Source organism: Polypterus senegalus, chromosome 16 (genome assembly GCF_016835505.1).
Source record: "Polypterus senegalus isolate Bchr_013 chromosome 16, ASM1683550v1, whole genome shotgun sequence".
NCBI classification, from domain to species: Eukaryota; Metazoa; Chordata; class Cladistia; order Polypteriformes; family Polypteridae; genus Polypterus; species Polypterus senegalus.
In genome coordinates, this window is record NC_053169.1 from 90,171,428 (window position 1) to 90,293,888 (window position 122,461).

Sequence of the window (122,461 nt, forward strand, 5' to 3'; positions counted from 1 at the left end):
CGAATCGGATATGACCACAAATGAAAGTGACTCAGATCCGATTTGAGTGTCCACACGGCCCTGGAAACATCAGATTTGTGTCACATTAAGGCAAAACATGGCATCTGAATCACTTCAGCCTGGTAATGGGAATGTATTCTTTTTACAACCCTGACCTGAGCTACTGATGATTCGCGGTAGGAACACTGTCCGCTATGTCACCTGATCACACCTTTTCAAAATATCAGACAAGTGGACTAAAGCTAAACTGACACTTTTTAAAATAGGTTTCTGGTACTGGATTGTACTCAGCGCACCTTTTTCTACTTGGTTGCGCAGTTGATCTCTGCAAAGGAGTGGCAGATCAGTAAAGTGTGCTGCTCGCCTTACACCCAGCGCTCCTGGAATAAAAAATAATGCAGGTACATCCATTTAAATATGTATTAGGTTATTTATTGTGTTAAAAGGTGATCGGACTTCATAACACACGTTAGTTGTTAGTTTGAACATATAAATATGAGCATATTTCACCAATCCTTCGGTCACTTCATTGGCTCCCTATTCACCTCCATATTGAGTACAAACTCATCAGTGTATTCATGGAAATGCTCCACAATACCTTAAGGAACTTCTTATATTACAATCCACTACAAGAAACCTTCGTCTTGTAAACACCTATGGCCTTCACCCCCCATAGACATAGAGTTAATAGACACCGCATGACCAGCAGCATCATATTGCCATATTGCGAGTGGGGTGGAGTGAAGTAGTGGATAAAGATGCCTGACGCACGTGCTGCTTGGGATTGTACAAAGCGCTGTACGCTAAAAACCAGATCCCAGGGGGTTAAATTTCATAGGTAAGGCTGAACAACTGTTTTGGTTATATTTGGCCATTAGAAAATCCCGTTTTATAATCTTAGCACTCAGGGTCACCTTACAATAAAATTAAACAGCATTAGTAAAATGAAAACAAGAGAATGATAAATCAAAAAGCAATAATTAGCAAACAAACAAAGATAACTGGCAGTAACCATGCAAAATTCACAATTGGTATGCCAGTTTGAAAAGATAAGTTTTGAGGGCAGTTTTAAAATGACTTATTGAATCGAGCTGACGGATATGAGCCAGAAGAGTTCCCGAGTCGAGGAGCACAATGAGAGACGCTCGAGCTCCCATAGCACTGAGTCTGATGTGTGGTACAGAAAGTCGAGCTGAAGATGAGGATCTGAGTGAGTGAGAGGAGTGTCAGTCTGGAGGAGATCAGTGAGGTTGTGGAGAGCTTTAAATGTTCAGAGCGGTATTTAGTATTGTATTCTGTAGTTAACAGGGAGCCAGTGAAGTGAAGAGAGAATCGGTGTGATATGTTCAGTGGATTTAGAACAGCAGGTTATTATCCTGGCAGCAAAATTTTGAATAAGTTGTAAGCGATGGATGCATTTTTGTGGGATGCCAGATAGAATAGCATTACAGTAATCTATACGTGAGGTGACTCGGGCATTAACCAATACTTTAGTGTTGCGCAAGAACAGAACGAAGTCTAGAAATGTTTTGGAGATGGAAGAAGGCAGTCTGAGAAATGTTACTTATATGGGAGGAATTATTTAATAATAATAATAATAATTATTATTATTATTATTTAATAATTGCCATTATTAGTGTATAAATGGATATAATTAATTGCATTTAAACGATTCGCCAAAATCAGTTGTATGTAAACGATACTGTTTTAAACGTTATTGTTTTTTCATCAGAAAACCGGGTTTCCACGTCTGCCTGTATTAGTTTAAATGGCACTTTTGCCACTCGCAGTAAGGCTGACGCGCTGACGTATCGTGGCGACTGGGGAACACAGTGAATGTGGCGTCTATCTCTATATGTCTATGCCCCCATGACCAAACCATACAATGTGTGACCGAACCTTTGCAGTTGCTGCTCCACGTCTCTGGAATGCCACACCAGAGAACCTGAGAACACAGCAGATTGTGGGCTGTTTTAAAAAACAGTTAAAGACTTTTCTATTTAGGAAAACATTTTAACAAAATTGCCTCTAATTATTGTTTTATCTTTGTTTTTATCTTGTTGTGTCTTTGTTTAATTTTTTTATGTAGCACTTTGAGGTTAACAACAAATCTAAAGTGCCTTGTAAATAAAATGAATTATTACTATTATTATTAGTTACTTTTAACGTGTTACCCCTGAAATTGCTCCGGAGATTATGTTGCTCAGTTTAGCACTGTATGTTCAGCTCACCAATATAAATTGAGTGATTTTTGAAAAATTGAGACTGATTATTTTAGCCAGGAGAAGGAATAATGCAATCACATGACGTGATTTATCTCAGGAGATTATCTTTGTGGATGCTTTCTACCCAGTGCCAGTGATGGGTTATTTTGCACCCTATTGTTAGGGTTAGGATTAGGGATTATGATCTGCACCCAAAGAGGATGCCTAATTCTACTTATGGCTGCTGAAAGTTTGTGCAAAGCCAACACATGCGCAGACAAACAGAGTACAATGCCCCCGCACAGACCAGACAACCAAATCTTTAGGTGTAACCTGGTTAAGCGTTTACAGGTCCAAATAACCGGGTTTCTTGTGAAGAAATCTACGTGAGTTAATCAGGGTTATCAGAGAGCAATGCCAATTTCTCTAACAGGAAAAAGAGAGGTTTTATGGCATTTTAGAAACCACATTTCTGTAAATAACCGGTTTATTAAAGCGCACGTCAATGCACTAACTAACTAACTAACTTTAAGTACCGGTTCACCCTCCCTTTTTCATTTAGAAGGCCAATTCTCCTTCTAGGTTCTGTTGCCTCCCCTCTTGCTTATTCCTGAATTTGTTTATGTTGCGTCCTGCTCAGACCTTGGTGGCCACCATGTCCAAGAACATTCTCCTTACTCCTTAATGCAGGTAATTCTTATCATTTTACCCTAAGTCTCTTCAAAGAAAAGCTGGACATTTCCCAGTCGAAATCCCCGTTCCGATGTGCTGTCTCTACCTAAACCTTTTGAATTTGTCTAGGAACTGCTTTGACTTACTGTGTCAGAACCGCTAAATGGCTGCTTTACACTAATGCTAACAATCACTCACTTTTAGGGCTCGATTAGTATCCTATATGGATGAGAAAAAGAAACACAATTCCCATTTCTGGACTGACTGACAATTCACACTTCAATTTGGAAATAACAATAAACAAACAAGAAAAATTGGAAACAGAACAGTACAGTGACAAAACCAACAGCAAAACGCCAACAACTGTGAACATTAATGGCACTCGGCTTACAGTTCTTCAGTCATCTTTTGTGCTCGGGGCATTCCTAGGGCACTGTCTGTGGGTTAATGTGAAGGGAGAAGGCAGGCCAAAGTTGAATCTGGTGGGCATTTCTCGAGACGCTTGTGTGGCTTGCTGTATGATCAGTCATGTAGGAAGTGTGAGGAGCGGGCCTCTGACTCTAAAGCTGGCAGCATGGAGCCCGTCCCTCACTGTTCCATCACTGATGATTGCATCGTGTCTGCCCAAGGGTTCAGCAGATCTGAAATCACAGGATGGTCCTGCTCTGGTGTGGCCATTTGCAGGCAACCAGATCTTTGGCGGTTATCTGCCCTAATGGTCTGCTGAACCTTCTAAAATCGGGAATTTTTATTGAAACCCCAAATAATATCAGCCTTCTATTGTCATGTCTGTCTTCACTGTAGCCACTTATAATGGACAATAGGTATAAGGATTTTTATGTTTTTCTTTCATTATTATTATTATATTGTTATACTAGTGGACAACCCACCATAGCATACGGCGGTGTAAGAATAGGAATGCAAAACGGTAAGAAAGGAATTCAGAAATCAAGAAGAAAGAAATACTTCTTGAAAGACGTAGTTGTGAATAGGTGTTTTGCTGCACACGACAGATAATGAGTCGAAAGATCTAATCTCGGAAAGAGCTTGAATTTCATTGATAGTACTCCTGACTTGTTGTGATAACTTGACTTGTGTTGGAAAGAATAACAGGAAGAACGTCTCCAAATCTGTCCTAATGTGATGTAACGAAATCTACTGTCCTATGTCGTAGTGAGAGTGCATTGCCTTCGTCAACCGTTTGTGTCAAGAAATAACCCACTGATAGGAACAGGCAGTTGCCGGATCCTGGAATACAGATGACGTTGTACAAAAACCCGTCGGCAGAGAAGATACTATCGTTCATTTTATAACAAAGGCTTAGGAAACGAGCGTCGCAGTATATCGAAAATAGCAAGGAGTGAAACCAACGGCAATGGTCGAGAGAGTATCTTCCTGTAGCAGGCTATGGAAAAGACTCCCAGGCACAGACATGGCCAAAGTTAAAGGTCACGCGGTCAGGCTAGATATCGGGCGGTGACGTGACACCAATGGGGTCATGAGAGAGGAGCGGGGAAAGCGGTAGTCCGAAGGTGGAATAGAACTCGAGAAAAGCGGTGTGGGGGTGTATGGGAGGCCACAGGCAGTGTGGGGAAGGGTTTGGAAGAGGACGAATAGGAATCGAGAAATGCCACGTGGGCTGCTGTGGGCAGGCCCGGGTTTGAATAGGAAGCAGGTTGAACCAGAAGAGAAATATATATATATATATATATATATATATAAAAAATGGGTTGGAGATGGTGGCACTGACCAGAAAGCAGTAGACAGAGCTGGAGGTGGCAGAGTTAAAGATGCTAAGATTTGGGTGTGATGAGGATGGACAGGATTAGAAATGAGGACATTAGAGGGTCAGCTCAGGTAGGAAGGTTTAGAGACTGAAGTCTGAGAAGCAAGATTGCGTTGGTTTGGACATGTGCAGACGGGAAATGCTGAGTACAACGAGAGAAGGGTGCTAAGGATAGAGCTGTGAGTCAAGAGGAACAGAGTAAGGTCTAAGAGAAGGTTTATGGATGTGCAGAGAGGGGGCATGCAGGTGATGGGGGTGACAGAACAAGATATAGAGGATAGGAAGATATAGAAGAAGATGATCTGCTGTGGTGACCCCTAACAGAAGCAGCCGAAAGAAGAAGAAGATTATATTGTATGCACAGTTTTGGCTCTTGCACGTGTGAAATACTTTCTTTATGTTCTACTTTGCAACCATAAAAAGAGAATTTGTATTCTACTATTTCTTACATCCCCGTGACCCTGTGTTAGGATATAGCGGGTAATGACTGACTGACTGACTGACTATTTATTACATCGCACCTTTCAAATCATAACTAGCTAGCTACCTACCCGACTATGTTGAATGAAAATGTTCCAAGTCTTTGGATCGTCTGAACACGAATCTTTACTTCTTTTAAACTAAGGGTTAATAATTCCACTAATCAGTTTACCAGAGGGGTTCACACAAAATATACAATATTTATATAAGAAAAAATTTTCTGGGAGTCTGGATCCCTGCTCCATGTTGAGCCTTGACGAAGCCGCCGTGGTTCATAGCAATGCTGATTTAATCTGAGATGAAGAGACAGAAACAAAAGCAGCAGTGAATCGGGACTAAAGTAGCAGAGTGAGGGCTACTGCATTATTAATCACATGGCGCTGAGAGTTTGAGAGTGCGTGAGGAGAGCTGTCTATCTTTAAGCACCTTTCCATTTTTCTCCCAAGTGCCCTGTCGCCAGGACCCCAGCTCAGCTGCTTGTCACTTGTTCATTACCTACCTGGGACGTTTTCAAGCGGATTGTCTGTATCTCTGTCCACTGAAATGAGGAAATTTGCATCCTGTGTCTAAAGCCTGGCATTCCCAGAATTGTCCTTGCATTCACCAATTCCTTCTTCTCACATGCTGCTTGACGTTTTCCAGGGAAACCAAAGAGATTTTGATCTGAGAATTTAATTCATGAATGAACAAGAGCAAGTAATTTGCCAGGAAATGGATAATTTGTCTCACACAGCAAAAAGGGACACAAACCCAAGGGGGCTTAACTGGGTTTCCTTAATGGTGATAATATAGTTAAAGCAATCATGGCAGCCACAAGTGATTCCATAACTGGAGGTCAGTTAAGCGAATAGACCACTCCAGGATTCAGAGCTTTTTAAAACCGATTGCTTTTGGCCGACAGTTGTTACAAAACCCAACAGCTGCCACCTCTCCGAAACGCTAACATTCAACAGTGCAGAATGGAACCAAGCAGAACAGAATGGCGTGACTTCAAGTCGTGTCAAATGAAATCAAAGCTGAATCCAATTGGGGCCAAGACATCTGGAAAGAAATGAGCCAAATAAAGAAAAATAGGCAGGGCAGGGTAGGGTAGGGTAGGGGGGCTCAACCCAAAACTGAGGGAACGTGGAGTCAAATTAGTGGCACGCAGCAGAACCGAGCCAGAAAAAAAAAAAAAAAGGGCCGAAATGAAGTAAAGCAGATGGACACGCAAATGAATAGATGTTCCAAGTTACTGCACAGCTGGTAGGAGTCATCCAAACAGGGATTTTTATCTCACAGCTGGCTTGTGAATAATCCCCAGAAAAAAAAAGAAAAAGAAAAAGACAAAAACGGAGTCCAATCCTACAAAAAGAATGAAGAATACCAAACTCATTTCACTTGCAGCCCACCTCAGCCATCACGGATACAAGTGGTCATAAAAATAAACTGATTATGACGGCAAACATTTCGATTCTAAAAACTGATCCACCTGATTGTACCGATTTATAATGTAGCATAGGCTGTGTAGGTGAGGGGTGGACGAGGGGGCGGTGGGAGGGGGCATCTGCTTAAAATAATAGTCCTGAGGATGACCCTTCCCCGAGAGGAAAATGAATTGTGAGGCACTATTAATGTGAAATCAGAATTTTAAAAATGTCTCTATATACTTCATGTTCTCATAGGCTGTCAGAAGTATAAGGGACACAAAATTAGATCAAAAACACACACAGAACGGCACGAGGGCACAGCTGGGGCCATGTTCAGGATAGGTCTACAAGTCCCGTTGCAAGCCAGCAGATGAAGTTCTGCTCTACAAGGAAATTATCCATGGGCACCACATTATGAAAATCACCGGTGGAAGATGATTAACAGGGTGAAATGATGGCACAGCATTAGTACTGCTGCCTCACAGTAAAGGGACCCCGGGTTCACATCCCAGGTCCTCCCTGTATGGAGTCTGCAAGTTCATCCCGTGTCTGCGTGGATCTCCTCCCACCGATCAAAGATGTGCAAGTTAGGTGAACTGGCGATGCTAAACTGGCCCTGGTGTGTGTTTGGTGTGTGTGTGTACGACCTGTGATGGACTGGCACCCTGTCCAGGGTGTGTTCCTCTGTTGTGCCCTATGCTAGTTGGGATAGGCTCCAGCACCCCCCACATCCCGAAGCCTGGCCTGGATTGGGCAGTTAAGAAAAGGATTCGACTAGGGGACTATTGTTACAGTCACTAGGTGGCACCCTGAGGCTGGTAAGAATACGCAAGTCCTGCCATTTTAATTTCACTCCATGTTGAAGGATGAAGAGGAGTTTGTGACTGCCATAAGGCGCGATGGTGACATTGCCCCAGAAAACTGCAGAGCAATTTCATATCCAAAATGTTATTCTGTGATGACTTGAACGTAATCTCCAGCTGTATTTTAAATGGTCACCCACTGCTAGTGACTTAAAGTCTAGAATTGGGACGAGGACTCCAATACCTGGTAGGCAGGATGAACAGAATTACTTATGAGAGGGACTTGGTGGTGAGGAGGGCTTCCCATTAGGTGATTAACTTTTAAGGTAAGCAAGTGATAAGATAACCTGTCCCAGAAGAAAAACATTGACATATCTGTTTGTTTGTTTGTTTGATACGTAATGGTTAATTCATAAATGTACCCTTTAAATGAATTCATTCATTCATTCATAACGAAATTAATCCATTTTAAAATCTATTTTGTAATTGTTTTCACATAGGGTGACAGATCGTGGTGCTCCTTGGTGCTCCCTCTCGATCTATACTGTACATACCACATATATACACATTAACATGATGATGAACTTAAAATTTTATACTGTGTACTTAATTCTACAAATGAAGTTGTAGTTGTTTTCTTAATGAATGATCCTTTACAACAGAATATGGCGCACCTGGGATACTACACCCTTTATAGAGTGTATACGTACATATATATACACAATATACATACATAATATATATATATATATATACACAAATATATAATATATACACATATATATATATATACACAAATATATATATATATACACATATACAAACACTATATATATGTGTGTGTATACATACTATATATATATATACAGTATATGCACACACATGTGTGTGTGTATATATATATGTATGTGTATATATACACAACATATATATATATATACACATATACACATATATACAAATATATACGCACACACACACATATATACAAATATATACTTATACACACACATATATACAAATATATACGCACACACACATATATATAAATATACGCACACACACACATATATATAAATATACGCACACACACATATATATAGTATATATATACACACACTCTATACAGGGTGATATTTAGTATCCCAGGCGAGCCATATTATATTTATTTATCGCATACTGTATATATCGTTTACCTTATCACTGCATGCTCCTAACCTAACCTCCTCCTCCTCTTTTTCCTTATTGGTAATTATTTCAAAGTACGCTGGGCTCCTAAGCGAAAAATTCGCTTAAAAATAATTATTTAAAACTGAAATTAAAATTCTTTTTGATGAATATAAAACGTGTATGCAAATTGTTCAAGTTTGGGGTCCCAGCAGTGTCCAAGCCTACACTTCGTTCAGATCGGGCAGCGCGTTTTCTAATATTCTGTTTGGCGTTACAACTGATGTGGGGGCAACCAAAGAACTCCCGAGAGCCTTCAGCTGGGATCCCCTCGGCTTGGAGACGCACCGACCTCAACAAACGCAGGATCCCGCAGACAGGAGCGGTCAGGCATTCTAGACGCGCACGCCTGTTGCTCGTACGGTTCGTTGGCTTTAGCGTTGTTGTAAAGCCCGTTCTTTTGGACACATTGTGACTCTTGAGTGCAACGTACAATAAAGAACGCGCGCGCACACACACACACACACACGCTTAGACCCGCTTAGACGACACGCAGGACGGACACCGTGATCACAAGTTGACACTGTAAAAATAAAGTAAGAAAGAAATAAATACCCGGATGGATCCCCAAATTTGTCGCTATACCTGTGCTCCTCTACGCTGTTGTTCTCGGCCGTTTTCCAGTCCGGCAGAGTGCTGGCGCACAAAACTACCATGGACACGATGACAAAGATGACGGACACTGAGGCGAGGATCTGCGCGGCCACTGAGGACGTGGGCTCCTCGAAAGTCCTCCGCATTCTCTCCAGCCACTTGCCGCTGCCCCGAGTGTCCAGCTCGTTTGGCCGCAACTCAGCGTCCTCCTCGGAGAAGTAGGTGTAGGTTTCGGACATCCTGTCGTCCAGACGCCGCTGGCAGCAGTACTCGAGCTGCGAGCTCTCCAGTCCCCAGTAGATCATCTCGTTATAGAATGACAGCTCGCACATTTGCGGGACGAAGCGTAGCTTGCCGTACTTCACGTAGAGCATGATGCAGCCGAAAGCCCCCGAGTGTCTGTCGAAGAAGTATTCGTTCCGCTCACGATCGTAGTCGTCGCACACTTCCAGCACCTCCTGCTCGGACGCGCAGCTATGGAGCCGACTCACCCTCCGCAGCGGGAAGTTCTTGATCACGTCTTCTGGGAAGGCATACTTGGTGCCACCTACATTTAGGATGCAAGTGCCGCTTCCAAACTTCATCTTTAGGACACGGCATTCACCAGCTGGACTGGTGGACGTCGGGCGTGGCTCTGTGCCCCCTTCCCTTTGTCCCCGAGTGCGAGGCACAAACCCGGGGGGTTCATCGTCCAGGTGCTCCCGCGGGTACCGTGATGGGAAGCGAAGGCTCCTTTCTGGCTGCAGCAGCTCAGTCTCTTCTCCGCTCCCCAGCAGCGCTCTATCTGGAAGGAGAGCTGAATGATGTCATGATCAGACACACCTCCCGGTTCACATCTGCAGGCGGCAGAACCGAAACATTCGGCGACCGAAGCTCCCCTGGCATCCACAGTGCGAACCCCGCTACTCCAGGTTTCTTCCGATGTATAGTCCCGCGCACCACGGTCCTCCTACTTCGAGGTTTTGTAGATATGGCTCTTGCCAGTCTGCGCACTCTGCTGCCCGGGTTGGAAAAAAAAATTGATGCTTTATTTTCTAGGTTTTGGAATTTGAGCTCAGTGGACCTTAATGTATCCGCTTCAGGTGGCAGGCAGTGAAAACGGAGAAATCTGTCCTCGGCGGTCTCTTCTCCTCAGTTGGGCGAGCCTGTTACTTTACAATAGTCGGTCTTGTGCCCTGCGTACTTCACTCCTTAGCATGAGACCATCTATAGGATCTGGCCAGTCTATGCCCTGTGCCTTTTGACTTTGCCAGCATGGGGCTTTCTGTTCCCCGTATGTCATGTGCATCTCGCACACCTTGATCCTTCCACCTTAGATTTATCAAGCCACCTCCTCCTAATCGTCCACCTCTGCGCTCTGTGCCAGCTCCACCCAGATTTTACTGCCATACCTCGATGTACGAGTAACTTAACTGATTTTCCAGTTCTCAACCTTTGCATTCCCAGATCTCAGCGTTCAGAGTCCTGCAAAGCTTGTTTCTCAGTCTAGCGCCCTAAATCCAAGATTTTCCATCTGTACATTTTGTGCGTCTAAATGTGCAGTCTCATTATTGATCTCCGCCTCTTTTAGGGCATGGGAAGTCATATACAGTATATGTACCGTAAGTGTTTTTAATGTACGTCTCACACCCCGAATGTGGCCTCCTCCGCACTTTACGCCCTAATTCAGTAGGTAGTCTCTATAGTTACACCAGTCGATGTGTGATAAATGCACGGTAGTTTTAATCAAGGTGTCATCTTTTATTTGATCGCTGCGTGGTGATTTATATCACTGGTGTCAAAAGCCTCATTTGAATTCTTATAACTCGCTTTCTGGTTGCAATTAAAAACGTGTTTAAGACCCGCTCCGTGCTGCTCTTTTCCCCGGGAGACAGAGGGAGGGAGTCTCCGTGCATGTTTAATCAATCATGTGAAAATAATGAAGATAATTTGAGAAATGAAGCGGAAATCCGTGATAACCCTCATCACCCCCACCGGAAAAAAAACACCGCCAACCTACTCCGAAATCTGCGACTCGGAGCCATTCGTGAGCATCAAGTACACAAGAAAGCGCCGCCACAAGGGGGCGCACATTGTCAGATAAAACTGATAACGTATTTAAATCAAATGTCTGATGTTACGCGTTCACACATTTCCATGGAATTTTTTTTTAGCAAGGCATTACACGAGGCTTTCCAGAACTGCGTGTTTCATTAATGCGGAGTCTGGTGCCCGTAGCCTGCATTACTGAAGGGAGATCCCCTTTCAGAAATTATCTCTTTTAGGAATAAATCTGACTCCAACTGAAGATGCTAAAACAGTGCACACGACAGCCCATCTATTTGAATATTCATTAGAAAAAAACAAAATCTAGACTTGCGCAAATCAAGTCCAGTTAAGCGCAAGGGTCCAATTTACTTCTAGCGATCGGACTAGCAGGAATGGAAATCTCCCACCTGCTGCAGCCCATTAGGACCATATATGAACCCTCGCATATTTTGCCAATATGGAGAATAACATAAAACAAGCACACTTTGCACATCAACAGTAAACACATCCTCTGGGTCGTTACATGGGCAGAGTTTGACATTTAGGCTGAGGTGGTGAAAAGTGGACGAAGCGTAAAACATAACTGTTCACAACCGTACTGTTACATATTTCTGTTTCCATCATACCACAAATCATAAATTGTTGGTAAGACATTACAATAAAACTCACATTTCAAAATAACATGCTTAAAGCTGTAACATTATAAAAAACGAACGTACACGAATTCCGTTTACGCCATTGAAATGACAGTGGACGTGTTTTTGGTGTGTCTGCTTACTGCGCCTGTGGCAAAAATAAACAGTTTCCGATTTTTAAACAAGTTAGTAAACGTACTGTAAGCATAACGTGATTTTAACGTGTTATAGGATTGAAAGACATGCGTGTTAGGTGGGTTCGAGACCCCTGTTGTGTGTCTGTGTGGCCACCCTCTGGACTGGCGTCCTGTCCTGGGATTGTTACCCGATACTAGTTAGGCTGCAGCTCCCCTGCGTTGCTGCTCTGGATAAGTGGGTTTATTAAATGGATGGATTAATGGCAAATTGGAGCACTTTTTTTAGTTTATTAAAGAGACGTTTTTGTTTATTCGTTATTTTGTCACAGACAGTTGTGTGTGTTGCGTGGTTGAGGTTTGCGCAGCCCGCCGTACAGGCGGCACATCGAGCTTAAGAGGCGGCCACACGGACACGAGCGCGCGGCTTCGCTTTCATGTAAGTATCTGCTGTCAGACACAAAACAGAGGGAAAAATCTACAAGTTGAAGCGACTTCTCTCAGGCTAAATCTGAAATATTAAACTAATCCATAATGTATGTAGTATTGGATGTTTCTCTGTTTTAAGTGTAGGTGATGTGCATGAAAGAGTTGCCTATGCACTCCTAAAAATGAAGGTGATAAAGTGGTTCTTCGGAGCGATGCCATAGGGGAAACGTTCTTGGTCCTTAAAAGAACAATCTGCAAAAAGATTCCAGGAAGAGCCTTTTATTTATTTAGGATGGGCGGCACGGTGGCGCAGTGGTAGCGCCGCTGCTTCGCGGGTCCTCCCTGCGTGGAGTTTACATGTTCTCCCCGTGTCTGCATTTCCGTTTCCTCCCAAAAAACATAGAGGTTAGGTGCATTGGAGATCCTAAATTGTGCTTGGTGTGTGTGTGTGTGTGTGCCCTGCGGTGGACTGGCGCCCTGCCCGGGGTTTGTTCCTGCCTTGTGCTCCATGTTAGATATAACGGGATGGATAATGGCTGACTGTAACAGGATTCGACACATGCCAAGGCAATATATAGAATTCCTGGCGTTTTTGGGCAAAGTATGAAATATCCATTCATCCATTATCCAACCCGCTATATAATAACTATAGGGTCACGGGGCCTGCTGGAGCCAATCCCAGCCAACACCGGGCGCAAGGCAGGAAACAAACCCCGGGGAGGGCGCCGGCCCATCGCAGGTATGAAATATCCGAATTATTTTAATATTATATATACTTTACCTAGGCATTGTATGTAATACCTAGGCATTATATAGAATGACAAATGATATTTAGGCAAATTATTAAAAGTTTCATGAAAAGGCTTTTATTGAAAAGACATATATGAAAAAGAAAGAAATACAAAATATAGTAGAGTATAGGACTTTCTTATATTAAGGAAAACAAGAGAAAATAAAACATGAACCTACTTGTTGCAATAAGGAAGAAATATTTTTTATTTTAAATTGCACTTCATTATCAGGACGAGTAACGTTCTTTCAACATTATGTCACGTCCTCCGTGGCCAATGGCCAAATGAGCGTCATGACATAACTCAGACTCCGTGATGTAGAACTAGACAGCACTAACGCCATCTTCAACAGGATAAATCAGTTTACTTTTGTTTTCCACTAACATCACATCATAGCGATTCAGCAGCCAATAGTTCCGTGGTTCCTTCGTAGTCATCTTGGCCTTTTTCGCATCGCTCAGTAACTTCTGGTAATTAGTTTCGGTTAGGAAAACTGTTTTTTGCAGCATTGGCTCGCACTTTAGACAGATCATCGTAGAATCGTCGTTGCATGTCAACATGCCGTGATTCCTTCTCGGACATTACACCTTGCTCTTCCATTTTCATACAGCGCCGTATGGGCTATCTAGAGACTTTGCTGAAGAAATTCAAAGTAGCGTATTTCGTCACTTCCGAACAAAGACTGAAATGCAAATGGGGAATTCTCCGTCTGAGGCGAGCGTCGAAAGTCACAACACATCAGAATCGTCATTAGCGGGAGTATTTTATACTTTGCCGGTTTGTCTTTTGGCATTGAGAGAATGCCTAGGAAATGTGTGAAATATTAATCGTTTCATACTTTGACGTCCAATTTTCGGCTTTCTATATATAGTATATCTATCTATCTATATACAGTATCCCGATACTCGCTAGGGATGCCAGCTGGATGGAAGGACCGGGGGAGAGAGAGCATCCGCGAGGCACTACCTCCCCTAAGACGTTCGAGGGTGGCCCTCCAGGGCGGCTGTGGGACCACGGATTCCCACAGGGCACGCTGGGAGCCACCTGGAGCACTCCAAAGAACTGAATGAAAGGAGCCGCCTCACTCCATTCGGGGGCCAGAGTCGGGAGGAAGAAGGACAAAGCCCGTGAGGAGGAGTGGAAGCGAAAAAGACAGAGCTTTGGCGTTGTGAACATCATTATGCTCTTGTGGGGATGCGAAGGAAGCGCTAAGGCACAGTGTGATCAAATCACTTTCTGCTGAGCAGGTTGGGTTGCGTTTTAACTTAAAGGAATATAATCACGTGTTAAGGACATTGAAACCAGGTGATCTGCTTTGGTATATCGAACAGAGGCTTATTCCTCTTTATTTTTAGTGTACAGAGTTAAAGGCGTTTCTTCTCCAGATGCAGAGCATCCAGTTTTACAATAAAATATAAACTTTCAACTCCTTCAAAAGCCGCGCAAAATCAGCGGTATGCAGGATAGCTGACGATACCACGCTTTCTGTCTGGTGTGTGTGTGTGTTTTAATCGTTTGCTGCGTTACGACAATGGAGCGTCCTGAAAGCGTGCGGTGGGGGTTATTTGGTAGTGATTAGCACGTGTGCATCCTCACCTTGAAAAGCAACCCAAAAATGAAACTCGACCACACCCACTTTCTCCACGTGGTAAAGACTCGAGAATTGTCCTATCAGCACTTCCCTGAGTCTGTTTGGCGAGAGTGTACGGCTGGTTGCAGGAGCATCGACAGACAGTTCGGTTTTAATTGGAGTTAAACCTCTCGTCATTCGGTCAGCAAGCTTAGTCCTGAACTGGGTCACAGGGGTCTGCTGGGGGTCTCCCAGCTAACACAGTGTGTAAGGCAGGAACAAACCCTGCACAGGGCGCCAGTCCGTCGGGTCTTTATGTTTATTCCAGTTCTATCTATCTATATCTATCTATCTTATCTCATATAGCGCTTTCCCTATCTATCTATCTATCTATCTATCTATCTATCTATCTATCTATCTATCTATCTATCTATCTCATATAGCGCTTTCCGTATCTATCTATGCAAATAGGTTGCGATCATTTCGTTTATACACACATTGTGGAAGTGGAAGCTCAGAACAGTTCGGTGCTCTAAACGTGTTTAGTGGTAAGTGAATGGCTCTATATACGAATAAAGTTTATGTATTTATTTATGGCATTTCTTGTTTCATTCAGCTGATCCCTGTACTGTTGTTCATCATCTTCCGCAGAATGGGAAACATTACCTGTTCAGTGTTTTATTTTATGTGGCACCTTTCAAAGCGTATACCGTGAGGAGTGTTAACAAGCACACAAGAATACAACCTAAAGCATCCAGATACAGGTCAATCCAGGATCACTCAATTTCAGAATAACGCCTACAGAAATGCTCAGTACACAAGGTGAGGGCTGGCAATGGAAACTGATGAAAGAGCCCAGCAGAGTCGGCATCAATACCCTAAACTACTGAAGGACCAGAAAATAAAAATAAATAAAGAAATAAAACACACAAAAAAAATAAGGTGAAGTCGACCTAAAGCGCAGAAGAGAAAAGATTGCTTTTCAGGCGTGATGTGAACGCTAACACTGCAGAGGGAGCCGCGCACAGACGCGATCCACACAGAGAGCTCCGCAGAACGAGAGCCACCGAGGTAAATGAGCGCTCGGCAGCCCGCTGACGAGGTTATCGCTGAGCAAAGGGCACAAGAACGCAAGACTCCTCTGCCTGCCTTTAGGATCAGCCTGACCCCCCGCGGCGCTTTCTGTAAATATCAGCTACATTCTGGGGTGAGTTTCAACCTAAGATTATTGTAACCTACTTTCGACTGCGCGAAATAATAACTAGTTGAATGCTGTGAAGAATCTGCTAGCGAGACGACCACCAAAATTAATTTAAAATTTCCAGCCTTTAAAGTAAGGGGCTTTTGGAGCTCGGGGACGTTATATGACAATATTACACTGACTCTACTTTGAGCAATTGTATTTCATACTTCGCAAATTCCCAAGAAGGCATTAATGTTTGCAAAGCTTTCCCCGTTTGAAGATAAAGTCATCAACGTGCTGGTGATCCTTCCACCCACTTCACCTCCTTAGCCTTATTCAGATTTTCATTTCCGAGTGGCTCTTAGAGGAATGCCATTAACATTTCCTCGCACTTTCGCAATTTAATAGATCTGCGAATACTGAAGTCATTAAAAACGAGGCAGAGCGCATGTGCGCTTCTTGTTCATAAAACACCGGCGTATCTATAAAAAGCTCTTCACGGGGATTCATTTTTTTTTTTCGTCTGTTGCTCAATTCGTGTTTCATTTGCGCTTGTCGGTTGGGCATTTGTATGAAATCGTTATTTCCTTGGGGCAATTCCGAATGTGGTCTGCGACAGGGTGGGTGAGTGGGGGCGGCATCGGCAAAGTGTCGACTTGGTCTTTGATTTGATGTTTAATTCAACATTAAGGATATTGAAACTACACCCGCGAATTATAAGCGTCCGTTCATTTTCTTAACCTGCCGAGTCCAAAACTGTTTACCTGGCAGAAGAACCAACACCCAGGCGGGGTATCCGTTCATTGCAACGTCAGTTCAGACACATCAACCAGTTGTTCATTAAACTTTTACCTTCATGTTTTTCATGCAAACAGACATGAGGAGAGAATTTGCAAACTCCTCAAAGAAAGCAGCCAGGCTAGAAACTGAGTCTGGAATTACGAGGTAGCAGCTCTACGCACTTACACACCGTGATACTTAATAACATTTTATCCCATATTTATTTATTATAGCTGAAATTTGAATCAAAATAAACTTTCAAATAACACATGCACCCAACAATAAAACCGAATCCCAGTCAATTTAAAGGAATCAGTCATGGTGACACTTTGAGTCTGTCATGGTCACTGGACCTACAGCCTTGGGACTGACTTCTCAGTCATTTCATACACACTAACATGCGTGCAAGCACTCGCTGAGCAAACTGTTAGGAAGACTAAACTGATACAAGATAGCACCTCCTTTTACTGTCAAATCAGCCTCATTTCTTCAGGTCACGGATTCCACAAGGCTTTGGGGGAAAAAAAAAAAAAAACCTTTTGAGATTTTGGTCCGTGCCGACATACTTGCATCATGTCATTTCTGCAGATTTGTCAGCTGCACGTATCACGGTTTTACCACATCCCAAAGGTCTTCTGTTGGATTCAGATCCTTTGACTGGGAAGCTACTGAAGAGCACAGAACACACTGTCATGTTCATGAAACCAGTTGGAGGTGACTTTTGACTTGGTGGCATGGTGCATTGCCATTCTGGAAGTAGCCATTAGAAGATGGGTACATTGTGGCCATGAAGGGAGGCATGTGATCATCATTAGTGATGACTGATTGGTATTAATTGGCCCAAAGTGTGCCTAGAATACATCCCCCCCCACACTGTTACACCAGCACCATCAGACTGGCCTGTTGACACCAGGTAATTTAGGTGAATGGATTCATGTTGTTGTGCCAAATTCTGATCCTACCATCAGCAGAAAGCGAGATTTATCAGACCAGGCTACGTTTTCCCAATCTTCAACTGTCCTGTGTCGATGAGGCTGTGCCCACTGTGGCCTCGGCTTTCTGTTCTTGGCCTTCTACTGTTGTAGCCCATCTGCCTCATGGTCTGACATGTTCTTCATTCTGAGAAGCTGTTCTGCTCCCCACAGTTGTACAGGGTCGTTATCAGACTTTCTGTCAGCTTGAACCAGTCTGTCCATTCTCCTGTGACCTTTCTAATCAATGGGACATTTCTGACCACAGAACTGCTGCTCACTGGATGTGTGTGTGTGTGTTTTTTTATTGCATCATTGAGAGTAAACTCTACAGAGCTGTTACAGAAATACTCAAACCAGCCTGTCTAGCACCAACAGTTATAATCACTGAGATCACATTTTCTCCCGTTCTGGTGTTTGACGTGAACATTAACTGAAGCTAATGACCTGTACCTGCATGATTTTATTCATTGTATTGCTGCCACATGATTGGCTGATTAGATCATTGCATGGATAAGCAGGTGTTCCTAATAATTTGTTCAGTGAGTGTATATCACATTTACAAAGTGGTATGGTATATTATAGTATAGTTAAGTATAGTATAATATAGTATAATATGGTATAGTATGGTGTATTATAGTATAGTATTGAATGGTATTGCATAGTATGGTTAAGTATAGTATAGGATGGTATGGTATAGAATGGTATACTATAGTACAATATAGTATGGTATTTTATAGTATGGTTAAGTATACACTGTGTGCACAATTATTAGGCAAGTGAGTATTTTGACCATATCATCATTTTTAATGCGTATATTCCAACTCCAAGCTGTATTAACTTGAATGCTTATTGGATTTAAGCACGTCAGGTGATGTGTATTTGTGTAATGAGGGAGGGTGTGGCCTAAGGAGATCAACACCCTACATCAAGGTGTGCAGAATTATTAGGCAGCTAGTTTTCCTCAGGCAAAATGGGCCAAAAAAGAGATTTAACTGACTCTGAAAAGTCAAAAATTGTAAAAAGTCTTTCAGAGGGATGCAGCACTTTTGGAATTGCTAAGATATTGGTGTGTGATCACAGAACCATCAAACATTTTGTTGCAAATAGTCAACAGGGTCGCAAGAAACGTGTCGAGAACAAAAGACGCAAATTAGCTGCCAAAGATTTGAGAAGAATCAAACGTGAAGCTACCAGGAACCCATTATCCTCCAGTACTTTCATATTCCAGAGCTGCAGCCTACCTGGAGTGCCCAGAAGTACAAGGTGTTCAGTGCTCAAAGACATGGCCAAGGTAAGGAGGGCTGAAACCCAACCACCACTGAACAAGAAACATAAGTTGAAACGTCAAAACTGGGCCAAGAAATATCTGAAGACAGATTTTTTTCAAAGGTTTTATGGACCGATGAAATGAGAGTGACTCTTGATGGACCAGATGGATGGACCTGTGGATCAGTAATGGGCACAGAGCTCCACTCCAACGTGGAGGTGGGGTACTGGTATGAGCTGGTATTTTTAAAGATGAGCTTGTTGGACCTTTTTGCATTGAAGATGAACTCAAAATCAACTCCCAAACCTACTGCCAGTTTTTCAAGACACTTTCTTCAAACAGTGATACAGGAAAAGACCATGATTTTATGCAGGCCAATGCTCCATCACTTGCATCGAAGTTCTCCACTGCGTGGCCAGCCAGTAAAGGCCTTAAAGATGAAGGAATAATGACATGGCCCCTTCCTCATCTGACCTAAACCCTATCGAGAACTTGTGGGCACTTCTTAAACGCTAGATTTACGGGGGAGAAAAACAATACACCTCTCTGAAGAGTGTCTGGGAGGCTGTAGTCACTGCTCCACAAAAAGCTGATCGTCAACAGATCAAGAAACTGACAGACTCCATGAATGGAAAGGCTTATGACTGTTATTGGAAAGAAGGGTGGCTATATTGGTCATTGATTGTTGATTGATTTTTTTTTAAATGTCAGAGATGTTTATTTGTATATTTTGAGGTGTTTGTTTATTATTCTCACTATAACAGATGAAAATAAACAAGTGAGATGGGAAAATTTTCATTTTTCCTTTAGTTGCATAATAAATCTGCACACTAATAGTTGCCTAATAATTGTGCGCACATATGTATTCCCCTGATGATGTTCACACTCACATTTCCGTTGTGAAACATTCAGGTTTCAGGTTTATTAACATTTTGGATTGACTGATAGCACTGTGTTTGTTCCATATTAAAATTAATCCTCAAAAATACAACTTGCCTTATAATTGTGCACACAGTGTAGTATGGTATAGTATAGTATAGTATGGTATGGTATAGAATGGTATGGCAAAGTATGGTTAAGTATAGTATAGGACGGTACGGTATAGTCTGTTGTATTATAGTATAGTATGGTATGTTATAGTATGGTTAAGTATAGTATAGTATGGTATAGTACAGTATATTATGGTATGCTATAGTACAATATAGTATGGTATTGTATAGTATGGTTAAGTATAGTATGGTATAGTACAGTATATTATGGTATGCTATAGTACAATATAGTATGGTATTGTATAGTATGGTTAAGTATAGTATGGTATGGTATAGTACAGTATAAGCACTGGCAATTACTTCACTCAAAGCTACTCAGTAAGGTAGTGGAAATGATAAAAACTAAAGACTAGTAGGTCAGTGATCAGCGAGTCAGTGCACTCTTATCACTAGTTGTTCCTTAATTGCATTTCATTAGGTTGTGTGGATCATTATTTAACCATTGCTCGGCAAAGAGCGGTTTCATTCTAGAAAGGGGTCTTTTCATGTGAAATGGGTTCTTTAGGCTCTGAAAAGTTTTCTAATATGTGTAAATCTCAAAAATCATTAATGTTTAATAGGCAACCTAGCAGGATACCTCAGATCAAGAAAACATCCATCCATCATTCCATTATCCAACCTGCTATATCCTAACTACAGGGTCACGGGGGTCTACTGGAGCTAATCCCAGCCAACACAGGGCACAAGGCAGGAAACCACCGCAGGGTGCGCACACACACACACACACACACACACCAAGGACAATTTAGGCCAATGCACCTAACCGGCATGTCTTTGGGAGGAAACCCACGCAGACACGGGGAGAACATGCAAACTCCACGCAGGGAGGACCCGGGAAGCAAACCCAGGTCTCCTAACTGCGAGGCAGCAGCGCTACCACTGCGACACCGTGACGCCCTCAAGAAAACATGAGGCCTGAAAATTTTATAAATCTAGCATTATCTATTGATTATTTATAGATCCTGTTATGGATCTAAAGGTTCTTTATGGAACCTTCATGCGAATGGTTCTTTTTGGAAACCAACTCTTAGGAACCATTCTGGCACCTTTATATTCTTAAAAGTGTGGCCACTGATCTTTAAAAGCAGTTTGTTCACCTCACAATTGTTCCTTTTCTCAAAAGAGTTTCCATTTAATTAGAGAGCCCCCAATCCAATGCTGGACCAGATACCTGCACCATCAGTTTAGAGTCACCAGTTTATATGGGAGAAAAAAAAAAATAACAGGAGTAAGCAGAGAAATCCCAGGCAGACAGAACTATTATGGTGTGGTGATACTGTAATACTAATTGTGGTGCTCATGGATTTTACTAGTCTGGGATGCTCATTAAGATGATTATTGTTTTCATATCTTTGAATGCATAGTAGCTTCATGTTAGCTTCACTCTCATTAAGATTCCCAGCTCCTAAATATTTTTTTTCTTAACAAATGCCAACTGACGCATGCATAACAACGTGGTCTACATAGCTAACAACTGTGAGTGTCAGTCATGAATGCGTCGGTTTAATAAAGTGTCAGGAAGAAATTAGAGGAAATAAGGTTAAGGATTCAGAAGTACTAATCCACTCTGCTCCAGAGAACAATTTGGTGATTTTTCACAGGAAAGTAAAATGCATACTGGAATTAATTAGCTACACAGGAGGAGGAAGCAGGACCAAATAATACGATTAAATAGCATGCTCTATTAACAGCGGGAATTGCCTTATAATTAAGAAATGTCTCAGAACAAAAAAACCTGCAACCACAACAGCTCTGGAGGACCATGCCTGCCTACCTCGGCACTAGATTAGAAGGCATTTTGAGGAGAAACAACAAGGATGAACCAGTGAATGACTGAATGTGCCAGGAACATCTTTCAGATATATTCTTAATAATAATAATTAATAATTCTTTGCATTTATATAGCACTTTTCTCACTACTCAAAGTGCTCAGCAATTGCAGGTTAAGGGCCTTGCTCAAGGGCCTAACAGGGCAGAGTCCCTATTGGCATTTACGGGATTCGAACCGGCAATCTTCCGATTGCCAGTGCAGATCCCTAGCCTCAGAGCCACCACTCTGCCTATTCTGCACTTTGAAATTTCTATATTAATTTATATATGTTGTGTCCGCCGTCTGGCCGGGATGCCCCTGTAACGGAATGACCGGAGGAGAGACTGTGTTCTGGGCATTATCCTCCCCAGGACACTAAGGGGGCAGCCACCCTGGCTTGCTGTAAGAAGCTCCACCCTGCTGGGCCCCATGGCCACCACCAGAGGGCGCTTGGACATGCCCTTGCAGTGCTTCCACCACACCTGGACGTGCTGCCAGAGGCCAGTCAACGAGGACCTGGAGCGCATCCGGGTGCCTTGTAAAATGACTCAGCAGCCACTACTCCAGAGGACAGAGTTAGGTGGAAGAGGAGAAGTGGCGGCGAGAAAAGGACAAAAGAAAGACAAGAATCTGTAGTTATTATCTACTGGAGAACTGTGCTATAAGGGTGGGGAAGCTGATCCCACGTGAACAAATAAAGGTGTGTTGCACATGCACTTGTGCCCGTGCCTGTCTGTGTTGAGTAAGGTGGCTGGTACGCCCACTGGTGATCCACAATGTTTATTTACCTACCTGCCCTCATTGGGCCAATGCCTTAGCTGCCATGTTGCACTGCCTGTTAACAAAGGAATAAATGTTACCATGAGCAGTGAGTGAGATTTAAACTGACAACCCAGGCATGTTTTTCTTATTCATGTATCCATTCCTTTTCTAATCCCTGTGGTCCAATTCAGGGCTTTATCCAAACAACATCGGGTGTAAGGTTGGAACCAATCCTGTATAAGGCACCCGCTATTTATACACTGAACATTTGCTAAGTGTGTGGTATCGCGGGTCTGCGGCTTCAAAACAAATAGGGCCAGATTTAAATCTATAAAGCCGTGTCACTCTCCTTGGGCACGATTGCACAACCGCGGGGAATTAATGGAGTACTTGGGGCGAGTTGCACCTGTACGTGCGGGTGCGATCATTCTCAATAGCTTCAATGGCTTCCTGCGGTGTGTGATTAAAGCGCTGTGCCCATGGAGACAAGTGTGTGTATAAACTGGCTGGCACAAAAGGAGAGGAGAGGAATCAAAGAAGAGGAAAAGAACGAAAGGAAAGAGAGGTTAAAAGACACGAACGTCAGTCTTGGAAGGACGACCACCTGGAAGGAGGAGGCAGTACGAGCTGGGGCCCTGCGACGGAGCGTTGACTGTGGTGTTCTAGTTTGCCCCACTGAATATTCGGGTGGAGTGTGCCGAGCAAGGCAGGTGCCCTCCCTAGGCTTCCGAGGTGCGACCAAGTGAGCGTGAAGGAAGAAGGGAGGAGAGCCGACCTCGGACGGTCTGGCTGAGATGTCTGGAGGTAGCCAAGATGGGGGTCAGCTGAAAGGAGTTCATGGCTGCTGAGTCTCCGCCAGCTATGCGAGCAATGGGTGAGCCGGGGAGAAAGAGAAAGAGGTGGGCTGAGATCGGGAGGAGTTGGTCTGCATTTTAACCTCTGATTTTTAACGGATGTATTTATTGACTTTTATCCTCACTTTTCATTGGATTTTTATGGATTTATATATGTACTGTTTTTTAGAACACTGCACAATTAACTTTTGTTGGTTTTACTTTTGTGTTGACTGTTTTTTAATGAAAGCACTTGAGCACTTTTTCCACCATCCTCTGGCATCATCTGAGAATTGTCCTCATTTGTCAGCTCATCTCGGTCATAACTATCAACGGTGTTGGTTCAGCAGACTCCCATGTGAGAAGAGGGAGTCTGGAGGGGACCGGCATCATCATAAAGTGACCACTTGAGTGGGCACATGGACTCTTTCCACATAACTGACTAGCTCAATCAGTGATGACGTCATATCCACTCACAGTGCTATTTAAAGTAGGTAGTTGGGTACCATACGTACCGCCAAGTCGAAACAGCTGGCCAAAAAATGTAGCGACAAAATCGTTAGACCATTAGATTGGAGAGAATCAGGTCAAAAACTGATTGCCAAAGTCCAATAACTGAACCAAAAACTCTCCATAGAAACTGAACCCTCATTACACTAACACGCTGCCAAGTTTGTTTCAAATATCTAGGAACTTTGACAATGTGACCTGAAATCATAAATATAAGGGAAGAAATACCATCATAGGGCGGCACGGTGGCGCAGTGGTAGCGCTGCTGCCTCGCAGTTAGGGTTCGCTTCCCGGGTCCTCCCTGCGTGGAGTTTGCATGTTCTCCCCGTGTCTGCGTGGGTTTCCTCCGGGCACTCCGGTTTCCTCCCACAGTCCAAAGACATGCAGGTTAGGTGGATTGGCGATTCTAAATTGGCCCTAGTGTGTGCTTGGTGTGTGGGTGTGTTTGTGTGTGTCCTGCGGTGGGTTGGCACCCTGCCCTGGATTGGTTCCTGCCTTGTGCCCTGTGTTGGCTGAAATTGGCTCCGGCAGACCCCCGTGACCCTGTATTCGGATTCAGCGGGTTAGAAAATGGATGGATGGATGGAAATACCATCATATGTCATGAGGCCATCATCCCCCTCGCCCCCCACCTACTTACACATCACATGATCAAGAAAAGGCACCGTGATCAACAAGAACATGGCTGCAGTCATGCAAAAACACGTAAAATGTAGGGGTGCTGCTAGCTGATAAGGCTTTGCCTTTTATTAGTATAGATAGATAATTATTACTATTTTTGGATAGATAGATAGATACGGAAAACACTATATGATAGATAGAAAATGCACTATATAATAGATATGGAAGGTATGATAGATAGATAGAACTGTAAGACATTATATGATGATAGATGTGCAGCATTGCTCATGATGGTTCTCAATTTTAATTCTACCCTTCAAATACAACATGGAGCCTTGTAAAACGAAACAAATCGACATTAAAAATATCAGCTTTTGAACTGGACACAAAATAACAGGATACATACAAGAGTAAATTCTGCATGTTGCAAAACCCGTAAAAATTGTACATGTGACAATAATGACCCTAAAATGTAACTGTAAATCATAAAATCATGCCTGTGGCAACTCAGAGAAAGAAATGAAAAAAAGATGAAAGATTTATGTGGGTTTGAATACGTAATGATAGTTGGCAGCAGATGACGCACCAGCATGTACACTCGGGACAGCAACTTGGCCTGGATTATTACAAAAGTGAGGGGTCAAGAGAGCCTGAAAACCCAAAAATGTGTAACTTCAAGGAAGTGGATGGAGGCTGACATAACCTGAGCAGAGGAACAGAAGGGCTTCAGGCAATAACCCGACTTCTGACTGCATCTTCTTCTTCTTCTGCTTCTTTCAGCTGCAGCCATTATAGGTTAACACAGCGGACATCTGAGTGCATCTGTGGTCATGAAAGAGAGAGAGCAGAATGCGTCATTTGTGGTGGTACCTTGACACATTGAGGGCACGACCATCAATGACCCAACTGAGAAATACTCCTGTCAGTGAGAAAAATACAAAGAAACACAGATCAAGTGGTCTAATAAATCTCTGTTCCTGCTGCTTTACTGTGATGGGTGAACTGGGATGTAAGCCCATGAATTCAAGATTTCCACCGTACCCGAGTGTCAACAGTGCAGACTGCATGGCGCGTGCCTTTGCGGAACACACTAGGTCTCCTGAGACAAGCCCAGCCAAATCAAAAGGCCACAAGATATCAGAAAGTCAGAGATAGATAGATGGATATGAAAGGCACTCTATAATAAATAGACAGATAGATAGGAAGATATGAATGGCACTATATAATAGATAGATAGATAATTATTACTATTTTTGTAAAGATAGATAGTGTGGTGTATGGCCGGCCATTTATCCCGGCCAATACCCCTAAGCCGCCAGGTGGAGCCCTCCCTGCAGTATGGAGGTTCCCAGCAGGGCATCATGGACATTGCAGTTTTCATACGCAGCCCTGCTGGATACCGTGGGGGCCACTAGGAGACGTTGCAGGGAGGAACAATGGGTATTTTCCCTATGCCCCGGAAGCACACATGGACAAGGGGAAAGATGTGCTTCTGGGGTGAAGAAAAGAACATTTTACCTGACCCGGAAGTGGTACAAGATCACATGGACTGGGGATTGAGAACACTTCCGGGTTAGGGAATATAAAAGGACTACGGGAGCTCCCAGACGGCGAGCTGAGCTGGGTGGAAGGGTGGCAATGCGTCTGGGAGTAGGAGGATTGTTTATTGGATTATTATTGAGTATTGTGATTTGTATGAGAATAGTGGAGGAGAGGGTGCTTTGTGCACTGTGGCAATTTAATAAAGTCAACGATTGGACTTTTACCTGGTGTCTGGAGTCGTGGACAGGGGTTCAAGGGAGCGATAGCGTCCCCTATCTGTCACAATAGATGATAGAAATGAATGGCACTCTATAATAAATAGACAGATAGATAAGAAGATATGAATGGCACTATATGATAGATAGCAAAATACCCTCTATAATAAATAGACAGATAGATAAGAAGATATGAATGGCACTATATGATAGATACTGTGCCTTAAAATTTTTATTAAGAAGATATTTAAACCTTTTGAGGGAAAATATACCAATAATTATTTGTTTAGGATCTCTTTGTATACCACATTGGGAGTTCGGCCCTCCAGTTGTAATATGACCAAGCTGTGCGCTGAGCTTACTCTTGAGCATGCAACGTACAGTTGGCCATGTGAACAGTAATCTTGTTTCAAATCTCAGAGCTTGGATTGCTGCTGTCATAATCGGTTTGAGTTTCATGGTTTGTTTCAATTATGACAGTATTTGCAGGACTTGTGTTGAAGTGACATTCGGCATCTGTCAAGCGTTGTAAGTATACAACCGGTTTCATTGATAACTTCACATCCAGCCTTTGAGAGTTTAAACATTTATAAACATCAAAGTGTCCACTATTGAAATCGTCACCTGTCAATCTAAGATGTTTAAGAGGCATTGGCGGTTGTCGAAATGTGTAAAATATTTGGCCATTTCGGTACACTTGAAAGCAACAACCGAACAATTCAGCGGCAGCCATCAACTCGCATGCAGATCCATAGGTGAAGGGCTTAAGCATTTCACTCTTCTAGTGCTCCTGTGTAGTATAATTATCTCTTGTACCGTCATCAGTCCACACCTTGAACCTGTCCCAGTCATTCAATACTGTACATAAGACACAATGTTCTTCCGGATATCAAGAGTGAGCCTGATATGGCCGTGCAATATATAACAAAAAGAATGGAAAAGGTAGGTGCCATCACCGGGCATGGAAACCACTCGGTAAGTGACAGTTCTTTGATCGATGGTAATCACCTCGATAGACATGTTAATGCGGGTACAGTTGGAATGATAAAGGAAATGCGTACCTGAACAATGTAAAGTAAGTCTAAAATACCTACACAATAACTATAATCATAATAAATGAACAATAAAACAGCGGAGAAGCCGTGGATTAAATAAAAAGGTTGTAGTTATCAGCGGGGAGACATGAATCCCGTGGCAAAGCAAGGAAGGGAATGAAGAGACTGGAGCGACAGACGGCCTTATATAGGCAGGCAGCCAACAACATGGAAGGCGTTGGGATGGGGAACCCAACGCCGCCTCACACGGTGACCGAGCTGCAGGCTATGGACATATATATATACGTAAGTAGGATTCAGTTAGCATTGGGAATCCACGTACCAAACTTCTTGAAGATGGGCCCATAAGTAACAAAAACCGTTGAAAAGTTCAATATGGCGGCCGACAGTGGCATCATACCACCGAAATAAGTACCAAATTTCAGCCTTCTACCTACACGGGAAATTTGGAGAATTAGTAACGTTGGAAAGTTCAATATGGTGGCTGACAGTGGCGTCACACCACCGAAATAAGTACGTACATTGGTTTCGGTTAGTGCACGGAAGCCGCCTACCAAATTTCGTGAAGATGGGGCCATGAATAAGAAAGTTCAACATGGCGGACGTTGTTGACCGTTGTGACCGTTACGTGTAGAATTTCGAAATGAAACCTGCTTAACTTTTGTAAGTAAGCTGTAAGGAATGAGCCTGCCAAATTTCAGCCTTCTACCTACATGGGAAGTTGGAGAATTAGTGACATTGGAAACTTCAATATGGCGGCCGACAGTGGCATCATATTACTGAAATAAGTACGTATATCGGTTTTGGTAAGCGCAGGGAAGCCACCTACCAAATTTCGTGAAGATGGGGTTAACGTTCTACCTACACGGGTAGTTGGAAAATTAGTGACGTTGGAAAGTTCAATATGGCGGCTGACAGTGGCGTCACACCACCAAAATAAGTACTGCATACATTGGTTTGTTAGCACAGGAAGCCGCCTACCAAATTTCGTGATGATGGGGCCATAAATAAGAAAGTTCAACATGGCGGACGTTGTTGACTGTTATGACCGTTATGTGTAGAATTTCGAAATAAAACCTGCTTAACTTTTGTAAGTAAGCTGTAAGGAAAAAGCTTGCCAAATTTCAGCCTTCTACCTACACAGGAAGTTGGAGAATTAGTGATGAGTCAGTGAGTCAGTCAGTGAGTGAGTGAGTGAGTGAGGGCTTAGCCTTTTATTATTATAGATAGATAATTATTACTATTTTTGGATAGATAGATAGATACGGAAAACACTATATGATAGATAGAAAATGCACTATATGATAGATATGGAAGGTATGATAGATAGATAGAACTGTAAGACATTATATGATGATAGATGTGCAGCATTGCTCATGATGGTTCTCAATTTTAATTCTACCCTTCACTTCTCCCTTCAGGGGGTCCAGACTGTGTCCCATAACAGAGCCTACTCTTGTCATTAGCTGGTTGATTCGGTGAGCCTATTTTGAAATGATGTTACTGGCCCTGAACACCATACTATAGAAAATCACACTGGCCATTAGAGTTGTAGAATATGTGAAGAATGTCATTACCTACCTTGACAATCATAACACTCTTCAGAGATGTGAAGTCCTCTATAAATTATATTTTATTTGAGGGTTTGCTAGTGCTGTGTCTGATCTAATGACAGGCGCAAGGTCTCTGAACAGCAGTGAACATGTGTCAGGTCATGTTAAGAATGAGGCTATGGGAACAGCATGGACAGTGGTGCAACATGGACTAAACTTTCACCAGACAAAGCACCAGAACCATGTGTGTCATGGCCTAAAACAGCCCCCAGGCAGCTTATTAAGGGCAGAAATCCCAGTGTGATGGTGGTGCCCCTGCCTAGCCAGCTGTATCCCCAGACTCGCCTATCTCTGAGCCTCTATGGAACTTTCTTTGCTGCCAAGTCCCCTCTGCTCCACACCCTCCCCAGGATGGCAGTTGTACTTACTTTAGTCTAAAATGGCATTTCAGAATATTCAAGAACTGAATGACTCCATGCTACATGGTATAGAGTACATGTTTGTACTGAAAATCATTGGCATTTACCTGATACTAATTGTTCTTACATGCAGTCCCATTCTAGACAAATAATTTATTTTCTAGGTTACATAAAGAAACAACTGACAAGGCAAACATAATAGGTTATATTGTAAAACAACTGTTGCATACAGTATAGCAGGAAATGCTGCGTTCAGACTGTATAATGCATAGTGAGACCACATTTAGTGAAGTGTGTACAGTTCTGGTCATCACACTACAGAAAAGTCAAAACAGCACTAGAATCCATGGAGAGAAAAGTGAGTGCATCCCTAGGGTAAAGGCCATGTAATACTCTGACAATCTAAGGGAATTAGGTTGCTTACGTTTTGAGAAGAGAAGGTGTGTGGGCACCTAATACAGGTTTGCAAAATTCCTGGTGGTGCTGATAAAACTGAACCATCAGATGTTTTCCAATTCTGGGTAAGGGTGGAGTTTTTAGTGTTGTTTAAGATCAACGAACCTTAACTCCTTGACTGGACTCTTTTTTTTATCTTTTGTGTGTTTGATCATTGTATTATACCTGCATGTCAGAAAAAAAAAAAATCATTATTTCATTAGAATATTCCATTCCATTTGAATAGTGAGTTAGAAGATGTCATGTCATGTCATGTACTCAAGAACAATGTTGAAAATCAGGGGAAGTGCCTCTGACACTTAAGCCATGAAGCACTTTGCACACAACAGGACGTAAGAATGGAAATAAAACACTGAGTCATGGAGATGATGCAGATACCATGACAATGTTTGTTTGAGACATTGGAACAACTTATCTATTTATTAAGCAAATGTGACGGACTGAAAAATCCTTTCTAGTCTGCAAAACCTTTTGCAACTCTTTGCTTTTAGGATAATTTTTATTTCTTACATTACCTGTTTGCACCATGTGAACTGGACCACTATTTCTAGGTGCAACCATATTTCGTCAATGTAAATGATGTAACTAATGTGTTTCACAGTCATGGACACCAGAGACTTTCCTGAAATCTCTGGGAGAGCAGGACAGGAACTAACCCTGGGAGGACCCCCGAGCATCACAACAAACACTCATACACATATTCAATGTTGCTAATTCACCAAACAAGCACATTTGGGACATCTGAGGTAAACCATATTAATATTTAATTATGATACAGAAGCCTTCTTGTGTCTTACATCAATAAAACAAATCTGCACCATCCTAAAACTGTCTAAAAAGCTGAGCTGAGGCTGCCATGTTCTGCAAAATATTTTAAAAGCTGCTGTTTTCATAATTAAATAAAGACAAGACAACCCCAAAGTAGGCATGGTCTCCAGTTTGGTTTGAGTACAAATTTGTCTTGTATATGTACAGTGCAGAACTGCACTTTTGATGCATATTTCTATTTATTTTTTAATATAAACTGCAGTGTGTGACGGACTGGGGACTTGTTAGGTGACGGTTTCTGCATCGTAGCAACTACTACAAAGATAGACGCCTGTCCTCTGCAACTACAGAAAAGTGGCCATCGTGAATTCACGTAAAGTGCACTGTTAGCGGCTAATATACAAAGAGGACTGTTTGACTTATGTTAGGTAGATTGCCCAGAGGGGACTGGGCGGTCTTGTGGTCTGGAACCCCTACAGATTTTATTTTTTTCTCCAGCCTTTGGAGTTTTTTGTTTTTTCTGTCCACCCTGGCCATCGGACCTTACTCTTATTCTATGTTAATTAATGTTGACTTATGTTTATCTTTTATTGTGTCTTCTGTTTCTCTATTCATTTTGTAAAGCACTTTGAGCTACATTTCTTTGTATGAATATGTGCTATATAAATAAATGTTGATTGATTGCTTGATTGATATAGATTTGAACCACTAAACCTGCCTAATGTACAATCGTCCAAGGGACACGACACGGATAAATGTTGTTTAAAGACCAGGAGCTAGACAAGGCAAAAAATGAAGTTTGGGATTAGCTCGAATTTGAAAATATGAAGACCAACATGAAACCAAAAAATCATTTGCACAATGCATCACTTTAAGAGTCAACGTCAAAATTTCAGACTAAGGTTTAAGCCTCAAAGAAAAGCTATTAAACCCCGCCAGTAACATTGTACTTGATTTGAAGTTTTATACACCAGGAGGAGCATGCCATTGCATTTTATGCCTATAGGCTGTGATGTTTTAACATCCAACTTTAATAGCAACAGGTATGTGTTGTCATCTACAAGATGGCTGCTGAATTCAAACTACCTAGACAAAATGGCGGTGATCATAATAAAGAAAATGGAGGTCAAAAATGTATAACAAAATCATGAAACATTCAAAATAAACAGAATAAGAGTAAAAAAATATAGAAATGAAAAAACAATCACAAAAGTACACAAGATGCTAACAACTGGTACTTTGCAATAAGATGATACGGATGTTCTATCAGGCGGTTGTGGCGAGCGCCCTCTTCTATGTGGTGGTGAGCTGGGGAGGCAGCATAAAGAAGAGGGACACCTCACGCTTGGACAAACTGGTGAGGAAGGCAGGCTCTATTGTAGACACGGAGCTGGACAGTTTGACATCCGTGGCAGAGCGACGGGCGCTGAGCAGACTCCTGTCAATCATGGAGAATCCACCGAACAGGATCATCTCCAGACAGAGGAGCAGCTTCAGTGACAGACTGAGGAGACCCCACACTATGCGACTCTTCAATTCCACCCAGGGGGTAAACGTTAACATTATACAAAGTTATTGTCTGTTATACCTGCATTTTTATTACTCTTTAATTTAATATTGTTCTTTATCAGTATGCTGCTGCTGGAATATGTGAATTTCCCCTTGGGATTAATAAAGTATCTATCTATCTATTATATAGTGCCTTTCATATCTATCTATCTATCTATCTATCTATCTATCTATCTATCTTTGGAATGTGGGATTATATGTTATATGAAAACTGCAATATTGAAAATAGTAGCAGAAATTTTACATGATGGTCTACTATACCAAACAGGCATCAGTAATGACAGTCCTTTAGTATTGGAATGGCTGTACCTGGCAGACACTGGGGCTTTCATACAGCCTCTTTCGATACCAACCTTTTATGTTTGAGCGCATAACACAAGGCCCATTAAGTGGCCACAATTTGCTTGAAACAAAGAATCGAGTACACATTTTTCAGCAGTTTGACAAATTGGAGAAGATAATTCAGTCCACTAAGCTCATCTGCAAATGCTGGATTTCCTTTAAAAAGTTCTAAAAAGTTCAGACATCAGTGAGCATCCATGAAAGATGAAGATCCTTACCTCTAACCTGTACTCGCCACTTCCCTTCACTGTTGTGCTGCTTCTGAAGCATTCTTTCGAGCCTACTCCCAACAGGGTCCAACTAAACAGATAAAACAAAAGTTATCTATTTCCAGTTAAAAAACTAAATAATTTGACATGGTTATGCTATTCAGCAGTTCATTTGGAACTACAAAGGGATCATAAAAAAAGACACTGTGATACAAAGTGGAGAAAGAGATGCCTGCCAAGCACTGTTTCTACAACGGCAACTGCCTTTCTTTTATTTATTCTTTTTACATGAAAACCATCCCGTGGTACTTAAAAACACAGATATAGAGCACACCTGGGTCACCCACACTTTTTTTCACTTTTTAGGCAACTGGAAAACAGACTGGTTAAGTAACTCGCTCAAAATCACATTAAGTAATCAGAGGTGATAGCTGAACTGGTAACCTTCAGATTTAAGGTACAGTGTCTTAGTCATAAAACCGACTACATTATGACAGTCTAATGTTTATGTTCATAGATGACGAAAGCTGCAGACAACAGGAGACCGAAGGCCTCTTACGCCTGGGGCAACAAGTGCAGGTGGCAGGTGCTGTCCTGTTACAAGTCAAAGAGCAATGTGGAAGTAGGCAGAGTTTGAAAAAGAAAAAAAGGAATGGCAGGACACCCTTTAGCATCTGGTAAATTTGTATTTGACTTATTTATGAATGCTGCATATAAATCTTATTACTTTCTATTATTAATTGAATGTCAGATGTAATTAATGTTACTCCTCCTTCATCATTTTATCTTTTGTAAATGTTTAATTTAATTGATCCATAATTCAGTTACCATATATACTCGTGTATAAGTTGGGTATTGAAACCCAAAAAATCGATCATAAAATCAGACCCCGACTTATACACCCGTTCAAAAATGTGACACTTAATTTTTGTTCTTCTTGCCTCCTCCAATCTGGCACCAGTTCCTCAGTGAATTCCTTTATAGTGTATTGTGTATTTAATTATTCTGCCTTGAAGCTGAGTCCTACCATAAAAATTTTGTTACATGTATGCATAATGACAATAAAGAATTCTATCTATCTATCTATTGTGACAGATTAGGGATTTCCTCGCACCCTTGTACCCTCAGACCACACGTCAGACACCAGATAGAATCCAATTATTAATTATAATAATAATGTGCACAAAGCACGCTCCTCTCCACAATTCTCAATAAACAATCACAAATAACCAATCCTCCACTCCCGTCTGGGAGCTCCCACAGTCCTTTTATATTCCCCGACCCGGAAGTGTCCCCAATCCAACAGTCCACAAGTCCTTATTCCTTCCGGGTCAGGGTAAACAATACTTTTTCTCACCTTGGAAGCCCGTCGCTCTTCCTGGTCATAGGGCACGAAGAACTCTTTGGTCCTCCCTGCAGCTCCCTCTCGTGGCCCCCATGGCATCCAGCAGGGCGGTGCATAAAAACTCCATTGTCCATGATGCCCTGCTGGTCTTCTGGGGACCTCCATGCTGCAAGGAGGGCTCCACCTGGCGGCTTGGGGGTATTGGCCGGGGTACATGGCCGGCCATATCTTACACTATCTAAGTTGCACAGTTTTCATTCACTTGTGATTCTATAATATAACATTTTAATTTATGTCTCTTCAATGTGTACACATACTTTGTGTACTGAAACAGAACAATAGTAAATTAAGTATAATCATGTTAAATATATATAATTATATATAAATGTAAATTATATATTTTTAACTCTGATTAGAGGGGACTGCTCCTAAACTTCACATATTAACTGCCCTCTAATCCTATAAATAAAAAGAATCAATTCATTTAAACTGATAGTTCCAAAGAACTGAATAAGTAAAGTGAATCGAAATGTCCATCACTACCTGACCAGCATCCTGCAAAGCACTAGCAAACGATATGACTGTGACCATGCAGAGATAGCCACAAAATGGTAATCACCCTTCAAATGATAGAACACAAAATGTTGTATGAAAAAACAATTGTAACAAAAGGCGCTATATAGGCGCCTGACCCGACACAGCAGGACACAGAGGCACGTATAAAACCAACAAGATTTTTTTCACCTGTGGGCGCACGTCTCCCCCATGACCCACAGGCAATACACAGTCCACAAGCACTCTTCCACCACACAGCAACAACCTTTCCTTCAACCACCACTCCTCCACAAGCGTAGTCCTCCTCCTCCTCCTCCCGACCCTGGCTCCTTGAGTGGTGGTGGCTGGCCCTTTTTATAACCCACCCCGAAGTGTTCCAGGTGCTTGACCACCTGGTCCTGATTGCACCTCCGGGTGGGGCTGAAGAATCGTCCAGCCGGGCTGCTGACTCCATGCAGCTCCCCCTAGTGGCCATCCGAGCCCCCAACCAGGTTGTGAAGGACTCCATCTAACATGGAGCCATGCGACAGGCTGGGGGATCTCCGTCCGTCAGGGAGGCTGCCACCAAGCGTCCCGGGGGAGGTACTGAGCTGCCCATGGTTGCTGCCCCGGAACAGATGCAGCAGGGGTGTCCCTCCCGGGCATGGGACCCGGCTGTCTGCCACACTATTAAAATAGTTTTTTGCATAACAATTTAGGGCAGAATTTAATTTCGCATTGTTCAAAACTCCCAAATCCTAACAATTTAGTAGAGTTAATGAGAATTAATTATTAACACTGCGATAAGGACTTTGACCGGATCCTTGACTACAACTTCTATTTTTTCCTTTTGGTTTTGATGCTAAATTTTCTTTTCTCTGTTGCATAATTTAGACCTTTTGTCTGTACCTGGCTTCACTTCTGCCTTGTTATACCATTTGGAATTTCTTTCAGAGTTGTTAGAAGCAAAACAGCGTCCCCAAGAACACATCAGTGCTTAGAGTTCATGTCCATCTCTTACTCTTCGGTTTGAATTTCTGGTTTGATTACTCATTTCTTCCCATCTCCTGATTATATCGCTTCCTCTAACCTCTCTCCAAGATCACAACAATTAATGGCAGAGTGTGCAAGCAGCTCTAAGAGTGATCGAGAACATGAGATATAATTTCACTTACAATAAGCCCCTGAACATTTTTGATACTGTCCCTCTTTCTTGTCTTTTATGATGCCAAACTTTGTGATATGCGGTGAATGTTTATGTTCACTAAAACTGTTAGCATAAAGAGGTGTTGGCAGGGGTAAGGGATGAGTCTTTCCTAAGCCATTTAAGTGATCACTACAGATCATTCAAAAAGGTGCTTCATACCACAGATGCCTTAAAAAATTAATTTTGAAGAAATTCATATGTACTTCCTTTGATTAATATGCATGAGTCTGTTCTCAAGATCAATACGGATAATCTAATTAGGTTAATCCAAGGGAGTTTCTAGAGGAGCAGGGCCATTGAGCGACTGCATAGTCTGCTAAAAGAAGGAAAATGCAGTCCTCATGGCCAGAATTCAATATGCTGAGAGCACAGTCTTATTTGGAAATGGTTAACAGTTTCCTAGTATAAAGAGATTTTACCCTTTTAACTCCCACCTCCTCACCAAATTCCAAGGTGTAGATACTAAACTAAAAGTCAGCTGAATAAGACAAAACTAGAATAATGCGGTCATACTGCTTCTTTTCTTTTAGTTGTAAACCTGGCTGAAACGTTTGCCTAATTACCCTTGTATACATGAGACTTTCAACAAACACTACTGACATACTTAAGGTCTTTAGACACTTGGCATTTATATATATATATATATATATATATATATATATATATATATATATATATATATATATATATCAAACACATTTAACCATTAGTATATATAAACACAAAATGCAGTTTTATATATATATATATATACTGAACCTCAAAAATTAAAGGAACACTTTTAGGAATCAGAGTATAGCATCAAGTCAATGAAACTTCTGGGATATTAATCTGGTCAGTTAAGTAGCAGAGGGGGTTGTTAATCAGTTTCAGCTGCTGTGGTGTTAATGAAATTAACAACAGATGCACTAGAGGGGCAACAATGAGATGACCCCCCAAAACAGGAATGGTTTAACAGGTGGAGGCCACTGACATTTTGTTTTTGCCATTTGTGGATAATGGCTCCCTCCTCATCTTTTCTGACTGTTTTACTTCACTAGTTTTGCATTTGCTATGGTCAGTGTAACTACTGGTAGCATGAGATGCACTAGAGGGGCAACAATGAGATACCTGGACCCTACAGAGGTTGCACAGGTAGTCCAACTTCTCCAGGATGGCACATCAATGTGTCATTGCCAGAAGGTTTGCTGTGTCTCCCAGCACTGTCTCAAGGGCATGGAGGAGATTCCAGGAGACAGGCAGTTACTCTAGGAGAGCTGGAGAGGGCCATAGAAGGTCCTTAACCCATCAGCAGGACTGTTAGCTGCTCCTTTGGACAAGGAGGAACAGGATGAGCATTTCCAGAGCTCTACAAAATGACCTCCAGCAGGCCACTGGTGTGAATGTCTCTGACCAAACAATCAGAAACAGACTTCTTGAGGGTGGTCTGAGGGCCCAACACCCTCTAGTAGGCCCTGTGCTCACAACCCAGCGCAGTGGAGCTCGATCTGCATTTACCATAGAATACCAGAATTGTCAGGTCCACCAATGGCACCCTGTGGTTTTCACAGATGAGAGCAGGTTCACCCTGAGCACATGTGACAGACGTTGAAGGGTCTGCAGAAGCCATGGAGAATGTTATGCTGTCTGTAACATCATTCAGCATGACCAGTTTGGTGGTGGGTCAGTGATGGTCTGGGGAGGCATATCCATGGAGGGACGCACAGACTTCTACAAGCTAGACAAAGACACCTTGACTGCCATTAGGTATCAGGATGAAATCCTTGGACCCATTGTCAGACCCTACGCTGGTGCAGTAGGTCCTGGTTTCCTCCTAATGCACGACAATGCCCGGCCTCATGTGGCAAGAGTATGCAGGCAGTACCTGGAGGATGAAGGAATTGAAACAATTGAATGGCCTTCACGATCCCCTGACTTAAACCCAATAGAACATCTGTGGGACATTATGTTTCGGTCCATTAGGCGCCGCCAGGTTGCTCCTCAGACTGTACAACAGCTCAGGGATGCCCTCATACAGATCTGGGAGGAAATGCCACAAGACACCATCCGTCGTCACATTAGGAGCATGCCCCGACGTTGTCAAGCATGCATACGAGCTCGTGGGGGCCACACAAGGTACTGAAAAGCATTTTGAGTAGCAGAAATTAAGTTTTTGAAAAATGGACTAGCCTGCCACATCTTCATTTCACTCTGATTTTAGGGTGTCTACACAATTGAGCCCTCTGTAGGCAGAAAACTTTTATTTCCATTAAAAGACTTGGCATCCTTTTGTTCCTAAGACATTGCCCTGTCGTTATTTGTATAGATATCCAACTTCATATTGAGATCTGATGTATCTAATGTGTTTCTTTAAAGTGTTCCTTTAATTTTTGTGAGCAGTGTATATATATATATATATATATATATATATATATATATATATATATATATATATATTTTGTGATGGACAGCCGGGTCCCATGCCCGGCCGGGATGCCTCTGCTGTATACGTCCCGGGGGGCCACCATGGACAGTGCAATGCCTCCCCGGGGCGCCTGGGGGCAGCCTCCCTGGCCGTGGGTCCTTCCTCAGTCTCCCCCGTGGCTCCATGGGACATGGAGTCCACCACAGCCTGGTTGGGAGATGGGGTGGCCGCTAGGGGGTGCTGCGGAGAGCCAGCCGCCACATTGGACGACTTACCAGCCCCACCCGGAGGTGCAATTAAGACCAGCTGGTCAATCAATCAATCAACATTTATTTATATAGCACATATTCATACAAAAAAATGTAGCTCAAAGTGCTTTACAAAATGAATAGAAAAATAGAAGACACAATAAAAAATAAACATAAGTCAACATTAATTAACATAGAATAAGTAAGGTCCGATGGCCAGGGTGGACAGAAAAAAAAAAAAACTCCAAAAAGCTGGAGAAAAAAATAAAGCGGGCCAACCTCCCTTCATTCTTGGCCAGAATCGGGAGGTAGAGGACGAGGTTGCCTGGGAGGAGTGGTGGTGCTAGAAAGGGTTGATCATAGTTTGTGTGTTGTGCTTTGGGACTGTGTATTGCCTGTGGGTCACGGGGAAGACGTGCGCTCACGGGTGAAGAAAAATAATAAAGCCTGTGTGTTTTGTACACGTGCCTCTGCGTGGTCTGTGCCGGTTCGGGCGCTATATAGCGCCTTTTACTATATATATATATATATTGTGGAACTGGACCCGGACACAGACAGACGGACATTGTTTGTTCACCCAACACACTCGTTTTATTTACAAATATATTTACAATTGTTTTAGTGCACTCCCCAGTGCCTCCAGCACCAATCCCCCAAAGTCCAGGCCTCACAGTCTTTAGTGCCTTTCCTGGCCGCCTCCACTCCTCTCTCCGAGCTCCGTCCACTTCCAAATGACTCTTGCTGATGACGGAAGGGAGGTGGCCCCTTAAATAGCAACCCGGATGGGCTCCAGCTGCTTTCCCGGCAATCCCCCATGGACACACCCCCATGTGGCGGAAGTGCCGGCTGTGCACCCGGAAGCCCTCCGGGTGTCCCCAGTCTTCTTCCCCCCAGCACTTCCTAGTGTGGCGGAAGTGCTGAGGTCCAGGGTTCACCTGCCGGTGGTCACGGGCCCCTACAGGGTTGGGCTTCCATGCCCTCTACCCATGGCCCCCAACACAAGGACGCCGCCGGTCCACAGTATGGCCATGTTCCCCGGGTGCGGAGGAAGGAAACCGGGCGTTGCCAGAGTGAAGCGGGAGTTGCGCTGTCGCGAAGGACGGCCAGGCCGGCGGTGCGATGCAGAAGGCCACACTGAGGCAGGGGCCTCGGAATGACAGGATCCGGGAGGTAAGTGCCCTGCCCTGTGGTAATCGGCCCTGTGCGGTCGGCTTTACCTTGTTTTCCTCAGGCAGGGACGATCCGGATCCGCGTCCGTGGCAGGAGCACGCCAGTCCATAGGCTGTTGGCAGCGCGAGGGCGGCAGCAAAGGAGGCTGCAAAATCGGAGCCGCTGCAGCTCAAAAACGCTCAGCAGCTGCGAGGCTGCCAGGAGGCACGCCACCGCACCCGGAGAAGGGGAGACAAGATGGCCGCAGACCGGAAGTCCCACCCGCTGACAGGCACGGGATTGGCCGGTGTGTCTTGTGTGCCTGCCAATGACTGTACAGAGGCGGGACCAAGGAATGCCAGTCTCGTGCCTGGATGCGACCCGATTGGGCCAGAGGGAGTGGCCCACAGGAGGCAGACGACGAGTGCGGCTGATGGACAGGTAAGCCCACCGACGTCTGTCTCCCTGTTTTCGCTGGTGGCTCTGCGCGAGCCAGAGGAATCCCTTCGGCCCACAGAGTCACTTTTATTACAGGTGCTACGTGCTCTCGCCGTCGGATTGGAGAAGCTGAAGGGGAAGGCGTTTGCGTCATCGGAGACGCCGTGTGATACAGAGGGACGGCGCAACGCTGGAGCCTTTGGCCAGGAGAGTACGGCGGGGAAGGTGAGTCTGTCCCCCCCGTACAGCATTAGGGGGAATTCGCCGAAAACGCCCGTGACTTTAATAAGAGTGACCGGCAACAAGTAGGCAATTCCCCAACAGTGGACGCGGCGGTGCAGACTGCCTGCGGAGCGAGGAGAGCGAGATCGCACGGGTTGGCAGGACAGGGGCTGATGAGTGCCCTGGGTCCTAGCGCCCTGCGCTCCAAGCCCGCGGCAGTCTCCTGTCGCTAGGCAGGGACGCAGACGGGGCTGGATTTGAGCTTTCACCATGTTCAGACCCAGACCGTCAGAGCGTCCAAGAGGAGAAGGAGGAACCGAGGGGTGAATGCCAGTTCCTCCGATAGGATAGGATGGGTGCGCACGTCCAGTGAAGGGCCGTCCTCTGCGGAGGCAGAGGGAAACCCCTGGGCAGGTGGAAGAGCCCGCCATGGATGATCGGACGGGCACGGAACCTGCGGCAGAGGAGCCGAACAGGCAAGTTGCGGTCTGTCGGTAGGGGGGAGAGCGCTGCCAGTACAGAGACCGGTGGGACGCTCGGTGCGAGTGTCCAGGCAGTGCTTCTGGCCCTCCCTTTTGTCTTTTCGCAGGACCAAAGCCCCGATGAGCACGAGGACCGGCGCCGTTGAGAACCTGCCCTCCTAGAACGGGCTGCTCCACGGGAGGAATCTCCACCGGAGAGTGGATGATGCCCCGGCTGGCGGGGACTGTGGAGGCGAGAGCGGCGCAGACCAGAGGGGCGCGTCGGCCGTGGAGGGGGTGCCGAAATGGGGTGTCCCAGGGTGCCGTGATGGACCCTGGGTAAGTAGTAGGACCCACTCCGGGAACGTGCTGCCCTCTCGGGATGTGCCACTTGGACCGACATGTCTTCGCTGGCTGTGGGGCACTGTGGCATCCGGCTAGGGGTGGAGCCCAGCCGGGACGCCCAGGAGGACCAGAAGAGGGCTTGTACCTCCTCCAGACCACGAGGGGGCGACCGCTCTAGTTGTACTGGGGGCCACGAGTAGAGGGCTTGGAAGCCCAGCCCTGTAGGGACCCGTGGCCACCGCCAGGCGGCGCCCCGGTGCCTGTAGAAACCTGGAGCCCAGCACTTCCGCCACACCAGGAAGGCACAAAGGACTGTGAGGCTTGGATTGAGGGGGATCGGTGCTAGAGGCACTGGGAAGTGCACTGATTGAACTTGTAAATATTGTAAATAAAGGGTGTGTTGGGTGAACTAACGATGTCCATCTGTCTGTGTCCGGGCCATGTACCACAATATATATATCTGTGGTGGGTTGGCACCCTGCCCGGTATTGGTTTCTGCCTTGTGCCCTGTGTTGGCTGGCATTAGCTCCAGCAGACCCCCGTGACCCTGTGTTCTGATGCAGCGGGTTGGATAATGGATGTATGAATATATATATATATATATATATATATATATATATATATATATATATATATATATATATATATATATATATATATAGTATATTTATATATATACAGTGGTGTGAAAAACTATTTGCCCCCTTCCTGATTTCTTATTCTTTTGCATGTTTGTCACACAAAATGTTTCTGATCATCAAACACATTTAACCATTAGTCAAATATAACACAAGTAAACACAAAATGCAGTTTTTAAATGATGGTTTTTATTATTTAGGGAGAAAAAATCCGAACCTACATGGCCCTGTGTGAAAAAGTAATTGCCCCCTAAACCTAATAACTGGTTGGGCCACCCTTCGCAGCAATAACTGCAATCAAGCTGCAATAACTTGCAATGAGTCTTTACGGCTCTGGAGGAATTTTGGCCCACTCATCTTTGCAGAATTGTTGTAATTCAGCTTTATTTGAGGGTTTTCTAGCATGAACCGCCTTTTTAAGGTCATGCCATAGCATCTCAATTGGATTCAGGTCAGGACTTTGACTAGGTCACTCCAAAGTCTTCATTTTGTTTTTCTTCAGCCATTCAGAGGTGGATTTGCTGGTGTGTTTTGGGTCATTGTCCTGTTGCAGCACCCAAGATCGCTTCAGCTTGAGTTGACGAACAGATGGCGGACATTCTCCTTCAGGATTTTTGGTAGACAGTAGAATTCATGGTTCCATCTATCACAGCAAGCCTTCCAGGTCCTGAAGCAGCACAACAACCCCAGACCATCACACTACCACCACCATATTTTACTGTTGGTATGATGTTCTTTTCTGAAATGCTGTGTTCCTTTTACGCCAGATGTAACGGGACATTTGCCTTCCAAAATGTTCAACTTTTGTCTCATCAGTCCACAAGGTATTTTCCCAAAAGTCTTGGCAATCATTGAGATGTTTCTTAGCAAAATTGAGACGAGCCCTAATGTTCTTTTGCTTAACAGTGGTTTGCGTCTTGGAAATCTGCCATGCAGGCCGTTTTTGCCCAGTCTCTTTCTTATGGTGGAGTTGTGAACACTGACCTTAATTGAGGCAAGTGAGGCCTGCAGTTCTTTAGATGTTGTCCTGGGGTCTTTTGTGACCTCTCGGATGAGTCGCTCTGCGCTCTTGGGGTAATTTTGGTTGGCCGCCACTCCTGGGAAGGTTCACCACTGTTCCATGTTTTGCCATTTGTGGATAATGGCTCTCACTGTGGTTCGCTGGAGTCCCAAAGCTTTAGAAATGGCTTTATGACCTTTACCAGACTGATAGATCTCAATTACTTCTGTTCTCATTTGTTCCTGAATTTCTTTGGATCTTGGCATGATGTCTAGCTTTTGAGGTGCTTTTGGTCTACTTCTCTGTGTCAGGCAGCTCCTATTTAAGTGATTTCTTGATTGAAACAGGTGTGGCAGTAATCAGGCCTGGGAGGGGGGGGCTACGGAAATTGAACTCAGGTGTGATACACCACAGTTAGGTTATTTTTTAACAAGGGGCAATTACTTTTTCACACAGGGCCATGTAGGTTTGGATTTTTTTTTCTCCCTAAATAATAAAAACCATCATTTAAAAACTTCATTTTGTGTTTACTTGTGTTATATTTGACTAATGGTTAAATGTGTTTGATGATCAGAAACATTTTGTGTGACAAACATGCAAAAGAATAAGAAATCAGGAAGGGGGCAAATAGTTTTTCACACCACTGTATAAAGTCACAAATAATAATAACTATCCAAACATTTATTGAAACCTCTTTCCTGAGCACTTTACTTCATTCTAAACTAATTTTAATACTTAATTTTCAATATTTATATATACTATAATTACACAGTCATAGTCTGCTACCCACCACAATAATCCTAAACCAGTTGCATTTTTGTGATCATCGTAATATGGCTCCTGACACACTCTGCAGCAATTAACTGTTTTGCTGTCGACTAATGCTGGACATACTGTATGTAGCACCTTCTGTATTTTGTCTCCACTTTTGCTTCTGTAAGAAACTGCTTTGGGTGATGTGGCATGTTCTGTTTTACTCTCTACAGCTACTTCAGGTGCTTCAGACTCTTCCTTCTTGGCTGAACTCTATCCCTCTACAATTTTCTGCCCAGAACATTTGGGATCTGATGGCATCAGAAGTTTCACTCTGAGCTATGCCTCTCTGACTTGTAATCAGTTATCAATGACAGGGGCTCTTTCAAAGACTGGCTGTGCTGATAAACAACACAATATTTCTTACTCTTACCACTCTAAGTTCGGAAATGCCAGCCTAAAAAGTAACAAGATAGAAACACAGCTGCAATGAACATACATAGTTACAAAGAAATCCTAAAAAAAGCATGTCTTATATATGCCATTAACAAACACAGCACTTAAATGCGCATGTTAAAAAAAATGACACTTTACCGCATTCAGGTTTCCTTGTGACCCCTATATGTTTTAGACAAATAAATAAACATAATAGAAGAATTTTTGACTATGTTGATATATTTTTGGCATAAAATTCTTGTGGCTGAAATGAATGAGGCATACCTTGGGAACTTTATCTAGACTTTACCATGTGACCCTGTGGGATGTGTAAACATGATGTTTGTTAGCAACCTGAGGTATTGATACAGGAGTTAAAAAGTAAATAGAATAAAGTGCGGGTAACATTCTCAAAGCTGGTCCAGTTCAGGTTTGCTGGAATCTACCCTGAAGGTATCAAGGAAAAGGGATAGGGAAACATTCAGATAGACTGTACGTTCAGTGCTCAGGCTATACATGCACATGCGTCCAGATCTGAATTAGTACCTATCCTAACAGGTATGCTTTTGGAAGGAAAAAGAAATACCCAGAGAAAAACTCACTGGAAGGAGAAATTTAAGCTAACGCCATTAAATGTACTAGAAACTAATTTCTGTATATCCAGACCTGGAGGATGGAGTCTCCAGGGCTTCAAGGGGGCGCGTGCCGAGACAGGGTGCCAGTCACAAGGTGACCAATTTAGTGCTGCAAATTAACCTCTTGGTAGTGAGTACCACTCCAGTGAATATTTACAAGTATAGTATAACTTGCACAGGGCTGGCCCCAGGCAAAGCATAAATGCACAACCCTCCTCCCCAATCACATGGCTCTTCTATGGCATAGCATTTTCAAAAATGAAAGATTATTGTAATTTTAACTATTGGTATACAGTAGTATTTCCTATATACCTTTCTGTTTATAATCTGGTAGTTTTACTGTATTAAGAAATGATTTACATATATACAGGCATGTATGCATTTTACAATATGTGGACTACAGAGATATTTGCTATAATTATATTTTGCAGTTCTTCATAAATGATGCCAAAGAAAACAAGTTTACTACAGATAAATGTAATTTTGACTTAGCATATTAGTACTGAATATGCTTTATTAACAAAATGTGTAAACACAAGTAACATAGTAAAATATTAAGAAATGGGTTAAATGCTTGATGGTAACTTCATTTTCAATGAGAACACTGGTTTAAAGATGTAAATCTATACTAATAAAAGGCAAAGCCCTCACTGACTGATTGACTCACTCACTCACTCACTCATCACTAATTCTCCAACTTCCCATGTAGGTAGAAGGCTGAAATTTAGCAGGCTCATTCCTTATGGCTTACTTACAAAAATTAAGCAGGTTTCATTTCGAAATTCTAAGCACAACGGTCATAACGGTCGACAACATCCGCCATGTTAAACTTTCTTATTTATGGCCCCATCTTCACGAAATTTGGTAGGCGGCTTCCCTGCGCTAACCGAAACCGATGTACGTACTTATTTCGGTGGTATGACGCCACTGTCGGCTGCCATATTGAACTTTCCAACGTCACTAATTCTCCAATTTCCCGTGTAGGTAGAAGGCTGAAATTTGGCAGGCTCATTCCTTACAGCTTACTTACAAAAGTTAAGCAGGTTTCATTTCGAAATTCTACATGTAACAGTAATAACGGTCGACAACGTCCGCCATGTTGAACTTTCTTATTTATGGCCCCATCTTCTCAAAATTCGGTAGGCGGCTTCCCTGTGCTAACCGAAACCGATGTGCATACTTATTTTGGTGGTATGACGCCACTGTCGGCCGCCATATTGAACTTTTCAACGGTCTTTGTTACTTATGGGCCCATCTTCAAGAAATTTGGTACACGGGTTCCCAGCGCTAACTGAATCCTACTTACGTACATATATACGTCCATAGCCTGCAGCTCGGTCACCGTGTGAGGCGGCGTTGGGTCCTCCATCCCAACGCCTCCCACGTTGTTGGCTGCCTGCCTATATAAGGCTGTCTGTTGCTCCGGTCTCTTCATTCCCTTCCTTGCTTCGCCACGGGATTCACGTCTCCCTGCTGATAACTGCAGCCTTTTTATTAAATCCATGGCTTCTCCACTGTTTTATTGTTTGTTTATTACGATTATAGTTATTGTGTATGTATTTTAGACTTCTGTTTAGGTACCCATTTCCTTTATCGTTCCAACCGTACCCCCATTAACATGTCTATCGAGGTGATCACCATCGATCAAAGAACTGTCACTTAGCGAGTGGTTTCCATGCCCGGAGATGGCACCTACCTTTTCCATTCTCTGTGTTACATATTGCACGGCCATATCAGGCTCACTCTTGATATCCGGAGGAACATTGTGTCTTATGTATTGAATGACTGGGACAGGTTCAAGGTGTGGACTGATGATGGTACAGGAGATAATTAGACTACACAGGAGCACTAGAAGAGTGAAATGCTTAAGCCCTTCACCTATGGTTCTGCATGTGACTTGATGGCTGCCGCTGAATTGTTCGGTTGTCGCTTTCAAGTGTACCGAAACGGCCAAATATTTCACACCTGTCGACAACCGCCAATGCCTCTTAAACATCTTAGACTGACAGGTGACGATTTGAGTAGTGGACACTTTGATGTTTATGAATGTTTAATCTCTCAAAAGCTGGATGCGAAGTTATTGATGAAACCGGTTGTATGCTTACAACGCTTGACAGATGCCGAATGTCTCTTCAACACAAGTCCTACAAATACGGTCGTAATTGAAACAAACCATGAAACTCAAACCGATTATGACAGCAGCAATCCAAGGTGTGAGATTTGAAACAAGATTACTGTTCACATGGCCAACTGTACGCTACATGCTCAAGAGTAAGCTCAGCGCACAGCTTGGTCATATTACAACCAGAGGGCCGAACTGACAATGTGGTATACAAAGAGATCCTTAACAAATAATTATTGGTATATTTTCCCTCAGTTTAAAAAGGTTTACTTTTCTTCTTAATAAAAATGCGAAGTGTGGGTATTTTGCTAGTCATAATTATAAGACATTAACAGTTATAAGAAAAAATAAAATTATTATTTACTCCATCTTTGCAAGCTTAAAAACAATTTATTTTAAAAAAGCAATTGTTTCAGTTAAATACATTCTCCGATAAGGATACCGAGAATTATATGAATCCTAAGGACACACACACATTATTAGTGCATACAAAATGACATTTCCGTCTTTCTAAAGGTAAAATTTTATAACGTAGTTATTTCAGATAAGGAGGATAGATGTTTTGAGAGAAGTTTCTCATGTCTCTCTCTCTCTCTCTATATATATATATATATATAATACAATGTATGTGTGTCCACTTTTCACAAGAGAACTTCTCAATGGATTAAGATTGTTTTTTTTTTTCTATAATTTGCTTGAACATTCTGATTGATTTTGCGACTTCTGTCATTGCACCAAGTTTCATAGTTGCTTGCAGGAGCGATTTATTTGCGCTAATACGAGACAGAGGATGCTGGCCGAGGGGAAGCGTGACGTCAGGAGTGGGGAGCCGGGTGAGGCCCTCCTCACTTACGCGCCAGCCTCCATTCCCGTCAGTCTACCTGTCGCCACGTTTTGGAGCCTACCTTGCCTCCGCTTAGCTAGAGATACCCATTTGTTTATTGATTTTTAAAGTTTGTCCTGTTTCACTACTACAAGGGCGGAGCTAGTACTTAATAATCATAGCGGTGGAGAGTGCTGTCGTGTTGCATGTTGATTTGCACGTGCAAGTGAGAAGGCTCTCCCTGTGTTTGTGTGGGTTTCCTTATGGGCTCTGGTTTCCTCCCACAGTCCAAGAAGGGCATGAAAGTTAGGTAAACTGTCAATGCTAAATTGTGTTGTTGATTGTGTACATTTGTGTTTACCCTACGTTAAGCTGGCACTCTGATGCTTCCAGAGTTAGGCTCCAGATGTCAGGATCAGTACTGTTTAAAACTTTTGTCACCCCCAGATGACCGTCCAGAGCATCTAAATAGATAAACTTGCCAGCACTTGTACAGTTTGGGCACTTACAATTTATGGGCTACAAGCTAATCTTGATGTTAGCACTGGCAGCATCTTACACCCCAGAACCTTAAACACAATTGCCTATTCATTATAAATTCCAAGCTAGAGAAAGCAGTTTTATGCTGTCTTTTTGCCAGTGTTGCAGAGTTAATACGGTCAAGTCCTCTTAGAATTTAAATCTTAATTGTCATCTGATGAATTCTGAAACATAATGCAGTGTCACATGTATGGCTAAAACGGTGCCAGTTCAAGCAACTAACACTTAACCACTGAACAAGTCACTAAAACCAGAAGGTACTTCAATTGTGGAAGTGCAGAAACAACTACACTTGTAGATCACTCGGGATTAATATCCATTCATCTTATTCAACCTGGATCATACTATTCAAGGACACAGAGACAGATAACCTATCCAGGTCTCACTAAACACCCTGGCAGCTTATCCTGGGCAAACTCACAGGCTAACTCGGAACAAACTTACATGTCACTCTATTACTGTTTGCTATCGGTTTCTTTCTTTCTTTTTTACTTGCATACTTTACTTTAATCCCGAGTACATCGGGTTACCGAGTGAAGCATAGCAGCGCAGTAAAATTAAATCACGCACGGCGCTATAGGTTTTGAATCCGGAAGCCCAAAGCATGTCGGGTAGGACGGTGCCTTTCCAGCGGGTGAAGCTCGAATTGTAACCTGGCGACTTAGCAAAACGATACGCAATTCATGGATACAAAGAGACAGCGTCCGTAGGGTAGAGCGCTAGTTTTGAACGACTATACCATCACTAGCTTCACTCAAAACAAGTACGCACAGTCTTTGTCACGTGCGCGCCGCCGCGACAATCGAGTACGAGCACGTTTGGAGCGCGGAACGACGTGCGTAGCGCGGGAGGGGCGGGGCCTGTTTAAAGCCGTGTATGTGTGTATGTGTGTGTGTATCGGCAGCCGGTCCAAGGAGAGGAGTGCTCGGTTCGGTTCCGCTCAGCACAGGCAGTGATGGCGGCCAATATGTATCGGGTGGGAGGTAGGTAGCAGTACGGCGCTGGGCGCGGAGCAAAACCGCCAGGAGAGGGCCGCTCGTCGGCGAGTGCGTGGCTCTTACTATCTCCGGCCTGCAGGAAAGCCCGGTGGAGCCAAAGGGAGACTGGAGTGGGGCTGAATAGGGAGACTGGGGGGCTCCCCTCAAAGTCCAGACACAACGGAGAGAGAGCTGTGGGTAACTGGAAACGCTGCTGGGTAGTTCGAGGGAATCGTGCTATCAGCAAGGCTCTGATACAGAGTGGGGCACTAGCCTTATAGTGGGGCCCAGCCATGGGACTGGTAGGGCACCAGGAAACAGCTGGATGAGCATTAATGGCAAATTAATAATGAAGTGAAACCCTGGCACGATTGTGGAAGTCAGTGAGATGACCGGTTACAATGGGGATTCATTGGAAACACTAGGAAAGCAAATGGGGGGTAAAAGGGGGGCTTGGTAATGATCAAAGCACAATAAATGGTATAGAGGTAGGACTGGTAGATCAGAAGGCTCAGTGAAAGAGGATTAGAGTGTGCCTGAAACACATCAGCTATAGTGGGAATGCACAGTAAGCATTGGAGTGGATCAAGGCATGCATAAAAGAGAATTAAAGGGTTTAGAACATCGGGATGTACCTGAAAGATCATGCAGGTTTGTGGGTATAGACCAGGGTACATAAACAGCCATGGGAGAGTAAGAGTGGTACTGTGTGTACACTAGGGGATGGAGTAACACTGGGTAACCAGTGGGTGAGATCGTAGGACAGACATGTAGAGTAAGTTATAAAGCCTTTTTAGTCCATTAAAAGGGATTAAAAAATGTGGGGTTTTTGGATATTAGAAGAGTAAACTTGAATATCAAGATAGACTCATTTGATAGAGAAGTTGAAGAAAGCAGAACTGGGTGGCTCCAGCAGTGTAATGAGAATATCAAGGCATGTTTAATAATGATAGATGCAAGATGAGTAATGATGATCAGGTAGGAGATTGTTAAATGGGAAAGGGATGAAATGGGTTCTCTAACTGCAGGAGCTTTGCAGCTGTGGCATTAAGTGATGAGGTGGGAATTGGCAAAGTAAGTGGAGCTGGAGTTAACAAAGCAGCATGAAGTTGGTTGACATGTTACGCACTAGGGAAGAATTAGAGAGATTTAAAAAGTAAGGACATTTGTGGATGGTGAGAAACACTTGAGTAACTGAAGAAGTGGTAAAAGCAATCTCTCCCAAATTACCCCACCTCCCCTCCATCCTGCAGTAACCTGAACCCCTCTTGTGCATACCTGCTGCTCTTCTTTGTTTTATATCCAGTTCATGAGTATTACTAATTCAATTCTTGCCACAGTGTGCTTATCTTTTTCAATGGTATTCAGTTTGGAGTATATCCAAAACTCCCAGTTGTAGTGCTAAACATGCTTCTTAATTTTTCCAACAGCTTTTTGTTTCAGTTCTATTCCAGTTATATCCATTACGTTTGGCTCAGTTTTTATCCTGTTTATTGATTTCCAAATTCTGCTGCGGCGGGCCTGTGGTGTGCTTTTCCCAGTTTGTATGCTTATGTGTTAGTCTAGTCTTTGTGGACCTGCTGCATTGCTTGATCATCTTCATCACTGAGGACAGTTTTTCAGAAACAAAGGTTATTTGGATTGGCTGCTACCGACAATGTACAGTGTGATGTTTAAAACGCGTCTTCTTAGTTTTATCTCTTGCCTCCTTCATCCTCTGGCAGGTCATCAGTATTTCCATGTGGTAACATCAATAGCGTTCCTACTGTCTCAGTTTGTTACTCACCTCTGAGTGTGGGCACGTGGAAAGTCTTCTTCACATGTCTTCATTAAAAGGATATCTAATGTAGCTGACAGCCATAAATCATAGAGTGCTTTCCCTCTTACCATTATGGAATGCTTATTGTGACACAGATCTTTGGTCCAGTTTTGAATGTGGGTAGAGTTACCTTCTGTGTGGATTTTGCATGATTACCATCATTTATTTTTGTCGTTAACCTGGATTTCTCCTGTGGTGCAAATACTGGCTTCAGTAGACTTGATGTGTCACACTGTTTTGATCTTTCTGTCAAGCTGAATTTAACATTAGAGAGGGGTATTTATCTGAACTATTGGTTTTGAGATATACTTCAGACATCTATTAATGTTCTGAAAGTATGAAAAACAAATCGGGAGTGGGCTCTCCTAGACTTTATCGTATGCTCAGATGTGGGGATGGATATTTAAGGAGTAAAACCACAAGACGATATTTCTGTTTTTATATTATGTACATTAAAGAACCTTCAACAGCAAATCAAATTAATAAAATAATGAACAGTTATTATAAAAGTAAAGTTGGAAAAATCGGACTCTGCAGCTGCATGAATAAAAGGTGAAATACCACTACCGGTTTTAGGAAATAGCCCAAAAGTTGATAGAAATCTACATTTTGTACCTAATACTTGTGTGCAAAATTTGGTTGACCGAAGTGAAAGTGTTTACATACATACACACACACAGACATAATCCCAAAAATGGTATTTTCAGACTCTAAAATATTGAGATTCATCAATATCTCAATTTAATTTTTTGGTGGATTCCTATACTTTCCCAGTGCTTTGTATACGAGAAAGTCTGGGAGGTCTAAAACGTCAAGATTCGTCAAAATCTCGACATTACATTTTTGGACGATTCCAATACTTTCCCTATACTTTTTATACGAGAAAGTAGTAACAGATATGAAACGTAGACAAGTGAGAAACTATGACAGGCTTAAGGGTGATCTTCGCAACTTGTCCCTTTTAGTCCGTCTGTGATAGTCAACTTTTGCTAATGGCTTCCCTTGTGTCTGTTTTCAAGTGAATGTGGTGCCAGATATTTGAAACAAAAACTTAAGTTTAAGGAAGAAAAACTGTTTTTTTTTTTTTTATCAGTGTAGTGTACTTTTACAATTTATTAATTGTTTTTCAAATGTAATTATTTGATTTGAGGTTGGGATAAGTCAGAGTCTAACCTGATTTCAAGCCTGACGCGTATCTTGGCAGTAATGCAGTATAATTGATGGGTGCATTCTTGAATACTCACAGAAGTGGTATTTAGAGGTGACGCTAATATGGCATGCATGTCATTATCCCAGGAGCTGAAACTTAGACAAAGGAATTGAGAAGAGCATTGTGGTGAGGACTTCTCTAGATGTTCTGAGCATTTCACTGTCTTTTTCCACAGTTTCAGGGATATGCATCACTTAACTCTTCTTATCTTGGCATACAGTGGGTATGGAAAAGAGCTGGAAGGAAGAGCTAGGGAAACAAGTTTCTGAAAGAGTCTGATTATATTGCAGCTTCTAGTTAGTCACTTGTGTATGAGATTGAGTAATATAAGTGGTTAAGTTTGGTGAGGTTTTACAGGAAACCGTAATGGTTGCACATTTTCTTTTTGCGTCTAGTGGCTGGAGTAGGGCACAATGTTTGTTACGTGAAAATTATTAAATTGTACGTAAGATATTAGGATTTCAGGGAAGAAGTGTTTTGAATTTAGGTGGAGTATTGCCAAAACAATGTTTGGTTGAGAAGTGCGTAGAAGGGATTGGATGGAGGAAGAGTAAATCATTTTAACTTGTGGAGATCCCAAGATGTTTTTCAGTTTTGCTAAATTCTTTCTCCATGCTGAACACTGGCTTAGATCAGGGAGAAATATATTGATCCAGAGTGAACTTGCTAATAGGTAAGGAGTAATGAATACAGGTTGAAAGCTGATACATCGCAAAAGTATGAATTAAGGTTGTACATTACATGGGTTCACAAACATGAACATTGAATGGGGTCTGCTTCATGTATGCTGTGTTTGCAGAGTTGTGCTGCATGGTGCAGGGGTGAAAATTTGTAAACTACAAGGTTCTCTGTTGTTAGGTGGGTGTAATAAATGCAGAAATTCTTCATGCGCTGTGAATATTTATAACATAAGCTACCTTTCAGAACCTCGAAATATCTGAAGACAATGTGACATAGAGATACGGACGGCAACTACACAGTGCAGACTGAGTGCTCAGAGCCTGGGTTAGGTGGCGTGCAGATCTATGGATGTGGGCTTAAAACTGCTAGCTGAGAGATGCCAATAATAGTTTTCAGGTGGACAATATAGACATACTGTGTTGTAGGCACTTAGTCACCTGACTGCTTGAATGCCATTTAAATATAAAAAAATATTTTTTGAGTCACTAAAAAGACAGCTTTCGCATATGATGCCTTGTGAGTCTTTAACAAAGAAGGAAAAAACAATGGTTTAAGAGACTGTAAGGAAAGAAATTGCAGATTATTGGTACTGTAGGACAAAGATGCTCTGAAAGACGATTGTTTTTGTTAGCTTGGTAAATGACTAATGAAAAGGAAGGAAAAAAAAACTCCGTGACCTATACTGACTCACTTATATAACAATAAGAGGAGATCATATTTATTTTGAATAAATTGGCAAAACCCATAGATTTTCCAGTAATGGATTTAAAGGGCTTTGTGAATGTGTGTGTGTGTGTGTGTGTGCGCGCCGATGTAGATTTTTGGCCCTACATAATACTTCGTTTGATTCAAGATGCTGAGCTTAAATTATCCTACGTGTTTAATAAGCATCATTTACATGAGAGAGTAATATGTAAGTGGTGGTCTTTGTCTTCCGTATTTGATAAATTATACACATACCAAGTACATTTTCTGTGTCAGTGTGTAAAAGCATCTAGTCCTTACTATACCTTTTGAGATTTGGGTAATTGTATCCCTCTTGGGGCAAGAGTTAATTTTCTTGGAAGGTCTGGTGGTTTGAATCACTTTGCTGATGTCAAGGTACTATGTCATGTGGTGAATCTCGACATTTTTGACCTCCCTGACTTTCTCGTGTACAAAGTATAGGAAAAGTATTGTAATCGTCCAAAAATTCGATGTCGAGATTTTGATGAATCTCGACATTTTAGACCTCTCAGAGTCCGAAAATACTATTTTTAATATTGTCTGTGTGTGTGTATATAAACACGATAACCTGAGTACGCTTTCACTTTGGTCAACCAAATTTTGAATCAAAGTATTAGGCACAAAACATAGATTTCTATCAACGTTTGGGCTGTTTCCGCTAACCGCAAGTGGTACTTTATCTTTATTTATGCAAAAGAGTTCGAGTTATTCAAATTTTACTTTTATAATAATTGTTCAATATATTAAGTTGATTTGATTTGTTGTTGATGGTTCTTTAATGTTCATAATATAAAAATATAATCTTTTTTTTGCGGCTTACTCCTCAAATATCCTTCCTCATATCTGACTATTCCAGAAAGTCTAGGGGGGACCACTCCCGATTTGTTTTTTTGTTTTTTTTTAGTGAAAGAGTTGAAATTTTTTTTTTACTAAATGGAAATCGTATTCTCTCAGATACATCAAGTTGCTGTAGATTATGTTGTTTTACTTGCTGTTTTCTATCTGTAATTCCATGTATCTAGTCATTTTGTTTTTTTTATCAAATACAGGATCACAGTACTGAGTTTCCTTAATATAACTAGGGGGCTTCGCTCGTCAACCCCCGTTTTTGTTTTTCCAGATACACAATTTTAAGATTTTTTTTTTTCTTTGAATTGTCGCTATTTCATTAGTTTCACTTTTATTTCAGAAATTCTGTAGAAACAATATTTGGAATCTTTCGAGTCCCAACGAGCTGAATCTTTTTAATGACGTCAGTGAGAAATGTGTTTAATGACTTTGTGCCATAATTCAGGATAGGTTTCTCTGTTTGGAATTTCAGCACAGACAAAACGATTGACATCATCAGCAGTTAATAATTTTTTTTTGCAAAGTAACCAATAAATGAATGTGAGGTAAACTCCGTTTTTGAAATTCTCTGACTTAAACTTCAAAGCCTTAGAATATTTACATACTTCTGACATATCACCTATGTCCATATATTCGATCTCTATTCGCCTTTTCGTTGTTTCTCCGAAATAACGCTATAACGATTTTTACTTTCTTTTTTTTTTGACACTCGTTTTTTTTCTGCTTTCATATTCTGTATCTTGCTCTGCATGTGTTTCGTGCCTACGTTTTTTTTGAGTCTTTTGAATTCCAGTTTTCATTATGTCTAACCTGCTCTGCACGTGTTTGGCCCACTTGTTTTTTAACCTCTTTGTGACGTTTTACTTTGTTTTCTACTCTGTTATTTCTGACCTCGCTTTATCCTGCTTTTTTTTTTTTTCAATGATACTTGGTCTGTGGTGATTATTTTCCCTTTTTCGAGTAATAATTTCCATTTGTTTGCGCTACTGCGATCATTACTTTCTTTTTTTTATGCTTTCTAATTTTCATACTTCTTTAACTTTCTTCACACGTGTATCGCAACTTTTTTTTTTTGAATCTTTCGAATTCCACTGCTTTCATAATCTCTAACCTGCTCTGCATGTGTATAGCACCAACATACGGATTAGATGTGCTTTTTTTTTTCAATTCCACTTGTTCCAGGCTAATAATTAATTTCCTTATTTTCTGAATTTGTACCTGGATTATTCTTTTTCTTTTTTGTCTCTCCAACGCTTTTGAGTCTCTTTTCTCCACGCTGCCGCCTTCTTCACTTAGTCATCTACGTTTCATTTATAATGTATTGTCCTTATACACTCTGTGTGTCCTCAAATCCAAAACACAACTGAGTATCTTGCAAGAATCCCATGTTCTACGTCATCGCAAGACGGTCCTGGGTCAGTCTCTTGGCACAAAGTCTCATGTTTAAGGCCCCCGCGAGACGCTCCGTGGCCAGTCTCTTTAGTCTTGCGGGTCTTTTAAGTGTCTTCCGTGATCTTAACGTGAAGATCACGTCTCGTCAGCCTACTGTTTCTCTCCAGGGTTGTTTTTTTTATAATAGAGAGAAATACTTCTAGCATGTGTTTGGGAAGCATGATTTGTTTTCTCCAGATGAAGCGCTCTGGCTTTAGAAATATGCCACCTCCCTGAGCATTTTGCAAGTGCCATTCTGGAGTTAAACATTTAATGTAACAAGTCCAGCATAAAGGAGTAGAAACTAGGTCAATATTTTCCCTAGAGTGTGTAGCATTTATTGATGATCCAAATACTTGCACCAGTTAATGAAAATAACAAATCTATTATATGAAACAGACTAATTTTCATTAGCCGCAACTCTCATCAAGTTGTCCATTTTATTAACACTCCCATTTTTCTAAGTGGAAATGCTCCTTTGCACTAACATGAGCGAATAAGTGAGATGTACTGCTATTCAGTAAGATGGTTACCAGATGCTAATTCATGAAATAATATCTGTTCTATGTGGCTCTTCTGTGTTTCTTCTGTTAGCTACCCTGAGTGTAACTTTTAGTGGAACCGTGGTGGAAGCTCCTCAAATTTAGGAGGAAACAAAACTAATATGGCGTCTCCTACCAGCTATGATCTCTTTAATCCAGTGTACAACAAGCATAGCTTATTTGTTTAACGTATTTTCTAATTTAAATATTGAATTGTAACATCGGTGATGAAGGTGCAAGGTAGCTCCCTGAAGACAATGACAATGTTGCCCAACCTGTCCTGCTAGCAGTTAAAAATTCAAAAAATGCATCAAAGCTACACAATTGCCGAGAAGTTAGAAAAGTACAAATTTCCATTTACGTTTGTGAATTTGCATGTTACTTTTCATTTGCATGTTCTTGAGACAGCCTGTGCTTAATTTTCAACATCTTTTTAAGTCTTCACATTTATTGAAAAAGTGTGACTGGAATACACACACAGTCCCTGCTGGCAGCCCCCATGTTTTCAAATGTAAGCAGGGAGTTAGAAGAAGGTTGAAGCATTGTTTACCACCCGCATTCGATAGTCAAAGCGGTGAACAATGTATGAGTTTACAGTCAAGGCATGTCCACAAGGATAATGACAGTCATTTTTGTGTCTCACCTCATATGCAGAAGACCCTGATTTGACTGGACTTGGTGTTTAATAGACAAAAGTTCTGTCCTATATAAGTTTCCACAGTGAATAAAGCACAAAAAAAGGTTGAGTCAACACCCAATCTGTTTTAAAGTGATTATAAAAATGATATTTCAATACAATCACATGTCTAAAAAGGGAGATTTTAGAAGAAAAATGCGCATTGTAATGAGGTGAGAATTCCGCTTTCATGCTTAAGAACATGCGGTGGGTTGGCACCCTGCCCGGGATTGGTTCCTGCCTTGTGCCCTGTGTTGGCTGGGATTGGCTCCAGCAGACCCCCGTGACCCTGTGTTCGGATTCAGCGGGTTGGAAAATGGATGGATGGATGGATCAAATGATTGTAGATGGCCAAAAAAGGAGTCATTTGTTGTTGACCAAACAACCCACAGCAGACTAATGTTGAGAACACTGGCCACAGTGTATTGTTGATTTAAAAAATATATACTTCCATTGTATCACATACAAAATAATATTCAGTTGAGGTCATGAAGGATGCAACTACAGTAGTAATTTACTTTGTTTCCATATTCCTTGAATTTTTGTACTGTGCTTGCACCAAATAAACATTAGGGTGTGCATGTGGGGATGGAATGGAATTTCTATAAGTTTTAATCCGTAGTAAAAATATTTTTTTACCAAAATAACAATTGCATTTACATTTTTAATTATGTGTCTTATTTCTTTTTATAAGGCAGGTTTAGTTTGAGCTGTTAAAATGCAGGTATTTAGAGACTATTAATTTAGAATAAATAACTTTTAAAAATAAACAGATTGAAATGAGTTGATGGGGCTAGAGGGCTGTACTGGTGACAGGATGGGGAAATAAGTAAAAAAAAAATATATATATATACTGTATATGGCGGGAATATAAAGTTGATTTAACGGGGTTACGATTATCGTTGCAGCATCTTCGAAAATGGAGAGTTAAGCGAGTTTAATATGCTTTGCTGATTAATTCAGGACGTTACTTTTATACCTTATGTGATGTGCTTCAGTCAGGTTTTAAAAAGCTTCATAGTACTGAATCGGCTTTGCTGAAGGTGACCAATGATATTCTATTCAATTCTATTCTGCAATCTTAGTCTTACTGGATCTCCCTGTTAAAATGGCTTGAAGATGAAGTAGGCATTCAAGGCTGTGTATTTAAATGGTTTGAGGCCTACCTTAAAGGTAGATCTCTGTCTGTTAACATAGGGTAGGTGGGAACTTCTCTCCGCCAGCTCCTCTTGAACAAAGCGTCCCACAAGGTTCTATCCTGGCTCCCCTTCGATGTTTCCCTTTATCTGCTCCTCTTGAGGGCCATCTTTTATAAACAGGATGTTGTGTATCTTTATGTTGATGATATGCAACTGTACCTCAAAGGTAGTCCTGACATCACGTCATTTGTACAAAAAAAAGCTGTTGAAATGCTGTGAGGATATGAAATACAATGGAACCTTGGGTCACGACCCTAATTCATTCCAAAACTCTGGTTGCAACCCGATTTGGTCGTGACCCCAAGTTATTTCCCCCATAGGATTGTATGTAAATACAATTAATCCGTTCCGGACCTAACGAGCTGTATGTAAATATATATTTTTTTAAAGGTTTTTAAGCACAGAAATAGTTAATTATACCATAGAATGCACAGCACAATAGTAAAGTAAATGTAAAAACATTATATAACACTAAGAAAACCTTGAACAGAGAAAACTAACATTGCAAGAGTTCACGCTACAGCCCTACGAACCGCTCTCTATAAACAAGTTTTTTAATGAGTTTTAAGCACAGGGAAAAAAATGAACATTTGAAAAATCCATAATTTATACAAAAAACTAACCATAAACAACCAAGAAAACTAACCTTGCATGAGTCACATTCTGGCATGAAGGAAGTAAGGAGGAACTGGGTGGAGAGGAGATTACAGTTTTGAGGTAAAGTCTGTGAAGATGCGGGTTCGCTTCATGCTCCCATCTCACTTCCGGGAGCCCTTAGACCCGTCACTCTCGGTAATGTTACAGATGAGGCACTACAATGGAGCAATCGGATGGTGCAAAAAGTGCCAAGTGCTTTTATTAAAATCAACAAAACAACAATCAAAAACAAAGTCCAAATTAAAGTGCAGTGCTTTCAGAATCCTTCAATAAATAAATGATCCCATAAAAACAGAAGTGAAGTGAAGTGGAGGTTAAAATCCAATAGAAAAAAGTCTTCATTAAATACAACGAGAATAAAACAATGCTCGAAGCATCTCTTTAAAAACAAGCCTGGTGCATTTTTTAACTGCCTTACTGCCTTCTTTAACTGCCTTCTCGCGGTCTCTCGCGCTCCCTCTCTCTCTCTCTTTCTCGCTTGCTCGCTCGCTGCACTGGGAATGCACAGGGAGAGACTGAACACGGTGCGTACAAACCGGAAGGGAAACTGGCTTGTTTGTCACCCGAGTGTGTGGTCGTGAACAGATGCAAAAGTTTGGTGAACGTTTTGGTCGTAACCTGATTTGTACGTGGTCCAAGACGTTCGTGATCCAAGGTTCCACCGTATTGGGATGGCAGAAAATTTCTTACAATTAAACGAAAATAAATCAGAGGTCATTATTTTTGGTCCTACCACATCTGCAGTTGAAATTGGCACTCAGTTAGGCTCCTTGGCAGCAACGATTCATAATGATGTCAGAAACTGAGGTATCGTCTTCGAGTCGTCACTAAGTTTTGAAGAACAAATCTTCTGTTTTTTTCCAACCAAGGGAAATTTCTAAACTAAAATCATTTCTTTCGCAAAAGGATTTGGAAACAATCATCCATGCCTTTATTACATCTCAGGTAGATTATTGTAATTCCTTATATGTGGGACTGCCCAGATCTGTTCTGTCGTGCCTTCATCTGGTTTAAAATGCTGCAGCGAGATTTTTAATTGGGTCTTGGTAAAAGGATCACGTCTCCCCCATTTTAGCCTCTCCCCACTGGCTACTGGTGAGGTGTCGCATCAATTTTTAAAATCCTGTCGTTTGGTTTTTAAAGCCTTGCATGGTCTCGCTTCAAAATACATCTGTGACCTCCTTCACCCCTATGTGGCACCAAGAGCATTGAGGTCATCTGGACAACTTCTCCTTGTAGTTCCAAGATCTCGTCTGGAGTTGAGGGGAGACGGAGGTTTCTCAGTTGTAGCTCCTAGACTTTGGAATGACTTGCCTTTCCACATGAGGTCTTCATCCTCTATCGAGGTTTTTAAAAGTCGTCTCAAAACCTATTTGTTTCCTTCTGCTTTTCACTGTGTATAATGGTGTAGCGGTGGATATTCTAATTGGTTGCTTTATTAATCTGCTTCTTCATGATTCTTTACATTGTGTTTATTTTAATGCTTCTTTGTACAGCACTTTGGTGCAACCCCTGTTGTTTTAAATGTGCTTTTATAAATAAATAATCTTATAACTTACGCACTTTTACAGAATGTTCAAAAAAGGCAGTCGTGTAGGAAAGCAGTCTTATTGTGGCCAATTTATTTTAAAAAATTGGTCAGGAGGGTCCAGCTAATGTAAAGCAAGTTTTAAAATGATTTTTGAATCAATGTCGGTCTACTTTGTTATCCCAAACATTAGCTATGCACCAAGGATTAAAGTTATCAAGATCACTTAACACTGCTCATGGTAAAAAAACAATGACTACTTGGGACTGTCGTTTTGAATCACAATCCTTTCAAAACTTTTAGTTTTACTAGGGGCCTGTACCACCCTGCTCGCTTCGCTTGCCTACCCCTGGTTTTGGTTTACCGGATATACAATTTAAAGAGATTATTATTTTCATCTATCTATCATGGGAATTGTTACATATGCATGATTTTCACTTTTACTTTAAAACTTTTGTAAAAATAATATTTGTCCTTTATTTCCGGCCCCGGGCGTGGTTAAATCTCTTTCTCGCGGGACGTATAATGCTGCTCGTGTTATGTAGTGGGTGGGGGGGCTGAACGCACACTAAGGAGATGCGGCCGGAACAGCTGCTGGCGAGCTGTGTGCTCTGCTTGTCGAACAGCGCGTTGATCATTTTGTGTGGCTGAACGTAAGCTAAGGAGATGCGATCGGATCATCTGCTGGCTTGCTGCTGGCGAGCTGCGTGTTCTGCTTGTCGCTTGTTCATTGTTTTAAGAGCTGGGAGCACATGAAGTGTGTCTGCCAAAAGCATTCCAACAACTGCGAGGTTAGATGTCCATGAACTTGTTTTAAATTGTTTGTAAATAGGGCGTGACATTTAAAAGTCACCATCTCGGGGGTTTTGTTTCCTAAGGTTGTAATGTCTAGTCTTGCGTGACGTCAAAGTGTCCCTCCAAGATGATTATGTCTCGATAACTTTGCTCATACCCCCCGGAAGCGCGCTTCGCTCCTGCCACTTTGCGTCTCTCCCGATCACATTGTGAAGGGAGGGGGGGGGAATGGCTGAACGCTTGCTAAGGAGATGTAGACAGATCAACTGCTGGCTTTGTGCTGCTGCGTGTCGCTCATTTCAAAGCCTGTACAGCAGCTGTCCTTTTGTCTCACTGACTTGTCTCGTGTGACATTAAAGTGTCTCTCAGGGGATGTCAAATTCTCTTCCGAGATGATCATGTCTCGTCTCCCTCCCAAGATTTCCCAAGATTTTTTTTTATAATAAAGAGATATGTTTTAGTTATGGCCACAGACTAAAGGGTTATGAAGCCCCCTGTAGCTATTAATGTGAAGCCAGCATTAAATCACTTTTTGCACTTTCTCCTTATGTAGTATTACAGCAGGAGTGAAATTACAGATCTGGAGTTTTCAATACATTTCTACTTTTTACACACTTCGGAGCAATTTTAACCAGCATATCCTACAAGTTGTTTTCTTGTGTGAGTTTTAAATTTATCTCACTTAACATATCATCAAAATTTTGCAGTCTCATTACAAACCTGAAATAATACAGCCTCAACAATTTTAAGCAAAATTGCTTTATGGGAACTTGCTTTTCCTGAATATGGTTTCTGTTTTTGGTTGTAAGTGACCCTAAATGTTTACTTAAAAAAAATAAAAAAATAAAAATAGTTTCAAACAAAAGATACAGAAAAAAGAAAGAGTTACAACATGTGTTGAAGCATTCTGTGATTCTTCCCGTTATGCTTAGTCAATGCTTATTGAAGGGAGCTTTTCTTTGTTGTCTGGCATGCTATGACTTTGCTTATTGGAGAAAATGTTTTAAATCAAGTGTCTGGAAATAATATTTTATTTAATTCTCAAACAATTTTGAATAATAGGAAAAAAAAAATCTTCAAAGTTAGAGTCGAAAACCCGAGGTGTCCATTTTGTGATAGCCTATCCTTCTTTAGTCTCTGTACCTTGTGTACTTTTGTCAAGTGAACACTGTTGCTGGTGTTGCTATTTGTAATTTATCATAGTGTGAGGAAAGTGGTCCTGTAGGCTAGGTGTTATCCAACCAGGCTAATGTTAAAGTGCCTGCCCCATCTTAGAAACGGGTTAGAAGGCTGGTGCCAGCTCGTGATTTAAAAAGCATTGTGCAAGTGCATTGCTATGATTTGACATACAGGAAAGCAATATTAAGCAAAACAATTAACTTCTCCACAGAGCTGAACTCTTGTTTAATGTTGTTTGTGCTTCTGCATTTCCAATGAATCTAATAATAAGTGCAGGCAGTATATTGAGACAAGACTTATGAAAAATGCATCTGCACCATTTGGTGTTTATGTTAAAATTTGAAGTATGTTTATTTATAAAGAGTCTCATGCGCATATTCTTACAAAATTTTTCCCATTTGAAATTTGAGCAGCATATTATCTTTGTTCTAGTAGCAGATTTGACTTGCATAAGTAATTAGTTTCAAGAGTGAAACTAAGCACCCACAGGGGATGAACAAAATAATGGAGACTCCACATAGAAAACAGAGTTTATATTTAAAGTAGCATTGACCAAAACAAGTTATTTTAGGTTGGTTGCCAATCTGTAAATCTCTGTCCCCTATAAAAGAGGTATGACAGGGATAGCCGAGTTTTCAAATCAGTATGAGGCAACTAGCAGGCTTCCAAAGATACCAGATAGTTAGTGCCTGAATTGTAGGTGCACTGGCCTGAAAAATAGTAACAGCATATGATAAACTGCATCAGCAAAGAGAGACTGTGGAGTCAAAGCTCACAGACACGGATAGATGGCCCACTTCACAGGGTAGTTGCTAAATGCTTCAAAAGTGCAACCTCAAAAATGACCACGGAATTGTAACAGCACCTGCAGTTTCAGGTAGAATTTATGGCAGGCCTGCAAGTAGAAAAACATTTGTATCCATGGTCAGCATGCAGAGTGTGTAACCTTGTTGTATGAAGCGTAAAACCTTGCCTCCTGAGCAACTGATTGGGTGGAAGAGAACTTGTTTCTCCACCCACAATGTCAGTTGCCATATAATAAATATGGATGGGAATCCGTAATGGAATGAGCAACCATGTCATGGGAATCCTTAGGTTTGATGCTTGCTCCGCATGGTTGTATAATGACCAAGGAATATGAGACAAACTGGAGAACTCGGTGTTGCAAACACAGTTTGCTCCTGGTGTTCCTCTTTTCCAGAATGATAAAGCCCATAATACGCACTGCTAAACTAATTCAAGAGTGGTTTTAATGAATGCTAGAATGAACTTCTTTATCTAAAATGGTTTCCACAGACACCAGATTTAAGCATCATGGAACCTTTATGGCAAAGCTCTGAAGTGCAGAGTTTGAGATCGGTTTCCACCACCGATCCTTCCTTCAAAGAACTGGAGACTTTTCGTCTCGAAGAATAATATCCCTCTACCCACAGCTTAGGGATATGCATGACAGAAATCAAGGAAGGGCTGAAGCTCTTCTGATGCCAAAGTGTGCCCCTTCTCTTTATTAAGTCCTTAATATACAAATAGTGGTATCCAGAGCTCCAGGTACAGGTGCGGTCACTAAATAAATTCCCTACAGGGAAAAATTTTGTCCACAAAGTAAAATTTTCCTGAATTACCCACATTGCTTACCTGTGTCCAAAAGAAGTATATGAGGGGCACTAGTAAATCGCAGGTGATGTCACTAAGTAAAGTTCTGTAAGGTGAAACAAGAAGTGGGAAATCGGTTCCAGCTTTGGTGGAGATATGTTCAGTGGTGTGCATTTGCATACCAGGCAAATACCCATGCAGCTTTATACAGTACTAGCTTACAACATGGGGTTCTAGAGAGTATTGAAATCGTCAGAAAAAAAAATTGAGATGTCAGGTAATTGACTCTGGGCGTCTCTCTCCTAGGAGTTTCCGCTTTGCTGACGTACTCGCATCTCTTGTGCATTAGCGGCTTAGCGACCATCTTTTTTCAGAGGTCTCGTTTGGCCAACGTGCTTGCCTCGCTTGTGTTATTAGCGGCGGGAGGAAAAGTAAAAGGGATACCGTTTGGCCGATGTGTTCACCTCGCTTCTGTATTCGCTGCTAAGCGAGTGACTCTTCCTTCGGAGGTTTTGTTTTGCCGACGTCCTGGCCTCGCTTGTATATCCTCGGAGGTGGGGCCCTTAGCCCGACTCCACCTCTCACTTCCGGGAAGGACAGACACACACAAACACTTCCACACGCAGACGTTTATATAAGATAGTCGATTGGTAGGCATCTTCCTGTACCTAAGTTAGTATCTGCATTGAGAACTGCCAAGTCTGGTTTGAGGAAATAGAATGAAAGGAACTTTGGATTTTTAAAATTGACTGACCACCTGATGAATTCAATAGTTCACATAAAAATGCCCCCCTCTAGTAGGGAGCTTATAGGTACTCTTATGTAAACAGATTGGAAACACTATTTTCTATTCATACTTATGAATACTTTGAAATCACTTCAGTTTGTTTGACCCAGTGCCTCCTGACTCATTGGTATGAGATAAAAAAAAAAAAAACCCACATGTGATATACTGGTCAACTTGTCTTTAATTCTAGTTAAGCAAAATGTCGAGCTTTTTGGGTTCCCCTAGACCCAAAAAAAAAAACATACTTTTCGGCCATTTTTGGAATCTGTTTTGTGCAGGAAATAATGACAAAGAATAAACCAATAAGTGTCTTCAGCAAAAATGATCAGGAATTAACGTTGTGCATAAAACATCAGCTGAACCCAAGTGTTCACTCACCTAATGCAATACGAGCGGTCAAAGTCGCTTCTTTTCACAAAATATTTAAAAGAGTAGGGATTCAGTAATTAAAAGCATATGAAGAGTCGCTTTATGATATTTCAAGGTTGCTGATCTCAAATATGCTCATTATATCTCTATATTCGATTCTTTACCAGTGGTACTAGCCCTGTAAGAGTCACTCCAAGAAGGTTAAAAGTGACACATTTCAAACATAAACATGTGGGGTATCATTTGGGACTATTTCAAGATCAGTTATTATGAATGTGATGTTATTTGTCAGTTTCAGTGTTTTACTAGGAATCTTAACCTTCTGTGGACCTTTATCAGCAGGTGAAAAATGACAAATTTGCACTATAATTGAGAATACTTAGACTTTAAACATTTGAATTGAAGCACACATTTTAATATTTCAAACTAGGGGGCTTCGCCTCCTGCTCGCTGCGCATGACAACCTGCGCTATGCACCAGCCACTTCGCATGTCTGCTGCTCGCGTATGTGGATTTCACTTTCACCAAACAACAAATCTTTGAATTCTCGCAGATAGGCCTCTTCATTGGGAAGAAACCCTACTTCTCCTTGATGGCAACACGAATGAGACGATCCACAAGTCTCCTACTTGTTTAAAGCCAAACAATATCTACATACTTCTGTCACATCACCTATGTCCATAAATTCAGTCTCTTTTTGCTGTTCCGTTATTTCAGCGAGTAATCATTTCTGTTTGTTAGCGCTAATGTGATCTTTACTGTCAGTTTTTTGAGACTTTCAAATTTTAGTACTTTCATAATCTCTAACCTGCTCTACATGTGTATCGCACCAACATTTTTGAACCTCTTTACGACATTCTACTTTGTCTTCTACTCTTTGTCTTTTATTTATGACCCCTCTTGGAGCTGAGAGTGCAGGAATTGTGTCTGACAATAGCATTCACACGAATGAGAAGTGATTGGACCGTGGGCGTGGTTGTAAATGTTTGAGAGGAGGGTGGGACTTGTCAAAATCTCTTGGCAAAAAGTCTCGTCTCGCGGGACCTGAAGTTATCTCCGAGAAAATCTCATCCCAGGATTTCCTTTTATAATAGAGAGAGATTTGACAAAACTGTTCTTGTTTGCTATGCACTTCTACCTCATGAAGTAAATCATCACATTTATTATGAATTCCTCAAGTTAGGCAGGCTTATGCTGATTCTGAGTTTTTTTATTTCTGTCAATGCAACAAACTGGTCTATTAAATTTAACTGGGATATTTTCCTTTACATAATCCCAGCTCCAAAATATATGCTTTTTAACCCACCATCCACATTTTCTTTGAGGTTTAAGACACTACTTGGAAAGACAGTTTTTATAATGAGGCATTTACTAATTTTTATGCTAGTGCTGAATAGATTTACATTTTTATGAGTAGCTGGATTGAAACATTTCTTGCAAAAATAATTAGAACCACATCAGGACCGGGATGTCCACACCCACACCCTACTTGTGCATTAAGAGAATGAGAATAAGGTAATTAGGAAATGGGATGCACTGAGCGGTTTTAATTTCTTTTTCGTTTATATGCATGTATAAATCATATCTTTCTTATGTAGCAAGGCAATCTCTTGATATTTTTGGTATATTGTTCACTGCTTGTTTTCCTGTTTAATTATTTACAAAATTTGGTACAGTATAAAGAACTTGGCATATCTCAGTCTAAGAAGAGTGCAATTTTGCTTCTTTGTAAAAACTGCCCAGTTAATGCCAGAGCATATTTATAAATGCCACCAGAGGTTAGTAGTACTGGAGCCTCCTGTACTTAAACACAAAGATCTGTAGACATTTTTAAAGCATTTTTTCAGGTACTCTGAGCTGGAAGAAGTGGCTAAAGTAGGATGCCCAGTTAGTGTCTTTGCCAGAAGATTTTTGGATTAGCCGCATTAGTGTTGCATAATGCTGTAAATGAGCTTTGTTAATTGTCTTTTAGCAGGAAATAATTAGTGTTTAGTGAATCATTTTCTATCCTGAACATTTCCTGTGTTATTCTACAGCACTTCTGCACAGATTGAGGATGTTCTTGCCATCTTCTGTGTGCCCAAGCATTGAGCTGATTGCCGACCTACACAGTTGGTGCATCACTGTGTTTGAGCACATTGCCGCTGTCAGATGATTATTTTAATTTCTCATGTTTATTACCAGCAAGCACATTATGCTTTGAAATAAAAACGTGAAAAGCACTAATGCAGTCTGTTTAGATACATTCAACCTGACTTTCAAAAAAAAAATTACTGTGTACTGAAGGAAAGTAGTGCTTTCATCTTGATACTTAGCAGGGTAAGGCAATTCAGCAAAGTTCTTCCTTGGAAAAATATTTTCAGCAGTGAAACGCAGTCACTGCAGCTCAGCCAGCTCTTGTGACTTTCCAGCTGCTTTAGTTATAGAGATCACCAGCACCTTGTAATGAGACCATTCCTGGTTAGCTCTACTTATTATGGAGGGGTGAGGATAGTGAAAAAGTATGTCTTTGTTGTCTCTGTGTGTGTGTGTGTGTGTGTATATGTGTGTGTATGTATATATATATATATATATATAAATACACATACACACCCTATATATATAATATATATATATATAATATATATATATATATATATATATATATATATAGGGTGTGTCAAAATTATCTTAACACTAATGGTACTGCTATGTATATACTTATATACAATTTTTCTGGACAATGTATGTGCCACATATGGTATACATGTCGAATATGATGGCGAAAAGGGTTGAGACAGTCCTGTAAATCATCTTGCACATCTGAAGTGTGTTTAGTGAATAAATTGTTTCACCCATTCAAATGTTAAGATAATTTTGACTTGCCCTCTGTGTGTGTGTGTGTATATTTTATATATAAATGTCTACACGTGGAAGTGTGTGTGTGTGTCTGTCCGGCCCGGAAGTGAGAGGTGGATTCAGGGAAAGGGCAAAGAGGAAACGGAAAACTTGCTTAGCCGCTAATAGCACAAGCAAGGCCAGCACTTCAGCAAAACGAAACCTTGGAAGAAAGACAAAGTTGCTTATCCGTTAACAACTGCAAAACGGTATCCTTTTTACTTTTCTTCCCGCCAGTAATACACAAGCGATGCGAGCATGTCGGCAAAACAAATCCTCCCAGGAGGGAGATGCCCAGAGTAGTTCCTTTCAATTACCTGTCATCTCTACATTTCAATTTTTTTTCTGACAATTTCTTTAGTTTCTAGGACCCCGGGCTTTTTACCACACTGGCTTACACGGCTAGTACTGTATATATCTCTATATATTGTCAATAGATGGATGCTTGAGGGCGCTGTTGCCCTGTGAAACCCAACAGACAGATACCGACACAGGCTTGAAAGCTCCCAGAAGTATTTTAATTTTCTTCCTTAAAGTGTCCCAAAGCACCTCCACCACCATAAACACAATCAATAAACACAATAATACATATAATAAATCCTCCTCTTCACCCGGCAGCTCCGTCACACTTCCTCCCAATTCGGGCTCGCCTGCTTGGTCTTCACCAGTCCTTTAAATATTCCTTGACCCGGAAGTGCACCTGTACTTCTGTCCATGTGTTTCAGTAGCACTTCTGGGTCAGATGAAGACTTGTAATTTTCTTCAGCCCAGAAGTACTTCTGTTCCTCCGTCCCCGTGACTTGGGAGTGCTTCCGGGCTATATGGGAAACAAAAATCCCCTCGTCTCCCTGCAGTGTCACACGGTGGCCCCCAGGGTACCCAGCAGGGTTGTGAAGCCAAACTCCATCTTCCATGATGCCCTGCGGGAATCCGGGGCACCTCTAGGCTGTAAGGAAGACGCCAGCTAGCGTCCTGGATGTGTTGGCCAGGATGAGCTGCCGGCCGTCCATCACAGTATGTATGTATGTGTGTATATGTATTTTGAGGTTAGCGAGTTGAATGTCACAGCTGAGCATCAAAAACGCGTATGATACTTGAGAGCTTATCCAGTAAGTTTACTTCTGAAGACCTTTAAGCCATGCTGCTTGTAATTATGTCAGTTCTGGCACATTAATCTATTTGCAGCATCTGCTTTGTCCATAACCGCTTCAAAAGGGTCTTTTTTGACAGCATCCGGTAAAAGGAAGGAAACAACAGTGAAAGAGGTGCTAGTGGATCTTCCAGCATGCTCATGCATACATACACACTGGGCCAATTTAGAGGTGCAAGTCAGTATTATTATTTGTAATTTTGGAATATGATAGAAATGTATCTGGCGACTGAGGGAGAATGTGCCAACTCCACACAGTCTTGGGGCTGGTATTTGAGCCCAGTTGTTTTTTCTTTATTTTGCAAACCTGCTAATTTAAGAAGTGTTGGCACCAAAACATAAGTGACCTATATATGTTGTATCCAGAGCTACGGTACTCAGGTGTTGGATGAGATGGCTAGAGTGAGGAATTCCACAGAAGCCAAAAGGTTAAAGAAGACGTAGTGCTGACGGCCTTACACTTTCTCATGAATATCTTCAGTGACCGTCTTTAAACCCAGCCTGGCTGGCAAGATTTGCACTTTTTTTGTTTCCTTCTTCATCTTGTGGTGTTATAATTGATCAGTTCACCAATATTTGTATTTGTGTCTTGGATTTTTTTGTTAGGAACATGATTAAATTGAGCAGACAGTGGCATATTTTGGCTGAACTGAGTTGCTGATGCTAACGTTACAAAGTGCTTGCAATTGTTTATCAGAATCGTTGTCATTTTTGGACAGCCTTGGGAGAGCAAAGCTCTCCCTTCCCCACTTATCATTGAGTCGTAGACTGGATATATTCAGGAGGCAGAAATGTGTGATTTGCTCACTGCATTTAATGATTTACTGTGGGAGTCTTCGTCTTTAAATTTAAGGCGTCTGTCAATGTGATTATTCACTTAGCCTGTCAATCAATATTTTCTCTAGAGCCTCTTTTGATGTTTTGCGGTTTGAAGTGGCATTTGTCTACGGTAAAAGACATCTTACTTAGCATATAGATAGGTTAACTGACTAGCCTTAATGTTCTACAGTAAACCAACAACTGTGTAAGGTATTACAAAAAAAGAATTATCACTGGAAATGTTAGGGGATGATGGTGTAGAGGGAGAAGTATTGAACTTTCTTTAAAGGTTAAAAAATAAATATATCAGGTTTGAATCGAGTCCTCTCTTTAGTAAAATGTTTTACATTGTTGACCTGAGGTCACCTTCTCCATCCAATGTGTTGCCTTTATATTCCACCTACTCAGTAAGTTCTACCACTTAGTGTGAATAATAGTTTTCTCTCTTTTTTTTATCTTTACAGATTATGTTTTCTTTGAAAACTCCTCCAGCAACCCCTACCTGATCCGAAGAATTGAGGAGTTAAATAAGGTACTGATTGTTGGCACAGCATTCTCTACTAACTGCTGAGAAGCAACATGCACATAAAATTACGATTTACTGAAAATTTATACAGAATTAAAATTCTTTTCCATCCTGTGTTGTGGCCATGTGTTGTGCTCCAGAGCTAAAGACAAAGGGATTGCTCCTTTACCCGTCAACCCTTACTGATGGGATGCAAATGCCACAATTGTTCAGAGTCGTTTTTTTTTTTTAGAACAGATGCCTTAATAGCATGCAGTTCTTGCACATCTACTGTTAATTGGTAATAGAAATGAGTAAGATTCATGTCACGTGTGCAACAAAACATTCAAAATCTGAATCAGCAGTGGCATATTATGGCTAAGAGCCTGCTTTACTTTCTGTAGAAAATGAAAGATTTGAACAACTAAGGTTCTTTTAGGCATTGGTGAGACAGGGTTAAAGACCTGGAAACATCTCATGGTAAGCTATAAGAGAGGCAGTGAGAATCTATGAAATATGTGGATTAGAAAATTGGTAAGCATTTACCTGTTTTGTTATGCTGCTTGTATTCTGAGAAAATATTGAATGACTGCCATGGAAGTCTTTTACATTCCATGATCTCACGGTATACTTCTTGATTGAACGTCTTCTTGTGCAGTGCCATGTACTGTAAGAGCAAGATAGATGATGAAATAACCAAGTCAGCAGCATCTTGAGTAGTGCCTTTGAGTCTAAGACCTGGCACCTGGATGAAAAAAAACTTCAGAAAATTGTTTCTCAAAGCTTTTCTTGCATGTGAGACACTGAAAGACAATCGTTTTTTTAAAGACTTTATACTGCTAGAATGTTCATTGTTGTTCACTATAGTGCCTGGGTATAAACTTTTGGAATTTCTTTACAAAAGACTATGGAATGTCCGAATAGGCCTAGTAGCGTATTATAGCATCTCTGACAACCAGGATTAATTGGATGAATGACTTGAGGATATCTTTTTGAGCAGTGACTTGTCGGTAATTAGTGGTTGACTTCAGGTAATCCTGCAAAACCTGTTAAGTTTTTTTGTTTTTATCTTTGTAGTTTCGCTTTATTTTACAGTTTGAATGAATATTTGCTTACTGTGTTTCTGTCTTATTTCAGTTTTAATCTTTGTTTGTGTGTGTTTAATTCCTCGTAATTATGTGTATTAAGCAAAATAAAGCTGATCTTGATGATCAACTTGAGTTGCTTAGAATGTGAGTGTCAGTTGTTTGTGCATATTAAGAAGCAAGTTTCTCATTGTGGTAGAATCAGAGGGTAATCTCTCTCTCTTTCTTTATATAAAAATACATATATATGTATATATACTTAGCAAAAAAAGAAACGTCCTCTGACTTTCAACTGTTTTTACTTTCAGTAAACTTAATGTGTAAATATTTGTATGAACAGTAAAAGAGTCAACACCATAAGACATAAACTAAAAATGTTTCACAATGTGTCCCTGAATGAAGGGAGGCTCAAAATCAAAAGTACCAGTCAGTATGTGGTGTGGCCACCAGCTGCTTGAAGTACTGCAGTGCATCTCCTCCTCATGGACTGGACCAGATTTGTCAGTTCTTGCTGTGAGATGTTACCCCGCTCTTCCACCAAGGCACCTGCAAGTTCCTGGACATTTCTGGGGGGAATGGCCCTAGCCCTCACCCTGCGATCCAACATGTCCCAGACGTGCTCAATGGGATTGAGATCCGGGCTCTTCCACTGCGAGGATGATCAGCTGTCCTTCCTGTCTTCCTGTAGCGCTGTCTTAGGCGTCTCACAGTGCGGACATGGCAATTTATTGCCCTAGCCACATCAGCAGTCCTCATGCCTCCCTGCAGCATGCTTAATGCACGTTCACGCAGATGAGCAGGGACCCTGGGCATCTTTCTTTGGGTGTTTTTCACAGTCGGTAGACAAGTCTCTTTAGTGTCCTGCGTTTTTAGAACTGTGACCTTAAATGCCTACTTTCTGTAAGCTGTTAAGGTCTTAACGACCATTCCACAGGTGCATGTTAATTAATTGATTATGGTTAATTGAACATGCATGGAAAACATTGTTTAAACCCTTTACAATGAAGATCTGTAAAGTTATTTGGATTTTTAAAACATTGTTGAAATACACAGTCCTGAAAAAGGGACGTTTCTTTTTTTGCTGAGTATATATATGTATGTTGCATAGTTTACTCTCAAATAATGCGTGTTTTGCCCTTATCTGGGCTCATCAGGCGTACACACTCCACTGCTCCCCTTGCAGGGATTGAACCTCAGATGTTGGCATCAGAGAAAAAGTCAATTTATGCTGCGCCATGGCGTGTGGTTCGTTTATTTGACAGCCTGTATATCGGAGTAATTATATTCATTTTATATATATCTATATCTATATATACAGTATATATACAGGGAGTGCAGAATTATTAGGCAAGTTGTATTTTTGAGGATTCATTTTAATATGGAACAAACACAGTGCTATCAGTCAATCCAAAATGTTAATAAACCTGAAACCTGAATGTTTCACAACGGAAATGTGAGTGTGAACATCATCAGGGGAATACATATGTGCGCACAATTATTAGGCAACTATTAGTGTGCAGATTTATTATGCAACTAAAGGAAAAATGAAAATTTTCCCATCTAACTTGTTTATTTCCATCTGTTATAGTGAGAATAATAAACAAACACCTCAAAATTTACAAATAAACATCTCTGACATTTAAAAAAAAATAAATCAATCAATCAATGACCAATATAGCCACCCTTCTTTCCAATAACAGTCATAAGCCTTTCCATTCATGGAGTCTGTCAGTTTCTTGATCTGTTGACGATCAGCTTTTTGTGGAGCAGTGACTACAGCCTCCCAGACACTCTTCAGAGAGGTGTATTGTTTTTCTCCCCCGTAAATCTAGCGTTTAAGAAGTGCCCACAAGTTCTCGATAGGGTTTAGGTCAGATGAGGAAGGGGGGCCATGTCATTATTCCTTCATCTTTAAGGCCTTTACTGGCTGGCCACGCAGTGGAGAACTTCGATGCAAGTGATGGAGCATTGGCCTGCATAAAATTCATGGTCTTTTCCTGTATCACTGTTTGAAGAAAGTGTCTTGAAAAACTGGCAGTAGGTTTGGGAGTTGATTTTGAGTTCATCTTCAATGCAAAAGGTCCAACTAGCTCATCTTTAAAAATACCAGCTCATACCAGTACCCCACCCCACGTTGGAGTGGAGCTCTGTGCCCATTACTGATCCACAGGTCCATCCATCTGGTCCATCAAGAGTCACTCTCATCTCATCGGTCCATAAAACCTTTGAAAAAATCTGTCTTCAGATATTTCTTGGCCCAGTTTTGACGTTTCAACTTATGTTTCTTGTTCAGTGGTGGTTGGGTTTCAGCCCTCCTTACCTTGGCCATGTCTTTGAGCACTGAACACCTTGTACTTCTGGGCACTCCAGGTAGGTTGCAGCTCTGGAATATGAAAGTACTGGAGGATAATGGGTTCCTGGTAGCTTCACGCTTTGATTCTTCTCAAATCTTTGGCAGCTAATTTGCGTCTTTTGTTCTCAACACGTTTCTTGCGACCCTGTTGACTATTTGCAACAAAATGTTTGATGGTTCTGTGATCACACACCAATATCTTAGCAATTCCAAAAGTGCTGCATCCCTCTGAAAGACTTTTACAATTTTTGACTTTTCAGAGTCAGTTAAATCTCTTTTTTGGCCCATTTTGCCCGAGGAAAACTAGCTGCCTAATAATTCTGCACACCTTGATATAGGGTGTTGATCTCCTTAGGCCACACCCTCCCTCATTACACAAATACACATCACCTGGCGTGCTTAAATCCAATAAGCATTCAAGTTAATACAGCTTGGAGTTGGAATATACGCATTAAAAATGATGATATGGTCAAAATACTCACTTGCCTAATAATTGTGCACACAGTGTATATATATATATATATATATATATATATATATATATATATATATATATATATATACATACACAGTACAGGCCAAAAGTTTGGACACACCTCCTCATTCAATGTGTTTTCTTTATTTTCATGACCATTTACATTGGTAGATTCTCACTGAAGGCATCAAAACTATGAATGAACACATGTGGAGTTATGTACTTAAAAAAAGGTGAAATAACTGAAAACATGTTTTATATTCTAGTTTCTTCAAAATAGCCACCCTTTGCTCTGATTACTGCTTTGCGCACTCTTGCCATTCTCTCGATGAGCTTCAACAGGTAGTCACCTGAAATAGTGATCTCTCTCTCTCTCTCTCTCTTTTTTTATATATATATAATTTATTTGTTTAACGTGTGTATGCCTTTCACAAGAGAACTACTTAATGGATTTAGATTGTTTTTTTTCCTATAATTTGTTTGAACATTGTGGTTGATTTTGCAACCTCTCTCATTGCTGTAAGTATTGTAGTTTGGTTGCGGTACAAATTTATTTGCGCAAATCCGAGAGAGACACAGCAGGGCCATCCTCACTCACGCGCCAGACTTGGGGCATATCTTACATCTGTTTAGCTAGCGAACGGGAGAACTACTTAACGGGTTTAGATCAGGTTTTTTTGTAGAACTTGCTTGAACATTCCAGTTGATTTTGCAACTTCTCTCATCACGCTTTGAATCATAGCTCGCTTGCAGGATCAGTATATTCGCGCTTATCCGAGACAGAGGCTGTGGGCCGAGGAGAGGGGGAAGAGTGACGTCAGGAGTGGAGAGTCAGTCTACCTCTGTGCTTTGGAGTGTAACTTGCCTCCACTTAGCTATCAATACCTTTTTGTTTATTGATTTATAAAGTTTGTCCTGTTTTACTACTATGTGGATGGAGCCGCGGGGAACGGCTAGTATGTTATAAAAATCAAAGAAATGTATGGTGATAAAGGTTCGGGGCTGTGAAGAGAAATCAATTGTCTGATTTGTCATAAGGCAAGCTGGCGTTCATCTGGGAAAGGGTGGCACCCTTCATCCTTGAAGGTGGTCGGTATACAGCATGCCTCCTTCTGGGTGACATCATTTTTTTCCCCCTCCATAAAGGGTGTGTCAGGATGTCACTTTTTCAGTGACGTCATCACATGCCTCTCTAGTTTAGGAAGGGAAAAGGAGATTTAATTACTGCCCACTCTCTATTTCTCTGTGTCTTTACAGCAACTATTCTTCAAATCACTCCCCATGCTTGTGTGTGTGTTTGACATTGCAGAGAATATTCCAGAAAATCTCTGATTATTTAGGATAATTGTTCTTTTCAAGAGAGAAAAAAATAAGCTTACAAATAAATCTATTTAAAGAGAATGTAAGAATCTGCTAAAAACAACTGAGAGAAAGACATAACAAGTCTTAGAAATGACTGTATCCTTTATCTCTACCTGCTTGGTCTACTTCAGAGTCTGGCAGGATTTGGCTCAAGGCAGGATACAATATTAGCCAGGGCACATACACATACCCACTCTCATTCATGGTAAGTCACTTTAGAGTTGCCATTTAACCTATCCTGCATGTCTTTAGGCTGTACAAGGTGACGAAAACCCACACAATTATGAGGAGAATGTGCAAGTCCAGCTCCTGCAGTACTCTTGACTGTGATTCAAACCCAGTACCTGGAGCTCTGAGGCAGCAGCACTAAACACTGTACCACCACGCCAAGCAAAATGCTCCTGGAATATTGGTGAAAATGTGCAAAGTGAAGAGGTACACCCGGAAAGCACAAAATTGAATATACTGTATAAAATCCCGGTTTCTCTTTCACTCATTTAAAACAGTAAACTCTTACTCAGTTTTAACATTTTCGGTGTCTTCTATCATACTCTCTTTGACTATTATACGCAGCAGTCTAGCAGTTTAATGCTGCAGATTGTTTTTTCATGTGGTCTTACATCTTTGCATAACATTTCAGCCTAATGTGGTGCACACACAAACAAGCAGTCGAATTTACCGTCTCTTGATTTATGCGCCTGGATCGTTCATCAATTATGGGCAGGCTAAATGTTGCACAGTAAAATGCTGAGGGAAATTGTCTTGCAAATTCTGTACTGCAGTACTTGTAAGTGATGCTACAGTGAGTTTTGCAGTTAAGTACCTTGTTGACTGTGCCATATTTTAAAATAAATAATTTGTGCTCATTCTTTTTATGCTTTTTTAAAAATGTGGCCATTGGCTTTTGTATCAAAACACAGTATGTCTATACATTGATGAATGTATGAATATATACATCTAAAGGAAGGTGCTGATCCTGCCTCTGTTCCTCTCTTGGCTTTGATGGGGTGCTTTTGAACATTCTGGGATATTATGCAACATTGAAAGCTCGTAGGACCCAGTAGTTTTAAAGTGAAAAGCCATGCAGCTGCAAGTAAATGCATTATTTATTCACACCAGACATGAAATCTAAAATAACAAAGTATAATTCTGGCTACCCAGCTTGAAACGATAGTTATTGGAAAAGAGCTAAGCCTTTTTTTCATATTTTCAATAATAGTTTTCCATTTCACACTGTCTGTCTGTCTTATTGATCTTCCCAACTGATAGCAGCAGCACATGACTTATGCATTTTTGAATTTTATGTTTTGCTATAAGATGCTGAGTGTAAAAAAAAAATAAACACATTTATTGGTTCTAAAACAACAAATAGAATCAAAGGTTTTAGGACAGATCTGGCTTGTCAATGTTTGAATTACATTGATGAGTTCATGGCAAGTTCTAAGAATATCTGAACAGATTACCATAAAGAGTATTTGATTTTTTTCAGTTTGAAATAATGTTGAGCATCCAGTTGAGCAAGGTAAGTCTTTGTGCAAGTGGTGTCGTGTAGAATTTTCCAACCATTTTTTTTCATAGCACACTTTTATCCCCATATGTTAAGGTTTTAGGTGTGTTTTTTTTTTTTTTTTAATATAAAATGAATACTCCACCCAAAAATATTTTTATATGTTGCTTACTTCATGTAGTTTATAGTGACGGTCAAGAAAAAATGTTTATCTCAAGTTTAATTGCAAAATGGAGACATAAATGTTTGATGTAATAGAAGCCAATCGTGACCAATGTGGATTATTCTTGTCTCATAATCCAAATGTCAGTTATCCTGGAAACTAAACCCTCATGGGATTGACCGTTTTTAATTTAACACCTGCCATTGCCCCTGATTTGTTGGCTGAGAGTCCTGTCTTCAATTTAAAAAGTGACTCCCATGAGGGTTTAGTTTCCTGTTTATGATGTGCTGTGATTATTCTGTAAGTGTATATTTATCAACATTTTAGCAATGAAGCGTGCATTTTGGGCAACTGGATAACTGACATGTACTGTAGATTATGTAATATGAGTAATAGGAATTGTTTTTTTTCTTTTTTTCCCCCCCATGGTTTTTTTTTTTTTACGTTGTTTGCCATTGTACAGTATTGGCCGCTATTGCCTTCTATTATATCATAAACTTTTTTCTCTTCATTATGAATGAAATGGTGCTGAGGTGTCATCTATTCCAGTGCTGCACTCGGGTCCTAATTTGGGATCCTGAGGTGGTTTATCGTGGGGTGGGTGTAGCAACGCGCTGTATCAGTGCATGCTCCCAACCTCTCTCCTCACTACAAAGTACATGGAGTAAATAACATATAAAGCATATTATTTTTGGATGGATATTTGTAATTTTTTTTTTTTTTTACATTTTTGTAATATTCAATATATTTTAAGTATTTTGTGACCAATGCTGGACAACAACAAACAATATGAAAAACCTCCATGAAAAAGTTTCGCATTATTTGTGTCATATCATGCAAATATAAAGACATCCAGTCGTATGCTCATAACATGCATAACACATGCACTTTTTACTAAAGCATTGCCAAACCAATAGCTCCAACAAAATGAAAGTAGTCCATAAACAGTAAGCCTGTTCACAAGGGATTGTGCTTTTTATTTGAAGACAGGACTCCTGACCAATGAATGGGAAAAGATGCAGGTCTTCAGTCAAAAAGCATGATCTGGATTATGCAACACGAGTAATGTGAGAATTTTTTCATGGATGTTTTTGATATTATTTGCTGTTGCCCAGCATTGATCACCAAAGACTCCAATTCTATCAGAAAAGTTATCTCTGTATTCTGAGAAATCATGAGATTAAACATTTTTCTCAGCCATCACTAAAAAAAACCCCATGGGGTAAAATCTAATTTTTCAGTGAAGTATTCCTTTAAAAGTGTGAGATATTCCCAAAACATCCATCCATCCATCCATCCATTTCCTAACCCGCTGAATCCGAACACAGGGTCACGGGGGTCTGCTGGAGCCAATCCCAGCCAACACAGGGCACAAGGCAGGAACCAATCCTGGGCAGGGTGCCAACCCACCGCAGATTCCCAAAACATGTTACCTAGCAATGTAGTTACTTGATGACATCTCACACAGTTGGATGACAACACGTTTTTGTCAAAGAGAGCTACATTCGCCATTGTAGACAGCATAATTCCTAGTAGCCACAGTTTCCTTTCTCACTTTTAATTTTAATGCATGGCCTGTTTTTTTTTTCTTATGCAGTGACATATGTTATAAAAGCCTTGACTATATCATTTTGATATATATATATATTTTTTTTTTTGTTCATTTTGTCTTGACCATTTTGATACTTTGACTTAAGGTGCCATATGTGAATGGCATTTTCAGGATGTTTAGACTTCTGATATTTAGAATTCTCCAAGTTTGTTAGTACATTGTTTTTTATACCATGTATACCCGTATGGTTTCTTCTGTAATCAAATGGGCTTTGATTACTCAATCGATTGATCAAAATAATTGGAGCAGTTTTGAGGAGAACAGGCCATTATTATCCATAAAGTTTATTATTTGATAGAAGAAAAACTGTGTTTTTTTTGTTTTGTTTTTTTTTCTTCATTTATATTTGAAGCTTACAGCCACTATTGGCAAAAAATCTAATAAAAAATAAAAACACCAAGCTTAACCAAGTTATTTTTCCAGTTTGTCGCTTCATTTATAGAATTCAAAAATTCTTTGAAATTGATTATGGAGTTGTGAAAATATTTATTTGCTCTAGACTTGAGAGTACCTCTTTTTCTAGTGTTGCAGTATTCCGTAGAGAGAAGGCAAGCCAGTCTGATGATGCGGCTGTTGCAGTAGTGCTTTGATAGGAAGTTCCCAGCTAGACAAATGTGGAAAATTTGTCCTTAATTTGTTTGATTTTTCACAACTGAGGTGGAGCTATTTTTCTCTTTCGGGAGTAGCTTTCCAAGGTATATGAAAATTTCACTCTTTCAGCTTGAATTTGGTGTTCTTGCTCAATATTTCAAGACTACTGCAGCATCAAAGCCAAATCTGCGAGGCTGTAGGAGAGTTTTTATCCCCAAGCTGTTAGACTCCTTAACACCAGGCTGCCCCCTGGGACCTTCCACACGGCCTCAACCACCACTAAAAACAGAACTTTTATACATGAAAACCACTATCCAGCTAAGAACTGAAAATCTCATACTGACCTCTAAGGATTTATGAAACATTCTGACCTGTCATTGTTTACACACGTCTTAAACAACTATTATCATACACTGATAATTTCTGTATTATCTATATCTATTATTTATTTACTTATTATATTACATATCTTACACATCAATATTGCTGCTACTTGTTTGTCCTATCTTTGCACAATGTCTTGTTTGTGTTTTAATTATAAATTTTAAAATTTTTATTCTATTTTTAATTTACTATTTGCATATCATGTTGTTACACTGTGGACCCTGAGCTTCGCAATTTCGTCTATCTGTATACTTGTATATGGTTGAGATGACAATAAAGTTCACTTTGACTTTTTTGACTTTGATTAGAGTGAATTTCATCCTTCCTTGTTTGACCAAACAACATGCAACATTATTCTTCTCCCTCACTCACTACATTATTATAGTGCTTCCAGGTATTTATTATTAAAAAAAAGACTCTGCTTGTTCAAGCACAGAATTAGCATTAATAAAATGATGTATACTTTGTAATTTCTGCAGTGACCTGGAGTTAGAATTAGGTTCCCATACCTGTTGCTTGTCATAAGGGCAAGTTATTTAGGTTGGCATCTGGAAGAGTATTGATAAAAAAAATGATCTGCTACACTGTTTTCATAATATTGGGGACAACTGGCCAACCTGGGTTAGCCTAGTCAATGGCTGCTAAAGAAATAGTTAACCAAAAAATATATATATTTTTTTTATATGTTACATACCCTCCTTCCATTTCATTCAGTGGTCAAGGATCCTGTCGTCAATTCAAAAGTATGACCCTGTGTGAATGGGCTTCCTGTCCGTGGACTGCTTTCATTTTTTGGAGGCATGGCCAAATCTAGAAAGGGGCAGGTTTGGGTGATGCCCACCCAAATTTATGCTCTGCTTATCCAATTGGTCAACTATATTCTGCACCATTTGAAAATGGCAATCACAAGTATTTACTCTACTGTCACAGCTTTCTAATATCTGATTTACTGACTCAGTAGAATAAATAATGGTGCTGCCTTGACCCTCTAATGTCATTTTGCAGAGTATTTGTGGGTGCCTGTTATTTAGAGGAGAATATTTGTGCATTCTTAATAAAGCTTTTTTGTTAGAATTTCTGTTATTGTTGCTGTAGTTTGTTTTAGTGTTGGGTTAAATAAGAATAAGTTTTAATATTATCGTTAGCTTGCCTGCTCCCTAGGGCACTGTTTAAGTATTCAAAATTACACATTTACAAAAGTTCATATTAGCGCTTCATTTAATCAAAATTACCTGGTTAGAGCCTGTGCTGGGCATCCCTTAACGAAGCCATAATCACCATACATTGATTTTTGGTTCCCAGATCAAAGCTTGTTACCAGCAGTCCGAGCACAGCTGCTGTTAACTCTAACATCTAGGCTTTGGGACTGACACCTTTAGATCAAGTGGACAGTTCGTGCAGTAAAGCTGCACTTTCCCTTCCAGTTTTGCACAGTGCAGGTAACTGTGTAGTTCTTGCTGCTGAAAATGATTAAAGTGATCTGAATAACCGCGAACCATTTCAACCAATACTCAAAGTCTTTCATTAAAGCGTGTTTTAGTCAGACGTCTCATGCTTTTAATCTCAGCACAGAAATCAATCACGGCCGAGGGTGGAATACTCATTCAAACTAGACGCATGCTTTTGTTTCCCCTGTCGAAACTTGTTTGCTGGCGTGACTGACAGAGATGTGGTGTTCACCAAGACAAGCAATACTAATTGGAATGCCGCACTGGAAAAGGAAAGGGGATTCCAAAAGCATGCATCTAGTCAATGCCGTTTAAATGCAGCAAAGAAATACAGAGAAAAAAAGTGTTGAAACTAAATTGTGTTTATTGGGAGGTAGGAAACAGGTAGGAAAAAAATCGATAGCACATTAAAAGCATAGGGGAAGTAGCACAGTTTCTGTGTGTGAATGAGCTTTCTGTTCGTGGGAGCACAGAATCCACCCAGTCTCACACAAGTAATGATGAAGACATGTATCCCAGTCTTTTCATTAGGGTTCCAGACTTGATGAAAATACAAAAAACATTCATCAACACACAAAACTATACATCTAGAAAACATACAAAATGAGATTATTAACACTCTTGCCAGTTTAGGTTTGTAAGAAGTGAAAAAGAAATATGAAAAGGCACAAATTCCTAGATTCTGTATCAAAAGCGATGTGACTCGAGATAAACGCAACATAGATAATCCATCAATAGTAATGCACTTTGTGTGCATCTCTGTTTCGGAGGAACATATAATTGGTTTGCTGGAGTTGACTCCACTAGATACTGAATATGTAACCACAGAGATAATCAGACATGTGCCCACTGGGGGTTACAGACCTGATAATATAATCAGCCAATGTTATGATGGAGCATCAGTCAGGAGTGGAAACAAGGGTGGAGTGCAGGCATTGTCGCAACAGAAGCTTGGTAGACACATTCCATATGTGCACTGCTATAACCATCAATTGCACTTAGCAGTGGCTCGTGCAGTTCAGGGGGAGCCATGTGCAAAAAACTTCTTTGACCACTCTGGGTCACTCTGTTCTTTTGTTCATCATTATTATGTAGCCCAGAATTATAATACCCCCTCACTTAAAAGGTTGCTAAAAATCCGGTGGACAAGTCATTCTGATGTGTCACAGCACCTAGTTAAAAATCGGGAGGCTGTCCTGAACATTTTGTCTGTTTCTGAAGATAATGGGGCTACAGTGACTACTTCCTCAGTGGCAGCAGGACTTCTAGTACCGTTGAGAAAATATCATTTTTTTAAGGTTGGGGAAAATTCCTAAATTAGCATCTTGAAGCCTGTAAATTCCATGTCGCAAGCCCAGTCTATAGATATGTGTTGTGCTGGGGAGGATATTCAAAGAGATGGTTCATGGTATGATTTTGAAATGTACCAGTCCACTTCTCCATGAGAACCATGACCAAACTGCTTATAGACAGCATTGTTCTCTCCACTGTTGGTCAGACTGACTGATTCTTTAGGTACTCCCAACCAGTTTTTGGGGAAATCCCTTCTGAACATTCTGGACAGAGTTATTGAAGAAATGGTAAATAGGTTTTGAAAGAAAAATCTTGACCTGATGAGAAGTGTAAATTGCGTTCTTCTTCAGACAAATTCTTTTCTAGATTTGACACTCTTGGGCAAACACCCCGACCCCCACCCCACAACCCCCCCCATCCTCACTGATGGGGATGCTTCAACCAATATTCAGAAACATGAGATTCCACTAACAAAAGCCATGCTGCTAAAGAAATTCTCCCCTGACAATTCTGAAAACCTTTCAACTATGTGCCAGCATAAACGGGTCTATAAGGAAGCATCTCCTAATCACGCAATGCATGTAACTGTATTGGTGATGGGTGCAAGAGTTCATTCTCTACGCTGTCGCATGTCCTGACCACTTTCTGTCACACCATGCTACATGACAGGAAAAAGGAAAAATTTGGTGATTTTTTGGCTCATGAAAAATTAATAACAAAAGGCATAAACACGGAAGAGTTTGTTCACGTTTTTACCCAAAAAAGCAGAAGACTGATGCTTTGAAGTGACTGTTTAAAGATTGCAGCAGGATCATTGGTAGCTTTCTATTTTGTCCACTTTTTCCTATCAAATAAACAAAGTCTCCATCTTTGTTTGCAAAGCCAGTTTGTTTATGGAATGGTAATTTTTTTGTTTTTTGCGCATCCGGAAAGTATTCACAGCACATCACTTTTTCCACATTTTGTTATGTTACAGCCTTATTCCAAAATGGATTAAATTAATTTTTTCCTCCGAATTATACACACGACACCCCATAATGACAACATGAAAAAAGTTTACTTGAGGTTTTTGCAAATTTAATAAAAATAAAAAAATTGAGAAAGCACATGTACATAAGTATTCATAGCCTTTGCCATGAAGCTTAAAACTGAGCTCAGGTGCATCCTGTTTCCCCTGATCATCCTTGAGATGTTTCTTCAGCTTCATTGGAGTCCACCTGTGGTAAATTCAGTTGATTGGACATGATTTGGAAAGGCACACACCTGTCTATAGAAGGTCCCACAGTTGACAGTTCATGTCAGAGCACAAACCAAGCATGAAGTCAAAGGAATTGTCTGTAGACCTCTGAGACAGGATTGTCTCGAGGCACAAATCAGGGGAAGGTAACAGAAAAATTCTGCTGCTTTGAAGGTCCCAATGAGCACAGTGGCCTCCATCATCCGTAAGCGGAAGAAGTTCGAAACCACCAGGACTCTTCCTAGAGCTGGCCAGCCATCTAAACTGAGCGATCAGGGGAGAAGGGCCTTAGTCAGGGAGGTGACCAAGAACCCGATGGTCACTCTGTCAGAGCTCCAGAGGTCCTCTTTGGAGAGAGGAAATCCTTCCAGAAGTACAACCATCTCCGCAGCAATCCACCAATCAGGCCTATATGGTAGAGTGGCCAGACAGAAGCCACTCCTTAGTAAAAGGCACATGGCAGCCCGCCTGGAGTTTGCCAAAAGGCATCTGAAGGACTCTCAGACTATGAGAAACAAAATTCTCTGGTCTGATGAGACAAAGATTGAACTCATTGGTGTGAATGCCAGGCATCACGTTTGGAGGAAACCAGGCACCGCTCATCACCAGTCCAATACCATCCCTACAGTGAAGCATGGTGGTGGCAGCATCATGTTTTTGATGTTTTTCAGTGGCAGGAACTGGGAGACTAGTCAGGATAAAGGGAAAGATCACTGCAGCAATGTACAGAGACATCCTGGATGAAAACCTGCTCCAGAGCGCTCTTGACCTCAGACTGGGGCGACGGTTCATCTTTCAGCAGTACAACGACCCTAAGCACACAGCCAAGATATCAAAGGAGTGGCTTCAGGACAACTCTGTGAATGTCCTTGAGTGGCCCAGCCAGAGCCCAGACTTGAATCCAATTGAACATCTCTGGTGAGATCTTAAAATGGCTGTGCACCGATGCTTCCCATCCAACCTGATGGAGCTTGAGAGGTGCTGCAAAGAGGAATGGGTGAAACTGGCCAAGGATAGGTGTGCCAAGCTTGTGGCATCATATTCAAAAAGACTTGAGGCTGGAATTGCTGCCAAAGGTGCATCGACAAAATATTGAGCAAAGGCTGTGAATACTTATGGACATGGGATTTCTCAGTTTTTCTATTTTTAATAAATTTGCAAAAACCTCAAGTAAACTTTTTTCATGTTGTCATTATGGGGTGTCGTGTGTAGAATTCTGAGGAACAAAATGAATTTAATCAATTTTGGAATAAGGCTGTAATATAGCAAAATGTGGAAAAAGTGATGCGCTGTGAATACTTTCCGGATGCACTGTATATTACCGTTCATGTTACATGCTATGTTCTAATCAGCTCATGCATTTGAGTTCCATATTTGCCTTTAATATGTTAGTAGATAAGTCAAAGTTTGTTTGATTAACAGTATCCACCCATCCATTAATCCATGCTTCAATCAAAAGCACCTCAGAGACATCACAAATAATAATAGTAATGGTAATAATACATCTTTCCTGATTGGAGAGATAACTATGAGAGCATAAAGGAGTGTTAAAATATTAAAATAAAGCATTAAAAATAAATATGTCCATGTACCCAACTTTCTGGTCACAAGCTGCTTCTGTGCTGTTGTATAGTCAATTGTGTGACAAGGTGCCCACTTAAAATTTCTTGTTGCCTCCCCCAAACCTGAGCAGTCTAGATCCAAGCTGGAATGGCAATGTAACTTTGGAAGAATAATTGCAATAGGGATAACTTCTCTTGTCCTGAGAATTGATCATTTTGCAAACCTTTTTTGCTTAGTTTTAATCACGGCCTTATTTTTTGACAATTAGAACACGATGGCTACTGTTATCTGATTTTATTTTTGATAAATAGATTTATGCTGCCTCCTTCTGTGTTGATGCCAATTTTTAAAGTGTGCCGTGTTCTTGCCTAGTGTGACTCTTTTTTTTTTTTTAATACTGTATTGTGTTCTGACGGTTACAAGTTAATGTTGTAATGGTTATATGTCACGGACCTTACATTACTAGGACTTTGTGCCGCTTACTTAGCTTCCATGCACTCTTCATACTTGGACTATGTGATTGAATTTTTAAATGGCTGTTTAAATGTTTGTGTGAAGTGGTTTAACAGTTTGCACGGTACACTTCTCTGAGGCTAGGGATCTACACTGGCAATCGGAAGGTTGCCGGTTCAAATCCCGTAAATGCCAAAAGGTACTCCGCTCTGTTGGGGCCTTGAGCAAGGCCCTTAACCTGCAATTACTGAGCGCTTTGAGTAGTGAGAAAAGCGCTATATAAATGCAAAGAATTATTAATTATATTATTACTTCTGACTACAGATATTTCCAAATTGTGGATGATTTTTGTGTTTTGGGTATTTAAACATCTAAAAAGTGCCAGGTGAGCTAAGATCAGCATTCTGGAAGCAGCTATAAACAGAAAAATACATTAGAACCACAGTTATGTAAAGTAATGTAAGCCGATACTACCTTGGGCTTTAAACTTTCTTTAAAAAGTCCTTTACAGTTTGTTTTTTTTTATTTGGTTTTATAGCTGTTCCTTGTTTCTTTGCTGCAATGTTCCATACTCGCCTCAGCATCAGAATGTCCGCAAAAGTGCTATTTTAGTGGCGTTTAGACCGTCTGTGCGAGAAATTTTGTGTGTCCCCGTAGTGGGGACATAGCACTGCCACTGAGTGTTCCCATTTGCCACTTCTGCCTTTAACATCGTGTGGCTACTGTGGTCCCCGGCCGGGCTCCAGGAGGACGTGAGGAGGGCTTGTGCTTCCTCCAGACCGCGAGGGGGCGTCCGTCCTGGTTTTGTTGGGGACCACGGGTGGAGGGCTTGGAAGCCCAGCCCTGTAGGGGCCCGTGGTCACCGGCAGGCGGCGCCCAGATGCCGGTTCATCCCGTACGGTCCTCGGCTGGGGCTGGAGCCCGGCCGGGACGCTTTGGAGGACCAGAGGAGGGCGAGTGCCTCCTCCAGACCGAGTCGGGGCATCCGTCCTGGTTATGCAGGGGGCCTCGGGTAGGGGGCTTTGAAGCCCAGCCCTGTAGGGACCCGTGGCCACCGCCAGGCGGCGCCCAGTGCCTGTTTATCCCGGGAGCCCGGCACTTCCGCCACACCAGGAAGTGCCGAGAGGAAGACGACCGGGGAGACACGGACGGCTTCCGAGTGCGCAGCCGGCACTTCCGCCACACAGGGGTGTGGCCACCGCTAAGTGCCGGGAAGCAGCTGGAACCCGTCCGGGTTCCCATAAAAGGGGCCGCCTCCCTCCAGTCGGTGGTGGATGTCGGGAGATAGCAGGACTGAACTGGAGAGAGAGGACGGGAGGTGGCCAGGAAGGCACAAAGACTGTGGGCCCTGGACTTTGGGGGATTCAGTGCAAGAGGCACTGGGGCTTGTGAGTGTGCACTGGACTTTTATATTGTAAATAGTGTAAATAAACAGTGTGTGGGTTGAAAATATGTTGTCCGTCTGTCTGTGTCGGGGCCAGCGTTCACACTACCCACTGTTATAAAATATTTGGACTAAAGTTATGACTTTAGTTTCCCTTCAGCCTTTCTCTGTCAAAATATGCATTTATTCTGAACTGACGGGCATGCTGAGGTATACAGTTAGGTCCATAAATATTTGGACAGAGACAACTTTTTTCTAATTTTGGTTCTGTACATTACCACAATGAATTTTAAATGAAACAACTCAGATGCAGTTGAAGTGCAGACTTTCAGCTTTAATTCAGTGGGTTGAACAAAACGATTGCATAAAAATGTGAGGGAACTAAAGCATTTTTTAACACAATCCCTTCATTTCAGGGGCTCAAAAGTAATTGGACAAATTAAATAACTGGAAATAAAATGTTCATTTCTAATACTTGGTTGAAAACCCTTTGCTGGCAATGAGCCTGAAGTCTTGAACTCATGGACATCACCAGATGCTGGGTTTCCTCCTTTTTAATGCTCTGCCAGGCCTTTACTGCAGCGGCTTTCAGTTGCTGTTTGTTTGTGGGCCTTTCTGTCCGAAGTTTAGTCTTCAACAAGTGAAATGCATGCTCAATTGGGTTAAGATCAGGTGACTGACTTGGCCATTCAAGAATTTTCCACTTCTTTGCTTTAATAAACTCCTGGGTTGCTTTGGCTGTATGTTTTGGGTCATTGTCCATCTGTATCATGAAACGCCGCCCAATCAATTTGACTGCATTTAGCTGGATTTGAGCAGACAGTATGTCTCTGAACACCTCAGAATTAATTCGGCTGCTTCTGTCCTGTGTCACATCATCAATAAACACTAGTGTCCCAGTGCCACTGGCAGCCATGCACGGCCAAGCCATCACACTGCCTGACTCCACCGTGTTTTACAGATGATGTGGTATGCTTTGGATAATGAGCTGTTCCACGCCTTCTCCATACTTTTTTCTTGCCATCATTCTGGTAGAGGTTGATCTTGGTTTCATCTGTCCAAAGAATGTTTTTCCAGAACTGTGCTGGCTTTTTTAGATGTTCTTTAGCAAAGTCCAATCTAGCCTTTCTATTCTTGAGGCTTATGAGTGGTTTGCACCTTGCAGTGCACCCTCTGTATTTACTTTCATGCAGTCTTCTCTTTATGGTAGACTTGGATATCGATACACCGACCCCCTGGAGAGTGTTGTTCACTTGGTTGGCTGTTGTGAAGGGGTTTCTCTTCACCATGGAAATGATTCTGCGATCATCCACCACTGTTGTCTTCCATGGACGTCCAGGTCTTTTTGCGTTGCTGAGTTCACCAGTGCTTGCTTTCTTTCTCAGGATGTACCAAACTGTAGATTTTGCCACTCGTAATATTGTAGCAATTTCTTGGATGGGTTTTTTCTGTTTTCACAGCTTAAGGATGGCTTCCTTCACCAGCATGGAGAGCTCCTTTGACCGCATGTTGTCTGTTCACAGCAAAATCTTCCACATACAAGCACCACACCTCAAATCAACTCCAGGCCTTTTATCTGCTTAATTGATAAGACGTAACGATAGACTTGAACACACCTACCCATGAAATAGCCTTTGAGTCAATTGTCCAATTACTTTTGAGCCCCTGAAATGAAGGGATTGTGTTAAAGAAATGCTTTAGTTGCCTCACATTTTTATGCAATCTTTTTGTTCAACCCACTGAATTAAAGCTGAAAGTCTGCACTTCAACTGCATCTGAGTTGTTTCATTTAAAATTCATTGTGGTGATGTACAGAACCAAAATTAGAAAAAAGTTGTCTGCCCAAATATTTATGGACCTAACTGTAAATTCTTTTTTTTTTTCTGCAGTCATAAAATGCCATCAAATTTTACATCTATGCCAGCGGTGCCTTTCTTAGCCTAATTATTTTTTGATTGTAACTGAAGGTCAGTGGCGTCAAGTGACAGTTATTTATGAAGTATGTCTTTGTCTATTCTAGGTAAAAAAAAAAAAATGCTGCTGATTGTATGCTAATAACTTCTTCAAACCATTGAAAAGATACCAGCCGATGTGTTATGCTATTATAGTGTGAATGCTGATGCTACATTTTTTAATTAAAGGTTTCTGAAATCCAAATTTACAGATATGTTTAGATAGCATAAGATATACTTCATTCAGAACGTCACAGTGAAGTTTGTAAATGTGTTGAGGTTTAGGTTGGGAGCCAGCGCTGATACAGCGTGTTGCCGCATCCAGCACATGACGGACCACCTGGATTGGAACCCGAGTGCACCCATGCAATGTGTACCAGATGAAATTAGTTTAGCCGAATGCTTTTGTACTTAAAGATTACCGTTAAAACAGCATGGACACCATTTTATGCCGCCTCCTACCTTGTTAATGCCAAGTTTTAAAGTGTGCAATGTTCTTACCTAGTGTGCCAGTAGAGATTCGCCCCTCGTTTGTGTACTACATTGTTTTGTGTTCTAATGGTTACAAGTTAATGCTGCTATTGTGGACAAGTTGTTCACTTTGCTTTGTAGAAACTGTTCCTTTTTTTACGTGACATTACTTTGTCATTAAATATTTTGTCACCTTTGTTGTCCCTATAATTTCTTAAGCATTTTACATACCTGCAAATCTTGTGACTTCTGCTGTAGTTGTCAGTGCTGTATTTAGTGCTGCTCTCTCTTGAGCTACTAAGCCTGTAGTGATGTAAAATGATGAATGTGGCTCAGTGTTCCCTTTTCATGTACCGTTACCTGAAAATGCATGTAACCTCCCAAATGCAGCGTCCCTGCTGTTCAGATGATCAAAAAATAGAAAGGAAAACCATCTTTGCAGTTAAGCGACACACAGAGTTGGTTGCTAGTCTGGCAGTTTTTTGCTCTACAGGTGGCAGTCTTGTGTTGCTTACCACATACAGAAGAACAAGTGTCCTTTTTTTTTTGCATGGGGAGAGGTTCCTCTTTGATGTTTTAATTATTTTGCTGTACATATGCTGTATTGTGCAGCTGTGCGATCCAGCTCTCATTATTTCCTAGCAAGATAGATTACTGGCATGTAGCTTCAACTAGGTAGAACCATCTGCTGCCAGCAGTCGTCCTAATATACAGTTAAATTGGCTGTCCTCTTTTGGCCAGAGTAATAGATTATAGAATTTCCAGTCCAGAATTAATAGATTAATTGTATTTTCCAGATGCTCTTTCTATTTCAGATGGTAAAGATGGCAATATGACTTGAGTTCCTCAAGTATTTCCTTCTCCAGGAATAGCTTTCCTAGCAAGCAACACTCTTCAGTAGTTTAGATTTAGCAGATAACAACTCATTTTTCTATTAAAGAGTTGCTGTGCAGCCAGTGATAGTTTTTCTGTTTTGTATAACATATGTTGAGCTTTACACCAAAGGAGACCTAATGGAGCCAAGCTGCTTCCCAATCTAATCGTCACCCCTGCTTCTCTCTTACAGACAGCCAATGGCAATGTGGAAGCGAAGGTGGTCTGCTTCTACCGCCGGCGGGACATTTCTAACAGTCTGATCCAGTTGGCAGACAAGCATGCAAGTAAGTGTCATGAGGAAATGTGGAATTGGCTGGCTGTGATAGGGGTGATGATGTGGAACTGAAACACCTCTGGAAAGACATTGCTGACTTTCATGTGCTTCACCTTTAAAATAAATAACATGGGATGTCTAAGTAAATGGAAGGTGGAACGCTTACCGTCACTTACTGTGTGTATGATGTGAATGACAAATGTGGGCATGAATAATTGGGAATAATGTTGGTACCCTGCTTTGAAAAAGAGTGTCCTATGGTGAGGCAATCAGTCACTTTGCTTCCCTGGTGTTTATTCTTCCACAAGTCTGCAGCTTGATGCCTCTGTGGTGACCCTGGACCTGTAACAACCGTCTGCACCTGGCACCTGCTGTTGTTATTTGTCTACCAGCTGCAGTGCAAAGTATCAGAGGTGGCCAGTCAGGAGCATGTGGTTTTATAATAAAATCAAAAAACTGAAAAAAAATAACTACACTCTTTTCTGTTGACGTGTTTCATTATAAATGAGGCTTTCAGTGTTACAATTTTTCATCTGAGTCAAGCTAGATGTCTTAATTCAGGTATGTGGAAGATAACATTTGTCTCATCCTTAATTCGCCAAGGAGGCTGTCAGAAAAGCCCTTTAGTGTTTAAATTTTAATGCATGTTTACTTGAATATTGTGGTAGATGCATCAATAGCAGTGGGGAGGTTTAATTGAAGTCAGTCTACGGCCATTCATACTAGATAGCAAGAATTCAGACCACCAAGAATAAAAAAGAAACGGCTGTCTCTTTCTACAAGAAAATAATAGATTTGCAAGAATAATGTATTATATTAAACATTTATTCCAGTGTTTCTTTACTTATAAGCAAATGCTCTAAAAGTCCTTGTTATCTTGGTACTGTATTGTTTTAAGTTATTACTGCATTTAATGATTGTTCACAATGTTTAATTCATTCCAGTGTCCATACTGAAGTGGTCTGATGACTGATACTTGGCCAAAACGAACACATGCATAAAACTGTCTGTCATTTTGTAGCTTTTAAACATTTGGTTTAATTTTTCTTTGGAGGTCTAATTTAATTTCACCAGAGGCAGTCTGAAATTCTGCTGCAGCGAGACCACTGCATTCATTCATGCCAAGCACTTATCATTCTCAAGAAGAAGAGCAAGTATAATGCAGTGTGTCTTTTTGTGACTGTGATGCCTATAATTGATGACAAACCTTCATTAAGGATTGAGGAGTGGTTATGCACTTTCAGAATGAAGCTCACTTTTTATGTAAAAGACATCATTATCCAATTTGATTTAGCAAAGGAAAAAAAATAGCGAGATATTTAAATGTACTGCGTGTGTGTGTGTATAAATATAAGTTTCTGTCTCTCTGTGTGTGTGTGTGTGTGTGTGTGTGTGTGTATGTTTTATTTTATATTTACTAGGGGGGTTCCCCCCCTTCTCGATTTGTTCGCCAGCCACTTCACGTCTCTGCCACTCGTGTTGTGAAGAGGGGAGCTGAACGCACCCTGAGGAGACGCGGTCACTCCCCCGAAACCCCCTCTTAAACAGTGATACAATGAGAAACAAATATATATATATATTTTTTTTTATCTCCTCTTTTCTCAATCAGCTGCTGGATTGCTGCTGCTGCTGTGCCGCATGATCTGCATCTTGTGCAGCACTACGAACATTTAAAAGCCTGTACAGCAGCTGTCCTACTCTTTGTGTTTTATTTCTGGCCCCGGGCATGGTTAAATCTTTTGGCACAAAGTCCCGTCTCATGAGACGTGAGTTCTTGGATGTTTTTTAGAAAACCTGTTTACGACCTTCTAAGTACGTTTTTTTAACATTATTAGAGTCCTCTAGACAAGAAATAACACCCTTTAGTCAAAAGTTTAAACTGTGCTCCATGACAAGACAGAGATGGCAGTTCTTTCTTACAATTAAAAGAATGCAAACGTATCTTCCTCTTCAAAGGAGTGCGTATCAGGAACAGAGAATGTCAGAAAGAGAAAAGTAAACAATCAAAAATCAATAGGGCTGTTGGGCTTTTAAGTGGAAGCACCGCGATAAAGCGGCCACAATGAAGGGATCAATGTGAAGGTAGTCTTTCAGCATTTTTTAGAGGAGCGTCAGTATCCTCTGTGCAAACAGCCCCTCTGCTCACACCCCCTCCGTCAGGCAGAGAGAGTGAGACAGAGAAAAGCAAACAATCAAAAATCAATACGTGCTGTTAGAGCTTTTAAGTGTGCGAAGCATATCGTATATCATTGAGGAGTTTTATTTAATATGTAATACATGCTCTGATTGGGTAGCTTCTCCGCCATCCGCCAATAGCGTACCTTGTATGAAATCAACTGGGCAAACAAACTGAGGAAGCGTGTACCATGAATTAAAATACCCATTGTCTGCAGAAATCCACAAACCAGTGAAAAATCCGTGATATATATTTAGATATGCTTGCATTTAAAATCCGCGATGGAGTGAAGCCACGAAAATCCAAGCGTGATATAGCGAGGGATCACTGTATTCCTTTTATAATTTCTTCCTCTCTGTCATCAGATCTATAATGTTGTTTTTGTTTTAGTGAGATTCTCTTATGCTCCTCTTCACTCAGGCTTGTGCATTCTTCAACTTATGGACTAAGATCAAATGTGATCTATCAGATCAAATGTGAGGGTTAATTAGCAATCAGAGGGACTTCCAGCACTCACAGTGCTATACCTGGTGAGCCAGGGTTGAAAATCTCTTCTGAAGTGGGCCCTGCTTGGGTATATCTTCCTTCTAATTTTACTGAATTTTTATAACCTGAAAATTAATAAAACAAAAATATTGCATATATGAAAGTTAGGAAACACTTTCAGATACATTTATTAACTTTTATAAAGGGTTTTTGATAAGGCTTACAACCATTAGGTCTCTATTTATCTTCCGTAATATATATATATATATATATATTATATATTATATTATATTATATATATATATATATATATATATATATATATATATATATATATATATATATATAATATATATATATATATATATATATATATATATATATATATATAATATATATAAAATATATAAAAGAGAGAAATTTAATTGGATTCGACTATGAAATCAGATGGCCTGGATATGCTCCTTGATATATTGTTTATATTATCTGCTTCTCTTGACCTCTACACTGAGCAAATGATTACTGCACTGAGCCACAAAACAATTTTATTGTCTACTTTTTTCCTTAATTAGTTTTTTTATATATATTTAAACTACCAGGGAAAAGTTATACAAGTGGAAAATACATGAATGACCTAAAGTGTTGAAAATGTCAGCAGTAAACTGCCAAAGGTTTAAATTTAAAGTTTAGTTTAGCAAAAACTGAACAAAATGGAAATTTCAGAATGTTACAAGTGGTCCTTCTTCAGGGAACAACGAATAGGTTATAGCAATTAAAGTAAATTAGGTCCTGCAAGTTAAAGCAAACAACTTGCACAGGTGGCTCAACTTCGGTTGATTACTTAAAAACTCTTTGTCTATCTGAAGTGTCCTTTTTTTCAGTTTTTACTAACTGAAACTTTAAGATTAAACCTCTGGCAGTTTACTCCTTACGTTTTCACCATTTTAAGCCATTTGTTGCATTACAGCTGATCGAATTTGAAGAAAAACTGAGGTGTTCTAAAATGTATCACTGGTAGTGTACCTCATATAATTTGTGTTATTTGTGAAGGCTTCATTTCTTTAAGGTAAAGGTTTTCAAATAATTGTGCTATGTGCTGTGCCATAACATTAACATACGAGTTATTGTAAATTGTAAATGCAGCTTTAGTGACACTTTAATGTGTTTCAGTGTGTATGTGCACAATGAGTAGCCACCAATTATCCTGAAAGTATCCACCCATCCATCATCCAACCCGCTGTATCGCAACTACAGGGTCACGGAGGTCTGCTGGAGCCAATCCCAGCCAACACAAGGTGCAAGGCAGGAAACTAACCCCGGGCAGGGCGCCATTCCACCACAGGGCACACACACCCACCCACCAAGCACACACTAGGGACAATTTAAAATCGCCAGTGCACCTAACCTGAATGTCTTTGGACTGTGGGAGGAAACCCACGCAGACACGGGCAGAACATGCAAACTCCACGCAGGGAGAACCCGGGAACCGAACCTTGGTCTCCTAACTGCGAGGCAGCAGCACTACCCACTGTGCCACCGTGCCGCCCATACTGAAAGTATGTAATTCTAAAATAAGTGTTTATTTAAAAATTAGACTTTCAAAGAAAGTTTTTCCCCTCCAATAGTTTTAAAAATTGTTTCCTGCCATCCTCAGTCATCAACCAGTTGTCAATGAGGAACATGTATTATTTACTTGATTCCAATGACCTAGCGGTCATGAGTGTCTTGCATAGGTTTAGTGGTTACCAGTGTCTATGTGTGTTTTTTTTTTCCTTTTTTTAACCTGATGTGACTGGCCTGCCCTTAATTTCTTAATTAGTTTTGTCTGCTATCATGTTTTCAGAGGACCTAGAGGAAGAACGGGATGTCCCAACTGAGCCAGAGCTGTCAGAGAAACAAAGACACCAGCTGAAGCACCGCGAGCTATTCCTCTCCCGCCAGTATGAATCTCTGCCAGCCACGCACATTAGGTGGGCATCACTGTGATTTTTCCCACTGTCAAAAATGCAATACTTACATTTATATCATTAACTTTCCACATTGCAGAAAGAACAGCAAAACCCTATGTTTATGTAGATTGTGTGAGGAAAATGTGTTTCTAAATGTTATCACTACTGTTTTCAGAGGGAAGTGCTGTGTGGCTTTGCTGAATGAAACCGAGGAAGTGCTCTCCTACCTGGAGAAAGAGGTACACACAAGTCACTAATGATATTCAGGGGGTTTGAGTTAAGAAAGGAATTATGCTGGGCACAGTAATAAGCAATGCTTTCTGAATTAAAAAAAAAAAAAAGAAAAAAAAAAGAAATGGTTAATGGGTATGCTGGGTAGAACAGGAGCTATATTGTAGTTACATGATGTCTAGATAAAGTAATTTTCAAATGAATGCAGTGGCTAATGAGGAAAATCTTCTACAGGACACCTTTTTCTACTCCCTCGTATATGATCCCAACCAGAAGACACTGCTTGCAGACAAGGGTGAGATCAGAGTTGGGCCAAGATTCCAGGCTGATGTTCCAGAGATGCTGAAGGAAGGTAAAGAGTTATGACTTCAGTCCCACTTTTGATGTTTCCAGATGTTTAATTTATGAAGGAAACATCTGTCCATTCTTATAACACACTGATGAAATTCAGTCTCTATGTGGACTTTAAGTTGAAACAAATGTAGTTCCTGAAACACAGGAATTTTTCAGCATATATGGAATTTTGCAGATTTTCTTCTTACTGCATAATAAGATTGTGATGGAATAGTTATATTTCTTATCAACTGGGTGCAGTTGGGATTGGATACTAATTCTGCTCTCTTAAACTTTAATGGCTACCTTCAGTTTTATTCATTGTAGCACTTGAAGCAAAAAGCTGGAATAAAAGGCTCAGTCAGGTTGGTAAAAGAGGTGCTGAGGCGTGAAATTGAGCGCCTAAGTAGCAATTCATAGAATCTTTGTAGTTTAGATGACCACCTAACTCTGGAAACCCTCTTAATAAAATATCCCCACTTTGAAGATGCAATTTTAGTGCCCTTCATCCAGGGAAAAAAACTGCTTATGTGACCCAATGTTCTGTTTAAGTCATTCAGAGATGCGGCCAGGCCTTCCAGTGAAAAAATAAGAAAGAAAGCACGATGCCATGCCATTTTTATAGTGGCCTTCTGCTGGTATCCATCCAAAGAAGTGCCAGGGATGCCCTGTTTGAATGTGTCTTGTGATGATAATGTGTGTATGATTAACACAGGTGTTTCTTTAGCTGCAGTATATTTCCGTGCCCAGTTTTTATAGGTTATTATTTTAAGAGGTTTTAGTTTGGCCTCTTGATTGGTAACTCTGCGGCATGTTCATTTCTAAACATTTGAATTTGTTTGGCATGCACCAGGGATAAAAAAAAAAATGTTCTTTTCATCCTTTTGGACTACATCCTAGCCTAAACAACCTGTTTTATTTAACTCAAAACCTTTCCAAATGTGTCTTTGATATTTCAGAAATCAAAATAACCAAGTGGTGTAAGGTGATGGGGTCTTCTGAGCTGGATTTTTCTGTTGCTGTTTTCCTTGCTGAAAGCCTAGGCCTTATTTGGGTTTCCAGCTATTTGATGATTGAGTAGCTACTGGATTAATTCCTCGGTAAAATACCGTTACCATGACAACTACCGTTATATTATGAGCAGCTGCCATTTCCTGTTCTAACTAGGAAGATACTGGCCATTAAAAAAAAAAAAGTGTCCCCCATTCCTCTTGCACTACACTGATAGTTCACCATTTATTTTATTGTACCCAGTTTGACTGGCAACATCTACTTGATGCAGGGCTTTCCCTCTTTGAGGTGAACATTGGATAGTACATCTTTAACCTCATTATTATTTCTTCTGTTTTTTTTTGGTGCATCAGATTCAACCCCCAGTTATTTCAAAGCCCAAACCTTGCTGCATTAATCCTGTGGCCAGAATTTGTACATGGATTGGCCCTTACAGATCTGAAATCCTGCTTCCATGTCCATTTGGAATTGTTTTGTCATTTGGCATCTTTTTTTTTTTTCTCCCCTAGGTGAGCCTGATGACAGGGACCAGTCAAAACTGGAAGTAAAAATGTGGAATCCAGATTGCCCTTTGACAGACAGACAGATTGACCAGTTCCTGGTAGTAGCCCGGTCAGTAAACATTTGTTTATTTCAAGTTTAACTAAATGTTTTTTTTGCTGTTTAATATGTAAGGATAAACATTTGAGCTGTGTAAATACTACCATACTGTACCGAATGAATTATGTTCCTTGTGTTATATCGTAAAAGGTAAATATTGAGGTTTTCTTTAATATTTAATTTAATCATCATCTTCTTTCCACTGCTCCCATTAGGGGTTGCCACAACGGATCATTTTTTCCATATCTTTCTGTCCTCTGCATTTTGCTCTGTCACACCCATCACCTGCATGTTCTCTCACACAACATCCTCTTAGGCCTTCCTCTTTTCCTCTTGCTGTATCCTTCTAATCCTTCTCCCAATATACCCAGCATCTCTCCCCTGCACATGTCCAAACCAACGCAATCTCATGTCTCTGACTTTGTCTGCCAACCGTCCAACCTGAGCTGATATAATAATTCCTAATGTAATTCCTCTAATGTAATAATTCCTAATCCCGTCTATCCTCATCACATCCATCCATCCATTTTCCAACCCGCTATATCGTAACTACAGGGTCACGGGGGGTCTGCTGGAGCCAATCCCAGCCAACACAAGGCGCAAGGCAGGAAACAAACCCCGGGCAGGGCGCCAGCCCACCACAGGGCCCACACACCCACCCACCAAGCACTCTCTAGGGACAATTTAGAATCGCCAGTGCACCTAACCTGCATGTTTTTGGACTGTGGGAGGAAACCAGAGTACCGGAGGAAACCCATGCAGACACGGGGAGAACATGCAAACTCCACACAGTGAGGACCCGGGAAGCGAACCTTGGTCTCCTAACTGCGAGGCAGCAGCGCTACCCACTGCGCCACCGTGCTGCCCCATCCTCGTCACACCCAATGCAAATCTTAGCATCTTATACTCCGCCACCTCCAGCTCTGTCTCCTGCTTTCCGGTCAGTGCCAACAACTCTAACCCATATAACATAGCTGGTCTCACTACCTACTTGTAGACGTTCCCTTTCACTCTTGCTGATACCCGTCTGTCACAAATTACTTCTGACACTCTTCTCCACCCATTCCACCCTGCCTGCACTCTCGTCTTCACCTCTTTCCCACAATCCTTGTTACTCTGTATTGCTTATCCCAAGTATTTAAACTCCTCTACCTTCACCAACTCTACTCCCTGTGTCCTCACCATTCCACTGACCTCCCTCTCATTTGTACACATGTATTCTGCGTTGTTCCTACTGACCTTCATGAAATGTCAAAATGGATACAAAATATGCTTAAATCCTCTAAAAGGTACATCAAATATTCTTTTCTCTCTTTTGACAATGGAAATAACCAGAAAAAAAAAAAAGATACGTATCTAGTGGAGTGATAGCAACTGCTGACATTAACATGACTACAGATATTCCAGTATAAAAAGCCAGGTTAAGGTTGAGTGCTTTGGTTTATTTTAGTTTTCGTAGTGTTAGAGGTAAGAAAGAGATTGATATGAAATGTATAATTTCCATGCTTTGCCGCATTAAAATCGGGTATCTCAACATACTATAGTATAGTGCTGTCACATTCATTTTCAGGTGCATATTACAATTTGAATGCTTCCAGTACTTGCCACAGTACCCCAGGTGCAGTGTGCAATGCTGCAAGAGTTTTCAAAATAACTGTATTTTATTTGCACATTACTTCCAGGAACAGCCTATTCATATTTTTTAGTTGGGTAGCTTTTGTTGTCATGAATGAAATTTGGCATCCGCTGATAAAGGGCACTTTTCTCATTTTCAGATGGGAAAAAAGATTGTGACTTGGCGTCGTCTTTTTAGCTTGGTGATTCAATTGACATTGTTACCCAGCTTAAAGGCTGTTCTATACTTTATGCAGAGGGGAATTTCTGATTCTCCACACAAACCAATAGAGCATTTAGAAACCAGAGAAGCAGAGGCTCTGTGCTGTGAGTCTATTTCGGTCAGTCACATATGGTGGAGATCTAAAAATGATTTGTACCAAAAACTTCTGAGAGTAATTGTTTTTCACTTTAGTCTTAGAGTTGTCTACACAGGTGTAGGATTACAACATAAACAAAATAATGTTCTTAAAAAAATACATAGTTCCTCACACAGTTTTTTGCCTGTGATAACCTAACATTCAAAGTCAATGCAGTTGACAGATAGGTCCATAGGTATCAGTGCAGTGGCACGATTTTAATAATTTTGGCTCTGAACACCACCAGAAAATAGATCTGAATTGAACCAATCAAGATGTGATTAAAGTGTAGACATTCAGCTTTAATTCAAGGGGTTTAATTAAAATGTTGCAGGAGCTGTTTAGGAATGACAGCCATTTTTTTCACAGTCCCCCTCTTGCCATTTTCAGGGGCTCAAAAGTGATTAGACAAACCTATCATAATAATAAATTTATAATGAATCATTTTCAGTACTTGGTTGAAAATCGTTTACAGCCAATGATTGCCAAAAGTCTAAAACCCCATGGACATCACCAATTGGCAGGTTTTCTTCCTAATGATGCTTTACCAAGCCTTTAATGCAGCTGTCTTAAATGGCTGCTTGTTTGTTTAGTCTTCCCAACTTCGGCTTTGTCTTCAGCAAGTGAAATGTGTTTATTTGGGGTGATGTCCCGGTGACTGACTTGATCATTCAATAATATTTCACTTCTTTGCTTTGTCAAGTGCTTGGGTTGCTTCCACAATGTCTTTTGGGTCATTGCCCTTCTGTATATTGAAGTGCTGTCCTACCAGTTGTGTAGCATTTGGCTGAATCCTTGTGCTTAGTATAGCACTTTACATTTCTGCTGCTTCGGTCTGCAGTCATCTCATCATAAAACACTAGTTACCGAGTTCCGTTGGCAGCCATATTTGCTCATGTCATAACACTGCCTGTCTCCATTGTGTTTCACAGATGATATGTTGGTATGATTTGGATCATGAGCCATTCCGTCTCTTTTCTATAATCTTCCCTTCATTCTAGCAAATGTTGATCTAATGTTCATCTGTCCAGAAAAATACTGCTTCAGAGAAGTGCAGGCCTTTTTTAGATTTTTATTTGGAAATGTTGAATATGGCCTTCCTATTCTTAAAGGCTTACCAGTAGTTTGGACCTTGTGGTAAACCCTCTGTGTTTAATTTTCATGAAGTCCTCTCTGATTGTAGACTTTGGCAATAATGCATTTACTACACGGAAAGTGTTTTTGACTTGTTGTGAGTGTTTTTTCTCCCAACCAAGAAAAGATCTATGTGGTCATCAAACACAGTTGTCTGTCGTGGTCTTCCAGGCATTTTGGTGTGATTGATCTCACCAGTGCATTTCTTCTTTTTAAGAATGTACCAAATTGTTGATTTGACCACTCCTCGTGATTTTGCTGTCTCTCTGATGGGTTTGTTTTTGTTTTCTCAGATTAATGAAGGCCTGCTTTATTTGCATTGACAGCTCTTTGGACCTTATATTTGAAAGATCACAGCAAATGCTTTCAAATACAAATTCCACTCTTGGAATCAACTCCCAGACCTTTTACCTGCTTAATTACTAATGAGATAATGAGGGTACTGCTCCCTCCTGGCTATGGACCAGCATGTCAGTCAATGTTTCCAATTCATTTTGGTCACTTATTAAGTAGTAGGGAACATATACGAAATGCTGGAATTACTGAACTATTCATCCACTTTGGATGTAAGTTGAAGCTGACAAGTCTGTACATTCAGACCCCATTAATTATATAGCTTTAATTCCCAATATTTTGTGGAAAAAAAACTAAAATAACACTAATTTATCTTAACTATCTGTACTTGTTTAAGATCAGTGGCCCCTAATTATGTTTTCCTAAGGTCGTTTAGCAAGAACTTGTTGCATGTTCTGGGAGTCGGATTTCAATATTAAAGCAGACAGTACTTTTGTGGTCAGTGCATCTTGGCTGTGAATAAACATTGCAGGAGAATCCCCAGCTTGCTGAAGCTGTTTCTTCTTTCAAATCCCTTCTCAAAATGTGCTTGTTTTGTAAGGCATTTTTCACTCTAATCTAATTTGTGTTTTATTTTGTGTTCTATTCATATTTTCTTTGTATTTTGTTTTATTAACCCAACTTATTAGTGAAGTGTTACCTGTGCTAACCATTTTATTGATTGCGTAATGTGAAGAACCTTGTTTTTTTAGGAAGTGCTATATAAATAAACATTATTATGATGATGATAAAGGAAAAACGAAAAAGGGGTTCTGAACCTTAAAAAGCAATTCAGTCAATATCAAGGCAAAGGAAGTATATTCCATTAGCAGCAGTCATTGGTTGCTAATTAAAAACATGGCTGAAAGGATATCCTGCAGTCCACATTGAAACATGTTCAAATGAATAAATATTTTAATTATGAAATGTGATATAGACTGAAAGCCCTACTACAAATAAAACGATTTGCACTATAAGCAATGATCTCAGCTTAGATAATGCATCAATTTGTGTGTGTGTGTATGTGAGATGTAGTGTGATTGAGTATTCCAGTCTTGCTGTGGAGACGGATGAGATGCATAAAATCCATTTCTACAATCGGAAAACATTTTACTGCAGTGAATGTAGTCAAGATGGTTTTTTAAAAGTTTAGAAGACACGTTGACCTCTGTTGGGAAGGCATTTCAACTTTAATTTAAGTAAAACAAAAAAGAGGAATTATAAATTCCATATATTCCAAAAGTCACTAGAACATTATAACTAAATGTATTACCAAATTATGTGAATGCTAGGTCATATGACTCTGTCTGCTCCCTCAGAACTGTTTTCAATGCTCAACACTTTTGTCCCTATTCTCTGTATTCTTTCCTTGTGCAGAGCGGTGGGAACATTTGCCAGAGCACTAGACTGCAGCAGTTCCGTCAGGCAACCCAGTCTTCACATGAGTGCAGCTGCAGCCTCCAGAGATATCACATTGGTGGGTATTGACCGTTTTTCAGATACGGTATGACTGTAATTCTTTTTTTTTTTTAAAAACATTTTATTAATTTTATTAGAATCAAACAACAATCCATACAAGCAAGTCAGGCTTAAGAAAACTAGGTTTGAAACAAATCAAGCCCCACCCATGAGAAAGAGAGCAAAGCCAGCAGAGCAAAACTTTGACAATAGTTAAAGTATGTAAATAAATAAATGAATAAAAATAAATAGAATCAAAAAAAGAGAGAGAAAATCAGCTTCACCAATTTAAATGCTTATTCTAAAATGTTATGGATTAGCTTTAAAAAAAGGTTGTGCACAGATTCTCTAAATGAGAATTTGACTTTTTCCAATTTTAGATAATGTATTTGTTACCCATTGACTTAAAATAGGAGAGTTAGGATTCTTCCAGTTCAGCAAGATAAGTCTATGTGCCAATAGTGAAGTAAAGGCAATTACAGTTTTTCCTTCTACACTGTAATCCCATTTGGAAGTATACCAAACACAGCTGTTAGTAGATTAGGAGGAATTGTGACTCCAAGGCTGTCTGAAAGGCATTTAAAGGTTTTGGTCCAGAATGATGTTAATTTGGTGCAGGCCCAAAACATGTGGCCCACTGAGTCTGGAACTTGATTTCAATGTTCGCAGAACTGCAACTCCACAGTAATACTGGAAACATTGTGTTTAGTTAGCACCATTGCTCCTTTTTTTTGTGGACCCTGTTTTCTACTTCTCTTCACTCGTCACAACACACAGATGCTGCCTTTTCTTTTTGTTTGGAGTTCTATAGCTTACTGTACGATGGATTGTCCAGTAGCAGTACATTTTTAATTTCTATAGTGGCAACATCATGAACCGTTCAAGCTTTGTTTGGAATTCACAGATTTGGGAATTTGTTGGTGACCAGTATTGCTTCCCATATAACAGAATGCATTACATCAAGTAGTTGCAGAGTTCTAGTTTGGGGCAGGCTCGCTAAGCAGTATCTCTTAAACATATGCTTTGTAACACAGAGAAGCTGTCTCATGTGCTTCGGGACTAGTGACTTGAGTATTGGTACACTAGGACATTGGTCTCAAAACTTGGCTGCTTTTAGGAGTTATGCAATAATTGTGAAACAGTGAGAAAATTGTTGAGCAGTGGTAACTGTTCAGTAAGATATGCTAAATATGTGGATTTGATGATACAACACCCTCAATTCTGTCGTGTTCAAATTGGGTGTTTATGCCCTTTGATGTAACATTACTTTTTCTTCCCCAGTTTCATGCAATGGACACTCTGCATCGGCACAACTATGACCTTTCCAGTGCAATCAGCTTCTTGGTGCCATATGGAGGACCAGTTCTGTGTCGGGATGAAATGGAGGAGTGGTCTGCCTCAGAAGCTAACCTATTTGAGGAAGCCTTGGAAAAATACGGCAAGGACTTCAATGATATCCGACAGGACTTTGTAAGTGAAGACTGATGAAGTTCAGAGCAGAGATATTGTTGTGGGGTTATTCCCCATGTCCCAACAGTCTGAGGGGATGTGGTCTCACTCACAGCTGGTTTTATAGTACATGTGTCGGCTATGCAGAATGGGTGTTTTCTGTGTCATTAATGATCTGGGGGAGGCATGGGTCTACCATGCTATAATATCTGTTGTGAGTCCAAGACAATCAAAGATTTGGGGCAGCCACCCGTATATTGTTTTTCCTGGCTGAAAAAGTTGAATTAAGTAGCACAATGTGCATAGAACAGAGTCCAAAACAGAACTGATCACAAGAGACAAAGATGGAGGCTTTAAAGGCCGTATAGGAAGTGACGTCATCAAAAGAGCCGGAATTAGAAGTGATGTTGTCTGGACCGGAAGTGATGTCAGCAAAGGGGCCGGCACCAGAAGTGATGTCTTCTGTGGTGCCAGAACCTTGCAGGATTTCCCGGGAAAGGTCTGTAGGGAACTGAGAGAGACAGTCAGTGCATTCTGCCGCCCCGGTTGGATGTTTTATTACAATTACTCCGGTCCTTCAGCTGCCTCCTACTCGCACGTGTGTGACACTGTGCTCTGTTTCAGTACACACATGATACCAGAAATATGGGAAGGGAAAAGTCTCAAGGAGTTTATTGTTGTGGTACTGTAATGCTTGTCACAAGAGAGCACCTAATTCATTATCTGTTCATGTATTTCCTTTCACATTGTAGCTGCCATGGAAATCCCTCACCAGCATCATAGAATACTATTACATGTGGAAGACCACGGACCGATATGTCCAACAGGTGAGTGACTGCCCTCTTAACCCTCCTAACTTGGAGAATGCAGACTGGTTTATTGGGGTTTGTTGGTGTTGTCTGTTGGTGCTGAAGTTGATACTTGCACTAATCTTTCTGATTAGCGTCCAAGTGGAAAACAATGTGCAGACACTGGGGCTCATTCTTTGTATGTTCTGTTTTGTTAGAAACGTTTGAAGGCTGCAGAGGCTGAGAGCAAGCTGAAGCAAGTGTACATCCCCACCTAGTAAGTCAATGCAATGGTCACTTCACATAACTTGTTTGTGTGAAATGCAGAGAATGAGCAGGCCTCTTCAGGGTTTTGTATGCGACCATGATTAGAACAGAGTGATTTGAGTGTAAAATACATTTAGGAGTGGTGTGTGTTACTTTAATAGAATCTGTGGCCCATGATAGGGATCACAAGATAAATGGAGGTGTAAGTTGAAATAATGAAAACCTCTCGCGAGCATTGTGTAGCTCCTAGGGATCCTGCTTTAATTTAACATTTTTAAATTATTGTAACAGCAACAAGCCCAGTCCCAATCAGATAACAGTAAGCAACGGCAAGCCTTTGGCAGTAAACGGTGTGGCGGCAGCTGGTGGCTTTCAAACTCCAAACTGTGGTCAAGGACGACCATGTGAAAGCTGCTTCTGTGAGTATCTGATCTCCACACATTGTGTGGAATAACAGGGTGAGAGTGTTATACTGGGTCTTGACAGATCCCACTGACCGTTTTGTGTTTTATCCCTTTTTAGCAATGCAGTCCTCTCAGTGGTACTCCTGGGGTCCTCCCAATATGCACTGTCGCCTTTGTGTTGCCTGCTGGGTCTACTGGAAGAAGTATGGTGGACTAAAGATGCCCAGTCGGGCTGAAGTCGGCGAGAAGATGTCCTCTAGTCCTCCTGCTACGGTAGTGGCTTTTATTCATTCATTATTATATGCCCCTTAACAGCCAATTAGCCATAAAATGGCCACGTTACACACATTTATGCATTCAATGTTCTTCCTGTGTTGGCTTTTATCTTGATAACTCCAGTTAAACCGTCTGAGGGTCTGCATATTTAAGAATACATTTTCAGTATCACCTTGAAATTAGAATTAAAATGTAAATTTGGTGACAGTCTGTCAGTCCAATTATAGCTTTCTTTTGTGACCACTTCCCTTTTTCTTTTTCTGCCTAACACTCAAATTTAATTTTTTTTCAAAATTACTGATCTTGACATGTCAGAAATCCTATATTACAAAGACTTTTTATTCATTCTAGTACTATTAAAATATTGAAATAGAGTACAGTGAATATTTTAAACATACAGTTATGACATCCACATGTATTGACAGGTATTACATGATGAGGTGAGGTACACCCTGGCATAGCAAATATTTTGTCATCCCAATGGCTACAGTTTAAATACAAGCTGTGGTACGGCTAATTCTGTGCTGATAGATGTTAGCCGGGCAGTGAGGCATAGTGGTTATGGCTTTGGACTTCAGGCTCTGAAGCTGTGGGTTCAGATTTCGTAACTGGTAGTGTATGAACATGAGCAAATCCCTTCACCTGCCTGCACTCCAATTGGAAAAAACGACAACGAAATGTTACCATTTGTATCTCAAATATTGTAAGTTACCTTGGTCAAAAGCATCAGCCAAATACGTAAATGAAGTTTGCTTTCTGTGGTGAAATGCTCCTTATTCATGTTAAATAGTATTATTGATGAGAGAGCAGGACTCCCCAGATTCTTTATGGATTGTTAAACTCCTATGCAACTTAAGTTTAACAAACGCGTACACAAAACTCAACCATAAACGCACTTAAGTACTGATTATACGTGGTGCCTGCATGCCCACCACTCCTCAGTTCTCCATACAAGGACTTGCTAGCTTTTGCATGAGCAGACCAAATGGGTGTTCGTTCACCAGACAATAGAGGCTGATGCACTTTATTTATTGCAGCACCAATGACGAATATGCCATCCTGTGATGAATACTGTCTGAGTGTCCTTCCTCCACCACTTATCCTCTAGGAGACAAGTGGCAATTTGCTCATACTAAATACCTTATTACTTTGTTATCTCAATCATCCAAGATACGATACATCACTAATTAGGTTAATAAAACAAAGTATTCAGAAAGTATTTCAGAAAGAAAGTAGTACACAAATAAAACAAATTAGGTTAGAATGAAAAACGCCTGGAGATGGTAAAGAAGTATAATGCAAATCATTATTTATTAAAATAGGCTAATAGCCATAAAATACAAATGAATAATAGCAAGGTCTGGGAATAAAGCACTTTTCAAGACAGACCTTAGTCTAAAAGTCAAAAAAGCTTCACACTAGTCAAATAAAAAAAAATATACCTTCAGTAAGGATAAGAAAGCTGATTGGTAATGCCCATAAATGACGCATCTGTGAAAGGGAGAGTCTTAATTCAGAGCTTAGGTTGTTGCATAGACCGTGTCTGAATTCCAGATGGATGGAGTTTGCTGTTAGCCTCGGGCAGTGCATCCTTTATGCAATGTTTCCCACGTGGGTTTCTGGACCCCATAACATTACCTGCAGATAACTGAATGGTCACTAAAGTTACAAAAGCTTAATCACAAACATATGAGCAAAATACTTCATCTTGTCAGGAGTATTCTGTATGTTATTCTTTAGAGACAGATGCATCTATCCCACCTGGCCTTTGGGTTACAAACTGACTGGTCTTTTTAATTTAGGTTTATATTAATAAATAATAGATAAACATGAAAAATATGCATTAACAGACAAACTGCATAGAATTAAATATCAAAATATAAGGCAGAGTCCTTTTGCCACAGCTGTATGAATAAGATATCTGAGTACACGTTCAAACTGGTGGTGGAAAAGTTCGCAGTTTGATATCAATTCACTTAAGCCTTTCTGAACAAACAGCATTTACTGTAGCTTTTCAAACATATTGTGTTTCCTGGAAACTTTTGACGCTTCAACTCTCACCATGGACTCTATGCATGACCCTAATGTGTCACTTAACCTGCCATCACACCGGCTGTAGAAATATGGATGCCTTTGAATCCTGTTGATTTCATACTTGATTGGCCAAAAACAAATGGTTAAATAATAAATGAAAACTGCTGTCCGGATAGACTTTTTATAACACAGCAGTTAATTTTGGTTGAACTGTCAGTAAGGAGGTGGCGGGAGTATTTCCTTCAAGTTTCTCCTATACTAGTAGGATGGGTATGAAATTTGACTGATTGGTGATCTTTTCCTGCTTGTTCTGAGCTTCCACATCTACCAGTTTCTGACTCTAATATCCTCCAGATCTGTTTGAGGTTGTTTATTCTGATTGGTATTGATTGGGCTAATGAATTGGCTCCTCAGTAGATCAGAATGACATGCCATCCTACTTTCATTTTCATGAAAAAGTGGCAGCCATTTTTACGGGAAAAACTGTTGTCCTGATATTGAAGCTACTTTATATCATCATTGGGTGCTTACCCATTATGGGAACTTTATGTTCTCAGCAGCTAATGCATTTTTATACTATTTAGGCCCCGGCCACTTTCTTGTGTTGCGTTCCCACCACACATCACAACAACTATAACCTGTATGCAAAATACATGATGTTTAAAGCCTCACAATTAGATTCATTTGCATATCCCCTTGACAAATCCCTACCTGCCTCTGTTATCAACATTACTGAACGTTGTTTCGCAGATATGAAATGCTGTTTGTCTTTAGCAGACCGCTGTAAAATAATTAATGAGAAAATGTCACACTTGTAATCACTCACATTAACCTGAAAACCGTGGGCGCTTCAGTTATTTCAGTAAGGTACAAAATTACTATAAACTCGCTTAAAATGGCATTGCAATATTTATTTATTTATTTTTACACACCGTGGAACATGAAGTGCAAAGTCTGCATATGTGGGCTGAGTGTTTTGCATATTGACAGCTTTGCCACAGTATCAGGCACACCTTGTGCAGAACTGCATCATTTATTATCAGTAAGGGCAGACATTGTTTGGTATGAAGCATATACAGTGGGTATAGAAAAGAATCCCCCTTTTCAAAATATTCCCATTTTTTTTGCTTTACAGCCTTAAAAGAAAACACACACAAAAATATTTCTTCCCAGCTTTGCTTATTCAATACAACCTATAACATCCAAGTGAAAGATATTGCAGCTACAGTTTAGAAGAATGATAAAAAATCAAAAACAAGACAAATATGAGATTAATTAAGGATCACCCCCAATGTTAATATTTTGTTGAACCACCTTTTGCTTTAATGACAGCCCTGAGTCTGTTGGGTTTTGCACATTTAGATCGAGCCTACTCAATATTTGCCCCCCCCCCTTCTTTAAAGAACTGTTCAAGTTCGGTCAAATTGGATGGTGAGCGTTGGTGGGCTGCTATCTTCAAATCTTTCCACATATTTTCAGTGTGATTTAGGTCTGGGCTCTGACTGGCCACACAAGGACATTCCCTTTTCTCTCCTTCAGCCACCGTGTGGTCAATTTTGCTGTGTGCTTCGGGTTGTTGTCATGTTGAAAGGTGAACATTCTGCCCATCTTCAACTTTCTGGCAGAGGGTAGCAGGTTTTCCTCAAGAATTTGACGGTATTTTGCCCCATCCGTTTTTCCTTCTACCCTAACGAGAGCCGCAGGTCCTGCAGCAGAGAAACACTCCCACAACAGGATGCTGCCACCTCCAGGCTTTACTGTAGGTATGGTGTGTTGTGGATGGTGAGCTGCATTGGATTTCCTCCAGGTGTACCATTTGCTATTGAGGCCAGATTGTTCGATTTTGGTCATCTAACCATAAGACCTTTTTCCATCTGGCATCAGAATCTTCAAGGTGCATTCTGGCAAAGCTCAAACAATCCTTAATGTGGCCTTTCTTGAGAAGTGGCTTTCTTTGCGACCCTCCCGAACATGCCACAATTGTGGAACGCTTGTGAAATTGTTGTCACATGCACACAATGACCACTCTTTGCCTTAAAATCTTATAACTCCTTCAAAGTGGCCATTGGCCTCTTGGTAGCTCCTCTTACCAGTTTTATGGGCTTTACTGGGCTGCTTGGGATTGATAAAGCGTTTGAGATTTTTTTTGGTCTCCATTTGTTTTTTTATTTTGTTAAAATTCTTCTGAACTGTAGCTGTGATATCTTTAACTTGGATGGTATAGATTGCATTGAGTAAGTAAAGCTGGAAAAAATAATGGTTTGTGTGTTTACATTTAAGGCTGTAAAGCAAAAAAATGGGAATATTTCAAAGGGGGATTCTTTTCCCACTGTAACATTCTAGTGTTAATTAACTATTACTTAGCAAAGCTGCAAATCTATAGCACGTTTGTAATCTCTTATAGAAATTTCTCATCCGAAATTAATAATGAATCATGCACAAACGAGCACAGATGAAGTTATTATATGAGTCTGAACAAGTGGATTAAGGTACATACATAAATATTAAACTACTAGCCATGTGCACCCAACTACATTGCACGTGTTAAAGTTGTCTGTGAAAGGCTCCCTGTTTAAACGCGGCTGCCAGTCGTGAACTGGGCCCTTCGTCGCACAGCATTATGATTTTTTTATAAGGGAAACAAAATTACAAAAGAAAACCCTTGGATATTGATTCGATAGGAACGGCCTACTCGGAATCACTGTCCGAATAGTAATTATGTGGTGGTGTAGGAGCATTTCTTCTTCTGTCCGTTCACAGTCCGTCTCGTTTTCACGACGCTGTCGTTTCCTCTCACGATCTCAACCTTTCTCCAATCTCGCAGGTTGCTTTGTGGCAATCCACACAAGGCAATATACACGAAGCAATGGTTATAAAAGGGGACACATAGGTATCCATTCTCTTTAATGCATAAATAGGGATCACTTCACTGACATGTGAGCAAGCCACGGTACAACTGTGAGACGCGCAGCACTCGCCGGCTACAACGTAACAATAATAATTTCCGGAACGTGCTGTTACGTTGTCATTCATTTTACCCACGTGTCTTTCTTTCATTCATATGTTACGTAGGCACGTACCTTTTATCTTCGGCAATCTCATTCTCTAACCAGGCCTCAGGAGCTAACCAGCGTAACACTGTCCACCACCCCTTTCGTTATTCCGGCACATTATTGACATCCGTGAGTAACAACAACGTACTAAACTGGAAGGTGGTCTACGCATGCGCGGAATTCGCGGACAAACAAAGATCAAGATCCAAATGAAGATCTCTTTAGTTAATTTAAAGCACAACAATTTGTTTAGTTTGAATGTCTGTGTTTTGAGGTGTGACTGGCGTACTACAGTCTTCAGTAGTATAAGCCTGGAGGAGATTCTTAATGCAATGCCTATGTTTTAGCTGTCTCTCTACTGCCATCTAGTGGTGGTACTTCTAATTCATTTGTGGACAAACAAAGATCAAGATCCAAATGAAGATTATATATAGAGATTGTCAGTGCATTATAGAATGGTAAAAATTATGTACTAACTTGATGAATGTTACTGTTAAGATACAAATCCTTTCCATAGACGATGTATCAGAAGTGGACGCCTGTTGTTTATCCACGGTGGACTCCAAAAGCATTGTCGCTGAATCTCTCCTTCTGACATTTTCAGAGTATGCTGGTCTGTGACAAAGAATGGTGTCCAGCATGCAAAACCACTTGTTGTTTTATCTGTGAAAATCACTTTTACTATTATGATTCTAAATTTTTTTTAGTCATCTTTTTAGTTTTTTCAGTTTTTCACGACACTGCTTGGCGCTATGTTTAACCCCCTGTTTAGTCAAAAAGGATGAAATTTAAAAGTAAAACTTATCATTTAGTATGGATGACTCAAATTCGTTTTAAATATCATCTTCAAACATGCTTTATAAAGCCTGAACCTTGTTGTCCATCCATTTTGCTGTATTCAGTTGTGTCTTCACTGCTAACTCTCCAAAGTTCAAACTACTAATGGATCTGTAAGAGGGCGCTAGTGCTTGTGGTCAACCTGTCAGCACAATTCATTGCCCCAGGCCAATCTACGACAGTTCCTGGTTGCACAAAATGTAGGAAATAAAAAGAAAAATTACCTGCCAGGAAATACAAATGACCCGAGTTCATGTGATGAGAATGCTGCAAAGGTTGCTGAATGCAGAATGCAGATGAGGTGGGCCAAACATTTTATTGCTTTTTTCCTGCATTTTGATCAGGTAGTTAAGTAAACTCTATAAGGAAGTCTTCAAGATCTTCCAAATGGGAGATCTACTTGCCCCCATGTTTTAATTTTTGTCATATCCTTTTCTGTCTGTCACACCTTCCTCCCTGATGACATCCTTCCTTTGTTTTGCAGGAACCACGCTCTCGGAGCCATGGTCCACGCCAGTCTGCCCATTTGGTGCCTGTCAGGAATAGCGGCAGCCCTAAATCCTCTGTGAAGACACGGCAGGCTTTCTTCCTGCAGGCCACACGCATCACCAAGCTAACACGCCATGTATGCCGGGATGTTCTGCGGCTGCGTCAGGCAGCCCGACGGCCCTTTGTCCCGATTAACTGTGCTGCCATAAAGGCAGAGTGTAAGAGCATTTTCAATTCCTAGCTTCGCCTGCGCTCATCCTCCAGACTTTCCTGTTTTATGTTTTTTTTTTGTTCTGTTTTTTTAAATTTTATTTTATTTTTTGTTTGCAATAAACAATTCCTGAGCCACGTCCTTTGTGTCTTTTTATTATTTCCTTTGACCAGTTTTTTCCCATCTTTTGGGTTTATTTCCCCATTTGTGCCTCATCAGCATTTTTGTCTGATTGTCAGATTTGTGTATTTGTCCAGTAAGTGATCCTCGGGGAACCCTCTGTTTGGGTCCCCAGTACAACCACCCATCTCATTTTTTTCCACACACCTCAAGCAGTCATTTGTTTCACAGCCTCCACATTTACTATTTATGGATCAAGAGCACCCACTGGGTGAGCATTTGGGTCTGGGGAGAGTTGTACAATCTTTGGTGGTCAGTCGGCAGTTCTATACTTTTCATTATTACAGGACTCCCAATTTTATTGTTTCTAACTGTCACACCAATTAGGGAGTGCATTAGAATGTACCGAATTTACTTCTGCGTTTCTCTTGTGTAAACTGCACATACTGTTTTTACTTTTCGAACGCTTTGTAAAGACCCTGCAGCATGTTTGGTTTAATAGGCTATCTTAATCAATGAACAGTCAGGTAAGTGCATTGTATTCTTGCATGACTCCTGTGTCCAAATAAAAAGCCCCTTGTTTGCTGGCTTCTGACTATATGACTGGGAGTTTTCTCGATGGTAGTCTCAGTAACCCTTAAAATGATTTTATTATTTTTTTTTTTTTATTTAAAAGTGTGGTTGCCTGAGCTTTGCACCCTGGACTCTTGTATAACAATAACCAAAATGTTCATCTTAATACAAGTGTTGGAACAGCATTCATCTTTCAAACTTTAAAACTGAGGAAGGCCTAAGGAGGAGGAGTCTAGCATGTGTCTGGTGGTGGAAAGCAAGTCAAAACTTGTCACCTGTGCACCTGATGTGACTTTTATGTCACCTAATTGTTGATGCTCAGGTTAGCCTCGGCATTGAGAGTGGCAAGCCAATGACCACCACATTACCTTCGTCTATCTGATCAAGCCACAATGTAGATATGGCTATCATTATTAGAACCTGTCATTTTGTACAGAGTAGTGCCACCAGTGTGTTAACTATGATTTGTTGTATTTTTAATGGTTTGTCTCTTTTGACACTGTGTATTAGAAAGTAATCTTTCCATTTGGAAAAGTGAGTAATTTACTTAAAGCCTGTGTGTTTCATGCCCCTAAGGCTGTGGTGTTGGTCACAGTTCTAACATGACTGACCTTAGTTAAAGCTCTTGGCGATGCAGACGCTCTCTACCTAAATGTTTGGCTTTCTTGCATCGTTAGTAATTTTCCTACCAAGCCTGCAATTATCCATGCCTATTTCTGAGATGGTAAAGCTGGCAAACTGGCTATTTGTTAGACAAGTACGTGACCCAAATGGGCTTCTCTCTCTTTCTCTCTCCTCTTCCATTTAACTTGCCTCAGTAATCCACCTTTAAAACTATCATCTCTCGGTATTTGGTAAATGGAGAGATGTGCGAAGTGCTAGAGAGGCTTGAAGTTTTGTCAGATGTTGTCAGTTACCTAGGATCTCACAGAAAATGACCATTGGATTTGGAATTTGTGAAGTGAAGGTCAAAACCATCCAGGCCGTACTTCTAGAAGCAGAGTTTCAGGTGAGGTGTGGGCAGGGGTGGGATTTTTGGGGTAGGTGACTTCTTCCTTCAGGTCCCTTCCTCTTGGGCTTGAGGGGACAGATTGCTCCAAGAAGAGGAGGCAAAGGAGGTGTAACCCTCCAATCTCTTTGTTCCTGCAGATGAGAGTAAAGTGCCTGAGGGCAGCCAGAGGGCAGCAAAGATGAAAAGCACAGAGAGGAAGCCTCTGGCCAGCGTCCTGCAGTATCTTGGTGAGTGGCCACACTTGGGGTTGGTTGTTATGGGGAAGGGAATCCAGTTGGTCTGGGCTGACATGGGTCATGGCACATTGGGGAGAGGTTTTCACCTGTTAATGATGTGGTGGGGCCTATAATTAGCCCACAGATATTAGGCAGAAAGGATGGGCTAATAGAAAGATGTTTGAGGGTGCAGTCTGAGCTTGTTATAAGATATTGATGGGCCAAGCGTGCTGGTAGTTGTGCCCTTATGGTGTAGTAATGGGTGACAGTCCAAACTGAGAAGTTTGTGTGTGTGGTGCCCCTCTAATACAAGCAGATATTTCCAAATATGAGTATATCTGTTGTCTACATATGGACTATGCCACTGAGTTACCCCCCAGTTTTTGATGGTCATGATGATGCCAGCCCTAGGTAACTTCATACAGACGACACCAAATGCAGTTAAGGGACAAACTCATATAGGCTCCCATGTGAAAAGAGAATTGCCTGTCAGTTGTCACCTTACCAGTGTGTTGGCCACTTCTGCAAAATCGTGACAAACAGGAAAATGTCAGTGTTTCTGGAAAGGGAAGTGCAAACTGACGAAGGGAGTCGTTTCTTCTAAGTAGAGGGTCTAGTTTTAAATTTTACATGCTGCTCTGGTTTCAACAACACATATTCATGGGGGTATCGCAAGCTTAGGCACAATGTCTGGGCTGACTGGTAGGCCATAGCTTTGCTCTGCTGTGACCCGTCTGTAAGTTATTGGTGTGGCCTACTTTTAACGGTCTGAACATGGACTGTTTTGGGACTTTGGATGACGTGACTGGAAGCTACTCCAGTAGTTATCTCTGGAATACTTGAGTACTCTATGGTACAAGAACTCTTGAACCCTGGGCTTGATTATTTATGCGGATGACAGGATCACTACAATCTTTCCTTCTCTTGGATTTTATAATATCTTATAGTATATTGCGAGTCCGTGTTCAGGCCAGGGTTAAGTGTTGGGTTTCATGGGTTGTCTTTCGGGCATATTATGTGTTCTGAAATTGCTTGACTGGGTTTTGTTTTATGGTGTTATGTTTCCTTAAATAAAGGTGTTTGAAAAAGAGAAGGAAAGTGGCAGAGCAATAGAAACCGGGCAGTAAGCATTCTGTGAGTGACGGAGAGTGGGGGAGTAAGAGTTGGCGTAGCAGGGTAACTGCAACTTATAGGCAAAGTGTGGGGTTCTTATGCTGGGCTTAATGAATTTAACTAATGGCTACTGGCTTGTCAGTCAGCAGTCTTACATGCAACGTATGCATAGAGTTGAGCCGGCTAACGTCTTTTCTGTGACTTTTCAGAAGCCCATCCACCACCCAGGAGCCTGCGCTTAATGAGGACAATCCCCAGCCTAGGATGCCAGCCTGCTAAGCGCCTATTAGCTGTGCCTAATCATGGACCGCTCAGCATTCTGGGGAAACGGAGTTACAGTCATCACAGTCGGACAGACAGAGGTAAGCCCCAGTCGTTTTATCTTCTGTTATGCATTTCATCTTTAAATATAATGGCTATACAGTAGATGAGTATACACAACTACAAATTTATTGTAATGTGTACACCATGACAGTAAACTTGAAGTCGACATGAAAGATAAATTGAAACACCGAGGGAGGAGAGGATGAAGTGAAATTGACAAACCTTTACCGTGTGGCAAGGAAAATTTGGAGCCCAATGAAAGACTGGTGGGATGGTAAGGATTAGCTTGGCTGCTGGTCTTTGTAGAATATCTACATTCTCCCTGTGCCTTTGTGGATTTTTCTTCTGGCGCTCTGGTTTTCCTTCCATATACCAATGAATGCGCATTGCAGTAATTTGGGATCCTAAACTGGCTCCTCATCAGTCGGTAGATGACTGGACGCCCCATGCACGGTTGGTACCTGCCTTGCCCATGATGCCAAAAGGATAGTTTGTAGCCATCTGCTGCATACCGTGCATATAATGCCATGCCATGCTACATATTGTACAGTCATGGCCAAAAGTTTTGAGAATGACAAGTGTTGGTTTTCACAAAGTTTGCTGCTTCAGTGTTTTTAGATCTTTTTGTCAGATGTTTCTGTGGTATACTGAAGTAGAATTACAGGCATTTCATACGTTTCAAAGGCTTTTATTACCAGTTACATTAAGTTTGGCAGTGCTGGCCCTTCTTTCTTTTTCAAGACCTCTGCAATTCGCCCTGTTTTATCTTGTTAGAGTAATATATTACTCTACTTTCCCCTTTGGTATTATTAACTAGGGGGCTTTGCCCCCTGTTTGCTTCGCTCGCCAACCCCATACCAGCGCTATGCGCCATGGTGAAGAGGGGAGCTGAACACACCCCAAGGAGACACGGCCGCTCCTCCGAAACCCCTCTTAAATGGTGTTACAATGGGAAACAAATAACAGTTTTTTTTTAGCTCCTCTTTGCTCGATCAGCTGCTGGCTTGCTGCTCTGCATTTCGTGCGGCACTTCAAACGTTTAAAAGCCTGTACAGCAGCTGAATTTTTGTGTCTCACTGCCTTGTCTCTCCACTCCCCAAGACATCATCAAACACTAATCGATCTCTTTTCGTTGTTCCGTTATTTCACCGAGTAAGATTTTCTGTTTGTTTGCGCTAATGCGATCTTTACTCGTTACATTTTTTTGAGACTTTCGAATTTTCCCACTTCCATTATCTCTAACCTGCTCGGCATGTGTATCACGGGACTTGCTCCCAAAGGTTGTAAGTATGACGTGACTTGATCGTCTCGCAGGACGTGAAAGTGTCTCTCTGCCTCTCTTCAAAAGATCACGTCTCGTCACAGGAGAAAAGTCTCGTATCTGCGCAAGATTTTTTTTTTTTATAATAGAGAGATGTGTAGCCTTTGTCAGAATCCCAAGCTGTACTCTTCATTGTGTTGTTCTTTTCAGTTCATGGTGTGTGAGATGCTCTTTCATCAGTTTGGTGTTAGAGAGAGAGAGCGAGGTAAAGCAAGCAAATATATAGAGTTTCTGTCCAACCTGGACAGCCAATAGGGCGTCATGGTACTTAAAGGCTTCTGATAAAAGCCAATTCCAAACAGCCATACTTCATACCAATGGGGCACAGAATACCTTCACACCTGCCCTCCAAAGATGTTTGCCAGCTTGGCAGTCTGGCTTTCGTGTGAGGGTTGACTGAGAGAGTCCTGCAGAGAATCACTTGCCAAACTTGTTTTAGGCACATCCCCCAACCGTGCCGTAAAATTTACTATCCTGACTTAGTCTTAGGGGGGTAAACATGAATGCTTCTCACTAATGTAACACTAATATTACATCGCTTTGCCTAAGTTACAAATAAAGTCATACAAAATATTTATCAACTTGTATGCGACATTTCACACCACAACACCCTGGCATGCTGTCAATCAACTTCTGGGCCAAATCCTGACTGTTGGCAGCCACCCATTCTTACATAATCAATGCTTGGAGTTTGTCAGAATTTGTGGATATTTGTTTGTCCACCCACCGCTTCAGAATTGTCCACAAGTTCTCAATGAGAGTTTCCTCCAAGAGCAACTTCTCCCAACCATCCAAGAACAGTTTGGTGACCAACGATGCCTTTTTCAGCATGATGGAGCACCGGGCCATAAAGCAAAAGTGATAACTAAGTGGCTAGGGGAACAAAACATCGAAATTTTGGGTCCATACCCAGGCAACTCCACAGACCTTAATCCCTGTGAGAAATTGTGGCTGGTGGACAAACAAAAACCCACGAATTCTGACAAACTACACACATTGATTATGCAAGAATGGGCTGCTATCAGTCAGGATTTGGTCCAGAAATTGATTGAAAGACAGGCTGCCAGGGTGAATTGCAGAGGTCTTGAAAAAGAAAGAAGGGCCAACACTGCATAAATTTGCATAAATTTAATGCAATTGTCTTATGAAATGCTTGTAATTCTACTTCAGTATACCAAAGAAACGTCTGACAAAAAGATCTAAAAACACTGAAGCAGCAAACTTTGTGAAAACTAATACTTGTGTCATTCTCCAAACGTTTGGCCACGACTGTACATATGAGGCCATGCCATGCTACATACTGCACATATGATGATGATGATGATGGAGCTCAAAACACGTCCTGGTAATCAGGACTGAAGTAGAGTTTTAGGCAAACGCTGAAAGACAGTGCCAGAGATTGGGAGCCATTGTGAAGTGAGTCTTTAAAATTGTGAGGAGGCTGGCATGGTACTTTCAAAACAGGCTTTTTATCTGGGGAGGAAGTGCAGCCATATATTCCAAGGTGGTCATTTTACTCCATTGGACACACAGCTTGTTGCGACCGATGAGTTTTGAGTACTGCCAATGATGTGACTTAAAGCTGAAGAATACATTGGCACTGGGTGGGAGTGCTCATGATGTACATGGACTGGGCCATCGGGTGGGTGAGAAGTCCTGCTTGGTTACATCGCCCCCTGATGGTGGTCTTTTTTTTTTTTCTTTTCTATTCACCCATTTTTATAATGACTGAATACAATTATAAATTCACAAAAACCAAACCCAGAGTGAATTCCAATGCTTTGCAGGGCACATGTATTTTCTCCACACCCACACTCACTCATGCCAACACAATTTACATTTTCCAATTAACTTTTAGGACGAGGGAGGCAAACTGGAGTACCTATCAGAAAAGCCCATATTAACATGGGGAGAACGGGCAGATTACACCCAGTTAGAGACCTGGTTAGAATTTAAACCGAGGTATCGCCATCCCAGCCCACAATTTTTATTCTGGGAGGTGAGAACTGGAGGCACAAATGCTTACCACTTCTCATTTGAGTAGGAGCTCTTGAGGGAGTCTTTTGGTGTGCAGTTGGTCCATATAGTTATCTCAAAGACCTCCAATGTATTTAACTGGCAAAGTGGACAGACTGGTGGAACAAGAGGTGTGATAGCATGAAATGTGAGGAGCTGGGTGTACTGTATGTCACAGATTACAGGGTAATCTAGGTGGGCCTCTGTATCATCCCCACATGGGAGGTGATGGTCCTACTATACTCCCTGCTATTGGGGGTACAGACTATAATTGCTATGATCACACATTTTTCTTGTCAGGCTATCCATTATTTCAGATTGAAATGCACTCTTGGAAATAAAAAAAGAAAGTAAACACTGTGTTTCCATAGCAACCTCCATGGCGACCAGGTAGAATAATATGTTTGCTCTTTGCTCTCCCATGTTCCTGTTCTGCCATGTCTCCTGACTTTACAAGTGACATCACTCACCTCCCTTGTGTCACATGACCACACAGGTGACCTCTCAGATGTCATCTCTCCCCCTCCCTCCATTCCCTCAGTACTCCTCTATGATCTTGTTTTCTCAAAACCCTTGCTGTGTTAGCACAACTTCCAGTGAGGTCCCTAGACGACCCTGGTCACTGTGAGCACAGGCCTGACTGCTTTGGTGCATTGAGAGTCTGTTCTGAATACTTTGTTCTCTCCTTTCTCCACAGAGCATGTTAATCATGTCACTGGAGCCATACTGGTAAGTGTCTGCTATGTTAGACTTTCAGACCCATCCTGCTTTCTCATTCTCATTCCAGCTGCAGTCTTTCAGTGTGTCTGTGACTGATGAGAGTTTGAAAGGATGACCAGACTTAACATCTGAGCAGAACTGCTTCTGTGCGGGAAAATATGAACTCCTCAAAATCTCAACAGTCCCTGATTGTCCACCCAATGTCTATTTACTGTCATTAAGAGACACAAGAGCATGGCATTCAACACTCAGTGTAGCTGGTAAGGTTGCCCTTAAGAGTATCTTGCCACCTGTTGGCAAAATAATGCAGCACATCCCTGGAAAGCAGATTGCCATTGGATCAGATAGCTTAAGACCGCCCCCCCACCCCCCGGTTTCTCATCCTAGCTTTGAATGGCCACTGACAGATTCAGGGCCTTCTAGTCAGTAAGGAGCAGCGTTACCCACTTAAGCCAAAGGGGAGCTCACGCCACCCAAGTAAGTAAGTGGCCTTAGGACCACTGACAATTGCAAGGGTATCGTATTGGACAACAACAGGTTTTCTCTCTCGCTGGCCCTCACTACAAAACTGCCTGCCTCAACCACCCTGAGACTGACCCCTCAACTGCTTGTTTAATGGGTCAAGCTGTTTACACCAGTTGTTGGGTTCTTGATCAATTCTAGTCAAATATGCCACTGTGAAGATGGCTTATTTGAAGAAAGGATCCTTCTTGTCTACAATAATCCTCCTCTTTGAAGGTTCCTGACATTCCTAGGTCCTCTTTGATAACATTTCCTGATCTTCTATATTACTGACCATTTTTTTTTCTATTGAGAATACCGAGAATCCCTTTCATTGCTCTGCTGTACAGCGACACCTCACACAGTCCCTGTCTGTTCATCTGCCTTGTCGCTTCTCCACATTCAATTTATTTTGGTATAGCGCTCTCCGCTGATCACAGACTTGGAGCACTTGCACATACTTACAGTGCAACTGTAAAAAGCTAACAAACTTTGTACACATAAACGCACAGGTTACATTAAAAATACACAGAAAACAGAGTAGCTTGAATGACCATCGCCAGCTTTCTCCACCTTCTTACCTCTTGACGCTCCAAGAACCAGTCACCATATCCCAGATGACTTGCTAACTTCCTTCATTCACACCACAGTGAGGCTTCTTAGAAAGCTTCATCCTCTGAAGCTGTTTATGTCACAGGGATGAAGCAAGTTGGCAAAAGGACCCCATAGTGCTTACAAGGGTGCAGCATGAGTCTCGCAGCACAGGAAGGCAGCATGCAGTTCTGATTGAAATAATGAAGAGGCAGTCTAAGGAGGAGATGTCTTTGAGGTCAGTGACATCCAGAAACCATTGTGGGCCATGCCACCTGCAGAAAAAGCGTATATGCTGAAGTGGCTGACATATTATAAAGACCCCATTGCCAGTGCGAGTGTGCCCAATATGACATGAACATCACCCAAATGAAGTCAGAATGTATCAAAATGAAGGCCTTGTGTAACTGTTCTTTTTAAACAGAGGTTTAAATGGTACTTAGTCACAGCCAGACCACTTGGTCACTTTGCTCACTTTCAGCTATTTTATGTGACACTACTCTTTTCTCATCTAAACCCTTGAACAGGGATCTGCGCATTGCCCTTACCTGCAGAATGGCAATCCCAGAGTGACCATTGTCAGGTCCGATGGTGGTCCAACGGCCAGGAAGCACCGGACAAACTGGATTGATGCCCCCGATGATGGTTTCTTCTTGGCTTCAGAGGAGACGAGGTGGGTTTTTAGTAGCGAGCCATCTCATCGAGCAATTTGAGGCTGTAGTCGTGAAGATGAAATTGTTAGCAGTGAGCAAATTCTGAATTTGAAGCATTTTAAGCATTTCAATCCATGACACATTACCCTTGTCTGGGTAGAGGAATTAATTTAATTCTGTCGAGGGTACAATAATGAATGCCCATTGCTAACACCAAAGCTTTAGGGAAGACCCCAGGCCTTGTATGTCTGTTGACGTAGACAGGACTGTCAGTGTTGTACTGAGTCAGAGACCCTAAGTTAGCTCAGAATCTCGTTCCTAGTTTTAGGCTTTTTTACTTTCAGGTCTTTATACTCACAGTGCTAAAATTCTCATCTCAAAGAAATGATTGGGTCTGCACCATGGACTATTTTATGTGCTATTACTGCAAAAAACGAGGGATGTTCAAAACGTTTCCGCACTTTTTTTAAACTGTATTTATTAAGAATTTCAAAAACGAACGACATAACTTTTCTACATGGTTGCCTTCCTTTACGATTAACATTTTAATGGCACCAGCAAAGAATGTTTTTAGTTGCGCACATAGCCACCAATGCACCTCTGCTTTCTTTCTTCATTCCTCGTGGTTGTAGCTGGACAACCGGATCGCTCTGCATCCATCTCATTACGAGAGAGAACTTTATCTCCATACTGAGCACACATGCGGTGATGAATTTGTACTCCTGGCACACGTTCTGCCCGCAAAAAGCATACGATAGAATGTGTTTCCTCTTTGGTGCAATTTATATGTTTCGTAGCCATCTTCACCACAGGGTGACAACTCTTATACTAAACTGCCAGGGCAGCTGGCTTGCCAGACAAAACTAGTCACATGACACTCTCGGACACGACCAATCACTACTCCTCCCACCTTCATCTTTTCTGATGAAAATATAAAAGTACGGAAACCTTTTGAACGTCCCTCGTAGGTCCTCTGTAGC

General features: G+C 41.2%; 2 protein-coding genes across 3 annotated transcripts in view; one reads left to right on the plus strand and one right to left on the minus strand.

The window, feature by feature from the left end:
- kcng3 (potassium voltage-gated channel, subfamily G, member 3) overlaps positions 1–11,066 on the minus strand; it is an 18,987-nt gene extending 7,921 nt beyond the window's left edge. The window contains exon 1 of one of the 2 annotated variants that reach the window (XM_039738296.1): positions 9,167–11,066. In XM_039738296.1, the coding sequence (XP_039594230.1) occupies positions 9,167–9,759 (593 nt within the window). In that variant the 5' untranslated portion in view covers positions 9,760–11,066. Of the gene's footprint in view, positions 1–9,136 lie in introns of both variants that reach the window. The other variant, XM_039738295.1, reaches the window with a different exon arrangement.
- Positions 11,067–48,812: 37,746 nt separating this feature from the next.
- Positions 48,813–121,500, plus strand: mta3 (metastasis associated 1 family, member 3). The gene is made up of 17 exons (XM_039738321.1): positions 48,813–48,961; positions 70,307–70,374; positions 90,747–90,840; positions 95,336–95,462; positions 95,617–95,680; positions 95,907–96,024; positions 97,526–97,628; positions 102,434–102,533; positions 103,796–103,984; positions 104,716–104,790; positions 104,970–105,028; positions 105,310–105,437; positions 105,541–105,695; positions 112,107–112,329; positions 114,165–114,254; positions 115,565–115,717; positions 121,356–121,500. Exons 1-17 carry the CDS (start codon positions 48,934–48,936, stop codon positions 121,457–121,459), a joined length of 1,878 nt encoding a protein of 625 aa, XP_039594255.1. The 5' UTR covers positions 48,813–48,933; the 3' UTR covers positions 121,460–121,500.
- The last annotated feature ends 961 nt before the right edge of the window (positions 121,501–122,461 follow it).

What these genes read in the sequence shown, in the direction of transcription:
- mta3 (XM_039738321.1), top strand. Translation starts at nt 48,934, where the DNA reads ATGGCGGCCAATATGTATCGGGTGGGAG. An exon ending in GTTGGCAGACAAGCATGCAA is followed by an intron (nt 90,841 to 95,335) that starts GTAAGTGTCATG and finishes TCATGTTTTCAG; the next exon opens with AGGACCTAGAGGAAGAACGG. An exon ending in ATGATATCCGACAGGACTTT is followed by an intron (nt 103,985 to 104,715) that starts GTAAGTGAAGAC and finishes TTCACATTGTAG; the next exon opens with CTGCCATGGAAATCCCTCAC.